The sequence below is a fragment of the Malaclemys terrapin genome, chromosome 6 (assembly GCF_027887155.1).
Source record: "Malaclemys terrapin pileata isolate rMalTer1 chromosome 6, rMalTer1.hap1, whole genome shotgun sequence".
Lineage (NCBI taxonomy): Eukaryota > Metazoa > Chordata > Testudines > Emydidae > Malaclemys > Malaclemys terrapin.
The window spans coordinates 37,912,028-38,056,206 of record NC_071510.1 but is presented as its reverse complement, the minus strand read 5'-3'; the positions used below and the strand labels follow the sequence as shown (position 1 = coordinate 38,056,206).

The 144,179-nt window shown below is 43.2% G+C and overlaps 2 protein-coding genes across 2 annotated transcripts in view; one reads left to right on the top strand and one right to left on the bottom strand.

The window, feature by feature from the left end:
• The first annotated feature begins 57,349 nt into the window (after positions 1-57,349).
• Positions 57,350-133,715, top strand: GDA (guanine deaminase). Its single transcript, XM_054031757.1, has 15 exons — positions 57,350-58,061; positions 69,240-69,328; positions 71,131-71,302; positions 73,608-73,695; positions 83,053-83,158; positions 86,206-86,233; positions 88,227-88,334; positions 90,929-91,036; positions 94,009-94,106; positions 96,797-96,864; positions 97,341-97,487; positions 102,133-102,251; positions 102,983-103,010; positions 103,797-103,856; positions 133,389-133,715. The coding sequence occupies exons 1-15, from the start codon at positions 57,939-57,941 to the stop codon at positions 133,463-133,465; spliced, it is 1,419 nt and encodes a 472-aa protein (XP_053887732.1). The 5' UTR covers positions 57,350-57,938; the 3' UTR covers positions 133,466-133,715.
• Positions 133,716-141,619: 7,904 nt separating this feature from the next.
• Positions 141,620-144,179, bottom strand: part of ZFAND5 (zinc finger AN1-type containing 5) — a 12,474-nt gene continuing 9,914 nt past the window's right edge. The window contains exons 5-6 of the mRNA XM_054031822.1: positions 143,591-143,716; positions 141,620-143,280 (exon numbers count right to left, since the gene is read on the bottom strand). Coding sequence (XP_053887797.1) covers positions 143,132-143,280; positions 143,591-143,716 — 275 coding nt within the window. The 3' untranslated portion in view covers positions 141,620-143,131. The remainder of the gene's footprint in view (positions 143,281-143,590; positions 143,717-144,179) is intronic.

The window sequence follows — 144,179 nt, the reverse complement described above, 5'->3', positions numbered from 1 at the left end:
ACAATATGACAACACCTCCTGTCTCCAGTTCTGCCCCAAGAGCAGCTTTAAACCTTTTGTATCCACTGCGTACCAATGCAAAGTCCAGAGGTAAATGGATGCACATGTAGCAAAAGTGTCCCAGAAGGTTCTCACTTCATCACAGCTTGCTACTCTTGTGAGGAGGAAATAGTATCCCAATTTTTCAGATGGGAAAATGGGGATACACCAAGTGAATTGCCCAAAGTGACGAGTTAGGAATTTGCAGCAGATCCAGGAACTGAACCTAGATCTTGTGAGTCCAAGTCCAGTGCATTACTCATAAATACATATTTTTCTTCCCTAACAATTAATATGAAAAATTGGAGTGCTATGGTACTGCAGACAATTGAATTCCTGTAACCTGATATTTGTACAGTAGGTTAGTTTTATCAATTTCTTGACTAGACAGAGCACTATGAAGAGCGTCTCCTAAAATGATAGGTCAGAAGTCTGGCATGCAGGGTGACTCTCCCTTCCACAATAGGATAATTTATGGAGACAGCAGTGATTCACATCAGTTAGTCTGTTGACTTGAATAAACTAAAAATCAAATGTGAAAGGGAATTTTTCGAAGAGAATCAATTATGGATTCACTGCTTGTAGCCAGGGTCAGGGCTGGCTCCAGGATTTTGGCCGCCCCAAGCAGCCCAAAAAAAAAAAAAAAAAAAAAAAAAAAAAAAAAAAAAAGGAAGAGCCGCGATCCCAATCGCAATCTGCGGCGGCAATTCAGCAGGAGGTCCTTCGCTCTGAGCCGGAGTGAGGGACCGTCCGCCGAATTGCCACCGAATAGCTGGACCTGCCGTCCCTCTCCGGAGTGGCCGCCCCAAGCACCTGCTTGTCAAGCTGGTGCCTGGAGCCGGCCCTGGCCAGGGTACTTTTCTCAAACTGTGGAGGATAGCTGCCTAACTACCTTCAGAGCTGTAAGTGCAAAAGCACAAATAGGCTTTGGTATCTCAATGTTGAAGCATCATGCCAACTGCACTACAGTCAGCTGTAATGGGGATTCGAAAATTAAATACACTGAAGAGTCAGGTAGCTGATTCACCTGTTAAAGGCTGTAGATAGTCCTACTTCCACTGAAATCAATGGCAAAGTTCTTATTGATAGCCCTGGGAAGAAGATCCAGAATCCAGTGCATGAAGAAAGGCCTGGATTGGAGGATGTCAGAACTTTGATCAAAGTACTCATATACTTGGTGCTTGAAGACTACACTAAATCTGTAGGCACCTAAATAAGTGTCCTGATTTTCAGCGGTGCTCTGCACCTGTAACTTCACTTACTTAGATATGGATTTTGGTACCTAACTTTAGGCACAAAGGTAAAAAACTGGGGCATAAATGACTTACCTGCAGTCCAGAACAGAATCAAAAAAGTCATCAAGTTCTGTGCTTTGGATATATGATTATTCATTATAACTGGAATACATTAAAAACAGACTATTGTAAGCAGATCTCCACCATGCTGATAGTACTAGCACAATAGGGCTGGAGTTTCCAGGTACTGCGGCAATATACATAATCATAATATATGCCCCAGTGTCCTTGACATAATCTGCCTGGAAACAAACTAGCATCTATTGCCCCCTAGCAGATTTTACAAGCATTGGAAGCAAGCTCCAGGAAATTTTTTTTTTTTTTTTTTTAAGAAAGCTACTGTTTTCAGAGAGGATAAACTAAGAGAAGCGATTCACTAGCTAGTGGTTCTTTTGCTGGATTCTAAGGGACAATGATCTTAGGCGGAGGGGTGGGGGGAAGGAGAGAATAAAGATTAACAGATTATTCCATTGAGTGAGAACCCTGATCTTAAGTTAAATCGTCCAGGTGACAGTGTTCAGTGTTACTTCTAGGTCATCAGACTGGCTCAACAGGTTTATTTTTTTAAATTCCACCCATGCTGAACCATAGTTGTAGCATTATCCAGCAAAATTCAGTTCTAAGAAAGAATTGCTTTAACAGCCCCATAGAGTCATGTTAGAATTGTACAACTGGGACTGCTTTGCACTTTGCCAAAGGTAAAATACTTTAAAATATAACTATATTTACTCATCTAGGGGAGAGTTACAGGAGTTGTTAACTGGCTCTTCTATCACTGATGTAAAATCAAGAGATTCCAGCAAGATTTTTTCCTTAATCTTGTCTCCTGTTTTCAACTTCACTGATTAAATTAAAAAAAAAAAAAAGTGTGGAGAACTACCACCGCTATTATTTGTATTACAGTAATTGGTTGAGGTCCCAACCAAGGTAAGAGTCCCATTGTATTAGACACTGTACAAACATAGGGAGAAACAGTCACTGCCCCAAGGACTTCACTATTTGCATAAACACAAATAACGGGAGAAGACATGTGGCTTGCCCAATTGTCGGTCCACAGGTCAGCAGCTTCATCCACTAGACTTCACTGCCTTTCTATGATTTTGTACTGTATTAACATTGCTATTGAATATTACTATGCCAGACAAACAAAAGGAAGACTGGCTGGGTTAAGGGAGGCCTCTTTTCCATTTAAGGGGAATAGGAAATAATATGTTGGGGAACAAAGAAAAAACAAAACAAAAATGGTTCCATTTAAAGTATTGTACATATATTTGCTTAGAGTTTTGTGGCGTATTGCTGGGAGGCTACGGTTGCTCAGAATGAGAATTCTTTACTGTGCTTACATGTTAAAAAAGTCAAAACAGTCTGCAAGACCTTGTTGGTTTTGCATTTATCCTCACTTATACCAGTGACTTCCACAGAAATTCGTTTAGGACACTAGGTGTCGCTAAAACAAAGAAGAGTTTGCAATAAAGATGGCTCTAGAGCAGGGGTCGGCAACCTTTCAGAAGTGGGGCGCCGAGTCTTCATTTATTCACTCTAATTTAAGGTTTTGCGTGCCAGTAATACATTAACGTTTTTAGAAGGTCTCTTTCTGTAAGTCTATAATATATAACTCAACTATTGTTATATGTAAAGTAAATAAGGTTTTTAAAATTTTAAGAAGCTTCATTTAAAATTAAATTAAAATGCAGAGCCCCCCGGACCAGTGGCCAGGACCCGGGCAGCATGAGTGCCACTGAAAATCAACTCACGTGCCATAGGTTGCCTACCTCTGCTCTAGAGTGACTACTGATTTGAGGTGTCTCAGTTGTTGGGTTTCAGACTGGAGACATCTTAAAGGAACCTGATTCTCATAGGGTGGATGTTCAGCACTTTCTGAAGAGTCAGGCCCTTTAAAGGGGTCTCACTTTAAGTACCCAAGAAAGTGGAGACATCCAACAATTAATTTAGAGATTTTTAACACATACCCTCATATCATAATTGTTATGCTTTATATTGTTTTACAGCTTGAAAAGATAGATTAAAAACAAGCAAAAGTATCTCTTTAAAGCTAACTGGTTATATTTGATTTTGAAGTGACAAAATACTCAGAACTGTAGGACAACTCACAACTGATAGTCTGCTCTCCCTGCACATATACAGCTTCACATGTCAGGAAAGCAGAATATTGGATTTTTTTTTTTTTAATACAACTACAAATACCCTGCCCATGCTCTGGCCACTTATCTCCTAAATTGAAAATAATCCCAGCACAAACTTTATGTCCATGCTCTTCAGGCTCTAAGACAAATCACAGGGTAAATTCAAGCAGGGTACAAAAGTCCACAGAGTTTATTGAGGAAGTTCCCCACCTCCTCGGTCAGGGTTATCCATACAGTCTTATTAGACCAGAGCCAGGTAGCACAGAAAGCCCCAGTAGTCTTTTGAAACAACAAACACAATACTCCTATGGCAGGCCTGCCTACCTTCCTTCTGACAGTCTCAGGAGCAGACCCTCAAGGAGCAAAGAATAGGAGATCTACACTCAACCCCACCTGAGCTGCCCTTTTCCCTTTATAACCACCTCCTCATCACCTGACAGTGAGTGCAGGTGTAACAGGGCAGGGCTGAGTGGGCCCATAGCAGCTCATTAACCCTTGCAGGCCCAAACAAAGGACTGCCCATGAATATACCCACTTCAGCCTATACCCTCAAGTGCCTTTGTCACGTGCCCAGCTGGTAGTGAATTTGGGCTCTGGCAAAGCAACTGTGGTGAGCAAGTTCCAAAAGACCTCCAAGAGAACACGATGCCAGCAGCTCCTCATGTATACAGTACTGAGGGAGCTCCAGTTGAGCTACCTCTGCTGCTTTCAGCTGTGGCAATACATCACAGGGAGAGAGAGATGATGTCTCAGGTAACTGGGTCTCCAGCCATTTCAGGCTCTACAGGTTAAAACTGTAGGAACTTTATGATGAGCAGAGTGGTGTCAAGATAAACCCTTTTATTATGAACAGAACTATATACAGCAATGGGGAGACTACTCGTCCGGTTTTGAACTGGGACACTCCTCTTTTTGGACGGTTTGTCCCCCTCCTTCCGGTACTGAAACAAAACAAGACATAGTTTTGTCTGGCATCCGATGGGGGATGCCCTTTATAACAAGTGATTTTTACTGTGCGTGTGAGATCACTGGCAGGGGTGAGGTCACACCAGCGGAGGCAGGCACACTCTACTCCTGGAAGTACCAGAATGTCCAGTATTCTGGAAATGTGTGAGAGGCTACCCTATCCAACAGTGAGGTAACAAACTTCCTACTGCTCTGTGTAGCTGCAGCCTGTGACTCCCGTATCCTGGGCTTCTTTGATTCTGGTCCCAGCAGGGAGGGTCACAGGAAAAACAAAAACAGCATCTACAGTGTACAGGACGAGTGGCATCTTTGCACTACCTACATGATTTACTCTATAGCACATCTTCCCTTTTTTAGATCCTTTTACTGAACTAAAACACTATTAAATTAAGCTAATCACCTATGACGAATATAATAACTAACTTAGCAGCCCTGCAAGTTGCTTTCACACAACATAATATATCTCAATCAGACTCTCAGGGCATTTCAGCAATCTTTCCAATACGCTGCATTGCAAATCCTCATCAGACAAGTCCTTGTCTGTAACAGACTGTTCAGTCTCATGGTCAAAAACAGTATCTGGCTGTCATCATACTTTCACTTTTCAAAAGTAGTCACTGTATCCTAGGTGTTTTTTTCTGCTTTGAGCCTATGACCAAAGAGGAAGTCATAAAATCTTGTACAGCCACACACTATACTTAGTATCTCCTTTTCAATTTGTGCATACAATTTCTCTGCAGTTATCATATCCCGAGATGCATGTGAGACTGGCAACCAATCAGTTCCCTGACACTGTGATAGTACTGCTCCCAGCTCTCCTTTCAAGACATCTGTAAAGAGCTTGATATCTTTCAGTGGCTTCTCACATGTGTATTTTTGAGGGAGATTGGAGTGAAAGCATGGTTATTTTCTGCATGAGCAGTGGGATTTACATTCACAGATACCTATGTGTAGAAATGTAGAAGGTGTTAATTTACAGGCCACTTTTTGAAAATTTGGTACTTTGCTTATTCTGCTCCCTTCACTTGGTTGTTTTATGCTATGGTCTGTGATCAATGGATGTAACTACTTACCCAAGCTGAATCTGTATTATGAGCCTGTTCATAGAATCATAGAATATTAGGATTGGAAGAGACCTCATGAGGTCATCTAGTCCAATCCCCTGCTCAAAGCAGGACCAACACCAATTAAATCATCCCAGCCAGGGCTTTGTCAAGCCAGGCCTTAAAAACCTCTAAGGATTGAGATTCCACCACCTCCCTAGGTAATCCATTCCAGTGCTTCATCACCCTCTTAGTGAAATAGTGTTTCCTAATATCCAACCTAGACCTCCCTCACTGCAACTTGAGACCATTGCTTCTTGTTCTGTCATCTGCCACCACTGAGAACAGCCTAGCTCCATCCTTTTTGGAACCCCCCTTCAGGTAGTTGAAGGCTGCTATCAGATCCCCCCTCACTCTTCTCTTCTGAGACTAAATAACCCCAGTTCCCTCAGCCTCTCCTCATAAGTCATCTGCCACAGCCCCCTAATAATTTTTTTGCCCTCCGCTGGACTATCTCCAATTTGCCCACATCCCTTTTGTAGTAGGGGGACCAAAACTGGACTCAATACTCCAGGTGTGGCCTCACCAGTACCGAATAGAGGGGAATAATCGTTTCCCTCGAGCTGCTGGCAATGCTCCTACTAATACAGCCCAATATGCCGTTGGCCCTCTTGACAACAAGGACACACTGCTGACTCATATCCAGCTTCTCATCCACTGTAATCCCCAGGTCCTTTTGTGCAGAACTGCAGATTCACTGGCATGTTCACTTATTTTTTTAAAGTAAATATTTGTACTTGATAGAACAGCACAGTGCTGACTCTGGGAAGGAACGTGACTGTTTCCCCAGAATTACTGAGCTGTTCATCTTGGGTCAAATCCAGGTCACACAATGGGAATTTTGCCACAGAATTCCATGGGCCTTGGATTTGGCAATGCTATTTATGCTGTGTTTATGTTTATTCCTGACTGTGTTGTCCTATGCTATTGTAAATATTTAGAGTGGCATTGTGCAAGCCTTACTCAAATTGGGGAGAACTTATTCAGCTGACCAGCCCCACTGAAGTCAATGGGCTGACACATGAGAGTAACTCACACTGAGCACAAGGAGTTCACAATCTGGCCTAAATAATCAAAGTACTAAAATAGATGATGTTTGTAAGGACTTCCTCCCCTCCCCCCACCACCACACATTTATATTTTTCAGAATATAAATGCTTGGGGTGAAGTTTTGTTGGGAGCAGGAGTCATTGTAATACAGAGGATCTCAAACTTTCACACTGTAGACTGCTTGTTGGGTAAAATTCACTCCTGTGCAGAGGACCAGCACAAGACCTATGCCCCACTAATTTTCTATGGGCCAGATCCTTAGGTTTGTCTAAGCTGTGCTTGGTGCAAGATCCAGGGGTTGAGGTACAGGTGGCTATAAATACCCTTTCCATTTCCCCAGTGCTGTGGCCAGTTTCCACCCCCCCCCCCCCCCGTGTAAATTAAGCCCCACGGGCAACTCCTGCTGGCACGGGTTAAGCAGAGCACACTGTGCTCTAGCCATGCCCCTCCCACTCTTGACCACACCCCCAGATGCTCCCTTTACTGGAAGGTATGCCAGCTTTAGGCAACTGGTGATTTTCGTATGACAAGGGGGACCTCCACCTGTCCTAATAGGGCAGCTTTGCAGTGCCAAGTCTGAGCTTGGGCTCGTTGTCACCACAGGGGTGAATTTCATCCTTTCAAAACAAGATGGTCACATGGATTCCTCCTTCTCCCAATATCCCAATCACAATTCTTGCTGTGATCTCACACCATCCCTATGGCAACAATAGCACAGTATTTCTGTATTTATAACAGTCTCCAATTTGATGGGAGACTCTAATGCAATGCATTTATCTGATATCAGACATTTGTAAATGAACAATTATGTGAAAATCTAAGATATTGCTTTTTCAAACAAATGATACGTTTATTAGCATTCAGATCTCTGGTGAAGTTATACCACCCAAAAAGTAACCACTGTACAAAATTCAGCACATGCCTTGACTTCAGCGAATTTTGTGGAGTGGGTATTATAGCAGAAGTTCAGCTATCAGAAGCACTATTCCTTTACGTTATGGAACGTGCAGAGGTGTCCAGATCAGATGTCCAATCATCAGAGATGATGATGTCATTACGCTTGTGCATGTGAATTAAGAAATAAACACATTTTCATAACTTAAAAAGCAATAAACAACATACATGAGGATAGAGAAGTTAAGTTTACAAACAGATTTTAAATTAAAGACTCCATGGCATTATTAGTACCTAAAGAAAATACATAAATATTTCAGTTATCACAGTGTAAATCTTAATAGTGTATCTTTAAATAGGTAAGTGATGTGCTTAATGATTTTTAAAAATTTGATTATGCAGTGTCCTGGATTGAGTATATTGTATGTGATTATTCCTTTGTTAAACATTGAAAGAGCGTTTCCTTTTCAGGATCACTGACTTTGACTTTCTAGTGTAATGTCAACAACGCTTATGATCCTTTGAGATACCTTTATGGCAGTTGACATTGAGGAGTTATGTAAGATAAAAATTGCATGTTTTTACAAGCTAAGTCTAATTTATGATCAGACAGAAAGGGCTAGAAAATAACACCTCAGAATGCGAGAAATAGTATTGGACATCACATTGGTGTAGAGTGTGTAGAACAAAATAACATTTGGGGTTTTACCTCATTGCATAAGAACTGGCCAACACTTTTAAAAAATGTGTCTTTTCACATTTTAAAAAGGGCCATTGAATGAAGATTGAAATGAATTTGGACTTCAGGTATTGTATGTACCGTTAAAGTGATGATTAAAAAGAAAGTAGGGATGGGTGAATTGGCTTGGGAAATATCCCAAAGAGTCTAAACCAGGGGTAGGCAACCTATGGCACGCGTGCAGAAGGCGGCACGTGAGCTGATTTTCAGTGGCACTCACACTGCCTGGGTCCTGGCCACTGGTCCGAGGGCTCTGCATTTTAATTTAATTTTAAATGAAGCTTCTTAAACATTTTAAAAACCTTATTTACTTTACATACAACAATAGTTTAGTTATATATTATAGACTTATAGAGACCTTTTAAAAACATTAAAATGCATTGCTGGCACACAAAACCTTAAATTAGAGTGAATAAATGAAGACTCAGCACACCACTTCAGAAAGGTTGCCGACCCCTGGTCTAAACCATGCCCTCTTTATCACAGAATCATAGAATTACAGGGTTGGAAGAGACCTCAGGAGGTCATCTAGTCCAACCCCCTGCTCAAAGCAAGACCAATCCCCAATTAAATCATCTCAGCCAGGGCTTTGTTAAGCCTGACCTTAAAAAACTCCAAGGAAGTGTGTGTGTGCCTGTCTTCCGTAACTGTACCCTGGGTTTCAAACTTCTACCAGTCTGCTGTGCTATTGCTCTGCCCCTCAATGGTTTCCTTGGCACATGTGAGCGAACAGGAAATAGCAGAAGTCTGCTTCCTGTCTAAATCTCTCTTTGCTTATGTAAGAGAACATACGACAGAGGGGCCATTTTGGATGGACAGATGTTTGTAATAGCATTTAGCATAGCAAAATAGTAGACAGGCCAGATCACAGAGTCGGCTGGGAGAATTTTGCTACTTCTACAGATTAGTGGCAAACTTGCTGTACAAATACATTAATTAGGTTTTAAACTATATCTGTTTTTTCCAAAGCATCAACTAGCTTCTATGCAGACTCTCAAGAACTTTCAAAGCTCAAACTGAGTTAGAATGGAAGAAAATTGCTTTCTAAGAGCCATAAAGATGAAATGTTCTACTGTTATGATGGGAATATTTCTCCGCTCTCACACTCTGGTTGCAAGATTCAAGGCTGTCTGTGAAAGGGGCACTGTCAAGTACTTTTTGTCTCTGTATAGTTTACACTTATAGTTTGTTTTTTGGATTCCCCCCCTCCCTGTTGTTTTTAAGAATTGCTTTTTAAAAGCTTGAGATTAACTGCTTTGTGTCCATAGTGCTTTGTGTCCTTCCCCCTTGTAATCCACTGGCAAGTCTCCTGTCTTTCTTACTGAGAACAGTCATTTATTCAGTGCATTTAGTACTCGGTTATTCTAGGTGCTTGCATTTTACCCTGATCCAGCAAAGCATGGTAAGCATCTGTATAATTTTAGACTTCTGAGTAGCCCTATTCAAGGGAACTACTTTGGGATCCTTGCAGGACTGAGTCTTTAGAAAATATTCATCAAACGCATCTAGAGCAGTGCCGTAAAAATGAAACACAAAATATCACAAATGAGTCAGAACTAACCAGCCCATGTACATATTCAAACGAGAGAGAGCGAGGACTCTCGCACCAAAGGAAAACCAATAGACAAAGTCCAACCACGCTATCCGAAATAGGGCTCAGTCCTCAAATTATTATAAATCAAGGGGAAAAGCAGGGAAGGGGGCAGTATATAGGACAGTTCAACCAAACCAGATGGATCTCGTCATGTGCAGCCTTTAAAGGCAGCCAAATGGGGGATTCAAGAGGACCTCTCCCAGGAGGTGTTCACAGTTATGGACCCTTAGCCATGGAGGCCTGCTCTTTGCTTAGTCCTAGGCATCAAGAGCAGACCTCAGTCAACCACATCTGCCAGGAAGGGATTATAAAGCAGACACAATACTCGATCATGTCAGAGCTCTTTCTTTAGAAACTATGCAATCTGGAACTTTCAAGGCCTAGGATTGTACTATTTCAGGAGTAACAAGAGATCAGCTAATATGTTGCAATATGGTTATGAGCTGGGAACAACCTAAAGGCTTTGATTTTGCAAAAGTCATCTGTTCCTTAATATAACAGCAGTTACTTCTCTAAAGCTGCCACATAATAGACAAGGATCAGGAATGAATTTGAGAAAGACTTCTATTCCCAGGATAATGGATTATGGATGCTTTAAGAGTGAGGAAACACATTCCCAGTGGAGTCAATGGGTATTTTACTTTGTACTTCAATCGCTGTATATACTCAAATGGTAACTGCGTTAGAGAGAATAGTGTTTATACAGGGACAAAGGTCAGGACACACTGCCTCACTGCAGAAAGGGAAAGGAAAAATAAACCAGGAACACAGATGAGAGGGGGTTGATTAAAAATCAGGTAAATTGGAAACATGAACAGGAGCATCAGAATCCACTACACACTAATCTGCCTCCACAGCTTCCTTTTTCTGTATCGTCAGAAGGCTTTTAAGTCTCTTCATTAACCAATCCATGCATGTTTAGGTGGGATTAAAATAACTACATTAATTCAAAGACTGGTGAACTCTTTGTTTAAAGGTATCGATTTTCTTCTCTGAGCCCGTGTTGCCCAGGCAATGCAAAGAAAAATAAAAAGTCTCTTCTCTTGAAAGTAGCTATTACTTTGTTTCTCAGAAATGATTGTAGCTTTCTTCCTAATGGAACAAAAAGAGATGAGTCAAACATACATTTCTTTTCTATGTCAGAATCATCAAACACCTTCTGGCTAGAGGCAAATATGTAAAGAGCTTTAACCACTTTTTTGAGTATAAGGAAAGGCTCAAAATTATTTTGAGAAATAGTTTCCAATAGAAATGGTAAATAATTGGTGTAGTCAGGAGGCAGCCATGTTGGCTTGTTCTTTATTATTCAGCATTTGCAGAACACAACATGTAAAATAACACTGTCACCACCAAAAGCTCTTCTTTCTTTTACTAACACATTTGAACAAAGGAGTTCCCTTTCCAATTCAGACCAATGGTCTATCTTATTTGGTGCTGTCTCAGACAGTCTTCAGTTCCAGAGACTTCAGAGGAAGGTTTTAGCTGGCGTGTTGAAATAGACAAATATGCAGTAACATGCCTATGGGGAAGTTCTTCTTCGAGTGCTTGCTCATATCCATTCCATTAGGTGTGTGCGCGCCGCGTGCACGATCGTCGGAAGATTTTCTACCCTAGCAACACCGGCGGGTCGGCTGTGGAGCCCCCTAGAGTGGCGCCTTCATGGCGCTGAATATATACCCCAGCCGACCCGGCGCCCCCTCAGTTCCTTCTTACCACCCCTGACGGTCGTTGGAACTGTGGAGCGCGGCATAGCTGTTCTCCACTCTCCCTAGCTTAGTTAGTTATTCACAGTTGTAGTTATAGTTATAGTTCTAGTGTTTGTAGTTTAATAGTTAAATAGTTTTTAAAGTTGTTAGATTTGTTATAATAGTCCAGGGGACTAAGGGGGTCGTCGCCCCCTTTCTCCCCCGGCCGCGGGCCCGGGCTCATGCCCAGAGCTCCCGGCTTCAAGCAGTGCGCCTCCTGCGCTAAACCTATGCCCACGAGCGACCCGCACGACTCCTGTCTGAAGTGCCTGGGAGAGTCCCACCAAACAGATAAGTGCAAGATCTGTAAGGCCTTCAGACCAAGGACCAAGAAAGAGCGGGACTTTCGGCTCCGGCAACTCCTGATGGAGGCGGCACTTAGCCCGGACACTCCTTCTACGAGCCAGGCCCAGGCACCTAGCGCCTCGGTGCGCAGTGCCCCAGCAGCACCGGCAATGCCGACAATGCGGGCGGTGTCGGACAAACCTCCCCGGCACCGGACCTCGTCGGCACCGCAGCAGGCACCTCGGCGCCGGTCATTATCCCCAGGGCATAAAAAAGCCCATAAGACGGGGACCTCTGTACCGAAGACGCCGGCTCCCCCAGTGCCGGGGGTAGAGCCGAGTGCGCCGGTGGAGCACCGGAAACAGGTGCCTCCAGCACTGTCGACTCCGGCACCGAGGCTGTTGAGTCCGGTGCAGATAGCGTCTCCACCGAGACCGGCGGTAATACAACTCCCGTCGACTCCGGAGACCTTCGTGGCGGCGAGAGACTTGATAGCTCTCACGGAGCCGGCACCGCCTCAACCACTGGCACCGACGGCACCGTTGACCCGCCCGGTCCAGTCAAGGGGGAAACCTGCCTTGATGCGCCCTCCATCACAAGGGCTGGAACCTCGGCACCGGTCCAGGTCCAGAAGCAGGTCCCCACGCCGCTCGCAGTCCTGGCACCGAATATCACCTCGGCACCGGTCGTACTCGCGGCCAAGATCTTCGTCGCGGCACCGGTCTACGTCTCGGCACCGCTATGATCGTCGGCACCGATCAACGTCGAGACGTAGTTCTCGGCACCGCTACGGTCGACGCTCGACGTCGAGAGGCCGCTCCCGGCACCGGGCATATTCCAGGTCCTCGTCGAGGTCCAGATCCGGCTCCCGGCACCGACGAGGTCATCGGCACCGATCGCGGTCCCGGCACCGTCCGCCGGCACCGCGCAGAGATAGATCATCTCCGGACCGGTACCGTGCGGCACCGCAGCCCACGGGGGTCGTTTCATCTCTCTCGGCACCGCCATGGCCGTCAAGATCAGTGTCTCGCTCCTCGGAGGACCTGTCGAGATCGGCATACCCCCCTCAAGGGCAAGCCGAGGAACGGAACTTGGGCCATTGGCAGGAGATGGCAGAGGACCACTCTCATGGACCATCTCACTGGTCATTTTGGACCCCGTGGGCGTACCACCAGGAGCAAGGGGCTCCAATACCATCGACCTCTCGCTCGGGTCACTCGGTTAGAAGGGCCCCAGAATCCACCATCTCTCGGCCTCCGCCAGGGGGCATGGAGGCTTCCGTGTCCACGCCACCTGACACCATAGACCCGAGTACAGGTGATGCTCCGGCCCAAGAGCAGGGGGATCAGGACCCCCCCTTGGATCCAGTACCACCGGAGGCGTCTTCCTCCTCCTCTCCGGATGAGGCAGTGGCGGGCACTTCATGTACGGGTCCCCCTCCGATAGATCTTCGGGCTCACCAGGATCTCCTGCGTAGGATGGCCCGTAATATGGACCTGCAGGCGGAGGAGATAGTGGAAGTACAGGACCCTATCGTGAACATCCTCGGAGCGGATGCCCCATCGAGGGTGGCGCTACCCCTGATCCGCACGATACAAACCAATGCGGATACGATATGGCAAACTCCTGCCTCTATCCCACCCACAGCGAGAGGGGTGGAAAGGAAGTACTTTGTCCCGTCTAAGGACTACGGGTACTTGTATACCCACCCCCAACCGTGTTCACTGGTGGTGGAATCAGTGAACGCACGAGAGCGCCACGGCCAGCAGGCTGCAGCGCCTAAATCAAAAGAGGCTAAGCGGCTCGATTTGTTTGGCCGTAAGGTTTACTCAGCCGGAGGGCTGCAACTTAGAGCGGCGAACCAACAGGCGCTATTGAGCCGTTACAATTTTAACTCCTGGAACTCTATGGGGAAGTTTAAGGAGTTGATTCCCCAAGAGTCCAGGGAAGAGTTTGGAGCCATGGTAGAGGAGGGTAAGAAGGTGGCTCGGACCTCCTTGCAGGCCTCCTTGGACATAGCAGACTCAGCTGCGAGGACCCTGGCTTCGGGTATCGCTATGCGGAGGATCTCCTGGCTTCAAGTTTCGGGTTTGCCTCCGGAGCTACAGCAAACCCTACAGGATCTGCCCTTTGAGGGACATGGATTGTTCTCGGACAAGACGGACTCTCGTCTGCAGAGCCTCAAGGACTCGAGAACAATCATGCGCTCCCTGGGGATGCATGTTGTGGGCCCTCAGCGCAGACCATTTAGGCCGCAGCCTCAGCGCTTCTACCCCCCCCCCGCCTCGTCAGAGACAGGACTCGACCCGGAGGCGAGGGCGAGGTGGTAGAAGAAGGTGGGCCGGCCCTCAACCCGGCCAGAACCAAGGGCCACCTAGACCACCTTCAGGCCCCAGGCAGAACTTTTTGAAGGTGCGGTCGAGGACGGCGCCCCAGTCATCTCCCAGGATCCAGCCCCCTCCTTTCGGGATCGTCTCTCCCACTTCCACCGTGCTTGGTCCCTTATAACTTCGGACCGTTGGGTCCTCCGCACAGTGGAGAGGGGATACACTATCCAGTTTTCTTCTATCCCCCCCTCCCACCTCCCTTCCCCGTCCCTCTTCAGGGACCCTTCTCACGAGCAACTTCTTATACAGGAGGTTTCCACGCTCCTTGCTATGGGGGCCATAGAGGAGGTTCCAGTAGAGTTAAGGGGCAGGGGATTTTATTCCCGTTACTTCCTGATCCCCAAGTCCAAAGGAGGTCTGCGGCCCATCTTGGACTTGCGCGGACTCAACAAATTCGTAGTAAAGTTGAAGTTCCGCATGGTCTCTTTGGGGGCCATTATCCCTTCCCTCGATCCTGGAGACTGGTTCGCCGCCCTCGACATGAAAGACGCATACTTTCACATCTCAATTTACCCACCTCACAGACGCTTCCTGCGATTCGTGGTAAACATGGTGCACTACCAATTTGCAGTCCTTCCCTTCGGCCTATCCTCGGCCCCAAGAGTGTTCACGAAATGTATGGCTGTCGTGGCAGCGTACCTTCGTCGGCAAGGGATACAGGTGTTCCCGTACCTAGACGACTGGCTGGTACGCGGTCGCACCAAGGAGCAAGTTCAAGCTCACGTCCACATAATAGTGCACACATTCAACGAGTTGGGCATCCTACTCAACAAGGACAAATCCACTCTAGAACCTACCCAGAGAATAGAATTCATAGGCGCAGTTCTAGACTCCAGACGTGCACAAGCCATCCTGCCAGACAACCGATTTGGCACCATCACGAGCCTCATTCAAGGGCTCCAGGCGTTCCCAACTACCACGGTGAGGTCGTGCCTTACCCTGCTGGGTCACATGGCCTCCTGCACGTACGTAACCAGGCATGCCAGACTTCGGCTTCGCCCACTCCAGACCTGGGTGTCGTCAATATATCGACCACATCGGGACAGCCTGAACATGGTGGTCACGGTCCCGATCTCGGTCCTGACCTCCCTCACCTGGTGGCTAGATCACAATGTGGTCTGCGAGGGGATGCCATTTCACGCCCCACAACCCTCTCTGCACCTGGTCACAGACGCTTCATCTCTGGGTTGGGGCGCCCATCTCAACGAACACCATACCCAGGGCCTGTGGACTGCACCCCAGCTAGCCCTGCACATCAATGTTCGGGAACTGATGGCGGTGCGCCTGGCGTGCCAGGCATTTCTCAACCTCCTACGTGGCCGATGTGTGTTAGTTCTCATCGACAACACCACGGCCATGTTTTACATCAACAAGCAAGGAGGAGCACGTTCGTCAATTCTATGCCAAGAGGCCATTCGCCTGTGGGACTTCTGCATCGCCCACTCAATCCATCTCACGGCATCGTTCCTCCCTGGAGTCCAGAACACTCTAGCGGACCGACTCAGCAGGTCCTTCCAGACACACGAGTGGTCTATCCGTCCGGACATCATACATTCCATCTTCCAAAAGTGGGGGTTTCCCCAGATAGACCTGTTTGCATCTCGAGACAACAGGAAGTGCCACGTGTTCTGCTCCCTACAAGGTCGAGCTCCGGGCTCCCTCTCGGATGCGTTTCTCCTTCCCTGGAAAGACCACCTGTTTTATGCCTTCCCTCCGTTTCCTCTGGTCCACAAGGTACTGCTCAAATTGCGCAGAGACCAGGCACAGGTAATTCTGGTCGCTCCAGCGTGGCCGAGACAACATTGGTACACCACACTGTTGGAACTCTCGGTTCAGACACCGATCCCGCTTCCGTTGTGTCCGGATCTCATCTCTCAGGACCACGGCCGGCTGCGTCACCCCGACCTGCAATCACTCCACCTCACAGCGTGGCTGCTCCATGGTTCACCCAGGCAGAGCAGCAATGCTCGCACTCTGTCCAACAGATTCTGCTGAGCAGTAGGAAGCCCTCAACACGCACCACGTACCTGGCCAAGTGGAAGCGGTTCTCCTGTTGGTGCGAACAACGAGCCATGTCCCCGTTGCAGGCACCCATTCCTCTCATTTTGGAATATCTCCTCTCCCTAAAACAGCAGGGGTTGGCAATATCTTCAATTAGAGTTCACCTGGCCGCTATATCGGCCTTTCACCCAGGGGAACTCGCGTCCTCGGTATTCTCTAACCCGATGGTCGTTAGATTCCTCAAGGGCTTAGACCGGATGTACCCACAACAACGTCAGCCCGTTCAGACGTGGGACCTCAACCTGGTTCTCTCCAAGCTCACAGGTCCTCCATTCGAGCCACTGGCCACCTGTTCACTTTTGTACCTATCCTGGAAGACAGCCTTCCTTGTAGCCATCACCTCAGCAAGGCGCGTTTCTGAACTCAGGGCGCTTACATCCGAGCCCCCTTATACAGTTTTCCATAAGGATAAAGTGCAGCTTCGTCCACATCCTGCCTTTCTCCCTAAGGTGGTTTCTCCTTTTCATATCAACCAGGACATCTTTCTCCCGGTCTTTCATCCCAAACCACATGCCACTCGCCAGGATCAACGTTTGCATTCCCTGGACGTACGAAGGGCCCTGGCCTTCTATATTGACCGCACAAAGCACTTTAGAAAGACGACGCAACTCTTCGTTGCAGTGGCCGACCGAATGAAAGGCTCACCGGTCTCCTCACAACGCCTATCCTCCTGGATTACGTCTTGCATCCGGACTTGCTATGACCTGGCAGGTGTCTCAGCACCGCACCTCACCGCTCACTCCACGAGGGCCCAGGCTTCCTCGACGGCTTTCCTGGCACAAGTTCCGATCCAGGACATTTGTAGAGCAACGGTTTGGTCATCAGTCCACACATTTACAGCTCACTATGCACTAGTGCAGCAGTCCAGAGACGATGCTGCTTTCGGATCAGCGGTTTTGCACACAGCAATGTCTCACTCCGACCCCACCACCTAAGTTGGGCTTGGGAGTCACCTAATGGAATGGATATGAGCAAGCACTCGAAGAAGAAAAGACGGTTACTCACCGTTGTAACTGTTGTTCTTCGAGATGTGTTGCTCATATCCATTCCAAACCCGCCCCCCGTCCCCACTGTCGGAGTAGCCGGCAAGAAGGAACTGAGGGGGCGCCGGGTCGGCTGGGGTATATATTCAGCGCCATGAAGGCGCCACTCTAGGGGGCTCCACAGCCGACCCGCCGGTGTTGCTAGGGTAGAAAATCTTCCGACGATCGTGCACGCGGCGCGCACACACCTAATGGAATGGATATGAGCAACACATCTCGAAGAACAACAGTTACAACGGTGAGTAACCGTCTTTTTCTTCTTAACCAAGGGCAGTTAGGGAGTGTCTTTAATCCTGAGGATGAGGGTTGAATTTATACCACTTAAAAATTGTATCCCAGCTAGTGTAATTGTAGATCTACTTTTTTAGGCTGCTTATCATTATATGTGTAAAATCTAGGCAGCCTGATATGGGCCTACACCCATCAGCACTATTCATCACCATAGTGTCTGAACCTGGCCACTAGTGCAATTCTTATGCACATCTGGAGTCCCATTAGTCAACTGCAATGCAGGGTCAGGGCTTTATACAGTCTCTCAGAAAATAGCTTCTGTTTTTGTTTTTGTTTTTAAATGGCGAATGCCAAAAAAAGAGGGAAGCCTTAAATTCCATCCTAACTTTGCACTCAAATTCAGTAGCCATTTAAAAAAGCCCTCTCTCCTTGGTTTTAAACTATAGTGGATTTTTTTGTGAACGTACTAGAAACTCTTGCAAAATAGTGTTTTATAATGAAAACACTGCCACATCTCTAACTTAACCCTGCTCTCTTACTCTTAAAAAAATTCTAAATAGGATTATTAAAAACATAGAAGGCTTTAAAAATATTATTCTGGAGAAAATGGTGTTTGCATTCTGCCCTTTTAATCACACTTTCTCTCATAGACTTTAAGGTCAGAAGGGACCATTATGATCATGTAGTCTGACCTCCCTCTTGACAGTGCTCTTTAAGGGGAAAGAGACTTTCAGCTCCAGTAATTGCAGGTAGTGAAGAAATGACCATGTAGAGGTGAATTTTAAAGTATCCTTTGCATTTACAAGAGGTGTAAAAGTCACCGTTGCAGGAGAGGGGGCACTTTCCCATCAGTTGATTTCAAACATCATAATGATGTTAAGAAATATTGAACCAGCTGGAACATTCATTTCACTGAGTCTGTAGACTGACCCACGCAATTTGATTAATCTGGGACTGGTGCCATTGTAATCAGCTCATAAAGAGTTCCTGTTGTGTAAATAACAGCCCTTCAGTTACTGTAGGAAACAGGGCCATTTATGGGAATCTGTATTAATAAGTACCGGAGCAGCCTAGGAGAATGAATGGGGTGTGGAACCTCCTGGGCAGCTATTAGGGACTGGCTCAGCAAAGAGTTGTGCACTGTTGGGGGGAAGACTGTTACCCAGCCATATGTCCAGCAGAGGCCCAAGCTCCAGTCAGGGAATTCAGTTTGAGAGTGCTCAGGCTCTGGAGGAGCAAGACATGAGACTGAATGTTAGGAACCATTAAGAAAGGGATAGACAATAAAACAGAAAATATCAATGCCACTATAAAAATCCATGATAGGCCCATACCTTGAATACTGTGTGCAGTTCTGGTCACCCCATCTCAAAAAATGTATATTAGAATTGGAAAAGTTACAAAGAAGGACAACAAAAATGATTAAGGATAGGAAACAGTTTCCAAATGAGGAGACTTCTCAGCTTGGAAAAGAGATGACTAAGAGAGGAAATGATACAGGTTGGTAAATCGTGAATGATGTGAAGAAAGTGAAGAGGGAAGTGTTATTTACTCCTTCACATAACACAAGAACCAGGGGTCACCCAGTGAAATTAATAGGCAACAAGTTAAAAACAAACATCAGGAAGTACTTCTTCACACAACACAAAGTCAACATGTGGAGCTCATTGCAAAGGGATGTTGTGAAGGCTAACACTATAATAATGTTCAAAAAAAGAATTCAATATGTTCTTGGAGGATAGGTCCATCAATGGCTATTAGCCAAGATGTTCAAGGGTGCCCTTGGCCTCTGATTGCCAGACGATGGGAATGGATGACAGCAGGGCCGCCCAGAGGATTCAGGGGGCCTGGGGCAAAGCAATTTCAGGGGACCCTCCCATAAAAAAAGTTGCAATACTGTAGAATACTATATTCTCGTGGGGGCCCCTGTGGGGCCCAGGGCCTGGGGCAAATTGCTCCACTTGCCCCCCCACACACTCTGGGCAGCCCTGGACGACAGGGGATGGATCACTCAATGATTGCCTGTTCTGTTCATTCCCTCTGAAGCACCTGGCACTGACCTCTGTCAGAAGACAGGATACTGGGCTAGAAGGACCATTGGCCTGACCCAATATGCTTGTTCTTATAACCCATAGGTGGAGAGTTTCTGGTGAAGTAGCTGACTGAAGGTTTCTTTGTCTTTTTCTGTTAAATACATAAGACCCTCCAAAGGGGACACGCTTTAATACTAGGAAGTCTGCTTGTACTAGTTTATACTTGAGGTAAGGGGAAACTGGGGAAGTGGCTCACCTGTAGCACCACACCTGACCACAGTGGGCACACCAGGGTGACCTCCAGACCATTACAAGCTCCCATTCCTGTGTAGTACCTTGCCATCTACCCATGCTACCTGTGTTCTGATCCCTAACTGGGAGTGGTCTACCTTCATATCCTCCAGCTCAGTATCCTCAGTCCTACCCTGCTTGCAGTTTCTCCAGCCTCACCCATTCCTGGTGTTTGAACCAACAGAGCAATGGCCCGTAAGAAACCTGTGTATCACTGTGCAGGCACCCGGTCATATGAATACATCTTTGGGCTGAAGTGAGCAAAACTCATGAATTTAACGAAGAGGAACATCCAGCCGTATGAAGGTATATCTATGCAGCTGCTGACCAATCACGGATTGAGTAGACCAGACAGCAGTGCAGGGAGAAGATTAAGCGACTCAAGGTGATCTACTGGAAGGCCAGCAATAAGGATAAGAGATTCAGTGATGCCTCAACAACCTGTCGGTTTTACAGTGAATTGGACCATATTCTGAGCACACAACCTCATTTCAGAATGGAGGCATATGTTTGGGACAGGTGTGTATTTGGAACCTGGATGTCTGCAAAGACATGACCCCATCCCCACAGTCAGACTGCAAGGAGAGAAAGAGGAAGAGGGGAGTGGTCATAGGCTCGGAGAGGAGCTTGTCAATGCACTATGCAACAGCCCCATTATTCTGCCCCAGTATAGTCGCCATGCAGCTCAAATATGTGAGCAGAAATGGCATCGCTTACAGCCTTTGCTGTAGCAGACCTTGCAGCCATAACGGGTTCTTTTGTTGGTTGTCTTTAATTACATGCCAATTCAAATGACGAGGAATCCACTCCAGCCCAAAGTACTTGCCCGTAAGCTGACAAATATTGTGAAGCATACAAAATGCCCCAATCACATGCATGGTGCTCAACATACCGCAAGGCAGACGAGTCAGTGAACTGTGTCATCTTGCCTTTAGTCAGCCAACGCACATTCCACCACAATCCTGCACTTCCTCATGCCGTAGTTGAACTGCATCTTGTTCTGTTGGCTCATGTTAGGAGAAAGCTTCATCAACCAGGGCTCTAAAGGATATGTTGCCGCAATCAGCTGTTTCACGGCATGCAGGAGGATGGGGCATGCTCAGGGGAGGTGGCGGAACTGGGTGGGAAGAGGCAGGGTGAGGATGGGGCCTTGGGAGATGGGGTGGGTGGGGGCAGAGCAGGCACGGGAAGAGGCAGGATGGGGGGGTGGGGTTGGGGAAAGGGGTCGGGTGAGAGCAGGCCCTGGGGCAGAGTGGGGGATTGAGCACTCCCCGGGCCCAGAGGAAGCCAGCACCTATGGCCTTTCCTCATGGAAAGTTCTGGGGCCACTGCTGGTCCCACAGTGTGTGCTTGTGTTCCTGGCCTAAGAGTGGCATGAGGGTCATCTGCCATTAAAAACATCTTCAGCTCAGTCCACACCTCCACATTCACAAAGTCCTAGTCAGTAACTGTTATGCCTCTCTGAGCAGTAAGTCACCATCCCTGTCTTTGCAGGCCTTAAAACAGCTTCTGGAACCCCCCCCAGCCCCAGCCACTGTTTTCTGGCAAAAGGCACGAAAAAAGACACTTCCTCCTAAAAAAGCAGCAGCTCTCAGTCCTGGTAATTAAGGATAGGAGGAGCCATAACATCAGCATGTAGCAGTGTATCACCATACCAGCTGGGTCTCTGCCAGGAAATGAATTTTGCTGGCTTAGATCATTTCTTCCCATAATCCCAAGAGTGAACAGACAAAAATAACATGTTGTGAATGTGAGAATAGAGTGTGAACATGGAATTGTGGCAATATGAATCTCAAGCTATCAGCCCAGATAGCTGTACTGCTTGTCATGCCCACATACAGTGTTAACAAGGTGGGGAGGAGTAATGGCAGAATAGGTTAGTACAGTACTGGTGTAGGCTACTACGCATTGACAAGCACGATTACTTACCCCATGGTTAGAATGCAGTGTAGACAAAGCCATGGCTGAGCAGGAGAGTGTTTTCTCCTTTTGGGTTAAGGAGGCAGTGTGGCTGTGAGTGCTGGCAGTTGTAGAGTTTTCACTGTAATCTTCGTATGCAGAAGTAGCGCTACTGCAATCACCATGGTTACCTATTCCCACAGCCAAAAATAGGGAATGCAACCCAACGCTGGAGTATAATTGGCCTGTCCCAGTGATATTGTACGTTACACTTGTGCTTGACAACATTATGATTCCAATTGCTTTATTGCATAGGTCTGGTTTTAGATGTGGAAAAACAGAGAAACTAATCAAATCTTTCCTGACCTGCAGACAGAAATAATGAAATAGAAGAAACCAAGTCCCTAAGCACCACTTATGCCCTTAATATAGGTCTCAAGTGGTGCATAGAGCATTCTACAAGCCCTCTGCACTGGAATGAATTTCGCCCTATAGCCATATTTTGTAATACAAAATAATTGTTAGACCACTGGCTGAGGTAGTCCTTATCTCTGACACTGGCCAGCACAAGATCTTTCAGGAGCAAAGGGCAAGAAAACTCATGATGGAATAACGTGTACCAATTAAAAGGATCCAGAACACAAGCAATGCATCCCCATTAGTAGTCACTGCCTGCGATTAGCAGCTGCATGATTAGGAAACTATCTGGAAGGACACTAAGGATGCAGAATGGTGAGGAAGAGGGAAAGTGTGAGAAAAGAGCATATGTTTGTTGTTTACTTTTTTCTATCACCCAGCCAGAGGGATGCCTTTTTCCCCTCTTTTTCTTTCCTCTCCCTATAATTCTGTTTTCTCCTCTGAAAACCAACCTGTGACTAAGAGGGAGTCAAAGACAGTAACTCATAATCCATTAGCCTGGGAATAGAAGTCTCTCTCAAATTCATTCCTGATCCTTGTCTATTACGTGGCAGCTTTAGAGAAGTAACTGCTGTTATATTAAGGAACAGATGACTTTTGCAAAATCAAAGCCTTTAGGTTGTTCCCAGCTCATAACCATATTGCAACATTTTAGCTGATCCCTTGTCACTCCTGAAATAGTACAATCCTAGGCCTTGAGAATTCCAGATTGCATAGTTTCTAAAGAAAGAGCTCTGACATGATTGAGTATTGTGTCTGCCTTATAATCCCTTCCTGGCAGATGTGGTTGACTAAGGTCTGCTCTTGATGCCTAGGACTAAGCAAAGAGCAGGCCTCCATGGCTAAGGGTCCATAACTGTGAACACCTCCTGGGAGAGGTCCTCTTGAATCCCCCATTTGGCTGCCTTTAAAGCACATGACGAGATCCATCTGGTTTGATTGAACTGTCCTACCGTATTTTCCGGTGTATAAGACGACCTTGTAACCCAGGAAAATCTTCTCAAAAATCAGGGGTCATCTTATACGCCGGGTGCTGAAACTTCCGAGCCAAATCTGCGGTCACCACATATGTCTCCCGGGCTGCTGCGGCTGCCTCCACTCCCTCCCGCCCTGACAGTGCCCGGGCGGGGGGATCCCTACGGGGGAAGGGAGCCACGATCCGCACAGGAGCAGGCCAGGGGCGGATCGGGGCGAACAGCGGGAGGCAGGAGGGCATCTTGCCCCAAGGGGTGACGGCTCCCGGACAGAGAGAGCGAGCGAGCCGGGGCCCCTCGCAGCGGCACTTACTTGATGTCCTCCCAAACCTCTGGGCCGTAATTCCGGATCACCAGCAGCTCCAGGGCGTGATTGATGAATCCGTACTGGGGACAAGGGGCGAAGGGGTGGGCGTCAGTCACGGGCGTGCGAGCAGCGAAGGTGGGGGGCAGGGGACAGTGGAGACACCTGGGAAGGGGTCGCTTATAGGAGCAGCGCGGGGGCGCAGTCATTTGCTGCGGGCGGGCCGGGGGAAGGAGACCAGCACTCCCCCTCCCCTCCTGGCCTGCATCCCCTGGTGTGTTATGGGGCCGATCATCCCACGTGGGAGAAAATCCCCTATCGAGCATCGCCCCCACAGCGGGGCGCCAGCCCCAGCCTGAGCCGCCTCCCCCATCGCAGCACCCCTCGGGCATCTGCCTTCCAAGGGGGTTGCACGCCCCTCTGCACCCTCCCCCGCCATCACCCGGCCTGCCCTCCCTGGAGAATCTGCGGTCACCACATATGGTGGGGGGAGCTCAAAAACGGCCGCGGCCGCATGAAAGCAGCAAGGGCGGAGCAAGCAAGAGAGAGAGTGGTGCTGTGCCCAGAAAAACACGCCTCTTTCACCCGTCTGGCCCGCCCTTGTATCCTATTACCTCCTTCGCATGTGCGAGATCTGAGAGGCAGAGAAGGAGGTAATAGGATACAAGGGCGGGCCAGACGGGTGAAAGAGGCGTGTTTGCACTACCGCTCTGATAGTCTTGGAGACAGGGAGGGCTGGGCAGGCAGGGAGAGCTGACCAATCCAAGCAGGCTTTGTATACAACAACCAACCAATCGCCGGTAAGGTACATCGCTTGCCGTGATTGGCTGGTTGTTGTATACTGGGTACCACATACAGTACAGCATCAGTATCTGTACCTGTTCATACAGTACAGCACCAGTATCTGTACCTGTTCATACAGTATAGCACCAGTACATACAGTACAGTATACAAATGTCCAACAGTCAAAACCCCATCATGGCTCCACCAGCAAGAAGAAAGAAATATGAAGCCAGTTTCAAACTTAAAGTTGTAAACTTTGCCATGGAACATAATAACTGCGCTGCTGCAAGACAATATGGAGTAACAGAAAAGATGGTTCGGGACTGGAAAGCAAATGAAAAAGCATTAAAGAGTATGCCAAGGGGTAAGTGTGCATTAAGAAGAGGCACCCCACATTGGCCAGAACTCGAAAAACATGTAGCAGACATGGTGAATGAGCATCGCCAAAATGGTTATGTAGTGACACGAAATAAAATACGTTTGTTTGCACTTCAGTGGGCCAAATCTAACCCAGATCACAGCAACAGATTTAAGGCCACTGTATCCTGGTGTACTAGATTCATGGAAAGGCATAATATGGTACTGAGGCAAAAGACGAAAATTGCCCAAAAATTACCTGCAGATCTTGATAGCAAAGTAAATAGTTTCCATCGATACATAATAAAACAGCGCACTAAACATGGCTATGCGTTAAGTAGTATTGGAAATATGGATGAAACTCCAATGAATTTTGATATGGTTGGAAATAAAACTGTCCATCAAAAAGGTGAAAAAACAATTTTAATTAAAACAACAGGACATGAGAAGTCCAGTTTTACAGTGGTACTAGGATGCACAGCTGATGGCAGCAAACTGAGACCAATGATTATTTTTAAAAGAAAAACAATGCCGAAACTCAAGTTCCCTGTTGGTTGTTTTGTACATGTGAATGAAAAAGGCTGGATGGATGAAGAAGGGGTAAAGCTATGGCTTGATAATGTATGGAGCAGGCGACCAGGTGGACTTATTCAAAAATGTAGTCTACTGGTGTGGGATATGTTCAGGGCTCATTTAACTCCTAGCACCAAGCAAAGGCTTGCAAGACTAAACACAGATGTGGCAGTTATTCCTGCAGGATTGACATCGTTGGTACAGCCACTGGATGTGTGCCTAAACAAGCCATTTAAAGATCGCATTCGAGAACAGTGGAGTGAATGGATGGTTAGCGGCGAAAAGTCATTCACAAAAGGAGGAAACATGCGTGCTCCACAGTTGGATGTTTTGTGCAAGTTTGTCATAAAAGCCTGGAATGATATTGATGCAGAAACAGTAATCAAGTCTTTCAAGAAGTGTGGCATATCAAATTCATTAGATGGTATGGAGGACGACTACTTGTGGCAAGATGAAGAGGAAGCCGAAGCTGAGACCACACCATCTGATACGGAATTCGATCCATACGATGACTGCCTTACAAATGTATCACAAGATGTCATTGATGTACTTATGATATCAGATGATGAACAGGAGGATTTTGAAGGCTTTTAAAGGGAAACTGTCACGCCAGCAAAACCTGTAAAAATACCGTAGCTTGCAGTTATGATGGGCGTTGCTAACTCGCCAGGGACTTGCCCGGCACTTGCTCTCTCTCTATTGTTTGTTATCTTCCTCCTATCATCATCAGTTCCAGTTTGGTTGACAGCTTAGAAAACAAACAGCATGGCAGCTCCCATGGGTTTATTGTCTTATCCGTCCTTTCAGCTTTAGAGTGAATTAGGAAAAGTTTAATCCACTTGCACTGTTTTATGTTTACATGTTTGATGACAAACAGCCTTATGTTTATAAGTGACAGTTTTCCTGCTAAGTACCTGCATGTCATAAGCATTTGAATTAAAATTACCATATTGAAATCAAATCTGATGTTTTTTTAATTTTTATTTGGTGTGCATTGGAAGAGGGGTAGTCTTATACGGCGAGTATATCCCAAACTCTATATTTTAACTGGAAAAGTTGGGGGTCGTCTTATACGCCCAGTCGTCTTATACGCCGGAAAATACGGTATATACTGCCCCCTTCCCTGCTTTTCCCCTTGATTTATAATAATTTGAGGACTGAGCCCTATTTCGGATAGCGTGGTTGGACTTTGTCTATTGGTTTTCCTTTGGTGCGAGAGTCCTCGCTCTCTCTCGTTTGAATATGTACATGGGCTGGTTAGTTCTGACTCATTTGTGATATTTTGTGTTTCATTTTTACGGCACTGCTCTAGATGCGTTTGATGAATATTTTCTAAAGACTCAGTCCTGCAAGGATCCCAAAGTAGTTCCCTTGAATAGGGCTACTCAGAAGTCTAAAATTATACAGATGCTTACCATGCTTTGCTGGATCAGGGTAAAATGCAAGCACCTAGAATAACCGAGTACTAAATGCACTGAATAAATGACTGTTCTCAGTAAGAAAGACAGGAGACTTGCCAGTGGATTACAAGGGGGAAGGACACAAAGCACTATGGACACAAAGCAGTTAATTTCAAGCTTTTAAAAAGCAATTCTTAAAAACAACAGAGGGGGGAAAATCCAAAAAACAAACTATAAGTGTAAACTATACAGACACAAAAAGTACTTGACAGTGCCCCTTTCACAGACAGCCTTGAATCTTGCAACCAGAGTGTGAGAGCGGAGAAATATTCCCATCATAACAGTAAAACATTTCATATTTATGGCTCCTATCTGAAATCACCTTCTAGGTCCATCCGGCAACAACAGAACAGAAAATACTAAATCATCTATAGATAAAACAAAACAAGATAGAATGACATACTACTAAAACTAATACATAGAACAACTTTATGCCCACAGGATAGGTACCATAGGCATAAAAGTAGTGATGTGTGAATAGGTGAATATTAATATTTGGGAGAATGTGGTAGCCAGAGTCCTACTATTCAGGTATCAGGACCCCCAAATAAGAATATAATGCACATCTGAGTACCAAATTGACATTTGCAACATATGCAGCAAAATATTTGGGGGTAGCTGAGTTAAGAATTGGAATTTTTTTATTTTATGTTAGCTTAGGCTGGAAGAGGAAGACTAGTGGTCTTTTATCTCCTTCCCCTCTGATGTCTTCAAAAGTACCCAAGCTTTTCCTTTTTTCCTTCTCGGAGAGTCCAGTTAGCATAAACTCCCCTCCTGCGTCTTAGGGATCCATCATTGGGCCCTCCTCTCCCACTCTAAGTCATGTCAGTAGATATCTTCACAGGGCGGGCACCTTGCCCACTCACCTTCTTACAGCACTGGGAATTAGAACATTCCTTCAATACTAGCCTTTTAACTCACTAAAGTAAAGACACCCAAGAGTGCACTGTACCATGGGGCAGGGTTTCCCAATATTCCAGTCTACTCTGGGGTATGTCTAGTTGAGAGTTTTAAAGGGCATGTGCAACAAAGCGAAAGAACGTGTTTCCTGGTCCTGATACTTGGAGGATGGGGAAGAAAAATAAGCAGTCTCCTTACATCTCTTCTGAAGATAGTTACTGGGGGGATTTAGGGCATATGGACCTACTGACTGGCTCCCTAGAGTAACTGAATGGAAAAGAGGGACTGCTAATCACTGAAGGTCCAGAAGGGAACCAGTTGGACACCCTATGAAGACACTGGGCATGAAGGGAAGGCCATCAGACCACCTTCTGTCCAGAATTCACCCTATAGTTAGGAAGCCTAAGTCCTAATAGGGGAAAGAGGTCCTGCATAAAGGGAATAACCCTGCCCAGCCAACATATTTCTTCTGGGGGCAGGCTGCGGTGACATACACCCAAACACCCCATTTGGGCAAAGGGAAATGAACACTAAGGCCTGGTCTACAGTGTGTGTGTGGGGGGGGGGGGGTCGATCTAAGTTACGCAACTTCAGCTATGTGAATAGCATATCTGAAGTAGATGTACTTAGATCTACTTACTGCGGTGTCTTCACTGCAGTAAGTCAACTGCTGACGCTCCCCCGTCGACTCTGCTTGTGCCTCTCGCTCCGGTGAAGTACCGGAGTCGACGGAGAGCGCTTGGCGGTAGATTTATCGCGTCTTCACTAGACGCGATAAATTGACCCCTGCTGGATCGATCACTCCAGAGGTAAGTGTAGACATGCCCGAAGAAGACATCTTCTCAGTATTTGGGCCAGGGCAAGAGAGACAAAGCATGGGGGCGAATCTCATTTTCAGAACTGGCTATAGCTAGCAATACTACACAGTTTGAGTCAAAGAGAGGGTTACTCACTTTGTGCAGTAACTGAGATGTGTGTTCCTGTGGGAGCTCCACTTCAGGTGTCAGTGCATCCATTGATGGGAGATTTATGGTAGCAATGTCTGCACGGGTCATGCGTGCGCAGTAGGCGTCTCGCGGTGCCGTTGGTGCTGGGTGTAGTGTGCGTACCACCCGAGCCCTCCAGTTCCTTCTCTACCGCAGAGTCCTAGTGGCGAACTCCAAAGTAGATGGGAGGAGGGCGGTAGTGGAGCACCCACAGGGACACACATCTCGAAGTACCTGAGTTACTGCACAAGGTGAGTAACCCTCTCTTCTTCTTCAAGTGCTGTCCCTGTGCGTACTCCACTTCAGGTGACTGTACAGCAGTGCCCCTCAGAAGGCAGGAGGGACTTTGGGTTCATTTGAGTCATAGTGGTAAGTACAGTTAGGCCCACTATGGCATAAGCCTTGGAGTCTTGAGTGATTGCATACTGCTCAGTGAATGTGTGGCCACAGGCCTAAGTGACCACCCTACAAATCTCTAGTATCAAAACATTATTTAGGAACACTATAGAGGTTGAAACTGATCATGTGGAGTGCGCTCTGATGTGCATAGGCGAGTCCGCGTTCCGAATATGATAGCAATATTGAATGCATGCAGAGATCCATTTAGACAGTCCCTGGGTGGAGATTGCGCAGCCTTTCGAATGTTAGGTAGTAGAAACAAAAAGTCTAGAAGATTTCCGGAAAGGTTTGGTCCTTTCCATGTAAAACACTAACACACGCCTGATTGCTATTTTTTTCAAAGGTTTGGCAAGAGTGATGAACACTGCCCCTGAGCTCCGTTTTCAGCCGAGGACAGATGAGAAGAAACTGGAGGACTCGGGTCATGCGCATGCTGGATGCGGCACCAACAGCATCACAAGATGGCTACTGTGCACGCGCGATATTGCTACCATAAATCTCTGATCGGCGGTGCCGGGACGCACCAACAGCTGAAGTGGAGCACCCACAGGGACAGCAATAGAAGAAGAATGTATTGTTTTTAAGAGGTTAGAGGAGGGACATTCTCAACCTGATTCTGATCTCGTATATTAGCATCAGTTGCTCCATATTGTGTAAGATCAGCTGAGCTTTTTCAATAACATATGTTTTCAGGGACAGCATCGGAGACAGGAATAAATTTTGTGTACCTCTGGTTTTGGGTGAAACACTTTGTGTCTGATTTTCAGAGAGGCTGAAGTTATATAGCTGCCAAGGGGGGTTATCAGCACCTCTGAAAATCAGGCACAAGGAGTTTCAAAGTTGGACACCCAAATACCTGGGGCAGAGAAAATCAGTGAAGGCTTGTGAACTTGTGGCCACTGTTCGGTGTGTCTTACTTCCATGTTGCTTTATCTTACTCTGCTGGATGAGGCTATAGAGCTGTACATAATTACATTATTATTACTGAAAATGCTTTCCGTTCTCTTTGGCTTTATTGGGGAACAGAGTGCTTTTCCTTGGTGTTGTCCCTTTTGTTCTCTGTCACTTATTTTTGTTTAACTGAGGTTGTTAAATATAGTGTAAATTAGCTAGAGCTTTCAAAGGTGGTAATTTTTGCTGAACATACAAGGATTTTATGAGGAACTACATAAGAGATTTAAGAGAAATAGAAATTGAGATATGTGTGGCTCTGTTGTATTGTCTTCATTCTCAATAAGTAGGTTGGTGGAGAAAATTACAAAAATGTCTGTTGTGAATGGCAGAGCACCAATGCCATGCAATGTGTGCCCTTTTAAATTAAAATGTACATTCTTTTTTGAATACTTGATCTTACTGTGACTAAAATATTAGATGCAGAAATGTTTCCTAGAGTGTAATCCAGCAGAAGCTATTAAACTTAATTATTTGCTGAAGAGAAAACTTCAGATAAGAATCCATATGACATAAAAATGAGTTAGTTATCTCATAATACCTTGTAAATCAGTGGTGCCAAACACTGGATCTAGTCTACTTAAAGTACTGATCCGACCTTCATGAAGCATTCAGATGCAGCAGAATACAATACTTCATTTTTTAAAAATAAAAATCTCTAGCCCTTTCTGTTGCAAAGAAAACTTGCCAAATGTGAGCCAAGTATAATTGATATAAAATCAATGAAGAGTTGTCTGAGTCTGTAGAGAGCATCAAACAAAAGCTCCAAGAAATGTGAACTGGACTTATTCATCTCAGTGGACTGTTGACTTGAAAGCCTTATAATGGCACATAATGATCTGTATTTTAAATATTTTAGGAATGCAGTAGTGCACCCTAATTTGCACATTTACCAGAACTTCTTGTGCAAATTGGGTAATTGCATGTGCAAATGACCAAGTAAACATAGGGCAGACATAGCAATGGTTCTAAAAGTACTTTGCCTTATTTTTCCCCAGTGAGAGATGCTGATTGCAACAGTAACTTTGCTAACTAACTAAAGTCATATCTAGGAACAGAAAATGTAGGCCATACCTATAAAACGCAGAGACTGAAAAAGATGTAGGGGTCATAATGGACAAATAACTCAACGGGAGGCGGGAGCTCCCAGCGTGATGCTGTGACAAAAATGGCTAGTGTGATCAATGGATGTATAAACAGGGTAGTAGTGAGCAGGAGTAGGGAGATTATTTTACCTCTCTATAGGGCATGGTGAGACCAGTATTAGAATACAGTGTACAATTCTGGTGTCTATATTTTATAAAGGATGTTGAACAATTTGAAAGCAGGACTGTAGTGTGAAAGCAGGACTGTAGTGTTACATAGGTGCCATATTCTACTCAATCTTTGTGCAAACCTGTTTGATTGAAAGTGGGAAGATTGCTATGGATTACGGGTAGCTTTATAGACCCAGCCAAAAATCTTTGTTAAAATATAGCCCCTTCTTCACACAATGAGGGTCATGACCAGGATGTGTGTGGTCAGACATAGTGGTCAGAGCAGGATCTGGAGGATGTCAGGTACTAGAAGGTCAGAGGGCAAACCAAGAGTCAGGCAGAGTCAGAGTATGGGGTCTCTTCACACACACACACACACACACACACACACACACACACACACACACACACAGGCTGAAGCAGAGGAAGAGAGAGAGGCAGGCAGTCTCTTGTTGCTCAGACAGCTCCCCATCATAGCTTCCCAGTTTAAGTACTGGTACCAGCCAATCAGTGGGCTGCTAGGAGGTGCCACTCAGGTCCTGCTGGGTGGTACTTCCTGCTGAGCCCAGCCTCACACAGTCCTCCTGCAAGAACCCAGCCTAAGCTTTGGAGGGGGCTGTGGAGACTTCAGCAGTCGAGAACCCCCCATGATCCCAGGTTCTAGCCATGCAGGCTCTTACAATGAGTTTGATATGCCTGTAAACCCCTATATGCCTTTCTTCTTGTGATGATTTTCTCTAAGAGTCTGATGAAATCTGCTATCCAAACATCAACAAATAGAGGTACTATTCAAATATCATTTAGATTTGGACATTACAAACAATAGAAATACTGGGATTCATTACTGGCTCTCCAGGGTGCTGTCTGTGTTTGTGTAAAAGATAGAAAAGCCCAAGCCTGAGATTTTCACATGCAATGGAAGCTGGACACCCAACTACATTTGCTCTTTTGAAAATTCCATCCCATCTAAAATATATATATTTAAATATTTAGACTGTAAGCTCTTTGGGAAGAGAATGTCCACCTATGACAATGGGGTCCCAGTCCTTGGTTGGGGCTCCTAGTCTGTAGAGTAATACAAATCATAAATAATAGGAAACTTAACTGGGAAACTTAATGTATTGGGCTTATAAGTAGTTGAAGTTCTTTGGTTTGTGTTATACAGGAGGTCATACTAGATGATTCAGTGGTCCATTCCAGCCTTAAAATCGACCAATCTATATATTGATGAATTTATGCCCTAAATATTAAGTGTAATGTATAGATTTAGTCACCAGATGGCATCGCTATGTGCATTTAAACCTATCAATGCTATATCAAGAATAGGCATTGACTACTGTAGGCTTTATGGATCAATAAGCTGATATCACTTTTCTCTCATTTTTCCCATCTGTAAAATGGGGATAATAATACTTCCCCTACATCCCATGAAAGCAAAAGCCTCTTAAAACCTAAAGTGTTTATTAATGTGCCATAGAGGAAACAAGCTCAATCAGGAAAAGTTTGTTCCATTAACTTGTTCATACCTTTGAAAAATGTCACTCCAGGAGCTAAGGCCATCTGGCATATGGTGTTATATAAATCCAAACCTGTGTACAATCTGTTTTTTTCCTGTTGCTCGTCACTCTCTCCCTATTTCACAGCTACGCTAACCAAGATCACAGAAGTACTGAGCCTTGCTGAGTTCACCTGTAACATTGTTCTCAGTAACATTTCTCTTGGTATTTGTTGCATTACAGGCAGATTTATGAATAGTGCCACCACCAAATTCAAGGGAATCAGAAGGGGTAAGTGAGCCAGACAAGTTCTCTCCAAGATGTAAAGTCTGAATCTTAATAAAAGGTCTTGTTCTTGTTCTGCTATTTGTAGGACGAATAAAGGTTTAGGAGGCCAGTTCTTATTTTAGATTTAATCAAGGACAAGCTCATGGTCTAAACCAGTTCACCCATCCTTACGTTGAGATCAGATGAGGAATGTCTCAGGAAAATACACCGTTTCAGATCAACGTATACTTTCCCATAATTCAACAGACCTATTTTAACATATAAGTAGACACCTCTCGTTATGTAAATGAACAAAAGTAATCAAAATAGTGAGTGCCTCAAGCATTATGTTTTTTAAAAATGTATATTCGGGATTGAAATAGAAAACCCAATCCCTTTTTTTGTGTAATAAAAGTTGAGGGAGGAGAATGGCAGAAATGGCATGCTGACAAATTATCCATGTGAAATGTGTCTTTTACTCAGTTCTTCATTAAACATGGGTAATTATCTTAGCAACTGCCATATCACTTCAAACCCTCTAGCAAATGTGAAGTACAGAGCACTTTCCTAAACAAACTTAGCCATGAGATTTAATTACGGGAAATGACGCATTTTTCAGAATGTTCTTGGGGAGGGAAAACTTATTTCAAGCTGGAAATGTGTGTATGCTTTTTTAAAAAATGTTATTAATACATGTTTTCCCTAAACATTGTAAATGGCTGTTGTGGAGGTCCCCCTCCTCTTTTTTTCTTATTCTAAAATTATTGGTTTGAAAATCTGAGTCACTCTACATAAGAAAAAGGAACACACACACACACACACACAGAGGCAGCTGGATTCTCCTCTCCCTTGCAACATAGTAAGTCTAGACTAACTCCACTGAAAATATGATTCTTTAAGATATGATTAAGGCTGCGAGTCTATCACTGAGGTCATGGAAGTCAGATTCTGTGACTTTCTGGGACCACCGGGACTTCTGCAGTAGCCAGTGCAGATGACCCCAGGGCTGCCCGAGCAGCTGCGGTGCCTCGGGGGCAGCGGCTGCTGATCGGGTGGTCCAGGCAGCTGGCCCCAGAGGCTGCCAGACCAGCAGCGGTCCCTGGCATGGCCCTGGAGCACCCTGGGCCAGCCATTCCCAGTGGAGCAGCAGCGGTGCCCTGGGCCGTGTCCCTGTCCAGAGCAGCAGCAGTAGCATCTCGGTCTTTCCACACACACACACACACACACACACACACACACACACACACCCCGCGGAGCAGAAGTGGCGCCCTAGAGCCTCTTCACTTAAGCAGCAGCACCCCCTGGAGCATCCCCACTAAGCAGCAACAGCACCCCAGAGCACCTACGATTTAGTCAGGGGTATTTATAGTACAAGTCACGGACAGATCACGGGCCATGAATTTTTGTTTATTGCCTGTGACTTTTATTGTCCATGACTTTTACTAAAAATACCCATGACTAAAATGTAGCCTTAGATATGATGTATGTGCAGTTGCTGGACAGGCTTTTAAAAACTGGCTCTCTTGCATGTGTAACATAGTAGCATATTTTCCCAAAATGTTGGGAGAAGAAGTTTTCATGTGTTTATTTGCACATTGATCAGTACATTCTGGTCATTATTGTTATTATTTTTATTGTGTTAGCACCTAGAGGCCCCAACCAAGATCCGGCTCCCTTTGTGCTCAGCCCTGCACAAACATATAGTGAGGCTACGTCTTCACTAAAGATTTAACTGGTTGTGAATCACAAGCTTTCTGGTTAACATACTTTGTGTTCAGATACAAACACCCTCAGTCATGCCATCTCTGTGCCATGCAGTGGCCACCACACTCTGAGATCTAGGCAGGGGCAGATTAACAAATTTGCCGCCCCTAGGCCGTCAAAAAATTGCCGCCCCCCTCCACCCCCCGTGCCAGCTCACCTCCGCTCCCCCACGGCAAGCCGGGGAGGGAGAGCGGAGAAGGGGAGTTGTGGTGCGCTCGGGGGATGGCGGCAGCAGAGCAGGGGTGAGCTGGGGCAGGGAGTGGTTCCCTGCCCCCCCACCCAAGAGTTACTCCCGTGCCCGCCGGCCCCAGCTCACTTCCGCTATCCCCCGAACGCGCCGCTACTCGCTTCTCCTCCCTCCCTTCCAGCACTTTCACGCGGCAAGCCTGGGAGGGAGGGGGGAGAAGGGGAGTTGCAGCGGGCTCAGGGGATGGCGGCGGCGGTGGAGCAGAGGTGACCTGGGGTGGGCCGGGGAGCGGTTCCCGGCCCCCTGTTACTCCCTGCACCCACGGGCCCTAGCTCACCTCTGCTCCGCCTCCTCCGAGCGCGCTGCAACTCGCTTCTCCCTCCCTCCCAGTGCGGCAAGCCTGGGAGGGAGGTGGAAGGAGGGAAGTGCGGCGTGCCTGGGGGAGGAGGCGGGTCGGGGATTTGGGGAAGGGGCGGAGTTGGGGAAGGGGCAAGAGCAAATTTGCCGCCCCAGCAAATTTGCTGCCCTAGGCCTAGGCCTCGTTGGCCTAGGCGATAATACACCACTGGATCTAGGGCAAGCCAAAAGTTACCTTGAATTACTACAAAGCAAGACAAGCTATCTGCACAGCCACAACTAGTCACAACAATCAAGAGAGGAAGATCCACCAATCCCTTCCCACATTATTATTTTTGTTATTATAAAGAATATTACAAAATATGTGGGTGGGTTTTAGCCTTAGCTTCAACATTGGAAAGGAACAGCTTATAGGAGCTGATCGCAGTAGCTTTGAAACCCCATCAATTCAAATCCTACAAGTATTTTGGGGATATTTCCCAATGTAACCACCCAGTGTTGCAGTAGAGCAATAATGACCTTGCAAACCTTCATGACCACTGTGCCAACAGTGGATTTGCCAACAACAGATCCCTAACAATCAGTTTCCACAGGGTAATAGCAACATTCTGGACCATTATCGCCTCTCTCTCATATCCAGAGGTTCTGGTACTCCGACAAGCTCCTCACACATTTACAGGAATGTGGCCTTCCTCATGTAAAAGTTCTGAGCCCACTACTGGTCATCTCATATTTTCATCATTATGTAGTCCTCCCACACTTGTGGTCCTAATCCAGGGGCAGCAGTTTGAATAGGGTGGGGGAGGTCTGCCATGGAAGACAGCATCAACTGGACCCATGACTATGTGGTGCTGACCTTGTCTCCCTTGGTTTGTAACAGCAAGCTGCTACCATCTTCTCTGCCAAAAAGCCACCTCAGAAACACCCACCAATACATCTTGATGACAGCCCCTGCAGAGGCATGCTAAAGAAACACTGCCTCCATAAAAGCCAGCAGGGATCAGTCCCAGTTGTTAAGGTGAGTGGGATCCGTACCTTACAGTACAAGGAGGTACCAGCACTTTAGCTTCGGTCTGGCCAGGAAATGAATTTCTCAGGTCTACACCATTTCTGCCCACAATCCCCCATTGCAGGTGGCCACAGCACCATTGGACACATTCCTCCATCCTCCCCTCCCCACTTTCTCCAGCCCGGGCCAATCATTTTTTAGTATCACAGTGAGCAGTTCATCTGAGATCAGAAGTTCAGTTGCCAAGTGAAGACATCAGCTGAGTAAAAGTAGCTGAAAGTGTTCTCTCTCCTGCTTTGGACAAGGATTAAATCAACAGATGTTTCCCATCGAAGTAGGAACTGAACTTTAGGAGTTGAGCAAGTTCCTAGCAGGGCTGCTGTTTTACAATAACAAGCTAAGACCAAAATTTGCAAACATGGATGCCTAAAATTAGGCTCCCCAAAATGTACTTAAATGTGGATTTAGGAAAATGCTGGCCTAAGTCTTTTAATACATGTAAAAAATAGGGTCTTGGGTTTTTTTTAAAAAGTGCTGAGCACCTGTAGCCCACACTGAAGTGAGGGGGAGATGGCAATGCTCAGCACCACTGAAAACTAGTATTTATATATCTAAAACAATCATGAAATAAAAGAAACTAAATGGTCTCCAATGTGGGGTTAAAGAAACCACTCAGTAATGAAGTACAGGAGAGAACTGGGTGAAGTATATATAATAAAATAGGGAGATTGAATCAAAATTCTTGCTTTCCAATCTGGAAAATGTTTGTGAAATTGAAACAACTTTGTTTGTATGTTGATAATTCATTTGGTTTATTAGGTTCTATTTTTCCCGTCAAGATCACTGTGGAAATGTTGTGGCAAGTGTTCACCTCACTAATTACTTATACAGTCACATCATGGCATGAAATGACTTCTTTATCCTTCAGTAATTACTTCAACTACTTTTGCAACTGCATGAAAATACCACCTTTATTTTGCTTTGGTGCAGAACTCAGACATGGAGATTACTCTGTGGTCTTGTGTATGGCTCAAATCGATCACGTGGTAATTCAGAGATGTGTCAGAGTCTACAGGCCCCAGGGCAGGGAGTAAAGCAATACTGAGCTACAGAGGCCCTGCCCCTCAACCGGTGCAGGGCATGTTTTGAGTGGAGGAGCAGTTTAAAAGGACCTGGGTAGCCCAAGAGAGAGGGGCAATGAGCTGCATATGGCACCATGAAGCAAGGCTGATGCTGAGCTGTGCAGGGCGCAGCAATAGTGCTGTGAAGGCTGCTCTAGCAGCAGGGACTTGGGTTCCTTCCTCCACTTTTGGGGGTGGGGTGGGGGGAGGTGTTGAAAGCCCTGAGAGACTGGCTAACTGAACTGGACACTGAGAGACTGAGCAGTCTGCTCAGCTGATACCATGCCCCAAACTGAGATGTTTCAGGTTGGTAGGAAGTGACCAGAGGGCAACAAAATTTTGGATAGCTCAGTAATTGGGCTGGACATTTCTAACATCTCAAATTACAATCAGGAAACTTGCTTTCATGCTGAAAATCTGTATCTTTCTCTGAGACACAATGCAGCTCAGGTATACATAGAAGGAATAGATACAGAGACTTTGCTGTCTCCACACTGTCACACTCAAAGGAAGCCAAATTATTTATTTGTGGATGACTTTTTTGGATGCCCTTGTCCACATATGTCTGATAGGAAAAATGTTTATTTCTCACCCTGACAAACAGCCTCTCTCACATGCTGGCAAAAATTTGAAAAGCAATATTCTTGGTTGTGTGGAATTGACTAGCTAATGATTTTCCTCTAGTATGGATGAGTCTGCTGTTCATAGCTCCCAGCAAACTGCTTGATCTATTCAAGCTGCCCTGCAAAGTGCTCTCACCCCTGGTTCTGTCACAAACGTTAACTATAACCACTTTTCATATGCAAGCATCCAGCCAGCACTCTAGGAGGAAGTACCAGGCACCTCACACAGTGTTGTTTCTTTGTCAGACAGGTTTCTACAAAGAGGACAAAATGTACACAACAGTAAATGACAGGAGTATTGACCCTTTAGTCTCTGTAGCTGAGCAAGAAATACACAAAGATTGCCAGAAGCTGGGTGTGGACAACAGGGGATGGATCACTCAATGATTGCCCTGTTCTGTTCATTCCCTCTGAAGCACCTGGCACTGGCCACTGTCAGAAGATGGGATACTGGGCTAGATGGACCATTGGTCTCATGCAATATGGCCATTCTTATCTAAGAAGCAGTGATCACCCAGATTCATCTCTCCTGCTCTGAACAGGGCCTCACTAAGCAGCAGAGAGAATGGGTCTGCCTTCTTCTTCCTCTGCACCATATGGCCTAACCAGTTAACCCTTGTTGGGGTGAATCGATGACAAGCTCATTCTCCAACCCCCAGCAGTGCTTAGACCCAGAAAACCAGCACTTAAGTTGCACATAGCTATAGCATGCACAAGTCGCTGGGACAATGTAAACAAGTGATTAGGGGTATTAAACACAAGTGTTATATAGGATTTGCCAAACCAGACCAAATTAGTGGTCCATATAGTCTGGTACTCTGTCTCTGACAGTGTCCAGTGCAAGATATTTCAAAAGCAGGAGTAAAAAATCCAGTAATGGACAATTATGGAATAATCTGCCCGTGGCCTATCTGGATCCTAAGTCCTTTCAGTTCCTTCTGTCTGACACCAACAGAAAGAAAAATTGTAGGCACACTAACAAATCAGCTGTCCTAGGGGAGTCGAGAGACACAGGAGTCAGCAGTTCATTTATGAGAGTTACAAGTAGATAGTCATGAAATGGGCTATCACCCTGAAAGCTAACGGGACAGAATATAATTTTTACAGAGGATGGATATGTTTGGGAATGCATTGGGCACTCAACCAAAAACCTGTGATAGTGTGTGTAACTATCTGTACAACGTAAAGTTGTTTAATTAAGGGTGATTAATAAACCTTGGCTTTTGTCCACTTGCAACCAGGATGGGAATACTTGTAAGAGTAAGGAGGTTTCAGATGTAGCAATAAAATTTATAACTTTGTATCTGTCCTATACCTGGGCTGCTCATCAAACAAAATGCCGGCACATTATCTGGATTTCTATTTTTTTAGGCCTATAATAGCAAAACGGGTCTTTTTAACTGCTGAACAGAGAAAAGGAGGAGCTGGTAATGTCCCTGCGGCCAATACACAGTACCTGCATGGGACGCAAGCATAAAGCAGACTTTCTGAGGGCCTGTTTCATGTCTGTCATGTGTTTGTGGACACAATATTCTGCCTATGAAGGCATCGGCTTAGAACAGGACTACTACAATACCTAAGTATAGGCTCTGTAGTATTGGGAACTGTATCTTAAAGTATTTTAGCTTCCCAGACAGGAGGTCTGGGAGAGGGACACTACAGAAGCCCATGTTCTGTTATGTTGAGGCAGTTGCAACTGTGTCACTGAATATAGGATCACTTTTGAGCACCTTGGGCCAAGCATGGTTGCCGAACAACAATTTATTTTGTGCTTCCAGGCCTAATGTTTTCTAGCTACCTAACTTATCTGTGTTTGATATGGTTTTCTTGCTTTAGAATGCCTCTCAAGTATTTACAAAGAAATAACAAAACAATATCTCCGTCATTTCCTTCCAGCACATGAAAGTCAGTTCCCTGATCTGATGATCCAGGATTTTTTTTTAAAGTTATTATTAATGTTGTGTGTGAGAGAAGAACTTATTGATAGGAAACTAAGTTGAATAAATAAGTTTTGCAGTTAGTACTGAACACTGTAAAGCCTGTCCAGCAGTCATTTTTAGTTCTGGTGCTCACAAGTCTACTGCAGGAGTAGTTGCAACGCAATGTGCCCAACTGATATCTCACCTTGTTCTGGTCTTTCCTGGAGGCAAAGCATATAGCGTCCATGCATTCAGTTCTTGGCCCCTCTGTGGAGACTGTCAGCAGGGTTGCCAGTTTCAATGGTGGTGATTTCTGGGAAGATCTGGAAGGAGACCACAAATTCTTTTTCCCGGACCACCATACCACCATCAAAGAATAAAAAAATCGGTGAGCAGCCTGGAACTGAATTACTGATCTAGGGTGAAAGACTGTAACCTGTTACCACTTCTCTGAGGCATTCACATCTTCTCTGCTGTTGTTCCGTTAATAATAGTGTGTGTTGTTGTTTTTGATAAATGTGTGTGTTGTGATAGTTTTAAAATGTAAACATTTATAAAAAGTAAGCAATTCCAATAACTAAGACACCTAATTCCAGAGGCAGTGCTACAGGAATAAAATAAAGGAGAGTAAATTAAATCCCTTATTTAGAATTAATTGTCCAGCAGAATCGATCTGATCTCAAAATTGCCATTGAATAATGTTTCAAACCTGTATTTGAAGACTCAAATATTAGCTATAAATCATGAGAATGCAGCTCAGCTAATCTATACAAGGCAATAATCCTTTAAACAATTATAGGATTTCATCCAGGATCATGTTATTATTATGTGTATTAGGCAGAAATTGTTTCTCATCTAAAGAAATCTTGGGAGAAAATACAATTCTCAGTTCATTGGCAATGTAACGGGTGACACAGTGAGGTGCAACAACTGAGATGTTGGCAATCCCCTTAGTCAGAGGCAGACTGCAGGCTAGAAAAGGGCCATGGCTCGTGTAGGTGCCAATGAATCCAGTCTTTCTGGCAGTTGCATTTGTAGCATAAGTGTGATGACTAACGCATGTTAAATTAGCCCTGCCCACACTAAACCCAGTTTAACTCTGACATCACAGTGGCTTTCAGGCAGTATTCAGTGTATGAAATAGTTCAGAAACCCAGATTTGCAGCCAGCTACCATGGAAAGTTGGTCTCTAAACAGCCACTACACAGAAGCATATTATTGCTGCCCCTTTTCGACCCAAGTGGTTAGCCAATATTTGAGGTCTTGCAAGTTGTTTCCAATAGTAGGAGAAATTGATGTTGTCAGGTATTTCTTTGATGCCATCATGTTTATTTACAAAGAATGTACACGAAGTCCTGTTTTCGTGAACAAAATAGGAAGCAAACAATATGAGACAGTTTCTTTGCTCTCAGTTTCAGCCAGCACTGTAGCCAAACATTCTCTGTCTAGGCTTTATTTCAGGGCCATGCTCCCAGTACTTATTCTGCTGTCTCCTTGGCTTTCTGTCTCCTTCACTGTGCCTGCTCTGGCTCTGTGGTGTTTCTTGCTGCTTTTCTCTCTCCCTCACACACCTCCACAAATCAATGCCCTGGCCTCTGCCTTTGCTATATCAGTCTCCAAGGAAACCCTTGGGCCACATGGTTCAGCTTCTACTCAAGCCTAGCCATGTGTCTGTGTTTTGGGTGGTACTCCTATTGTTTCAGTTATCTGTTTCCATAAAGAACTCAATTGCTTTTTTACACTTATGCTGAATGGAAAGCGATTGTTACATCCACCAGCTTCAGTGAGATTTAACCCAACCCATAATATTATCTTCAAAAAAAAAAAAAAATCTTAAAGTGAATTGGCAATATGTTGTTAGCCAGAATTCCACTGCAGTCCACTGTGGAGATCAACAATATCAATCAGGTGTCTTTCATAAATCCTTTTATTCCTCATCATCAGCCTAACAAGTGAAACTCTTCTGCACCCTTGCATAGCAGAATGATCAGGAATGATCCCTAAGTGCGATATTGCTATGTGCACTCATTACATAAATCAAGTCCCTCCCACCCATGTGTGCACAGGTACTGCATCTTTCTGATTTTACAGTCACAGCAATGAATACCAGTTGCCGTATAGCTATCTAATTTATGCACAGATGTGCACTCTGGTTGTAGATTGAATCAATCCCCGCACATTATATTTGTCTATATTTTCACTGGGTTTGTGCTTGCTGCCATAGAGAAAGAAGCATTGATAAAACCTTCAATACAAGAATTGCATGTAATTCAATAAACTGAAGATTCTATTAAAATAGATCTATAGTCACATCAGCCTTGAAAACCTGGCTTTCATACTGAACACTGGCATGTAGGCCAATCCAATTATTGTGGCTCTCCAGACTAGATAAAAGATCAGGGGACTCTTTGCCAATTCAATACAAATACATATTATTTTATTTAGTTAGTTTTTCCTTTATATTCTTCTTTATGCAGGCTGTGCTGAGTGGGCTGCTTAAGTACACACATAATGTATTGTACAAGTGCTTTTAGTACATATTCTGCAGAATGCCTCTCTAATTTCTTTCTACTGCATTTCCCTAGATACAATAATGACCATTCTCCAGAGCAGTCGATACATACCATTCTAACAGTACTAAACTCTCATTTTCAGACACTCATAGACAATAAAAAGCAAAGTGTTTTTTAATTACTTCTTCATGCTGAACAGGAGCTGAAAACATCTGATTTAATAAAATACACTGGATTGTTCAGAGAGGAGAAGGAAGTCAGGATCCATAGTGAGGGAACTCTAATGATCTTTTAGATTTCTGGCTATCCCTGTATATTTTACACAGCTGATTAGAAATATACGGCCAAATCCTCAGCAGGTGTAAATCAGCTCCATTGACTACTAGGCCACATGCTGGCTTATGGATATTAGCGTAACATAATTGCATGCTAATGTTGAGATGCAATTTTGAGCATCTATCAAAAGTTGGGAAATTCAAATATGGCCAGGAGGATTCTCCTTTTTTTTTGTGGATCTGATATAAACCATAAGCAAAGACAGTGAAGAATTAACCTTTTCTATTTTCCTAGGCTGAGACTAATATGTTGTCTGACATCCCTAAGCAGAGGAAGTAAATAACTTACCCCAACCACACATAGGCTGTCTATGGTACAGGGGCCAATTTTAACAAATGGGCAAAACCTCAAGCGTAAACAAAAATACATTGGATGTTGCATCAAATGGGTTGTAATGAAACACACAGCTGAGTCAAATTGAAGCAAAAGGCAAAAATATTATGAAAACGTTCATTGATATGTCCATTTTCTATTTCTTTCTGACAGCTGGATGTTGCCCCTTATTTACTGTTGTCCTTGACCTTGATTCATAGATGACTATTTCACTAAGTATAGGCATTTGAGGAAGTGGCTAGGTATATATTTCAGTGTTCAGCATCATTACAAATGCTGTTGTTTGAAGTCTCAAGGACTCAAATTTGAAGTCTTACTGCTGTTGAAAAAATAGGGAATTTCTTTAGCATTAATTGGTATGTAATGAGATAATTTCACTTTATTTTGCTCAGGGTCACTACTGACTTATTCAGTATGCCTGATTTTTTTCCAGGAGAATTGCTTATTTGGTCCTTTTCACTCTATGTGCAGTGGGTCAGTCCCAGCTCTTATAGCATTGACCAAACTACAGTCAGTACTCTGGCTGGTAGAATACCAAGTCTGTGTGTTGTAGATAAAAGAGCTCCATTATGCCCTTTTCTCATCTAAGTTTCATGAAAACCAAGTGACTTGCCAAGTAAGTGACATGAGACTAGGTCCCCAAAGAGCTTTTTTTTTTTTTTTTTTTAAAGTGAATAAAGACCAAATTAAGAATGTAATCATCTTAATCTAGTGTGCTTCCAAACTGCATGCTGTAAAGTTTTGGATTAGGGAACTGAGATGAAAAGGTCCTTAGCAAGCAGACACATGGGTTCAATCTTCAGATGAGTATAAACTGGTATAGCTCCACTGACTTCAATGGAGTCATGTTGATTTGCACTAGCTGAAGGGGTGGTTCAAAGATAGTGGTTCAAAGGTGGTTCAAACCACTATTTTCAAATGCACAAGCTTAGTTACATCCTGAGGAGATATGTTGCTAGCAGATACACTTGCACAGTAAAAGTATATACAGTAATGTATTTATCATTCCAAGTCAGTATTTAAACTGGTACATCTGAGTGTGATTTAAAGGAATTGGACGTGTGCAGTGTGGGTGGATGTACGTGGGCAGTGAATGGAAGTTTGTTATGGAGGTGAAGAGTCTGTGAATGCTTGTGGGTGTTGAGGCACGTGAATTGAAGTTACTGTGAATATTAAGATGGCTTTAAACTGGTGATTTCCTTGATTTGTATCAATTATGCTGATTGGAAATGTAGCTGATCAACCTTAACCCTAAGTTAATTAAGTTTTTGTAAGGAATAGAAATACAAGTTCACTCTTCCATAAATAAATCCTCTATACAAAATTATTCCATCATAAAACCATCCATCATAATACATCACTACCTGGTACCATCTCCTCCTCCAGAAATCTCTGCAGCATACAAATAAAGAGATCTTGATCATCAAAATGTGTTACACTTCTGCTTTATGCCCAGTTCCTCACCATCAGTGTGGCTGTGTGCATAAAGCATTTCTGATTTTTTCAGCCTACTAGCTGTATGAACAAATTCAGGTGAATCTGCCAGCTGTGTATAGATAGATGCCAGTCTGGTTTCCTGGGCAGTCTAGTCTACACTGAAAACCTCACTTGTTCTTTCACATATGTTAAGCTGAATGCAGGAGGCATACATGAGAATCACTACCTTCATCACTAAACATTTATTGTGATTCAGAATTCATCTTGCTTTAGGTCTCCCAAGTGTAAACTCTACTCATGTTCTACAAGTGAATGTACAATTGAATCTGCACATGTCTAGCTGTGTTTAATCAGGAAGAGGTTTCATTAGCAATGGCCAAAGAGGCATACCAGGTCACCCAGAATCACAATGTGGACAGAAACACCACTGAGGTCAATGTTGTTCAGTGAGAATAGAATTCCCCCTTTAAAAGTTCAGAAGTTTCAGAAATTCTCGCACCATGCACTTTGCCTGGCCAGTGAACACTTTATGATGATCCACTAAGTCCTAGATAAACCCTTTCTGTTTAGTATACTCCATACAGGGTATGTTGGTGAGAGGCACCATAGTGGACACCTGGGTTTGATCAGTGGCTCCTACATAATCCAGGAGCCCCTTACTGCTTAATCAGTGTTCCCAGACACACTTGCTACCTTGTTCATATGCCACTACACTACACTATGCATTGTCCTCAAAACCTCTATCACAACACAACAGTACTTATTGCAGATCTCCCAACCCCAAAATGTGACTAACAGGCTGTTAACTACTGGGGACAGCCAGTTCCCTTTGGGACATCTGCCATTCTCTTTTTCACAGTGAGGATGGCTCTCATCCTTATGGTCTGGTGGTGCAGTTTTGGGGCCAGCTAACCAGAGCTACAGAAAACTCTCCATCTTCACCATGAATGGCTGCTCTTTCCAGATCTCAAGTACAGTTTGGTCGCACCAGTCTATGGTTGTGGTCTGGACCCAGAAGCAGCCCTCCACCCAACTAACATCATCTTTGAGTACATGCAGCTATCTACTTGGAAGGTGCAAGACAGTTGCAAATAGCTCTGTGAGATGCTCGCCTTGGTCTCTGGCTCTCCACAGGCACACCAGCTTCCACTGCCTGACTGCAGCTGCCTGCTTGGCTGAAGTTCCTGCAGAAACCTTTCCTGATGAGCAAGGAACAAACACTGAGCATTCACCCTGGCCTCCATTTTGAGAAAAGGACCAGGAAATGGTGCCAGCTTCAGGGAACTTATGGAACTTCAGGGAACTTCAGGGAACTCCTCTCTTTTCTCTCAATTCCCCTCTCCAAAATTACCTCAGAAGGTCTTCCCACTACTTCAGGGAGCTGGGAATTGGGGATACATATTCAGAGGGCAGTTTAACTGCACCAGTGTAAAATGTGGGTCTCAGGGCAAAAATGCAATGGTCCTAAGCCTAAAGCAGTGTGTGGATATGCTGCACTGTTGGTATTTACACTGGTGCTATCCCAGTGGTTCCGCAAGGATGTGGCCATGGTGCAACAGCTTTAAGTATTGTTCATATGCTGTTCATTGCCACCCAAGCAATTATATTCATTATGAAGCATTCCCAGAGACCCTGTGCAGGTGCAATGCTGGCTGTGCAAGTGACTGGGAAACAAGAGCTACATCCATTTTATTTGTATAAGATAATTCCTCAGTGCATCCTTTGTATCTGATCCAAAACACACAAAGTACAGCACTTTCACACAGGGAGTCTGTGAATGAGTTTGACATGCCTGAGAATAGAGTTCTCAAAGAGAATAAGCCAATTTCCTGCTTCTTCTGCCTTTCTGCTAGAGCTTACTATTTAGAGCTCACAACCTACGTATCAAAGGGCCTATGAGTCATGTCAATAACCATGAGTCACAGAAACAACCTCCCTTAACAACTCTGTTCTGTAATTTTTTTAACCCAATACTGACGGCATGGTTGAAGTGACATTTATGTATTAGCATGACCTCACCGAGCTAGTGCAAGTGGGTGTTCTCAAGCAACAAGCGCCACTGTTGTTCTCCAGAAATACCGAAGGGAGCGGCGAGAGTAAAGAAATGAAGAGGTCTCATTTCCCCACCATTTTTTAAAATCAGGATTTCCATTGCTACGGTGAAATGAAATGTTTAAACAGGAGAAGAAGAAAAAAAGGCGCCTCACTTCCACAGTGACGCCCAACGCCAAAATAAAGTCCATTTGATACCAAGACGCAGTGAGGCAGATTCACTGTTGGGCAGCACAAAGGGAGCAGAGACTGACGGCAACCTCCTAGCTGGGAATTCCCCTGCCCTGGGGGAGTCCCCAGTGGCCTCAGAGCCAACACCTGTGCCACTCTTCTTTCAGCCCTGATCAGAGGAGGCATGTTGAGGGTGTGGCTAGAGTGCAATGTGCTCCAGCAATCCCCAGCTGACAGACAGTCCTTTGGGGACCATTGACACTTGGTGTGAGTGAAGGTAGCCCCATGGCTGTTCTAATCCGTGCCTGGGGTCTGGAAGTGAATCAGGAAGCCATATTCAGATCCCTGACAGTATGCCCTTTGCCCCACAGCTGGACCCAGGAGATGCTGGATGCAGCAGAGAGTCTGGCCCAACGTTTCCTAGTGGTCAGAGCAGGGGTTGCCCATCCTGGTGCTCTATAGCATACACCTCTGGCTGCCCCTTTCCCAGGTGTTATCAGAGTGCATATGTGATACAGAAATCATTCCCCCTCCTGAGGTCCAGTCTCCATTCCATGCAGATGGCCAGATTATCCAGGAAATATGGGATCTCAAATACTGCCAGATTAGTTACCCTGATACTGCCATTCCGAGTGAATCGGATAGTGAGGTGATGGGTGTGGTACAAAAACCTAGATGGAGATAGACAGATACACACAAGTAGTGGCACGGCACACTTCACCTCCACTTTTTTGCCACAGCTGCTCACTGCAGTCTTATTTTGTAAAGCTTCACTTCTTCTGCTCCTAAACCTCCCTCCTTTCCTTTCTACCTTCTAATCAACAAAGAGTTTTTATAATGGAGAATTTCTGATATAACATTTCTGGCAAAATCTAATTTGTATTAAAGTTTTCAAAACTTTTGCCATCTGTGGATGTTGTTATAAATGAACCAGTAGTCATACAAATAGTGGCAAAAAAACAAATAGGATGACCACAGTAACAGTGAGCTGAACCCAAATGTTCTCACCTTTTTTTATAATTGTTTGCACTGCTCTAGCTGTGTTTGTGAAGGGAACAGCATAGACATGCCTTTTAGTCAGAGCACTGTAAGCCCCTTGAGCAGGATGTGTTTTAGCTTAAAGTGGGAACCCTTGATGACATCTCTAAATGTCATTATTCTAGTAAACTGAAAAGTATAGCTCCTCTAAAGGTGAAGTTTAGCATTCTTAGTAAGATTTTAAGAGCATCAGAAAGACATTATATGAGCCATAACATCCCTAAATGCTGCAATGCCACTTTTCTGAAATATCAAACAACTTTGGAAGCAAACCTAAAGCAGAATCCAACACAATCTGCAGAAAAGCTGTAATATAAATAGATGCTAGATAAAAATAGAACTGAAATAACACATGAAAGAAAGCAAGTAGTTACCTCTCTAACTGAAAAACAAAGATGAAGGAAAAAACAACGAAGCAGTCACCACACGAGGAAACAGTGTCCCAGGTAGTACAGGACAATACTCAGCTGCAAAGAATACTGCTCCCATGCCACCATTCTGACAGCCTCCTAGCTAACTATGCATTTATAATGCACATGCCAAAATGGTGTCTGGGCACCTTCGCTGGTGGTGTTTCCAGCAAAGTAAACAGAGATATTTAGCCTCTGGCACTGACTTTGGAACATGCCTTCTCCTCCTTCAGTAAACTCCATCAACCTACTCTCCTGGAGGCTTCAACAGCAGCACCTACCATACGCTAGTCTCACATGACTATCACTTTGAGATCTATAGATAGCAAGCACTATATAAAAGTGCAAAGTATTACTGTTATTATTTTTATCTCAGTAGATAAGGAATGGCCTCCACGTACCTCAGAAATAGTCTAATAATGTGTGTTCCAACACTGCATAGATCTATGGTACCCAACGATGCTTCACAGGACTATCACTGAATGCCTGAGCATCAACACGCAAGATGAAAATAGCAACACTAGGAAAAACAAACAAATGGCAAACAAGTTGCTAGTAACTAGAAATAAGAAAAAGGACACGGGAAAGACCTAGGTCCACCAGTGCCCACCCTTTTGCAATTACAAGAAATCCACCATGTTTTTGATATACACTCATGATGCTGTCAGATGATGCATGACCAATATTCTAGATCAGCATTTCTCAGCCAGTGGGTTGCTTACCCTGGGAGGGGTGGGGGAGTCAGTAAAAGCAATCAGGAGGGTCACAAGGTATTGACAATCTAAAATGAAAAATATGTGGCTCTCCCCTACTTTCCATGTATCTTTACCTTTACAGGTCAAGTTTCAGAGTAACAGCCGTGTTAGTCTGTATCCGCAAATAGAAGAACAGGAGTACTTGTGGCACCTTAGAGACTAACAAATTTGTTAGTCTCTAAGGTGCCACAAGTACTCCTGTTCTTCTTTTTACAGGTCAAGTTTGCCCTGTCAACCTCTCAAAACACACACACAAATTCTATAGTCTTATAATCGATACATTTTTTATTCTTACTTTTATAGCAAATGTAAGGGGGTCATGAAAATTTTTGACTTTGAGTAAGGTGCTGCCAAACTGAAAAGGTTTAGAAACACTGCTCCAGATGAGAAAACAAGCCTGCTGCCAATAAGGCATAGGAAAAATTCCTTCTTGTCTCCAAATCTGGTCATCAGTTCAACCATGTACATGAGAGCAAGATTCACTATAGCTAACTATTTATTCCTGTTTATATACCAGCAAAATATAATTAATTAATAGGCAAAAATCTGCTCTCTCTCTATTGCTTATACTCCATGTAAGTTTTATAAGTGCATGGGATCATGTACCTTGCAGCCCCTGCTTGATCCTGGTCTTGCTCATCCACAACAAGCCTCTGTGACAAAGTCACACAACAACTGTTCTACACTACTGCTTCTAATGTGGGTAGGAGTGAGGGGTTAAACAGGGTCACTGATTCACCCGAGGTATCTGGCAGGATTGAAAAGTGTGTGTGCCAAAGGCCTCAATGCTGAGGTCATACCCTCACTGTTCTACTTGATGTACATGATATGTTTTATTCATCACCTGTGTAGTTGACTCCAGCAAGCTTTGTGAGAACTCCTTTGGCACAGTCATTCAACCTATCAGTGAAGGCTCACTCAGGTCCATGATCAACTTATGAAACAGTAAACACTTTATTAACTAGAACCAGAGTGACAGGTCAATTCAATAGCTCAACTGGAGCAAAACTCTTTGTGCCTGAATCTGGACTCTTCTATCAGCAGGATGCATTGAGATGCTGGCCCCACACCCTGGATTTTAAAGTAGTAATGCACAACACCACATCTCTCTCTTACATTTCAACAAAACACTTCTCTCCTCTACCCCATTTCCAATAAGTGACAGTATATCAACAATCAGCGTCTCTGGCATCACACTTGATCCATGAAAGTCTTAATAGTTGTGGGTCAGAAGTTACTAGCACTTAATCAACTGGATTTCAGCCTTTACTGCTGATGCAATATAAAGTATTTATAAGTGCACGATAGCTATAGCTAATACCCTCTTCAGGTGAATTTATGTCAGTGATATTTGATGTGGCTGACATGCCCTCTGGTGAGAGGGTTACAGTATGATAACAGGATGTTTTGCGATGGTTCATGACACTATTCAGGTGGCTATTCAGATACAGTTGGCAGGCTGTGTTTCTCTTACTGGTAATGTATGCCCCGCTCATATGTGCCTTCTAATGTGTCTTTAACTCCCACTAGTAGATGCGTCAATGTACTATGACCATGGCTGTAGACTCATGACTCTCTGTGTTCCACACTGCCAGCTCTGCACTGTAATTCACACTGGATCCCCATGACAGAAAACAGGCAGTAGCCTGTCCATTTGGTCATAGTATCTTACACTTTTTTCCCTGTCACAGTCTTAGTTTTGCATCAACTCTTTGCAGTGTTCTGGATTGTAGCACCATATATCAGAAACTATTTCAGCATTTTGTCCATCAATACCTCTTGCTGGAAAGTGCTTCAAGACAGTCACATTTCTAATCTCTTCCTTGCCTGATATAATTATTTTGTGAAACACTGATTTAACTAATTCTCTCAGCCCTTATTTTAGATTGTGCTTACCCTGGGCTGGAATGGCCGAGCTGCATACCCCACATTACACATTTCTATGCTCGCAAAAGGAACAGTGGCACCTAATAGTTTTCCAGGTGTGGCATGCCTTTCAAACAAGGCTTTTCATTTTGTAATCACAGTATTGGCTGATTTGTATGGTAAACAAAGGACTTCTGGATACTTGGAGAAATAATCTATTAGAAGTAGACACTGTTGAAATATTTACCACTATCCAGGGCTCCATGTCTAGTTGACAGCCGGTATCAAACGGAGTGCCCCAAGGGTCGGTTCTGGGGCCGGTTTTATTCAATATCTTCATAAATGATCTGGAGGATGGCGTGGACTGCACCCTTAGCAAATTTGCAGATAACACTAAACTGGGAGGAGTGGTAGATACGCTGGAGGGTAGGGATAGGATACAGAGGGACCTAGACAAATTAGAGGATTGGGCCAAAAGAAATCTGATGAGGTTCAACAAGGACAAGTGCAGAGTCTTAGGATGGAAGAATCCCATGCACTGCTACAGACTAGGGACCGGGTGGCCAGGCAGCAGCTCTGCAGAAAATGACCTAGGGATTACAGTGGATGAGAAGCTGGCTATGAGTCAACAGTGTGCCCTTGTTGCCGAGAAGGCTAACGGCATTTTGGGCTGTATAAGTAGGAGCATTGCCAGCAGATTGAGGGATGTGATCATTTCCCCTCTATTCGGCATTGGTGAGGCCTCATCTGGAGTACTGTGTCCAGTTTTGGGCCCCACACTACAAAAAGGATGTGGAAAAATTGGTAAGAGTCCAGCGGAGGGCAACAAAAATGATTAGGGGGCTGGAGCACATGACTTATGAGGAGACGTTGAGGGAACTGGGATTGTTTAGTCTGCAGAAGAGAAGAGTGAGGGGGGATTTGATAGCTGCTTTCAACTACCTGAAAGGGGGTTCCAAAGAAGATGGATCTAGACTGTTCTTAGTGGTGGCAGATGACAGAACAAGGAGTAATGATCTCAAGTTGCAGTGGGGGAGGTTTAGGTTGGATATTAGGAAAAACTATTTCACTAGGAGGTGAAGCACTGGAATGGGTTACCTAGGGAGGCGGTGGAATCTCCTTCCATAGAGGTTTTTAAGGCCCGGCTTGACAAAGCCCTGGCTGGGATGATTTAGTTGGTGTTGGTCCTGCTTTGAGCAGGGGGTTGGGCTAGATGACCTCCTGAGGTCTCTTCCAACCCTGGTATTCTATGATCCTGTGCAGAGCCGTCCCGTGGGGTAGGGCGAGTTGGGGCGACCGCCTGGGCCCTGTGCTTTGGGTGACCTGGCACTTTGATAAAATCAGGACTGTCCCAATATTTAGCCCTTTGTCCCGTGGCCCAACCGATGTATGATCAGGACGTCATTTGCCCCAATATTCAGGCGAGGAGGCAGGCGGGGAAGTGAGGCGGGCGGATGGTGAAGAAGAGAGCGGCAGTCGGACGGGTGGGTGCACCGGACAAACAGTGAGGAGACTAGTGGGGAGGCGAGCAGCGGGCAGGTGGGTGAGGGGGCCAGCAGCAGGTAGGAGGGGGGTGAGGAGGCGAGCGGTGGGTAAGGAGGTGAGCGGCAGGCAGGTGCACCAGGCAGAGGGCAAGGAGACTAGTGGGGAGGCTGATGTGTCCCAGACCCTGCACCCCCCAGGGACAGCCCTGATCCTGTGTCAAGGTAGATTAGGTGCCAGTGAGGTCATAATGGATCTTTGTTGTGCAACCTTTGTTCCTGACATATTTTGCATCTTTCTATTGTTTTATGTCGAATCAATAAATGGTATGCGACTCATTCTTTTTGTTCTCTGAATGCCCTAATAATATTTGTCATTTATTTACTGCCTTCATCTTCCAAGCAGCACAAGAGCATTAGCTAGATCAATGACATTTTGTAACTTGCTAACTTTATTGGCCTAGCTGCATAATTATCAAAGCAAATCTTGTGTATGTTTTGTAATCAAGCAAATATAAAAAGTTAACTTGTATAAAGGAATAATAATTAACAATTGTTCCTTGAAACCCGTACTCTGTAGAATTCCTTTGAACCTTCCATCCTCATTGAAGTGGTTGAGCAAATGCCATAGAACTTCTAGTACATTTTATCTAAATTGGAGAAAAAGACTCTCTAACTTCTCAGCTTTTCCAAGGTAGGTAGGACTTACTACTGCTCAGGTTACTGATCAGTTACTATTCCGATCTACAGAGCAGCTCTCAAACATAGAAAGCAACTAATTAAATCCATGTGTTGTACAATAAAAGGAGCAAATTGCACTAAGTGAAATGAAAGATTGAAAAGTAGAAGCAACAGACAGGATCTATGACCACCTTCTAATGCTGCTGCAATCTCTTCTGCTGTTCCTAGAACTATTTTGACTTCACCTCCTATTGTTGCTCAGCATCAGAACTCAAATTCTAGCCCACTGTTAAAATCTACCAGAAGGATGCAGAGGGTTTAAAAAAATAAGAGCAAGAGAGACTGAAATACTACTGAAAAATGATTGAGACTCTGAGATTTTATAGAGCAGTAGGCCAACCCCCCTCTCCAAAAAAATAAAAATAAAAAAGTAGCATAATGTGAATGTGTGACAACACCAAAGGATTTTTAAGGCTAAGTAAATTATGTGACCAGGTTTTCTGGAAAGCAATCAAAACAAACAAAGGACTGCCTTCACTCTAGCTTATACATGAATTTAACCAAAAAAGGGTTTGTGCAACAAAAGTTGACATTGCTGAAGCAAACAGAAATACTTGCCAGCTAGCAATTTTCTACTTCCCCTGAGGAGGCCCAAGTTCCTAACTCAGAGGAACCCAAGTACTTGCCAAGACAACATTCTTATAGTGTTACTGGGTGATTCATCCCAGCTGGCCCATCTCTGCTACTCTGACAACCCCAGCATTTAGCAGCTGTGATCATTCCTTTACTTAAAAAATAAAAAAGAAGAAAAAATAGTCTGTTAACCTCTGCCAATCCCAATAAGAGTCTATGCACTCCATCACCTTAGGGAAAGAGATACAATCTAGTTACATGTTGCAACCTAACTTTGAAGTGCCCTGAAAATCACAGAAACAACACTGTGATCCACAAAGCCAAGTTAGACTATACAATGTACAGGGAGAGGCCGCCTATGAATGCAATCCACAAAAGCCAGAAGGCTAAGTGGGGAGCCACCTAAGTTATGCCAACAACAGGGGTGTGTGCTAAGCCTCACCCTTCTCTCACAGACAGGGACCTATCTCTGCTTAGCAATTCAGGAACAGTCAGATGGCTTAGGTGTCTAAGCCATTTCTTGCAGGAACACGTTATGTGCCTGCCTCACTCCATACAAAATGGGGTGATTGGGGTACCCACTTTATAACTTTTAGCTCAGTGGTTAGAGCACTCACTTGGGATGTGCAAGTGCAACTTCTCCCTCTGCCAGAGGAGGAGAAAGTATTTGTACAGGGGTCACCTTCCTCTCAGGAGAGTGCTCTAATCACTAAACTCTGGGACAGTCTGATGTGGGGGCCTCCTCAGTGTCTCCTGTTGAAGTTCCATTGTGGATAAATAATGAAAGAGTGATTGGAGCAAGAATACTGGACCCAGATCTTCCACATGGGTACCCTAATCACTGGACTACAGAGTCATTCTCACTCTCTCTTTCTCTGGCCCAATGACTATTAAGTGAAACAGTCATTGGGTCACAAAGCAAAAAAATGACTCTACAGTCCAGAGCACCCACATGCTCCCACAAAACATAAATTCCATGATTCGATCAGCTCTAGTATAACATTCTTGACTTTTCTTGCTATTCCCTATGGCTTGTGCTCCCAACATTCTCACTAAAGCTCCACTAAACACACATCTGTATCCTTCCTAACTTAAAGCTTTCCTTTGACTTAAATCAGAGGAGGGCCAGGCCCAGACCATGTGTTGCCTTTTGTTGGTAACAAATCTCTGAGAGTTCACACTTTTCAGCATGGAGTTCTTAAAGTGTTGCTCTCACCACTCCCACAACTTTGCAAAAATGTAAAGCCCTACAATAAAGAACCCCAGATATCTATTTTTTTATTATTTATAAAAAAGTCCAACTTGTTACTTGATTTTGAAATCAAATTTCAGACTTTTTATGTCTACCCTGGATTCTAGTTAGAGTGCAGAGTCTCCAGGGGTTCCTAGCGATGACATCTGGGACAAGAAGAAGGAACCAGTGCAGACATCTGTTAATAGAGTATAATGGAATAAAATTCCCCTGAGCAATTATCCTTTCTACCTCCATTGGATCTGTGTCTTTCCCTTTCCTTAAGGCCCTATTTCTCACCTTCTCCATGCCCCACATTCTTTTTCTCATCTCAAGGGGCTTTTCATCTTTCACGCCCTATGAAGTTCTCCCTCACTTTTCTCTCTTCCCATAGATCCTCTCTATTTGGTCTAGACTCGACTGCTTTCTTCTTACAGTTCAGGCTGCCTGTTGGCATCTCTGTCTCTGGTCCTATATCCTGCACAATGAGAGATTCACATGCATGTACAGCATAGGACAGGGGTGGGCAAACTACAGCCTGCAGGCTGGATCCGGCCCGTGAGCCGTTTTAAGCTGGCCCACAAGCTGCACCATGCGGCTCGGCCCCGCTCCGGCGTGGGTGCTGGGTCGGGGGCTGCACCACACAGCTCAGCTCTGCCCTGGCACTCTGGCCAGGGCCCAGGGTTCGGGCTGCACCACGTGGCTCAGCCCCACTCAGGCCGGGTCACAGGGCCGGGGCCACATCACGCAGCTCCCAGAAGCTGCGGCATAGCCCCATTCTGGCTCCAATGGGAGCTGCAGGGGTGGTGCCTGTGGATGGGGCAAGGTGCAGAGCTGCCTGGCCATACCTCCGCATAGGAGCCAGAGAAGGGACATGCCACCGCTTCCGGGAGCCGCTTGAAGTAAGCGCTGCTTGGAGCCTGCACCCCTGAGCCTCTCTCTATGTGCCAACCCCCTGCCCCAGCCCTGATCCCCCTCCCGCCCTCCGAACCACTCGATCCCAGCTCACAGCACGCTCCTACACCCCAAATTCCTCATCCCTAGCCCCACCCCAGAGCCCGCACCCCCTCCCTCACCCCAAACCCCAATTTTGTGAGCATTCATGGCCCACCATACAATTTCTATTCCCCGATGTGGCCCTCAGGCCAAAAAGTTCGCCCACATTAAAGAGATATACCTCTTGAAACTTTGCAACTCCTTTTTTTAAATTAAAGCAATTTATTAAGGACAAAAAACAGTGTGTAACCAAGTTAACAAGGCCTATGACTGGCTATCATCTTGTACTTTGTGAATAGTATGTTTTAAAAAACGGAATTCTCTGTGACATAATATAAATACAGTGATGTGATCTTTTTCTATAGATCCAAAGATCAGTTTTTGTACATTGAAGAAAAAAGGAGGAAAAACACAACACTTTTCAGCATTAAAATAGCCATGCGCTTTCTTTCTTATCTGATGGTGTCAGGTCACCATTGTACCTGAGCACATTGGAGATGTGTCAAAGCAGAAGTGATTTGCTGTGGCTTCATTTTAGCAATATCTTGTTGGCTGAGTTGTTATGCTGATAAAGCAAAAGCAGGATTGATATACAAATTCAGATCCTATTTTATTGGAACCCTTAAATCAATACTTTTGGGTTCCTGGTGGCTTAGAAACATCTTTGTCCTTCTCACCTCACCCTTGCCTGCACTCTGCCCTGAAGGTATCTTAGCCGCCCACGATCTAGTCCACAGAAGGAGGGATTCATGGGGAGCAGCAGTGGCTCCAGGTACCAGCGCTCCAAGTGCGTACCTGGTGCGGCAAGCCACCGGGGGCACCCTGCCGGTCCCTGCTAGGGCGGCAGTCAGGTAGCCTTTGGCGGCGTGCCTGCAGGAGGTCTGCCGGTCCTGCAGATTCGGCAGCGGGTACGGCACACCCTCGAAGGCAGCCTGCCTGCCGTGCTTGGGGCGGCAAAAAAGCTAGAGCCGCCCCTGACGGGGAATCCAGAAGTTGGTATCATTTCAAGTTTTTCTTTTTAAATTATGAAAAATTCCCGTTGTGTGGGTACTTTGGAAAGAAATGAGTGTCTAGGAGGGGAGAGATTGGTAGCCTGGCAAACTGGGATAGCAGTAGGGTGACCAGATGTCCTGTTATTATTAGGACCATCCCAACATTAGGGGTTTTGTCTTATATAGGTAACTATCCTTCCCCCCACCTCTCCCCAAGTGTCCTGATTTTTCACACTTGTTATTTGGTCACCCTAGATTGGAGCAGGGCCGCCCAGAGGATTCAGGGGGCCTGGGGTCTTCGGCAGCGGGTCCGGGGCGGAAGGACCCCCCCCCGCCGCCGAACTGCTGCGGAAGAAGCTCCGGGGGCCCGGGCGCCACGAGAGTTTTCCGGGGGCCCCGGAGCGAGTGAAGGACCCCGCTCCAGGGGCCCCGAAAAATTCTCGTGGGGGCCCCTGCGGGGCCGGGGGCAAATTGCCCCACTTGCCCCCACCTCCCCCGGGCAGCCCTGGCTAGGAGAGGGCAGTCCCATTTTATTTGCAGCTTAAAGCTAACAGGCGTTGGGCTCCAGATCTATCCCCTCCCCTTCCCCGTTGTTTTTGTTTTAAGACATGTAGCCAATGCAGTTCGCACAAGTGTTCTTCGCTGAGCGCTGACGGCTGACACCAGAGTAGCAGGAGTGTGTGTGTTTGGGGATGTGTTTGCACCCCCAACGGGTGGATCATTGCCAGGTCCCGCTCCTCCTAATCGCAAAATACGCTGCTCCCAGCCCAGGTGCTCAGCAAGTAAGCGGACTTTGTTTTCTGCAGGCAGGAGCTCGGAAACCTGTAGCGTCCAAGGCGACTCGACAGCAACCGGGAGGAGAAAGCGCCTTCCAGCGCCAGTAACCACTCCCCAAAGGGAAAGTCATTAGGGGGTGGAGAGACAGCGCTAGGTGCAGGGGGAGCCGCTATTGGTACGCTGCGCAGGGAATAGACAGCAGCCCCCTGAGTGCAGGAGGCAGCCAGGCAGAGCGAGCGACAGCCCGGAGCAGCAGCATCCCACTCCTGCCCGAACCACGTCTCTCTCCGCGGCAACTCTGAGCGCCACCGACCGCCTCCCTCCGGGCACCGCCATGGACTCCCCACAGAAGCCACCCCTCGCTCACCTCTTCAAAGGGACCTTCGTGCACGCCAGCCACTCCTCGCCCATGGACGTGCTGCAAGGCCACCTGCTGGGCGTGGGCGACGATGGGAGAGTGAGTGGGAGGCGCGGGGTGGGCGGGGGTGTGAAGGGCGTGGTGGTGGTGTGCGGGGGACGGGGGCTGGAATACCGGGGCACGTGTGGCAAGGGGGAGGGGCTGGAATATTGGGGTGCGGGACAAGGGCGTCTGTGTGTTCTGTTGGGGTGTCGGGCGCGGGCAGAGGTGCGTGTGTGGAGGGGTTAGGTAATATCGAGGTGTGTAGGGAGGGGTATTGCAGGAGAGGAGGGATGGCCTACTGGGGTGCCTCTGTGGGGGTGTGCATAAGAGTGGGAGGATACAGTGTTGGGGTTTTGCATGTGGTACCATGTGGGGGTGAGATGGGTTTTCTGTAGCGTTGCATATGTGTGTTCTAGTGGGGGTATGTACATGTAAGGTTAACAGGTGTGTGGTTACTGTGGGCGCATGCATGCTGTGTTTTTGAGTGACTTTCTTTGCGATCTTACAATGAGGTTTTTAGCCGAGGAAGGCATGAAGCAGAGTGGCCTGACGCGCTGTCAAAAGGCAGACATAAATGATGTGGATGAATTTTTGGCATATCTTTGGAAGATTTGAAATGCTGTGGTATATTTATTTCCAGCTATACAGATGTCTCCCAAAGTATTCATTTGCTCTCACTTGTGGCTTGAAATTGTAATTTGATTTTTTGAGTCAATGTTCTGCAAAGGGTAGGGGGGAAAGTGTTCCAGATTCATTTTTGCTGGAAGAGGTTGAAAATGTTTAAGGAAACAAGGTAAATTGGGGGAAGCAATAGAAACAAATATTTTATGATCGGTAGGAGTTAGCTAGAGGTAACTGGTAATTCAAAGAGTTAGCTTCATAGACAGGATAAACCATTTGGCATCTTTGGAGGAACCTGCCCATGATGTATAGATTACTTTATTTTCACTGTTTTCAAAACAGCAGTTAATTTGGACCATAAATGTTTCCTCCAGTTTTTAATTTTCCATTCTCAGTAAAAATAAAATTCAGACCATATCTTTTTAAATTATTTTTATAAGAATAGCACAATTCTTTGTGTAGTGATGAATAGTCTCACTAGACATTTTCTCTTGTCAGAAGCAAAAAATGTATATACAGAGTAATAATTGACTGATGACTACAGAGCTTTGAAAATAGAAAGTACTCTATGAAATAAGAATTATTAATATAACTCATGGATTACTGATTCAGTGATGTGAGCCAATTTAAAAAAAAGAAAATTACTCTTATTAATTGTGCAAGAACAAATATGATGGGGAAGCTACGTTATTGCCCTAAGAATATTAAATCTAGGCCTCAATCCTACAATGAACTCTGCCCAGGTAGATCCTTGAGCCTTGTGGAATCCCACTGACTTCAATGGAGCTTCATGTGTAGATAAATGATAGAAAGATCATTTTCATCACCATGTCTCCTCTTTGTTATAAGGAGAAATACAGCAATTTATGTCGGGCTTGCATAAAATTTGACAGGCATGACTAGCAGACTGAACTTGGAGCCCTTAAAAACACTCTCTCCTCCTGCCCCCTCCCCCTTGTCTTATTCTCACCCTGGCCTGAATTTTGCACTTTGATCTGACTGGGTTTCCATCAAATGCAGATTTGATTTCAGGATTAGGACCTAACTTCCTCTTTCAGGGGCCATTGTGGGAGCCCCTTCTTATGGCTCATTAAGGCTTGCTGTAAAACCCACTGAAGTCAAAGGAAAGACTCTTCTTAACTTCAGAGGGCTCTGGCTAAAAAGTTAAATTTCTATACATCTGAGTGGCTGCCAACTAAAGAAAATATAGTTGAGTGAGTGGTTAAAGAGTTTGCTTGATATATTTCAAAGTTAGTGAGTTCAGTACTTTAAACTTCTACGGTTATATTTTATTATTGCAGTGTCCACTGAATCACTATTTTCCCCACACATAGTGCCTGATTCTGTAGTTTTAATTCATGCAGAGCTCCCATTAGAATCAGTGAGAAGTTGATTGTGTAAAGACTGCAAGATTAGAAACTTGATTAGCCTTATCATTCAAATATATTCTATATATTTGGAAAATATTTCAATACTTTTGTTGAAGAATTAAAATAGAAGACTCTAAAATGGGATTGTTCAGACTCACAGAGCACATCAGGGGTTGTATGTAGGAATCTTACAGAGGTCACTGCAGGAAGAAGTGAGCCCTGGGGAAGAGATGAGAAGAAGAAGCTGGAAGTCATGTGACCCATGGGAAGTGGAAGAGACTCCCATGTAGAAGGGGAGGCTTGGAAGGCAGTAGAAAGATGATGGGGAGAAAGTTACAAAGGGGTGGTGAGAGTGGGGGCTTGGGTTGAGCAAGGTGGAAGCAGGAGGGCAGGCACGAGTGGAGCTGGGTAGGGCTTAGAGGGGAGGAGAAGTCTGACCCAGATGCAGGAAGCAGAAGGATGACAGTGGAGACTCTGAAGAAGTGAGTGATATGAACAGAACCACAGAGGAGAAAGGTGATTATAGCAGCGGCACTTTGGCTGAGCCAACTGGGAGCACATCTCAGTGGGGCCGGAGAGGAGGCAGTTGCAGGAGTCAAGAGGAGAGATGACTTAAGAAGGGAGTAGAATTTAGTTAGCGTGTGAGGAAGGGATGGAAAAACAGAGTATTCAATGGCAGCTTGGGTGTGGGCTTCATGGAGGTTGCATGCTGGGGAGATCCAGGATGGAGAGGCAGAGAAGGAGGGGATCAAGGCAGCAGGAATTGATGGTAATGAATCTTCTTTTCCTTTGCATCCAGTTGGCCTAGGTATGGTGGGAAGAGGAATTCACTGAGGCCTGTAAACTCTTCGAGATCTTTAGCTGGGTGGTGCTCTAGGAGGGCAGGGCATTTTGGTTCTGGGATAGAGAATAAGTTCCTGCCCCTCCCGCTCCCTACTGCAACAAGCAATTCTGGTGGCTCCTAAGCAATCACAAACTTTAGCCTGATGGATCATGGCACTGCACATGCAATCAGTCCAAAATTTCCAGGGATGTTCAAGGCACCAATAGACAGAACCCTAATGATTTGGGTGAAAATCAGAAAACCATAAAAGATTGATTTCCATTGGTGAGAGAGGAGAAATCAGGCCCACAGAGTGCCTCTTTGGTGCTGAGCAAAGGTAATATCTGTGGTGCCCCTGCTGCGGCCTACACATATTGCAGGCAGCTGCTTAAGATGCTGCTCTCCCTCTTTGGGTGTACAACTCAGCTTCCATAAGCAGCGAAGTGTGCAACCCTGTAGAATGACTCCTTTGCATCAATGGGGGACACACCTAGCTTTGCCAGTGACATTGCACACTCAGAGGGTGGTGGCTGGGTGGTCTGGGTCACAGCCAGGGTCCTAATCTTCCTACATCCAGTCAATGCCCAGAAGTCAATGTTAGGGGAGGACACAGTACATCTTTTTTAGCCATGTCATTGCTGAAAACACTCCTCTCCCTGGAGGTATTAGCCTATCTGTCCCTGCACTATGCAAGCATAATGCTTCAGCTACTGCCATGCAGGCACTATAGCTCATTCCATCCTTGTACACTTCTAAGAGCCATAACTAAGCCCCAGAGCTGCGAGATCAGGCACACAAAAAGCACTCAAGCTCTGGAAACTCCACTGCTAAGGTTACTCCCGCAACATTAACTCATTTGTATTACATACTCTGTGTATTTAAAAAGTTATTAATAGTAAAAGTAATACATTAAGGTTTATAGTTAAGACTACTTCATCTATATAGCTGACTTTAGCATAGCTAGAGCAACTTTAATTTGTAATTTCTTAACCTTTGAATGTTTAGACTGACAACCTTCATATTTCAGTAAACATTATTTTGCATTTAAGTTCCTATGGTTTATTAAAAATAATTGGCTTGTGCAGTTCAGACATTTCTGCCTTCACCAGATGATCTTGTGAGTGCTGTTTTCTGCTATTTGTCTTGCGTAGCATACAAACGCTGCTGGTTTGACCATCTCAGCTTATCAGTTTGTTGAGCCAGCAAATGTTTTTCTAACCAATTGCTCTTTTAACAAGGTAGGCAAAGATGTGTAGTATGTTGATCTTTAAGTGGGCAGCTAACAATTTAATGGAATGTAATACTGTGCATGCTCAGTTGCACATTTTCAAATGTGTATTGCAATTAAACAGGATAGTGTGTTGTTTTATGATGGTTTTATTAGCATGAATTTAGAATGACTTTGCAGTAGTTATACAAGTCATCTAAAACAACTGCCAAAAAATCCACTTCTTTCTTACCATACCATCATATATTCTGTTTATTCCATATTTTACAGAGGTTTTAGAGTTTTTTTTAATGGTCCTAATTTTTTCATCTCCCTGCTCTCAGAGACTTGAAGGTCAGAAGGGATCATCATGATCCTCTAGTCTGACCTCCTGCACATTGCAGGCCACAGAACCTAGTCCATTAGGGTTACCATATTTTGAGTGTCCAAAAAGAGGACACTCCACGGGGCCCCGGCCCCGCCCCCAGCCCCGCCCATGCCCCCCCGCCCCAACTCCACCCCTTCCCCAAAGTCCCCACCCCAACTCCGCCCCCTCCCCTGCTTCCCGCGAACATTTGATTCGCGGGAAGCCTGAAGCAGGCAGCAGGTAAGCTGGGGAGTGTGGGGGGAGGAGGCGCGGCCCAGTCTGGCCCCCCCAACTGAGCGGCTCCAGCCTGGGTCGGCTCCTGGGGTGCCGGCCCCAGGCCAGCCCCCGGCCAAGCACCCCCGGCCCCGCACCGCCGACCCAGCACCGCCGGCCCAGCGGCCCCGCACCCCTGGCCCAGCGCCAGCCGAGCACCCCTGGCCCAGCACCGCCGGCCCCGGCCCGACCCCCGGCCCAGGGGCGCCGGCCCCTCCCTATTTTCCTGGAGGTTGCATGCTGGGGGAGATCCAGGATGGAGAGGCAGAGAAGGAGGGGATCAAGGCAGCAGGAATTGATGGTAATGAATCTTCTTTTCCTTTGCATCCAGTTGGCCTGGGTATGGTGGGAAGAGGAATTCGCTGAGGCCTGTTCGGCTTTTTGGGATTTCCCCCCCCCGGACGGGGATTTGAGGCCCAAAAAGCCGGACATGTCCGGGAAAATCTGGATGTATGGTAACCCTATAGTCCATCTACTCCTGTAATAGACTCCTAACCTCTGGCTGAGTTACTGAAATCCTCAAATCCTGGTTTAAAGACTTTAACGTACAGAGAATCCACCATTTACACGGGTTTAAACCTGCAAGTGACCCATGCTGCAGAGGAAGGTGAAAACCTTCCAGAGTCTCTACCAATCTGACCCATGGAAAATTCCTTTCTGATCCCAAGTATGGTGATCAGTGAGACCTTGATTTTTCTCACTATCATTAGTATAATTGTACAGACCATGGAAGGCAAGAAAAATTATCACTTAAAATTTAAGATATTAAAAATAGTTTCTATATTTTGCTCTAAAATTTTTTCTAATGTTGTAATTTTAAAGTCTGATAATCTCATAATCGGATAGATAGAAGCATGAGAAAGGATGGAGTCTCAAGACCAAATACTAGCCCTGATGTTTTGCAAGATAATAGAATTTATGTATGCACTGACCAGGACTGAATATTATCCATATTGAGCCTTGGGCAAGTGAAATTTTGTGGAAAAATTCACATTTGGAAGAAAGAAGGAAACAATTTTATGGGCTTTTAATGAAACAAAACATAGTTGTCTGTTTTGGTTTTTAAAAGCCTCCTGGGACAGATAGATAAACAAGCAAAGTGCCAGTGACATATTTAAAGATACAAGTTCAATAGAGAATGCATGGTGATAAGGTATGGTATAAAGTTTTTCGTGGTATGAGTTTGGGATAGCTGCATTGCTCAGAATGATGGGTTACTCACTAGTAACCATTGTTGTTCAAGAGTCAACTTAGTGTGTCCATACTTGTGGATGTGGCTTACACTCACAAAGTGTGGAAAGATAATTTTTTTTAAAAGTGCCTTCTGTAATCTCTCTTCCTCTATTTCCTTTCTCCACACCATTATATTTTTATTAAAATTTCAACTATTCATATTTCCCATTAATAAAAATGATAGAAAAATCTAACCATTTTTCTACAACAAAGAGAGAAATGAGGCCCAAATCTGCTTCCACTGAGGTTAATGAGAGTTTAGGCATTAAACTCAAGGGAATCTGTATTACGCCCAGAAAGAGAAATATCCCAAACAAACCATACTTACATTTATAATATATAAAATCCAAGATGGGAAAAGTCAAGCCATATAAAGATGGGATAATGACATTTGGTGCAAAGTGCATCTGCCAAGATGAAGCTTATTTAGCCTGGTTGAGGTAAAACAGATTCTGTAAATATCACCATAAATTGATAGTAATTTAATTAAACCATTAGATATGAACTTGCCTCGGTTGAATAATCATGTGATCTTATTGCTGTTGACCTTTTCCCCATCCCACCTCTTCTGTACGTTATACTGGTTTGTCCCTTTCTGTCTAAAGTTAGGCTCCAATCTTGCAAAGACTTACACACATGTTTAACTTTAAGCATGTGAATTGTCCTAATTGACTTCTGTGGGATTCAAATCTTTGTAGAATTGGGACCTCAGATTTGCAACCTCATCCGTGAAGTGCCAAGCCTGGTTTGGGTTGCTATATACATAATAAATAAAGATACTAATGACCATACTGAAATGCATTGGAATGTGACTGCAAACTTCAAACTAGTTATGAGCTGAAATAAATCATGTTTAAATTCATTTCTGATTGGTGACATAGCTTACTTAGAAAGGTTTATTCTCTAAGAAGGAAAAAAAGATACATAAATGACTTACCACCTCTATTCAGCAGTGAAGAGTCAGTTACTACTGTACTTCAGTATAATCAAATGGAAGTTTGGGCTTGTTTCTATTCTGATTTGTATTTACATATGAAGTAGTAGGTAGTGAAAAAGGTAGGCGTGTGCGATTTCAACTTATTGCTCCCATGAAATAAGAGCCTCACCTATAAACAAACCTGTAAAGCAATTTTCTCTCTTAGTTTCCGACACTGCAAAAGTTGGGTCCCAAATGCTTTAGGCTACCAGGAATTATTGGGTGAGTGATTGATGTGAAGAACTTCAATTCTGTTTTGAATGATACAGAATTGTATTAACTCATTCTATGTTTTTAATAACTTCAGAAAGACAAATGGTACTCACGAGTACTGCCAATCTCTTCTTGGTACCGATCAGAAGTACCATTGGTATCGAGGTTCATCTGAAAATTCCATTTCTTTCTATTACAGTGCACTAGATTGAAACTGGGCACCAGTCCCCGTTTAGCATTCTATCATTGGTACAATCAATCCACCCTGGCCATATGGGAGAACTAGTTCCAGATCATGTAACTGTACTTGGGTGGGAAAAAGGATTTTATCTGATTCCTTTGAAAATAATTTTGAATTAATTTCCATGGTGCATTCACCTATTTGAACTGTTAGGAAGTAATTAAAAAATTCTCTTGCATCATAAAGTCCCTGGTTGATCTCTAGTTCTTTCGCAGACACAGAGGCCCTGATTTTCCAGTGTAATTGTTTGCACCAGTGCAAGAAGAGTGCAGTACATTACCATTTTGATATGGCAGCATTTTGCATCCACTTTCCATTGATGTCAATGACTGCACATGCAATGACTGCACAGTAATGAAAAATATGACCCAGCAACCATTATTAATTAGGTGTCAGTTGTTATACACAGGCACATAAAACTCAAAAACAAAGATACTTGATGGCTGTGTAGGTGATGCCTTGTGGGGAATCTACGTTTGTGTGAACAGCATGAGTCCACGTTTATGAATGTTCATTGACCTAGGTAGATTTTCAGGGGAAGTACTAGAACCCACCCTTACTCTGCTTTAATTTCATTCATGGTTCTAGACTAACCTTTCACGCAGCCCTATGTTATTGCCTAATTTTTCTGTCTTTAGGGACTGTATATTTCTGCTAGGATGAATTCTACATGACTGATTACAGTAAAGCTTTCTGTTGTTCCAGAACTGAATCATTTCAAAACATCTTGAGTAATGGTTTGCTATGAATAAAATACCCACTCCCATTCCATGGCAACAAGTCTGTTTCCAGCATTTGCCATCTGGTAGTTCATGTTTGTCTCTTACTTACTTTGTTCAGCAGCTAGCATTAGTCATTCCCCATCCATTTTTACTTCAGTATCTCTGTGACATTTTCTTTATTGCTCATCAGAAATTTCAGTAGGTCTGGACTATAAAACACCTGCAGATGTTCATCTGATTGAACTGACTGAACACACCAAACATGCTTTCAAAAAAGAGAGAGAGATGTTGTCTTATGTGAAGTGTCAATGGATTATTACACTTTTCTGATTGTTGTTAAATATTTATTTTATTGTAATGTCCTAAGGTTCCAGAGGCACGTAGTGAAAAATCTGCAGTCACACACTATTCAAAAATACGCAGGATTCTGAAAAAAAAAATCAGCTTTTTCAGTTAAAATCTTAGTTATCGTTTAAAAATGCTTAGATTTTCTCCAGGGAGACCCTTATTTATATCTTATAATAACCATGTATCCAGGTACCTCGCTGGTCCATGTTAAACCATGGGTGGGTTTTTTGCTGTTTTGTTGTCCTTGTCCTCCCTTTCCCTGCTCCATCTTATGTGTGTTTACATTGGTTGTTAAATCTTGTCTAAGGACTGATCAATGTACAGTTTTTGTACCACTATAACTATATACGTTTAGAAATTAGAATAGTTAATATTGTACAGCCCCCGAGTGTTGATGCAATTATGCCTGTATAAAGTTGCTTTAGCATTATATCTTATTCCCTTATATTTATGTTAGGCAATTCTTTTGACCCTTATGTTACTGGATACTGTAAATTTGAGTTCCAGTAAGGCCACCATAGAGCTGCCTCTTCTTTCGTATGGCATTTGAAGAGCAATGGGCTGGGATTATAACTGTATTTTAAGATTTGAAAGCCATTCTAATGCTTTTGGGGTAGCTAGGTGAATCCCCTTTGTACCACCACTGTAAGTGTGAATAAGGCAGTTGTCTGTGATGTGTTGCACGGTTTTTGTATTTCACCACAGTTACAATTTGGTGGTTCTTGGATTTTGTATTTGTGGAAGAAATAGCCACACCTTCCATGCATTGTCTGAATGCAGTCGAGTGCAGGCCCCTTCCTACAGGGAAGGCAGAATCAACGAGAATGGTGGGGAAGCTGCTGCACCAAACTGGTGCGCAGTACTCCACTGGTGACAAAACAAGAGCTTGTACTGACATTCGAAGTGTGCATGCTGTTGACAATAGGGGGTGCTACTACCCCTGAAATGGATCTTTACTGGCTCCCGGTGGAGCAGATTACTGTCATACCAGTGAAAAAGGTCCACAGTAATTATCTTCAATACACAGCATTTTATTGAGAAGAAATTACACACGCGGTAAAGGGTTATATTAAGTACATAACTCCTATGTTAGACATTAAGAGCTATACATTCCTCTTAACGAGTCTCTCTTTCACAAACACACAGAACCAGGCCCTGTGCTAGCCTCACACAGTTCCTGCTTGGCAAGCAGAGAAGGTGGTTACCAATTTCATAGATGGCTTCTTCCTGGTCTGTTCTTCTCAGCCCTCTGGTCTGTCTCAGATTCCCCTGAGGCAAGGCCTTGGTTGCCTTGAGACCCCTCTGGTTCACAGTCCTAGTCGAGCCCATGGAGCAGAGTTTTGGCTACTCTGTCTGGCAGTATTGCTTCTTCAACCATCAATTAAGGAATCCCAACCACAGTAATTTACTTTGCTTGATTCTTATACTCTTTTTCCTCAAAGGAGTCACGTCTTAAAAGCATGCCCAGTGGGCGTATTGTTACTAATTTTACCTAATTAGTGTTTTAGAAAGGGCTGGGGAGGGTGGTACCAAACGAAGCTCACCCCACTCTTACTCACTTATCAATCATTCACTCTGGTTCTTTATAAGGTCATTACAACCAGGTCGACCTGTGCTCCATGCTGGAACTTTATACATGTAATATTTACTTTTGCATGGGCCCATATTTGCTGACCAATAGGTTCAATATTGATCATACATGCACACTTTGCTAGTTCTTTATCAAATATGCTTCTGCCTAAAGGGAACCTGCTCCCAGGATCTTCTGCAGCCATTCACCCATGTTTAAGTCATGCCAAGTTATGCTCACACCATTCATTCAGTATGGCCACACCAGTTTAGCACCATCCCACACAGGCATCACATCCCCAGGATGTGTCAGCAAGCTTCTGAATGATGTTAACCCTTCTTTTTGGTGTTGTCAAGGTATTGGCAATAGCTCGGCATCCGATCGAGGGTAACTCCAAGGTATCATGGATTGTGGTCATGCAATAAAGGCAGACCACAAAAGTCCACTTTCAGTGGCACTTTGGCCTCGTGGCTGTTCAAGTGGAAGGCAGAGATGAGTGTTTTCAAAGGGTTTCAGTTGCCAAGCTTTGAAATACATCTGAAGCATCTGGAAGTCATTTTTCATAACTTTCTCTGCGGCCTTCAGAGAGGATGCTTGCGTTGCTAGCACAATATCATCTGCATAGATGAATTTACAGGATGATATGACTGCAGTGTTGCTGATATAGAGATTGAACAGTGCAGGCGCTAAAACGGATCTATAGAGCCAGGGCCGGCTCCAGGTTTTTTGCTGCCCCAAGCAAAAAAGAAAAAAAGGGAGGGGAGGGGGGGTGGAGTGCTGCCGCCGAAGGAAAAAAAAAGGGCCCGGAGTGCTGCCCCTTGAAAAGGACCGCCCCAAGCACATGCTTGGAATGCTGGTGCCTAGAGCTGGCCCTGTGTAGAGCTGTAAGCTGAGAAATCCACTACTACTAGCAGAATTGTTGTACACCAGCTGTTATGAAGTGTGAAGGTGGATGCTGGAACTATGCCAATCACATAGTGATGGACTTGTTATTGAGTGTAGATAGTGCCTGGATTCACTTCCCATAAGAAGTTGCAGCTACAAGGTGGGTTGGTTTGCTTAGTGGACTATGAGTAGGCATTTCAAAGTCAGACCTGGGAAATCAGGTAGAACAGATGTTTTAATACAAGCCCATTCCTGCTGTAAAGAAATATGCACTTAAAATCAGATGTTGTAAAATTATTACTGTTTTGTCATCATGTGATGTTAATGTTGTGTATATATTTAAATGCAATATTAAAACATTTAACTATTTTGTTTTTCTCCTTTAGATTGTGTTTTTGGAGCAAGCAGATCAGCAAGAGCAACTAGCTAAGAAGTGGGGTTTCAAGGCATCTGATATAAGAGAGCTTAGTAGTCAGTAGGTATTATATTTAAGTTCATTTAGTCATTTTGGCTTCAATTTGTTCCCTGGATGGCTGAAGTATTACATATGTATTTGCACTTATGGATCCAGACTCCATTCTGTCCTTTGTGGCTTTGCCTATGCAAGGTATTTTGGATTGGGCCCTAAATGTGGGCAGTGAATACGCTTTCGTGATTCCTTGAGTTGGGAGTTTAGCAATGAGTGAATTGTGGTAACTGATTCATAACTCTCAGATTGTAAAGCCATATTTAGGCTTGACAAATAACCTATACTTTTTGCATAACTGTAAACAATATTCTCTATCTTTTTTAGTAGTGTAAATTTACATTCTGTTATCCATTTTGTTGGCAGCAGACTGTGCCAGTTGATCCTGGTGGAAAACACAGCAGAGTTAATAAGTGGGGGTAGCACTTCACTTTAAAATTCTGGCTCAGCTGTCAGTTAGCATGATGTCTGTTTGCGTTAGCTACCTGTCTGATAAGACTGAGGTATAGATTTCAAAATATGACACATTTGTACATTTCACACTATTGAACAGTTGAGCAAATAACACATACAAACAAAATTCTGCCAATATTCATCCAAATTCAAAAATGAATTTTGATTCAACCTTACTTGCAATTCTTGCGTTTTGCTTTGAGAACATTCAAATGGTCAATATTTATTATCAAAATAGTAATGAAAAACAAATTTGAAACAAAAATGCTTGAATATTTGGCAAATGTGAATTTTGAGTTGTATACTTAATTGTAATATTCAAAATACATGCTGTGTAGGTTAGTTACATATGTCACCCAGTCGGGGCAGAAACTGTAGCATGTGACTTATGGAACAAATTAACAGAGCAAATTTCAAAAGTTTGAATATAAAATGTTCTTAATTAACAATGCACAAAATTCATATAGGAAAATTCATGAAGAAATTTGTGAATAATTTTGAACAAAAGTCAGAATTCATGGTTTATGATATTTCATAATCAGAAAAAAATCAGCAAATACATTATTATGGATGATTCACTCAGCTTCATTGCCAAATCCAATTTTTTAGAGATCTCATCACATTTGGAAGAAATATTTATAGCCATAGAAATTAGTTTCCAAGAAAATAACTTCAGAGTATGAGAATAAAAGTTTTGTGATACTACAAGAGGGAAAAATTATTATTTTCTACTATTTTAAAAATATTTGACATCATATTTACTTTTAATTCCTGAGGGAGCCCATGACCCAGGGCTTCTGGTGCTGGAAGTCCACTCAGAGGGGTAGTTGTGGTGACACAAGGCCAGGGGTGGCTCCAGGCACCAGCGCAGCAAGCGTGTGCCTGGGGCGGCAAGCCGTGGGGGGCGGCCTGCTGGTTGCCATGAGGGTGGCAGTCAGGGGGCCTTTGGCAGCATGCCTGCGGGAGGTCCGCCGGTCCCGCGGTATCGGCGGCGGGTATGCCGAAGGCGCGGGACCGGTGGACCTCCCGCAGGCATGCCGCCGAATCTGCGTTACCAGTGGACCTCCCGTAGGCATGCCACCGAAGGCTGCCTGACTGTCTTGCTTGGGGCGGCAAAAAACATAGAGCCACCTCTGCACAAGGTAGTGTCCTAGAGTGCCTGATGCTGCACAAAGTAAAAGTATGTACTTCCTTAGTAGAAGTCTGTACTTTGGATGCTGAAGATCTGGGGTTCAAACCCGCAGACCACTCATGCTGGGGGCCATCACACAAACATGTTGTACAAAACAAAATCGTAAGTTATTCTTTAAGAGCAATTATTTAAAAATCCAAACTACTATGATTTTTTTTTTAAACAGTGAATTCTTCATGCCAGGAATGGTTGATACACATATCCATGCACCTCAGTATGCATTTGCTGGAACAAGAGTAGACCTACCTCTTTTGGAATGGTTAAACACATATACATTTCCAACAGAAGCCAAATACAAAGATAATGATTTTGCTGAAGAAGTATACACCAGAGTTGTAGTAAGTACAGCAAATGTCTTCTGCGTACTATTATAAGGTAAAGTGCACATTAATGAACTATATCAGCTTTCAGAAGCTGACAGTACAACTCAAAAAAATTAAGGAACTATATTAAAATTTATATTATGAAAAATAGGAACTAAATAAATTGGGAATATTGTCATTGTTCAAGATTGTAAACCAAGATTATCTTTCTAATTCTGATGTCTAGGAGTGTGATTAGGTCTGTGTGAACCCAGCAAAGTTCAAGGTATTCTTAGCTTCTCTTTTTTAAGGTTTTAGTGGTTTGCAAAGCTGGTTCAAGTTTAGCAATCTAGTACAAGTATAATAACTACGATGTAGTTCCACTGAAATTGTAATATGAATGAAAAAGTAACTTATTGCACAAGTCTGTTACTTGAAAATACCAGCTTTATGGACTTTATCAATATGTGTTTCTCAGTGAAACAGCATTTAATCTATGATGCATCGCCTTTATTACAGAATGTATTTTACATTAAATGTGTAATTTGCTAAAAATTAAGATACTTATGTGATGGGGACCAATATAAGAATTTAGATAGCCCTTTATATAATGTGCATCACCAAAATAGTTCCTACTTCAACAGTTGTAAAAGTCCATAAAAAGAATATTAAATAGTTGGGAAATTCTCAGTTAAGACCAAGTATAAATTAATTCAAATTATCCATAATGAATATGTCTTTTTGCCTAGTTGCTTACATCAGAACTCATTTCATCACATGATAGGCAGCAATTAACATATATATCACCTATCCTAGGCTCCAGGCACCTTTGCCAACATTTAAAAATGCAATCAACACAAGTAAAGCCAGTGACTGCTGCACAACCCCAAGCAAAAGAAGACTATCAACATCTACTTCAGGGAGATTATACCTAAATATAGTTTCTCTATGATCTTACTCAAATCTGAAAGATTAGATAGTATATTGTCAGCATCACAGCTTGGTTTCTTGAGTAGAGACCTCACAGCAGCTTCCTTAAGAGATGCCTACTCCCTGAAGCAGATGTTGATAGTCTCCTATCTCCTAGCAGTTCACCATCGAGGGAGGACATGAATCCAAAGGATACGTTGTGGGATGAAGGGAACTATTACAGTTTTGAACTATTAAGTACAGTAACTCCTCTCTGAACATTGTAGTTATGTTCCTGAAAAATGCAACTTTAAGTGAAACAATGTTAAGCGAATCCAATTTCCCCATAAGAATTAATGTAAATGGCGGGGGAGGGGTAGATTCCAGGGACCTTTTTTTCACCAGACAAAAGACTATATTATATATATGTATACACAGTATAAGTTTTAAACAAACAATTTAATACTGTACACAGCAATGATGATTGGCTGAGATGGTGGAGTCAGAGGGTGGAATATTTCCCAGGGAATGCCTTAGTGCTGAATGATGAACTAGCAATCGGCTGAGCCCTCAAGGTTTAACACATTGTTAATGTAGCCTCACACTCTACAAGGCAGCACAAATGGAGGGAGGGGAGACAGCATGGCAGACAAGAGACAGAGATACACACCGTGTGTGTGTGAGAGAGAGATGCGCATTGCCCCTTTAAGTACGCTGACCCCACTCTAAGTACATTGCCTTTTTAAGTAGATCAGCAAGTTGAGACAGCAGCTGCTGCCTCAGTCTTCAGCCCAGTCATGTCACTCTCCCCCACCCCCCAGCTCTATGGAGATAGGGTAAGCGGGGGGTGGACAAGAGCAGGAGGGCGGGGGACACCCTGACATTAGCCCACCTCGTTCCTCCCCCAGCACAGCAAGTAGGAGGCTCCTGGGAGCAGCTGCCACACAGGGAACTGCTGGCAATTGATAGCCTGCTGGGCAGCTGCCACACAGGGAACTTAGGGGTGCAGGGAGCTGATGGGGGGCTGCCGGTCCACCCTGGTTCCAAGCCCCCACCAACCAGCTGCAATGGGCTGCTCTTTCTGCAAACGGTGGACAAAGCAGGCGGCTGCCAAACAGCGTTATAAGGGATTATTGCGCAACTTTAAACGAGCATGTTCCCTAATTGATCAGCAACGTAACAACGTTAACCGGGATGACTTTAAGTGAGGAGTTACTGTATATCAGCCCATATCTGCCATAGTTTTTCCATTAAATACATTAAGAATCTGCTATAAAATTAGTGTTTTTTCACTCCTCACTTCTCTTTCAGTCCCAGTCAGTGCAAAATTCCCTAGAGCCATCTTGCAGATTAAAACCACTGATTGCATGTTTTGTCATTTTGGCAATGTGACACACTTTTCATACAGCTCAAAACTGAATTCTTTTTATAGAGAAGAACGCTAAAGAATGGCACGACTACAGCATGCTACTTTGCAACAATTCACACAGCTGCTTCTTTGCTACTTGCTGAAATTATAGGTAAGACCATAAGAGTGAGTCTTAAGAGAGATTTCATCTGAATAGTTTGTTCAAATCAATGGAGCTATGCTGATTTACACCAGTTGAGAATCTGCCCCTCTATTTATTCTCTCCCTGAAATCCAACTATCCTCACTCAATTGTTCAATCCCTCTCCCACTCATTCACTCCCATTTACCCTCTGCTCCATCAATTACCACCACTGCCACCCCATGTCCCAATAAACAATTGCAGCTCCCAAATCAACTGGTACGTGACATCACTCATCTCTTTATGTGGCTCTGCTGTTCCTGCTCTGTTGCTGCTTGGGTACTGGAAGATCCTATGCCTAAATGGCAGGAGAAATGGTCAATATCTTTGCTCCCTACCCCACTCAGGCATTGGGGTGAGGTCAGTGCCAAGATCTTCACTCACCCCTCAAGTCTGGAGAGAGGGAGCTGCACCAAGATCTTCTCTCCAATCCACAGGGAAAGCAATGTTGTCAACTCCCACTATGTTATTGCAAGGCTTGGGATAACTTGGAATCTTTATTAAATCCTCAGTTTCTGGAATCAAGTGAATTTTGTGAGAATCTCAGCTTTCATTTTTAAAAAAGTACATTTCTAGCCCTGCTGCTTGTGGAGAAAACTTGAAGCGAATGAACCCTGAAGGCTAAGAAACCAAAAGACAGAAAAAAAGAACCCAATATTTGTTTATTTAAGTCTCATTGTTTTAAAGCTAGTCGATATTTTTAACCCAATCTCGTGGGGGGGGCTTAGGCTGTACTCATTATTTTTGAATGGCTGGGGATTTTCCCCTCCCCTGCAACTAGGCCTGGGGAAGGGGAGTTGAGGCAGGATCTTGATTCTTTCCCTTGGCTTAGCAGGGAGAGAGGTTTGTTGGGATCTTCACTCCCTCCTCCACCAAGTGAGAATGGTCAGTTTTGTCTCTTGGTGAACTGGCCTGGAGAGTCCAGTGGAGACGCGTGCCTCTTGGCTAAGGAGCTCCCATGCACAGGAGATACTGTTCAGGGCATATGTCTGCCACCAGGATGCCTACTGTTGGGGAAACCTCAGCTGGGGCAAAGGAGAAGTATTTGCCTGACTGCAGTTATTGGAATAAAAGTTTACAGATTCCAATGGTCTGTGAATAAATATTTTACTTCCTTGTTTTTGTAATGTTTTCATATTTTTTCTGTGAGGTGGCTTATTGCACAGAAGCACATTTTCAGTGTGCCCTCAAGCTAACTTCTGAAGTTACATCCATGCTTTTGCACACGCAAACAAAATCTAAGCTGGTTTGCACTTGCAAATGTTATATGAATGTGCAAATCAAATGTAGAATTGATTCTCTGTGCTTTTAAGACCCAGGACTGAAATGTCTTTGGGCGGACACTTTTGTATAGCACTTGTCCATACAATTATGGCATCCCAAATGTTCAACTGACATGTGCAAGTCCTCTGATGTTGTTAGTCTTCTGTTTTCATAAGGACCAAATTCGGCCTCAGTTCCAAATAAAAACAAATCAGAGTAATGACTTATTTGAATTGAACACTTTAGACAGTATGATGGATTTGTTCTGATATAGTTTGCATGCAATAAATGTGGAATATACTCTTGGCTCTTTCCTCAACACCTAGGAACTTTAAGCATGTGAACTTTTGTGACCATGACCAACATGCTCCTAGTGGAATGACTGAAAGAGGCCATTACTATTAATTTTGCATAGATCTCCTTTCCTAATTATATAGTAGAGATCTCATGCAAATAGAACAAAATAATGTGAGCCAACAAAATTTTTGTTGGCAAGTGTGAAACCATATATGTTAAACTTTGCTGAATCAGGCCCTAACTGGCGAATCATCTGTACAAATGCCTGTCTATGTGTGCATTTATGGTAATTGCACATGCAAATATCAGCACACAATTGTATGCTCATTTTTGCATATGACTGTCCAACTTCCTTTTCTCATTGCTATTTGGCCTTAATTAAAAGACTAATATAATTTTTCAGGAGCAATATAAAAGATAAGCCAGTGGAGTAACACAAGAGACTCATGTGGCCCACAATTTTATCTGATTATTCATTATTGTGTGGTATCTTAAGTTTGAGTGCCCCTGGACTTTATGCCTATATATTATAAAGGGGCCATAGACTTCAACCCAGTTAAGAATTCTCTCATTTCGTTTTTAATTGAAAATGCCTCACAGTATGTAACAAGCCCTGTGCCCTGTCATGGCTGACCTTTTCAGAGATGATTAAATACTGCCATGTTTGAGGATGCAGATGCTGCATTTACTTTTATGTCATAGACAAACTCTATATTAAACCAAATATAGGATTTGTATGGTATTACTCTGTGAAAACATAAGTGCTCAAAATGACAAAGATGTAGAGGGTCTGCTTGATCTCATTATTACTTGATAAGCACCAACACTGTTTTCAGTACTGTACAAGTCACACAGAGACATGTCTTCTGCTTCTAAGAGTTTACAATCTAAGGCCCTAATTCAGCAGAGAGCAGGCCATCCCTATTCAACACAGCATTTAAGCACATGCTATATTTAGGCACATGAATACCTTCCATTGACTTCAATGGGACTTAAGCAGCTGCCTGAAGTTTAGTCTGTGATTAAGTGCTATGCTGAATAGGGATAGACTTAACACATGCTTAAATCCTTTCCTGAATGAGAGTCTAAATAGGCAAAGACTGAATGGGAACAGACCAATGGGAGACCAAGATGATTTTGCTGACTTAGGCCTGATCTACACTAGACAATTAAGTTGACTTTACTATGTCAGTCAGGGACATGAAAAATCCACACCCATGAGTGGCATAAGTAAGCTGATCTAACCCCGAGTGTAGATGGCGTGAGGTTGATGGAAGAATTCTGTCAACCTAGCTACCGCCTCTTCGGGAGATGGATTACTTTGAGGGGAAGGGTTCTCCCCTCAGCGTAGGTAGTGTCTACAGTGAGGCACTATAGTGGTGCAACTGTGTCGCTATAGCATTTCAAGTGTCAACAAGCCCTTAGAGTGCCATCTGCCTCATGGAAGTAGTGAGTTTTTGAACGGTTAGGAAGGGCCATTTGGGTTGGGATTTGAACAAGAGCTGCTTTAATAGTGATCATGGCTGCAAAAACAAACTGCAAATACCAAAGGACAGAACCAGAACTGGGGCTGCCATATTTGGCTATTCATTTCTAAGTGACATCATAGATGAATAGCAGATAGCACCAATTTGGTCAATAATGTACAGGTATCACTTAAGCGTAATAACACTAGGGACATTTCTAGTCATCATTATCATAATCTTGTTCATCACTATGATCTCTTGCGAGAGTGTGTGCGTTACCACAGTCTTCATTGACATGGCAAGTACACAGTTCTATGCAGGGAGGATTGTTCGGACTCCAGACGTGGCTGATTGTGCAGCAGCCCCCACTGGTAAAGGCACAAATAAGGTCGTATAGAGGCTCAAAGATCATTGGGCCTTAGAAGAATATAGAAAGTAGTTCACAGTCTAAATTTTTTCTATTCATGTTGTGTTGGTGACCCAATATCTGATTTGCCTGTGTGCAAAGACATCCAAATCTTTGTTTGCCAGGATACGTGTTTGTCCTCATGTGGTGGGAGTTTGTCCTTTTCAGCAGCTCGATTGAAGCGCTAGCATTTCAGGTCACTGTGGATCTTCTTTTCTTTCTCGCTCTTGTCATACAGCACTACTCCCTACTTCCTTATTACAGCAATTGCAGCTTGTCCATCACTCTGTCCCGATTTGGCAAGATCTCAGAAGCAGTGAGCTCCTTTCATTTTGACATTAAACACCATTCTCCTCCTCCCCCAATACCAAATAAGGATGACAAAGAAGTGTACTGCAGGAAGTCTGTTGTAGAAGTCAGGAGTGAGTGTGTCACAAATTGCACGCACAAGTATGAAGTGATGCTTGTCAGTTGTGCTGGTAATGATGCCTGGTTTAATACACATGTTATCTATGTGTTCCATTTTTGGAAAGTAGTGACCTGGAAGGAATAAAACATGTCAGGTGACCTAATAATCACTATGGTTCCTTTGACACCATGAGACCCAAAAGCCATATTGGCACATATAGTATGCAGAAACATCTTTGTGTCCACTGCCAGTTGAGTGCTGTAAAAGTCTTGGGCTTCTTCAGCACTTCTACTGGTGATGGACTTTGCTATTTCACCACTGGAAAAGCCTCCAGCAAAGAGAAGTGTTTTTGTTGGGTATGCTCCTACACTCTCAGGTGCATTTTTGAACTAAATATTCACAAAGGAATTTTACAAGTGACTGCTTGTTGGATGCCATGTTTGGAAACTTTTTCCATGGAGGCACAGGGCATCTACCACTCACCTGGTATTTCTTATATCCAAACTTAGATCCTGTCTGGCGCTGTCTTCCTCTGCAGTTTTCACTGAGTTACTGTTGTCTGAGGGAAGTAGGGCTTTATATCTTTGTAGCAGCACAGACAGAAGAATCACCTTGTAGTTAGACAGTGATCTTATGTACATCTCTCCCATTAGCTGATAAATTCAGTGCCATAAGAGAACTATTGTTGCTGTATAATTAGATGATTTTGCTTTAAGATTCATTTTACTTAAGTAGGAAGAAAAGCACGTTGAGTGATAAACTGCATCCTTAGCAAACAAGTCTTCCACAGATATTCTGCAGAACATGTCATCATCTCATTTTTGAAGTGCTGCCTCCCTTAGATTGCTCTCTCAACTGTTTCAATTGTATGAAGTTTGTTTTTCCTTAAGCAAACAATGCAACAGGATCAATCGCTGGAGGACAGGTTTGCTCTGATGGCTATAGAAGCAGATGAACATGATGCTTTCTGATCAGATTCAGCGTCTGTTTCCCCCCACCCCCTGGGTTCAATTCTGACATGTGCCAAATACAAATTGCTTATGTATTTCTGAAAGCAGCCCCTGTGACAAAGTCTTGGTGATGCAGCATCTAAACTAGAAAACTCATTCAGTAGCTGCCAATACAATTCATGTCTCCTGGTTTCTGCTGTCAGAATTCTGTCCAGCACTGGTGGCTTTTGATGGTTTTTCATTCTTTTGATTTTCTTGACAAACAACACATTTTTCAGAGTTTATGGGGGGTCTTTTCTCTTTGCTCTATGCTTTTAAGGGGCTTGTATCCCTTGTGTCTTCATATACTGTAATTCCCTTGTAGAGGTAGAATTCCCAAAGTATATTGTTAGCATTACCACCACCATTGCTAAATTAGATACAAATTAGATCTATATGAATCAAATTATACCATAGAATTTCTATGGTTAGAAATCCCAAGCTTGAATAATAGGAATATAGTAGTAGAAATATACTGCAGACCATCTGACCAGGATAGCGATGGTGAAATGCTCTGGAAGATTAGAGTGGCTGTAAAAATAGAAAACTCAATAATAAGGGAGATTTCAACTAACTTTATATTGACTAGGCACATGTCATCTCAAGATGGGATGCAGAGACAAAGTTTTTAGACCCCATTAAAGACTGCTTCTTGGAGCAATAATCATGGAACACTCAAGGGGAGAGGCAATTCTTGATTTAGTCCTACATGGAGCATAGGATCTGGTTCAGAGGTGAATATAGCTGAACGGCTCAGTAACAGGTGACCATAAAATAATTAAATTTAACATCCTTATTGAGGAGGGGCGGAAACCAAACAAACCTTCCACAATAGCATTTAATTTCAGAAAGGAGAACTACACCAAAATGAGGAAGCTAGTTAAATGGAAATTAAAAGGAACAGTCACAAGAGTGAAATGCCTGCAAGCTGCATGGAAGCCTTTTTAAAAACAGCATAATAGAGGCTCGAATAAAATTAAAAAAATAGAGGACCAAAACAATGCCACTATGGGTAAAAGAGGCAGCTAGAGGCAAAAAGGCATCCTTTAAAAATTGGAAGTCAAATTCTACTGAGGAAATAGAAAAAGGAGCATAAACTTTGGCAAGTCAAGTGTAAAAGAGTAATTAGACAAGCCAAAAAAGAATTTGAACAGCAACTAGGCAAAGATTAAAAAACAAACAGCAAAAACTCTTTTAAGTACAGCAGAAGCAGGAAGCCTGCCAAACAATCATTGGGGCCATTGGATGATCGAGGTGCTAAAGAAGCACTCAAGGAAGACAGTGCTTTTGAGGAGAAGCTAAATGAATTCTTTGCATCAGTCTTTACTGCAGAGGCTGTGAAGGAGATTCCCACACCTGAGCCATTCTTTTTAGGTGACAAATCTGAGAAATTGTCCCAGACTGAGGTGTCAGTAGAGGATTTTTTTGGAACAAATTGTTTTACAGTAATAAGTCACCATAAACAGATGGTATTTACCCAAGAGTTCTGAAGGAACTTGTAAGCTGGCATGGCTGCCCCTCTGCTTCTGCCTCTGAGGGAGACCACACCTCCTCCTTAGTCTGCTAGAGTCTTTTCCAAGCAAAGGAAAAAAGGGGGGAATTAGTGGTTTTCAAGGGGCCCCGGCCTTCAAAAAGGGCAGGGCTGTAAACAGACTGGACTTTGGTCTGCAGTCAGGCAGAGCTGTAGCAGTTTATTCACCCCACCTTTAAGCAGGGATCTGGCAGGAGTGAGCGCCAAACACAGTCTATGGGGCTCATGTAGGTATGCCCAAGGAGCGCAGGCCTCGTGGGCTAAGGACAGGAGAGTACTGCAACCCTAGGGGTTGGGTGGCAGGGGGGATGCGGGCCCACCCAACTGCACCGCGTCCTAGCCCAGGGCCCTAACAGTGGCAGAATGGTCTGCAACTGGGTCAGCGGGGAATCCACCCACAACATGATGAGCGTGTTTCCAGCATCACCATAGCCAGATGGTAGTGTGGCTTCCCTGGGCTGCTCCCTATTCTCCCCATCAGTCTCCCCAAGATATTCTGCCAAGTCGTAGCAGCTCCTCGGCATTGGGGGAGACAGAGCTCTCTGGAAGCTCAAGCTGGTCCTCATGGCAGCAGCGGTTCTCCCTGGCTTCCGACTCCAGCAGCGGGGAAGAAGCACGTGTCTCCTTCGGCAGCTCCCTCCGGAATGAGTTGCTGGGCTGGCCTTTTATATTTCCCCTTCCTGTCCCACCCCCTGCTTCTAGCGTGAAGGGCGTGGCCCTCCTGGTTCCACCCACCAGGTGGCTTGCGGCATCCCTCCACTTCTGCCTGTGAGGAAGGCCACACTTCCTCGCTACAGAACTCAAATATGAAATTGCATAACTATTAACTGTGGTATGTAACCTATCATTTAAATTGGCTTCTGTGCCAGATGACTGAAGGATCCCTAATGTGATGCCATTTTTTTTTTTAAAAGGCTCCAGAGGTGATCCTGGCAATTACAGGCAAATAAACCTAATTTCAGTACTAGGCAAATTAGTTGAAACCATAATAAAGAACAGAATTATCAGATTTGTTGGTGAAGAGTCAACATGGCTTTTGTAAAGGGAAAATCATGCCTCACCAATCTACTAGAATTCTTTGAGAGGGTCAAAAACATGTGGGCAAGGGTGATCCAGTGGATACAGTGTACTTGGACTTTCAGAAAGCCTTTGACAAGGTCCCTCACCAAAGGCTCTTAAGCAAACTAAGCTGTCAAGTGATAAGAGGGAAGATCTTTTTCTGGATCAGAAACTAATTAAAAGACAAGAACCAAAAGGATAGGAATAAATAGTTAGTTTTCAGAATGGAGAGAGGTAAATAGTGGTGTCCCCAAGGGGTCTGTAGTGGGACCAGTGCTGCTCAACATATTCATAAATTATCTGGAAAAAAAGGTAAACAGTGAGGTGGCAAAATTTGCAGATGATACAAAATTACTCAAGATAGTTACATCCAAAGTAGACTACAAAGGGATCTCAGTACACTGAGTGACTGGGCAACAAAATGGCAGATAAAATTAAGTGTTGATAAATGCAAAGTAATGCACATTGGAAAACATAATCACAACTATACATACATAATTGGATCAAAATTAGCTGTTACCACTGAAGAAAGATCTTGAAATCATTATGGATAGTTCTCTGAAAACATCTGCTCAATGTGCAGTTAATAGTCAAAAAAGCTAACATTAGGAACCATTAGGGAAGCGATAGATAATAAGACGGAAAATATCATAATGCCACTATATAAATCCATGTTATGCCCACATCTTAAATACTGTGTGCAGTTCTGCGGTGGGGGTCCAGGATCCATATGCGGACCACAATGATAAATAAGTTGAGAACCACTGTGCTAGTATATTGCAAAATTGCATATTGCAGATGCCAAACAACTTCATCGTTTCTGGCAAAAAACCCAGTGCTTGCCCATGCAAAAACACCAAAAGGTCTTTTAATGTATTGTCATTTGGTAGCTTTGACCTATAATTTTAGCACCTTAATCTGCTGTTTAATTTAAACAGAAAAACTGTAGTCGTAGTCATGCTGCAGCATTTCTGGAACTATGCAAATATGACATGCTCTCATTCTCATTGTTTCACCTCACCTACAACACCACTGGACAGTTCCACATTATACCTCTTCTAAATGTACATAAAATAAGCTTTCAAATTATATGTAATATGGATAGGGGGTACGTTAACTTCCAATAATATGGCCCTCTGGAGAATTGCCACATGCCTATGAAGACAGGAACAGTGTGTTCACTAATGACTAGATTCTGCCCAGCTCTTTTGTACGTGTGCTGCAGTGGTTGTGCAGCACTGGTGTGGTCCATGGAAGATCCAGGCAGAATTGCAGTCCCTCCCCAATACCTAATGGATGCATAGTGCCCCAAAAGCAGTGCTTAGTTTTTGCCAGGGCTGAGCCCTGGCACCTTTAGGCTTGGCAATTCCTAGCCCTGGCACCTCTGGGCTTGCTGCACGAGCATCTCTTTCATTACAAATTAAGCACCGCACAAAAGGGACAGGAAGGTGGGCTCTGACTTCCAACTGACCCGTGCAGTCAGATGGCACACAGGAAGGAGCAGGCTGCATGCCACAAAAGGGTGTGGTGGCATGCATGCTCCCCCTGTGGTTGGGGAATTCTGGGAGGCAGTTTGCCTGCCAGTGCTCTTCCTTCAGCAGTTTTGCACTCTGGACTATGTGTAACTGGCACGATCTAGCCCTTATTTATAATGTTTTCAGTAGCGAGTACTAGGGTAATGTTCAGAGTGTCCATTTAAATCTCTGTTGCTCATTACTTTCTCAAAATATTTTCCTTCTGGGCTAAAAAGTCTCAGTCTAAAGAGGAAGAAAAGAACATTGCCCTGTTCACTTTTAAATGAAGTTATCTGGGCCAGAATTTGTTACTCTGGTTTTAAGTGCAGGTCTTGCTAGCAGTTTGTTTGGAAAACAACTAATTTTGAGTTTTATTCTGTTATACATTTCACAGATAAATTTGGTCAGCGAGCATTTGTTGGAAAAGTTTGCATGGATATCAATGAAATTGTTCCAGAATACAAGGAAACCACTGATGAATCTCTCAAGGAGACGGAAAGGTAAAATGATTATACTGATAGTATTAGCTTTAGAAATTGTATTTTAATAAAAGTGAAAAAGGACAGGAAGGCTAGTTAATGATTAAGCCTAAAACTTTAAGGTGTAGGAAGGAAGTAATTTTTATTCATCCTTTTAAAATAAAAAAGTCTGATTCTCCTCTCACATGAGTTTTCCACTAATGCAACAAAATCTGTGTCAGTAGAATATCTCCTAATTTACAACAGTATAAGTGGGAGAAGAATCTGGTCCATACAGTGTACATGTGTGAATTTGTGACCTGCATCCGACGTAGTGGGCATTCACCCATGAAAGCTTATGCTCCAATACATCTGTTAGTCTTAAAGGTGCCACAGGACTCTCTGTTGCTGAGTACACATGCTTCTTTTAATGACTCTTCTGAAAAGTCTGAGGTTTAACATGAAGGACCTGATACAACAATGAATTAGACTGGGCACTAGATTGGTGTATGGATGCATGCTGATCTGGGAGCCATTTTGTGAGGTCACTACCCTGCAAGTACTTGAGCACATGTGTAATTTTACTCATATGAGTAGTCACACAAATGCTTAAGTGTTTGCAGGATCAGGACCATATTGGGAATACAGGATAAGGTAACATACGGCAATCTAAATATTTTATGGAGTGAGTTTGGAATTCCCACATTACTTATGTAGGTTATCCCAAGTGAATGCTAGTAAAATCTTGTTACCACTACAAGTTATCATGGATTTTTTTAATGGCATATTTTTAAAGAAGAGGTAGTTTTTTAAAAAAAAGGTTTAAAGATTATTAGTGTTATACTAATGTTTTTTTCCCTTGGCTGTTCACCCAGGTTTCCTTAGTACCAACTCCCAGCACTACAGGCATTAGAACAGTGGTTCTCAACTTATTTATCATTATGAGCTGCATATGCAGCCCACACCGTGTTACCTGGGCTGCAGGGGCTGAATGGTAGGTCAGTGGCAGCCTGGCCCCCGACCCTCACTGTGTGGGGCTGGGGGGCTTCCCGCCCCAGATCCCAGACCCCCACCACATGGGGCCAGCTGGCTGCCCCGGACCCCCAACCCCGCAGCTTCCCCAGGCCCCCGACCCCACAGGGCCGGCCGGCAGTCTCAACCCCAGACTCCCGCCACATGGAGTGGGCTGGCAGCCCCGACCTGACCCTGACCCCGACCCCACCACGCTGGGCAGCCAGGAACCCAGACCCTGCCAGGCGGGCCAGCCTTGAGCACCCAGCTGAGCTGGGCCACAGCTGTGTGCTAATTGGACGCGGGTTGAGAACTGCTGCATTAGATAGAGAGGACCTTCAGTTCTGGTACTTGTTTAAAACATCAGAATTATCTAAAACAGCTTTCCTGTCATGTGTTTGAGATTCAGTATCATGACTATAATAAGAATGGATGCGCTATAATTTTGGAAAAGAGGAATTCCAACTCTCATGGATAAGATAGCTGTGTCCAGCCTGGAACGTTTGTTTTTGTGTGACATGGACTTCAGCCATGAAGTGGGAGAAACTCTTCCTTTCTGTTAAAAAAGGAAACTTTTTTGGCATGTTCAACTTAATTTTTTAAAATATGGTCACTATTTGAAAACTGCTCAGAATTTTAGAATATTAGAGGTAAATTCGTGAGCATAGTTAGGTTAGGAAGTCAAAAGAATGAAATATATTAATATGAATTAATATAAATATTATATTTATATTTAATACATATTTTATTTAAAATTTTTATATTAATATAAATATTTATATTATATTAATTAATATTATTATTTTTATATTAATTAATATAAAGATTATATATCGCCTCCATATATATGATATAAACAGTTCAATGTAAGTTATTGGAATCTATATAATAAATTATGGAACTATGTGATAAACCACATAGTTCCATAATTTATCACATAGATTCCAATAACTTACATCGAACTGTTTATATCATATATATGGAGGCGATATATAATACCTTGCATTTATCTTGTACCAAAGTGTGGAGAAAAAGTGGTAAGTGTGCAGGACTGGGAGGAAAGTAGGTGGGAAAGTCTGAAGTCTAGATTTAAAAAAACCCCTGTATTTAAACCTGAAACTACAGTAGAGGAAACTGATTGGTTTCAGTTTTCAGTGTAAACCCCTGAACTGTCCAAGATTTGCAAGAACCTCTGTTGCCGGTGAACCTCTAGACGCCAAGGACCTTTCCTGCCCCCACCCTGCCACCCACTGGTGGGCCCCTAGGACCCTCTCATCTACAGGAACAATAGAATCTTGTCTCCCTGCATCACAGGCCATCAGAATACTCCCACATTCCAAAATGTGGGGACATGGTATGATTTGGGGGCTAGCTTTAGCTCATCTCTAATGTCTTGACCTCATTTTTTTAAAAAAAATATTTGTAGAGCCACTTGTGCTCTACTCTTTTGTTTTGAATGGAACAAACAAGTCCACATTGTGTTTTCAAATATGTAAATATTGCATACTCTAAAACCTACATAAATGCTCCCTGGAAAATAAAAGGATACCCCTCTGGACACTTTAAGTGAATGAAGGATAGAGAGTCTATCAATTTAAATCTCAATATATGTAACTACTGTAAATGAAGCATAAAATATTGCAATGTTCTAAAAATAGGATTTTAGAAAATAGAATAGATTCTATGCTCTGATTTAAATTCATGTGCAGCCAAAATTAAGATGTCTTTTTTTAATAGAGCTGCTATAGCATATAATCATGCTTTCTGTTGATTTAGTATAACATGTATTTGGTTTCCAATGAGAACACAGAGTAATTACCACATGTCTGGGGTTAATTACTACAAGTGATAAAACTTCTGCATATTTAGGGCCGGATTCTCAGCTGGTAAAAATTGGTATAGTTCCACTGACTTTAGTAGATCTATGCTGATTTACACTAGCTCAGAAACTGACCCTTACAGTTTTCAACTTTGTACATAAAACCGATTCACATGTGAAACACTTAATAAAACACTAAGGTAAATATTTTTCCTAGATTTCTTAATTTATAATACTGGTTACTTTTTCCCCCCTTCAGGTTTGTTAAAGAACTACTAGAAAAGAAAGTAAGTAGAATTGCTTTTTTATCAGCAGCATAACCCACATTCTGTACTGTCATGTGCTTTTTTTCCTATTTGCTGTATGAAATGGCTAAAATTCATTTCTCCTTTGTTTATATTCACTTTTGCATTCCCTTTTTTCTATGAAAATAAAATGAAGATTTGGAAGAAGAAAATCCAGTTTGAATGAATAAAATTGTTAACCCTAGTGACAAATCAGTAAAGATAGATTTAATGACTAATTAAATCCTGAATCTGTACAAACTTGTTTGGGAGCTGTGGGTTTGAGTTGGCAAATGTCAGTGTGACACAATGCATTCAATATTGTTTGGTCAGAGCACTGCAGAATACTATACTTTGAAAAATAACTTATTTTCTTTAAAACTGCTCAGCTTCCTACAAAGAACAATTCTATGGTCATAGGAAGAAATAAGCTAATAAATCATTTCACTGTTTATAAACCATGCTACGAAGAGAAATCTTTGTTTAACTCAGAAAAAAATAGTTGCCTTTTAAGGTAACAGCAGTATGGTGCCACAACTTTACACTGCAGTTAATAATCCTTTTCCACATTAGTTTTTTGGATCAGCACATTCGGTCACATGTGTGAAGAAGAGTCTAACGAAAATCTGCAGATATATTTTATGGCATTGTTACTATAGTCAAGGAATGTTACGGCTTTTCCTTGTTAAATTTCTTTTTTCAGTGGTTTCATTTGTATGACACTTGTTGCCAAGATTTCAAGCTTGATGCCTAAAGTTAGGCATCTAAATCCATATTTACTTACCTAAATAAGTGACTTGATTTTCAAACTGCATCTGGGAGCTGAGTTGAAGAGACTGCAGGCCAAAACATCTGGCAGTCTTCTCTAGTGGTGTCACATGCACAATGACAGGCTGGCACATGAGGGCCATCAGAGAGACCAGTAGTGGCCTGGCACTTGCCAGTCGGACCCCTGTGAATGTTATGCTATTTTCTATTCTGCTGGCAATCTTCAACCCAAAATGCCATGCTTAAATTGAATGGCTAATTCTACTTTGTTGAGTATAGTTATCTTAGAGGCCTAGAGTTTAAGGCCAGAAGGGATCAGTAGATCATATTATAGTCTGACCTCCTGTATTCTATAGGTCACAAATGCCTTCCTTAATATGTCTGGTCATCTCACTAATCTTCCTGTCTATGGAAGCCAGGAGCCAGATTGTAGCCAATGCACCTGCATAGGGTGGAGAAACTGGAACAAGAGGAAGGCACAGGAAGTCCAGTGCTTCCTGGAACTACCTGCAGCCTGCATCAACCCCTAATTCAAGCTGTGTCTTAAGTCCTGTCTACACGGTGATAAAAAACCTGTGGCACCAAGTCCAAGAGCCTGGGTCAGCTGACTTGCACTCGCGGGACTTAAGCTGCATGTCTAGAAATAGCAGTGTAGACATTCAGGCTCAGGCTGGAGCCCGGGCTCTGAGACCTCACGACCTGAGCCCAAACATCTGCACTACTATTTTATAGCCCCACAGCCCAAGCTGCATGAGCCTGAGTGACTGTGTGCTGGGTATTTTATTGCAGTGTGGACATACGCTTAGTGGCACAATCTGAATCATAGAAATCAGAGATGGGAAAAGCCTATTAAATTATCTAATTCACCCCTTACTGGCCAATGCATAGCTGCCTTTTGACAATGGACATGAATATATTCTTCCAGTCCAGTTAAAATCTCAGTGATTTCAGGGAAGTTGCTTATGGAAAAATCTTTATAGTCTATTAAAATGACTTATTGAAAAAACTTTGATTTTCTATTCCTGTGACAATGGTTGTAATAAAAATCAGAAAATTGCAGTATAGAGATTCATTCATATGAGCAATGGATGCAGTAGAAAAAGAAAACAATACAAAATAAAGCCCACTCCTTTTTCATCATCATATAAGCTAGAGGGTCAGTGCACTCTTGGCCCTGATGCACAGATTCTTATTTGCAATCTCAAGTATGCAATTTGAATATTTTCAGTATCAAAAGGTACAACCCATAGTGACGCCTCGTTTTGGACCTTCCTGCACTGAGAAGTTGTTGAGTAGACTTGGTGACTTTGCGAAGGCTCGTGACATCTACGTGCAGGTAGGATTTGTGAGCTCTCTAAATACCTTTTTTCACTGGGAGAAAACTCACAGGACAGGAAATATTAATGAGAAATCAGTTTCAAAAGCTTCACTGTTTATCTGATATTGCCTGTCATAGTTCAGGGCAACTACACCTGTATTCCCCCTCACAGCCCAGCAAGGGCACCCACACCAGACTCCCAGATCCTCATCTCACCTGTCTCGGGTGGATACGTGTGTCTCTGTCTCTCCTGACTGGGGTTTTACCAGGCTGTGCAGTTCCCTGCCTACTCTGTGAATTCCCCAGCATGTCAGATTGCCTAACCAGGCCTGCTTTGATTTCTTCTCCAAGGCTATATACAGTGTAATTCCATACAGTTAGAAGTTACCAATTGCCCTTTCTAAGCAAGCACATTTATTCTTAAGGTAAAAGCATTACAAGGAAAACATATTAAAACAATACATGAACCTGATAAGCTTACCGAAGATCACCCCCCTTCCCCAACACAGGGTCTGGCCAGTGGTCAGTTCTTCAAACCCCATCAATGGGTTTTCAGCTGTTAGCTCAGAACGAGCACATCTTTAAATGTGTGAGTCACTCCTTTATACAGTTTGGGTCTTTGAGCTTAGGACCCTGGGAACAGGTAATTAGCAGACAGTCTCTCTCTCTTCAGGGCATAGCTTCACATGGCTGGGATTTTGCATAACCAGAGGCAGGGGTGGGGATTTGCATTAACTTCCCCCTAGAAATTTCCCAGGAAATCCACTTCACATGCATTTTCCCAAAAGTTCATTCTTGTCTGCCACATTGTTCACTGTAGTCCATTGATCACTGAGGCCCTTACATACATCACCTTTGCATTTAACACAACGGACTTCAAAGATACGTAAACTTAATTCAATAAGATCTCCCAAAGATATTGCAGGAAATTGGCATATCTGTCATACTGCCCAATTCAGCAAAACAATTAATTTGCATACTTAACTTTGAGCCAGTCTTTAAATTCCACTGAAGTTGCCAGCCCCCTGCACTCTCCAGGTCAGGGAGTGGGCAGAGGGGTCATAGCTGGATCACTGTGTGCTTCAGCAACGCCAGCTGGTGCATGGTCTTTGGGGACCATAACCAGTTGTTTGTTTAATGTTGCTGCTATATGCCTGTGCCAGCTCTGGCATAGGTGAGAGCATCCTGGAGAACTATAACCAACAGCTCCTCATTTCTCCTGCACAAAACAGATCTCAGCACAGAAAAGAATGAGCCTTTGTATTCAAAGCATCTTAATTTAACATAGTTAAAAGAGAAGTGCATCTTACTGTGTCATTAAGTAACTGCAATTTAGAATTAAAGTGCTTTTTAAAGCTTACAGCTGTGTTAAAGCTGGGAGACACTTTTTGGTTACATAGTCTTAATTAGATACTACATTCAAACTACGTTTGCATTATTTAACATTACAAGAAGGGATATTTGTAAATATTGGAAACATATGTTCCAGAGACAGTGGACGAGATTCTCAGCCACACCAGAGGAGTACACAGCAGATCAGAGGAAGACTAATGGGGGCAAAGGTGTCCTTTGTGATGCCCTGAACCTGGGTCTAGTCTGTGTTGGTCTGGCACCTCTCCCCTTATCCCACTGGTCCAAAGTGCTGCTTTAACATTTGTCAACTACCAGTGACCTGGTGCCACCTGTACTTCCAGGTGTCATTGAGGATCCAGCAGCACCCCAAATTGAAAACTTTTTAAATGAAAGGATAGGAAGGACAAATCACTTCCCCCACTTTCCCTTAACACACTATCAGTGCCTCCCTTATGTGCAAACTAAGCTTTTGCCAACTTGTCTTTATCTAAGTATTGCTCTCCACCAGGCACTAGGAAAGCAAAACTAACTAGTGGAAATGCAGCTGCTTTACCTTTCCGGAGGGAGGCTGAGAGTTCGAGTTCAGCTGCTGGGATTGTGAATTTAGCCAGCTGAAAGGAGCTGGCATGGCAACCCTAGGGACGGCTCTGGTTAAAGGAATTTTGCTCCTCAACCTCCAGATAGCATAAAGATCCAGTTTCTCCTTATCAGGGATTTTCATCCCCTTTTCCTCACAGTCCAAACTGATAGAACAAGTGTTGGCCCCTGATTCCTCTTCATATGAGTGGGGAGGGCAAATAAAGTATTTGACATTGTGAAGTATTACAATGTCTCATTTGGTTTCAAAGGCCCTCTTATCTGCATGACCAGCACTTTACACTAACTAATGCTTTTTTCCTGTTCAGTGAGTTACACAATTACAGATGTTTACAATGCAAAGCATGTACTACAGAGGTTATGAATGAGATTAATACGTGCAGCATCCTGCACTATTCATAAGACCTAGACACCAAACACATACTTACCACTCTAGTATTTATCTTAACAATGCTAATACACAGGTAAGCCAGACTGGTTTCAGTCTGTGTTTTGTCAGTGTTCACTGAGGCTTGGGCATGAGCTGACACCTGATCTGCCAGCATCACAGTTGCAAGTCTAGTTAACTGTTAGGCCACCCAGAGTATTTGTGTGGTCAGTTTTTATTGTTTAAATCTCAATAAAAAAGCAAATACTGATTACTGTTTTTTTCCCCCTTACAGAGTCATATAAGCGAGAATGATGGAGAAATCAAACTTGTGGAGCAAATGTTTCCTAACTATAAAAATTATACTGATTTATATGATAAAACCAAGCTACTTACAAGCAAGGTAGCGTTAAGGAATATTCTATAGTATAAGTTATGAGATTTATCAATATGGACAATATACTGGTGAATCTTATTCACTGTCCTCAGGCTTGAACGAGTTGCATTGCTGTACATCCAAGGAGATGCAATGAAATCTGAGAGAAGATAATGTAAATATGATTTACTATAGGGATAGTTACAGACAATAAAAGCTTTAAATATTCAGGTGTGCCCGAGTTCTGCTCAGCACTCTTTAGGAGAGGACAAAGGTAAAGACAATTTGTGCTCCCAATCTGGTTTGTAATGGCCCCCTAGAGAAGTTGGGTGGGGAAAGGACAGGAGCAGATGGTTTAGAACTGACTATGCAGCCTCTGGGGATTTCCCCAGATAAATCTCCAGCTACCCTGCTATTGTAGTTTTCCTACCCCTTTCTGCTGCTTGAGGATTTGGCCTATTGACTGGTGTATGATCTACTTCATTTTAAAATTCTATGAATTGCACATTTCAAATTTTTATTTAGAAATCACACCCACACTTCCTCCCCCCCCACTGAGTAGTAGACATGCAATTTCAAGATATTTCAAATCAAGTTTACGAATTCCTAATCTGTTGTATGAAAACTTGTTTATATACGTGTGTGTTTGAACTAATATAAATCTCCAATTTTTCCACACACATCTTGGGTGTGTGGTGTTTTCCAAACCATATTTTAAGGGCGCAATGTTAACTTCTGCTTTATCAGTGAATACAGTTGTGTTTAGTGTTACTATTAGGTTTATGGATCAGAGGGGTAGCCGTGTTAGTCTGAATCTGTAAAAAGCAACAGAGGGTCCTGTGGCACCTTTGAGACTAACAGAAGTACTGGGAGCATAAGCTTTTGTGGGTAAGAACCTCACTTCTTCAGATGCAAGTCATCTGAAGAAGTTAGGTTCTTACCCACGAAAGCTTATGCTCCCAGTACTTCTGTTAGTCTCAAAGGTGCCACAGGACCCTCTGTTGCTTTTATTAGGTTTATATTAACATGTAAATTTGGGGGAGAAATATGCATACGTTTCTTAAAATTGTCAAACATTTAAAATCTTAGGGGGGGATTTCCAAGGTAAAAAGGGCAGTTGGGAAGTCATTGGGAATGAGGCACTGAACTTTGTGCCTTGGAAAGGCTCCTCCAAGTGTACACATCTACATAGCATTTTTATTAGACAAATAAATATAAAAATTACTAGTTTATAATGCAGTATTACTACCCTTATCATACAGTGATAAAGTCTATGCACAATAAGCTGTTATGCCCCTGACAATACCACAGATCAAGGTTGACTAATGATAAAACAGGACTTACTAAAGTACATATCCCTGCCCTCTTGTGTGTTATGTAAAGCACTGAACATTCCTATGGAAAATCTAGGAACCAAACAGTGCTTTCTGACACAAGAGTCCTTGCTTTATAAATTGTTCCTTTAAAACTAATCATAACTGAAGAGTAAAAATTTCTAAAACATCACGTCATTGTGTTTTACTTCTTAACAAGTAATGCCAACATTTCAAAACACACATTTGCAGGTTTGGAGATGAAGGGTTTTTCTTCTCTAAGACCCGAGAGAACTTTATGCATGTCCTTAACTTTAAATGTGACCAGTCCCATCGGGCTGGATTTTTGACCGAGTCTGAATTTCGGGAGTCCTGAGCCAAATGACCCTTGTGCAAGTTAGGGCTTCAAGGGTACAGCTGTAACTTATTTGTCAGCAGAAGATTGGGCCTAGCAGAGTTCCACTCTGCCATAGCCACTGTCACTCCTACACCAGGTGTTGAGGGGGCATCTGGCATATTTTTGTGGTGCAAGGTAGACTCTGCAGAAGAGAGAATCCAGCCCATGACTCCAATGGGACTACCCAGGTGGAATTACTCAAATGTTTCAAGTTAAGAATATGCTTCAGTTTTCTGTTGAGTTGAAGCCCATGTAAATCTTGAGTACTCACCATGCAAAATATCACTGTCCAAAACTTTTACTATATTTGTAGATGCTGACACCTTCACAGGCTAGGTGGCATGCCTCAGTCATAAAATAGTGTGTGATAGACAAATACTTCATCAACACACTTCTACTGTGATCCAAAAGCCGCAAGCCCTTTACCCAAATTAGAAAAGCAATTTTAATAGTTTGGGCACTCTAACATACTGTGTTCTAAAACAGTGAAATGGACAGTATAACCGTTTGGCTCCTCCAGGAAATCTGATCATTCTAAAGATGACGCCAAATACTTTAAAAAAAATAACAGATTTATTTGGGGAAAGGAAAAGATACTTCTTATATTTTGAAATGTCAGACTGCTGGTTGGAGAGTACTGGGTTTATGTCCCTGTTAAATAACAAAGCATACAGGTATAGGATCTTTATAATGTTAAGAAATTGTGTTTTTTAAAATCCACATTGTAGGAGGCTAAAAAAGAAAAAAATAATAATTTCCACACCAAACTAATTTAAAAACATTCCAGAGTCAACATTCTTGTGCAAAATATAAGACATGATTGCAGGAAACAAGTTGTTGCTAGAAAATAACCCAGAATCTCTGTAGTGTTTAGTGCTATCCCCTTGTCCTCAGTGTACCCCAGCATATTCCCTATCTCAGGACCTGTGAGGGGCAGCTTAAGCGTGATTAAATCAGACCTACACTGCTCATGCACCTGGGGAATTCTTGCCCAGTCCCTTGTGGCTCCTGTGTGACAGTTATAGAGCCAGAGCAAGAATCAGCTCCATTATTTTTCCTCTAAAGCAAGGAGAGAAAGCCAAGGGAAGTGATTAATTATTTAAGGCCTGATTCAAAGCTCATTGATGTTAATGGGAGGTTTCCACTGACTTCAATAGGTCTTGGATCAGGTCCTTAATACACACTTCACCTCTGACAATGGGAAATGGCATTGTGGATAATAAAAACAAAATAATAATAAATTCACAGGCAAAAAAAAGTAATTTCTGTGTTATGTTGTTTGTCTCTAGACTGTGATGGCCCATGGCTGTCATCTCTCTGACGAAGAGCTGAAACTTTTTAGTCTTCGAGGAGCTGCAATTGCCCATTGCCCCAATTCAAATTTTTCGTAAGTAAAGAAATAGCTAATGGGATACAATAGGCAGGGCTGTGATTCAGTGGTGTAAATTCTACCTGCAGTGACTAAATGACATGATTTATAGGACCATAGGCAACCGGGGTAGTCAATTATTTTTGGTCAAGGTCCAAATTTCTTGGTCAAGGTATAGTCAAGGTCCAGATTCCAGATAAAATAATAAAACACCACCAATAATCATGATTATAAGTAAATAAAAAGATTTTGGGGTCCTTTGGCAGTCCAGATTTGGCTCGCGGTCCGCCTACTGACTACCCCTGCACTGGAGTGAGGAGTACTCGCTCATGTTCCATTGCTGCATGATGTGGAACAGGAACTGCTTTGTGCTGACAGAGCTCTTTGGTCATACATTGAACTGTAAGAACTGGGATATCTCCCCTTTTAGTACATTGCTCTTGTTGAAGCACATGACAGATTTAGCAGAAACCCCCACTCTCACCTCTGGTTTACAGGAAATCCCCATCTATTGTTCCCTCACTCTCTCCACATATTCCTTGTAGGATTGAATAGCACCCAGCTGACATGGCCAAGCAGTTTGGGGAAGGTACAAGGGAAGACTGTTATATACTGAGGGGTTGTTTAGATTAGTGAGTCTCATTGGAACAGAATGTTATAATGTCTCATTTCAAAACAACCTTTTGTTTCAAAATTTATTGTATATTATAATATAAAAATATCAACATTTGAACTAAATATTTGACTCCAAAACAAAAATACTTTACAGGAAGTTTCTCAGTTTTCTGATTGTGTTCTTATTTGGACTGAAAACAGATTTCGAAATCATGGAATTGCTCATGAAACAGAAATTCCAGTTCTTGCACAGCTCTAGTTCCATGCTTGTTTACATTAGGGTTTGCACAGGTGTGACTTCCCCTGGGAACACGGTCAGTGCGTGTTCCCAAGATAAGTCACATGGGTCAAGCCCCATTTTGCTCTAGTGCAGTGGGTTTACATTAGAGTGTTGCATAATTTCCATAGAACTAGACAAGCCATGCAACCCAGTAGCCTCAATTAATTGGCTCCATAAGGAATCTCAGATTTGTTTCAACTGCTCTCTTGAAACAGATTTTATCATAAAATGGATTTTGTTTTTATTTTTCATATTTATAAATCAACCATCTTGACTTTCTACATCAACATATCACATTATATATGAAAGAAGGCCAAGATATTAAAAATGGAAGCCTAAAGCTAAGCTCTTAGTCTTTATTTAGGCACCTAAATTAAGTGACATGATTTTCAAAAGCACTCAGCTGCTCCTATTGACTTCAGTGTATTTACTCCTGACTTACATGGGTGTAAGCAAGATCAAACTCAGGCCCTAAAGAAGTCTTATTTTATTGGTATTATTTTCATGCCAAATGCTGGAAGTCATGTAAATTAAAGAAGCAGGGAATTTAGCCCCCCTCTTTGCCTTAACTCATAGTCTCCTCAGTTGCTTCTCACACCACTTACTCTCCTCTAGCTCCTGCCCTCTTGTGTCATGTAACCATCATCCCTTCATGGGGTCTCTGGAGAGCTGTGGCCACCAGTCTTAGCCCCAAAACGGTCCCTGGTGACATGCCAAGTATCCAAGCAATCGTGTCAGTTCGCCTGGCGCCCTGTAATCCCCATCAACCACCTTCCAACTGCTATGGAACCTTCCCTAACTGCTCAGTTGAATCATTTATGGCATTAAGTTACACACGGCCAGTTTTTAATTTACATTTCTTCATCTCTGCTTTTGATTTTTGGCCTTCTTTGCTGTCTTCCTTCCTGAATATATTAAGGCCCTGCATTTCAGTAAGCGAGGCACTCAATGAATACAAGACTACAAAAGTGGCATACTGAGTTTTTATTTTAATTTTACTTTATCCTTTTAATGATCAAGGTTTTATAATTCAGGTTTATGAACGCAATTTTTTAATTTCTATTGTATAGGCGTCATCCGCTACATCAGGGGTGGGCAAACTTTTTGGCCCAAGGGCCACATTGGGGTTGCAAAACTGTATGGAGGGCCGGGTAAGGAAGGCTGTGCCTCCCTATCAGCCTGGCCCCCACCCCCTATCTGCCCCCTCACTGTCCCCCTCAGAACCTCTGACCCATCTACACACACACCCTGCTCCTGTCCCCTGACTGCCACCTCTCGGGACCCCCCACCCCTAACTGTCCCCTCCCAGGACCTCAGCCCCTATCCAACCCCCCTGCTCCCAGTCCCCTGACTGCCCTGACCCCATCCACACCCCCACCCCCTGACAGGCCCCCTGAGACCCCACACCTATCCAACCCCAGTCCACTTACCACGCCTAGCAGAGCAGCGTGTCTGGCTGCCGGCCTGCCGCTCTGCTCAGCAGGAGTGCGCAGCTCTGCTGCTCAGAGTGCTGCCCCCCTGGCAGCGGGGCTCTGTGGAGGAGGGGCCGGGGGCTAGCCTCCCTGTCCGGGAGCTCAGGGGCCGGGCAGGACTAGGGCCCGCGGGCCATAGTTTGCCCACCTCTGCGCTACATACATTTTGGGAAGTGTTTTGTATACTGAAGAGAGATTGCCATGGAACTGTTTTAGGGCCTTCTTCTTCTGTCGTCACTAAAGCAACCTCTCCCTCCCCCCCACATACTGCTTGAATGCAGGAATGAGCCTTTAGTCTTTTTCTATGTTTGTCATGGAGGATCTGTTTCTTTCCAATCCAGGTTGTGCAGTGGCATTTTAAACGTACAAAATGTTCTGAAGCACAATGTGAAGCTTGGTCTTGGCACAGGTTAGTAATTTACTGTAGAATCACTTATTGAGAGCCTATTTAGTGCACAAATGGCTAGCCACATATTCATGTTAAAGCACTAACATGCTCCCAACCAGTGGGCCTGATTTTCCATTACTTTGCATCTAGAACGGGTCAAAAAAATTTTAGAGAAATGTTTTGAAAGTGAAAGAAGATAGTTTTGTTCCACTAGTCAAAAAAGAACTGGAGTGGAGTCTGGAACTATTTTCTAGATTGTAGGAAAATAATCTATATTATTCTGCATGTGATCTGTATTATACTTATAGAGATGTTCATGCACATATAAAAACCTTCTTTAGGAATTAGGCAATAGACTCATTGAAGACTGGGCATAATGATGAACCTTTCCCTATTTATCTTGTCTGCCATTCTGTAACATTAAATTAAAAGTTATACAATTTCCACCCAGATTATTATCCCCAAAAGCTAACTTTTAAGATTTTGATCTATTGTAGATGTTGCTGGTGGGTATTCATCTTCTATGCTTGATGCTATCAGGAGAACGATGTCTGCATCTAATACCCTTCTACTCAATAAAGTGAACAATACAGTCTTAACTCTTAAAGAAGCTTTCAGACTAGCAACTCTTGGAGGGAGCCAAGGTAAAGAAACTTTTTTTTTCCCCTCTAGAATGTGTGTGTGATGCTTTGATTACAGCTTTGCAGCATACTGTCCTTCATCCTTAAAATGGGGCCAGATTTTAGGATTCCCCCCTCCATTGTAAAACTTTTGGCAACAACATGGAGTTATTTGACAATGGCCTCGCTTTCAGTTTGGTCGCTTTTTCTGGCTCTAACTTTACAATCACATCTGTTGCGCAGAAAAAGATAGGTTCATACCACTGCAGAAAATCTTAACACTGGTGAATGTTTTATGGAGATACCATATGATGGCAGAAGGGCATTCATATTGACATAGCCAGTTTGAGTAGTTGAATCTTGTTAATTTCTAGGTACTTTCATTATTTTAAAATCCTCAGACATTTCTTTCACTTGCGGATGATGGATTTCTAAATGTTGCAGTAACTTAAAATGCTTTGTATGCTCAGCAGCCAACACTTCAAAACACTGCGCAATTGCTGTAAAACCATATATCTTATATTTGTCATCACATTCATGCATTTTCTTTCTTCTTTTGAGTCCTGCCACCAGGGCCGTCCTTACCCATATGCAAAGTACACAGCTGCATAGGGCACCAGGAAATTTGGGGCATCACATTTCCTGGTGCCCTGCACAGCTGCATGCTGCTCCAGCCTCTGCCCCACCTCTTCCCCATGGCCCCCACCCCTGCTCTGCCCCAGCCCCGCTTCTTTCCACCCCTGCTCCGCCTCAGCCCCATCCCCACTCCACCCTGTCCCCAAAGCCCCCACCCCTGCTCTGCCCCAGCCCTGCCTCTTCCTGCCCCTGCTCCACCCCAGCCCCACCCCCACTCCTCTGAGGACTGCTGCAGGGCCGGGCTTGCACTCACTGGCAGCAGGAAGTGCAGTGGCCTGGCCCCAGCTGCACCGCCAGTGAGTGCTGGGGGGTGGTTCCCCTCTGTCCCTCAAGCCAGCTCCCCCTCACCCTCCCCCCACGGGGAGGGCTGCATAGGGCCCCAGAATAGGTAGGGACGGCCCTGCCTGCCACAATCTTTTGCACAAAACAATCCTCCTTTCCAAATCACTCTCAGCCAGACCTGAGCGCCAAGAAAGTATAAACAACATATGCAACATGTTTTTTGAGAGACTCAGTAGTGTCTTTAACCTATAGCAATATAGCCAGCACATCCAGTGTTCCAGTTAATGATATGTTTTGAATGAATACTTACACTTCATGTTTTTTGTAATAAGGTTTTTAATATAGTTTTTATTGTTCAGTGGAAAGCAAACCCAAGCATGGGTACAGATTTAATACTGTTTAACTAGCAGAAACATTGTCCTCAGTCGAATCTTGCACGAGTCTACATTTGCCATGAGGTTCTCAGGTTCCAGCAATGTGGTGTCTTTAAAGAGACACACCATTATAGGGCTTATGTCATATATTGATTGTTAAAATTATTTTAATTTTATTGAATCTCCTTTTTCTAAATTAGTTATTTACACATTCCCCTATCTCCCTTAGACCTCTGCAGTTTAGGAAACTGTGGATTATATAGATTTCTTTTTGTTGACATGTGCTACTCTCTTTTATTAGATTTGACTGCTGAGACCACTGATCTTTTAACACCCTCTTGTGTTTAACATAGAAACTGCACGAAGCACACTAGAGAAAAATCTCACTATACCCTTTCAGGTGAACTAGGGATATGTCTCCGACTGCAAAGAAAAACCCAGGGCTGGCCCATGCCAGCTGACTTGGGCTGCAGGGCTGTTTCATTGCAGTGTAGACTTCTGGGCTCCGGTTGCAGCTGGAGCTCTGGGACCCTCCCATTTTGCAGTGTCCTAGAAGCTTGGGCATCTACACTGCAGGTAAACAGCCCAGCAGCCCAAGCCGTGTGAGCCTGAGTTGGCTGGCCTGGGCCAGCCGCAGTTGTCTAGTAGATTCTAGACATACCTTTGGTGTTTAATTTCATTCAAAACCATGTTCCACAAAGCTAACACTTTATCATTTCTGATTTTTTTTAAAACATCTCTAGAATGCTGTGAAATGCGTGTAGCTCTCAAATTTCTTCAGAGACTGAAATTCCACTGCCATCCATTAACTATCTAAAAAAACAAAAGAGCAGATTCTGTGTTGATATTACACCCTATGCAATCCCCATGCCTTCTAAGACAATTTTGGGGTATTTGTAAAGTTTATTTCAACATTACAGATTATTCATACAAACTTAAAATTATCCTAGATCATTTCAAAGGAAACTAAAATAACAAAAGCCCTGATTTTTAGAAGTGCTGAGCAAATCCCATTAACTTCAGTGGGGACTGTGGACGTTTAGCACCTCTGAAAATCAGACCCAAAGGGCTGTCATTTTATATTACTGTACGAGGCTCAAAATAATAAAGAAGAAGAAAAAGGGGAGGGGGAGAAGGACCCTGCTAACAAATAAAACAAGCCTTACAGCCCTCTGTTTGGCCTTCATTTCATGCTCTCCTGTCCAAGTGCAAGAAACAATTCTGCAGACAACATACAGCTTTAAAAACTCCAGAGTTCTTTTCAGCAAGGCTTCATGTCCAGTACCTTCTTGTGAGATTTACCCAATTGAATGAATTGGCAGAATACTAGATCAGTTGGAGATGAACCAGAAAAATATAAACTGGTTGCAGACTCAGTAAACTCTTAACAGAATTTTTGCTGTGTTTTAGTTGATAACAAATGACTTTATAAAGATCCAGAGATCCCAAAGCAGTCTGCACACATGCCCGCCTTAATTACGATCTATGTAGACACCCATCATTGAAACTAAAGGGCCTAATCCAGTGCCCATTAAAGTCAATTTGAGTCTTTCCATTGACTTCATTAGACATTGAATCAGGCTGTAAGTGAAGAATGCTTTATCTGATTGGCCCTATAGGATGATAAGTCTGCAGGCAAAAAGTGATAACTACATAACTGGAATTTGCCCAGGAGTTGTCTTGGAGCCTAAGCCATCTCCTCTATCCTGCAAATGGCTCTGCACAGGCAAATGCTTGAAATCAGTGGGGCTGTATGCAGGCACTGCCGATGCAGATCTAGGTGCAGGACTGAGACCACACTGTGTTCAGGGTTGCATTAGCTAAACTATTCACACCACATGTTCAAATCCTGGCAGGGGTCAGTTTACCTTTGCACCCTTCATGCTAAAGAATTAGAGCTTCACTCCTTCTATGAGGTACTCAGCACTTTCAGCTGCCATTAAGGGCACTCAGCACCATGCATGATCTGACTTTGTGTGAGGATCTGTTAGAACAGAACTTGAAAAAAATCAGGATAGAGTGAACCTTCTGAAGTGTGATGTTGTGCAAGCCTCTAGGAGCCAGGACAGTTTTTTGGGGGGGTTGCAAAGCTAGTCTTAGTACACAAACCAATTTTTATTTATAGTTTAAGCCTGTTATATTGCAAGTGTCATTCAATTTTTTAAAAAAACATTTGCACCTGTGATGCTTGAGTGGGTTCATGTTGCGTAAAATGATGTTGTAAAACAATTTCTCTGTGTGGACGTTAGACATCCTGACACATTTTTTATAAAAAGTTAGGGGTGTGCTCCATTTGTCCTGGGCCAAAATTTTCTCTAGCCATAATGTTCTGGGTGCTTATTGGTTGTTACACCTTCCAGAATAATAATACATACCTACCTTATGATCATAATAAATACTTTCTAGTCTATATAACCCTCTGTCAGAGAAGCTCAGCCTCAAAGGACTTTATAGTAGGGTTACCATACGTCCGGATTTTCCCGGACATGTTCGGCTTTTTGGGCTCCAAATCCCCGTCCGGGGGGAAATCCCAAAAAGCCGGACATGTCCGGGAAAATCGGACATGCGGTGCCGGGCCGGCGGAGCGGGGCTGGGCCGGCGGTGCCGGGCCAGGGGCTCGGGGGCCGGGCTGGCGGTGCCGGGGGCCAGGCTGGGGACCGGCGGTGGGCCGCGCCTCCTCCCCCCACATCCCCCCTTACCTGCTTCAGGCTTCCTGCGACTCAAATGTTCGCGGGAAGCAGGGGAGGGGGTGGAGACTTTGGGGAGGGGGAGGAGTTGGGGCGGGGGCGGGGCCCCGTGGAGTGTCCTCCTTTCGGAGGGACTAAATATGGTAACCCTATTTATAGACATTAATGAACTAAGCCTAACATCCCCATTGTGAGGTAGGCAAGTATTATGTCCATGTTATCCCCATAAGTGGCTGCATTTCAGTATAAGTATGTAGTTTTAAAGTGCTTTTGGATTCTTCAGGATGAAAAGACATTTGGAAATGTAAGAGATTGCTCATCCTAGGTGTTTGAAATTAGAATAATCAATCACTTTATGACACAGTGGAACCTAGACATAGGATGATGTTAAAAAGGTAAAACAAAAAGACATTTAATGACAATTTAAAAGGTGCTATAAATTTCATTCTCACTTGCCTTATTTACCTATCATTTTTCTCTAATATCAACAATTTTTTTATGAAAAAAGTCTCTTAAAAATTCAGAGGTTACGTTATTTCGCTATCTTAAAGCGATGCTTTTTGTCATAGCAATCTAAACATCTGCAGATTTCCATCTGGACATAGATCTCAAACAAGTTGCCAGACACTTGTACAAGATGGAATGTGCAGAAGACCAGAGGCTCGTTTATTAACTAGTTTTGTTTCACAGCCCTAGGACTAGATGATGTGATTGGAAACTTTGAAGTTGGCAAAGAATTTGATGCACTGCTGATCAACCCCAAGGCTTCAGATAGTCCTTTTGACTTGTTTGCTGGAGATACTTTTGAGGTAATCAAACCACTAAATTATCGAAATGCTCCAGAAAGTACTGAAAAGAGCAAGCTGCAGATCCAGGAGGGAGACGGGATGGTGTAGCATTCAGGGGCTGAAGCAGCAAGAGTCCTTCCAGGAGTACCTAAGTGACAGCCAGGGTACTGCACCCAACAGTATATCAGCCACACTACTCAGTGACAATATGGGTGAGGGTTAGCCCCATTAGTCCCTAATGACCAGTGTTGCTCCTGAATTTTGGCATTATCCCATTACTTCTGGTAAAAACAATAGGCCAGATTAATCCCTAGGACTGTTCCACTGAAATCTAGTGTCATGAATTTGAACCTGTTGATACCAGTGACATAAAACTTGTTTTTTAATGCTAGCATAATCTTTTAGCCGGGTTTATTTAGTAAAGAAAAAAGAACAAAGATTTTACTGGGCAAATTAAACAAGGTTATTAGCTGATCAGTGGGATGACAAAAGAGTGGGTAAAGGGAAATGTTATGACTTGAACAATATGCCTATTGAAGTGTTATCTAATTTATAGTGTCACATTTTTCTGATGTTGGCTCTTCTAAGAGATATAGTCTCTTTAGCAAATAGACAAATCAAATTTTGATTTTACAGTTAAAAAGCATGTATTATGTGAATTTGTTTTTGCAGTCTTCTTTTAGTTTCATACAGATGTGTTTTGGGAGGAGAGGAACTGCTTTCTGAAATTTGTGCTTTTTCCATATTTTCAGGATATTATCCAGAAGTTCCTGTATCTAGGTACGTCCCAGCCTTCACTATACAGAAAAATTCTCTTTATCTCATACTTATCTAGATAATCTTCTGACATAATATGGAGATTGATTGCTTTTCCTTGTTATTCTTTTAAAATCACAAATGTTTAAATAAGAATTGAGAAGTACAGCATTTTTGCTATGTTATGTGGTTACACAACATATGTTTTACATAAAATCCTGTGATCTGCTAGGCTAAGATTAACCCAACCAACTAGCAGGTTTTTAACCATGACTATTTGTGTCTACACTGGAAGCTAAGTGGTGTTTAACAGTGCATTAACGCTAACACAAATCACGTTTTTAAACACAAATCACTTGCCCAGTCTCTACAAAGCCTAATGCCCTTTCATGTAGTATCTTTGTTCTCAGCAAGAAAGATGGGAAGTCACTTCTCAGGAAAACATACACACACTTTACTTGGGATTGGCTGGACTAAGGGCTGGCCTACTCTCAATTCTGGCATCAATGTAATGGAATTGTTTGAATAACCACATTTTTTAATTAGTGCAAAAACTGAGTGTAAACCAGCCTTTAGATCTACAGGACTAGCACTGCCAGTTTCATTCTTTTAAGATTTAGGGGAGGGGAAGGAAATCTTCCTAATAGAAGGCCCATGCCACATGAACCCTTTCCCAGTCTAAGAGGGGGCTATGTGCTGCAGTCTTTGGAAGTGATCAGTTCCACACCTGATGCTGAGTATTGTGTCACTTAAATCTACACATCTTATGCAACTAGTGTATGCAAAAATCTTTTGGCTTTATTGTTTCAGGTGATGATCGGAATATTAATGAAGTATATGTGGCAGGCAAGCAAGTGGTTCCTTTTTCAAGTTCAGTATAATTTCATTTCCGTTCTGCAAAACATTCTGTGGATCATTCTGCATCTAAGTTTGAAGGGATTGGTTAAATGCAGTGCCTCATTGTCAAGAGTGACACCTCAGTTTCTTTGTTTAATGCTGTGAATTTGCAAAATAATTATGAGTCTTGTTAGATTACAATTTACCTTACCAAGATGATGACATTTGTATAAGAAAAAAAGCTTTTAAGTCCATCTTTACAAATCCCAACCATGAGCGGGGGGGCGGGGGGGGAGAGCAGAAGAGAAAGCAGGGGCAGCTAGATTAAAGCCAGTGCGGTATACCTACTCCACCAGAGGTTCCAAATGAAAACTGTGCAGCTGTCTGGAGCTCATAGATTGCCAGAGCCAAATGGAATTCAAACCTTGCATGTTTTTAGTTCTGTTATAAGCCTAGAACCTCTGGGCCTGATTCTCTTCACGCATAGCAATTTATACCAGTTAACTGAATTGACTTCAGTGGGATTACTCCTGACTTAAACTGGTGAGAGATCAGACTCAGGTAGGGTTACCATATTTTCACAAACAAAAAAGAGGACACTTGGGGGGGGGGGGGGAGAAGCCCCGCCCTAGCCCCGCCCCATCCACTCCCTCCCACTTCCCACCCCCTGACTGCTCCCCTCAGAACCCCAACCCCCCCTGCTTCTTGTCCCCTGACTGCCCCCTGCTGAGAACCCCCTACCCTAACTGCTCCCCCCAGGACCCTACCTGTCCCCTGACTGCCCTGACCCTTATCTACTCGCATGGGTGGCAGGATTGTAGAAATTTTGGTGGTGCCCAGAACCCCCCACCCCACCTGCCTAAGGCTCTGGGAGGGTGGTTGGGTGGGGGGAGGAGGTCTGGGGTGCAGGTCTTGGGCTGGGGATTGGGGTGCAGGTTCTGGGATAGAGTTTGGGTGCTGGGTGCAGGCTCCGGGCTGGGGCAGGGGGTGGGTGTGCAGGAGGGGGTGAGGGGTGCAGGCTCTGGGATGGAGTTTGGGGGTGAGAGGCGGTGCAAAGGGAGGGGGTGCAGGCTTTGGGAGGAAGTTTGAGGGCAGGAGGGGGTGTGTGGGAAGGGGGAGGGGGATTGGGGATAGGAGGGGATGCAGGGGTGAGAGCTGTGGGTCTGGGGATGAGGGGTTCATGATGCAGGAGGGGGCTCAGGGATGGAGCAGAGGATTAGGGTGTGTGGGGATGAGGGCTGGGGGGTTTGGGGTGTTGGAGAGGCTCAGGGCTAGGGTGGAAGGGCAGGGTAAGGGCAGCCTGTCTTCCCATTAGTGGATGGGGGCACTAGGACCTGGGGGCAGCAGACAGCAGTTGCTGCTGGCTCTGGCAGTACACGCAGACAAGGGAGAGGCAGACAGGGAGGGGGGACCCACGGGGGGGGGATGCGCAGAGGGGGGATGGCAGGTGGAGGCTGGGGACCCATCCAACACTCCCCCGCTCCCTGACTGCCCCCCCCCCCCGACTCCTCTTACCATTCTGGCTCCACGTGGGTCGGTTTGTGTGCTACACAGGACTACAGAGAGAGGGAGGGAGGAGCAGGGGAGGGCTCTGGCTGCTGGAGGCCAATGGGAGTGGGTCAATCGGCCTAGCCGCCCAATCAGCAGCCACTCTGCATGGAAGGGAGGGAGGGAGAAAACCTCCCTGGACATTTTAACCTTGTTACCAATTCCTCCCGGATGGCTATTTAGAGACGCAAAAGCCGGACATGTCCGGGGAAATACGGACGGATGGTAACCCTAGACTCAGGCCCAGTGATTTCTGCAATCAGAAATTTTCTTTTGGTAAAGAAACTTCATAGTTTTTAAGGTCAGAAAGGGAAAGTTCTCCCACCCCAATTGTCATAACTTCCAAATGATCAAGAAGTTTTATATAAAATGAGTCGCTAAAAACAGAGGATCCATAAATATTCCCTGTGTGTTCACAATATTTGTAATTCCTGTAGAATATAGTTTTGAACTGAGATGGATTTTTAATAGCAAAACCAGAGCAGTCTAAATTTATAGAATTTACTTGTTCCTGAAAGTGCTTGTCAGGAACTATTATCTGTGTTTGAGCACAGAGGCAGGCATAATCCCAGTCTGGTTCGCTTCCAGTTTAAAGATGCTCTTTTAATTTTTGAAAAAGTCTGTGAGATTAAACTCTTCCCTTGAAGAGCACATTTCCCTATGTTTTAGCTCCGCCATTTTGCCTCTGGGGTTAGGCAGTTAGTTTACCTCCTGCTGGCCTAATGCCTCTTTTTCATGATTGCTTTGTAACACAATGGAAGTGCACTTGAATTTAAATACCCTCAGAGACCTTTCCTCTAGGCCAGTTCAACACTAGGCAATTAGGTCAGTATAACTATATGTTGTTCAGGGGTGTGAAAAATCCACACCCCTGAGTGACGACCCAACCCCAGGCATAGACAGCGCTAGGTCAACTGGAGAATTCTCCTGTGGACATAGCTACTATTTCACAGGGAGGTGGTGTACCGATGCTGATGGGAGAAGCCTCCCATCAGTGTAGGTCAGTGGTGGGCAACCTGCGGCCCATGAGCCACACGCAGCCCGTCAGGGTAATCTGCTGGCGGGCCACCAGACTGTTTGTTTACATTTGCATGGCCGCCTGCAGCTCCCAGTGGTCACGGTTCGCCGTTCCCGGCCAATGGAAGCAGTGGGAAGTGGCAGCCTGCAGGCCACAGGTTGCCACCACAGCTCCAGAGGATCCCTAAAAATCTGCAAGATATAGCAGCCAAAACACAGCAGAACAATTTGGGGAAAAGTCACTGAGGATCCCATTGTGGAATTTTACTCCCCCCAAGGTTTTCTATGAAATTCTGCCACCACCCCGCCATTTGCACAAAATTGCCTAAATAAAGACAAATCAAAGCACAAACCCCCCACAAAAATACACCACAAACAAAGTATGAGCTGGCCACCAGGAATAAAGGGAAGATACGAAACAGAACTAAGGACAAGGCCAGATCCTCAGCTGGTGTAACTTGTCATAGCACAATGAGCTTCAGCTGAGCGTCTGGCCCAAAGAGTACAAATGGGTGAGAGAACCTCTAAAGCACATATAACCAACTGCTTCCAGTTGTCTACCCAGACTCTGGATGGAATCTTTGATGTTATTTGTGTCTTTCATTTATGTTCAATGGCAGCATGCAATTCAGAAAAAAGATGGGCTGTGGGAGGCTAGCTTGCTGGACCAATATGCTTAATGTGCACTATGTTAAGACCAGCACTTTTTATATATTATAAATGGAATCTATTTGAAATGTTATGTCTTTATCTTACTGTGTCACTTATTAAACTTCTGCTTTTATTTATTAATGAAATTGCTACTAAATATTGCCTATGCTTTATGCAGCATTATTTGAATTATTCATGTGTAGCAAGTGGTGATCTGCACTTTAAAATGTTGCCTTGGCCTAATGTTTATAGTTATTCTGTGATTTTTGCCAATAGAAGGCATTGTAGACTGAGGAGAGAGATTCTGTATTTGTTCATTTGTACTGAATGTTTTCATTACTGGAGTGTAATTTCTGGTAGTAAAGAGAGTTAAAGGAACCCTGTCAAGTAGTTTATGCTCAAGTGTAGGTTGTGGGGACCAGAGGAGAGGGGTCCTTTAATAGAACCTGATATGAATAGAAATATTTTCATTGAATTAAGAAAAGTTCTGTGGAAACAGGCTTTTAAATTTAGCCTGTAGTATGGACAGCAAAGCACAACAAAAAGCAACATAAAGGGACAAAAGTAAATTGCAGTTCTTTTAAAGAATATTTCAGTTCTAAAAATCAAAGATATTACCAGCATAATCAGACAAGGACTTCAAAACATGTATAGTTTTAAGTGTTCCCATAGGTAATCCATAACGCATGACAAGATGTGTAGCTTTTGAATTTTATAATGCATTTATATAAATCAATGGTACAGCCTCATCTGGAATACTATATGTAGTACTGTCACTCCAATCTCAAAAAGGATATTGCAGAATTAGAGGGGAGGACCAACAAGAACGATCAAGGGCCTAGAAAAACACTCATATAATGAGAGATGGAAAAGCGTGGGATTATTTTCCATAGAAAGGTGGTAAGAGGGAACATGAAACCAGAATATAAAATAATTAATAGTGTAGAGAAGGTATATAAGAAACTTCTCGTTGCCTCATAACACAAAAACAAGGGGACATTGAGTGAAATTAAAATGTGGGACATTCAAAACTGATAGAAGGAAATTCTTTTTCATACATTGTGAAACTCATTGCCACAGAAGTCAGTGACTCCAAGAACTTGACAAGATTCAAAAGGGAACCTGACATTTATATAGACATCAAGAATATCCAGAGAATTATAATTAGTAGTGGGTGAATAACTGATTTTTTGGTTCCCTGGAAGTTCTGAAAAATAAAAAGAATATGGTTTCAGTTAACCCAAACCTAGAAACTTCAAAAAAAATTGATAAGTCAAAAAAATCCATTTAGTAATGTTTTGTTTCAGATATTTTTAAAGGGCTAGATTCACAAAATGCTGACAGGTTTAGAAGATGGCAGTGACGGTGCCCTCCTTATAACTTTTAGTCCAGTGGTTAGAGTACTCACTTGGGATGGGGAAGACCATTCCTCTGTGCCTGATGTGGAAAAGAGATTTGAACTTGGGTATCCCACAGTGCAGGAGAGTGCCATGACCACTGGGCTATGGGGCAGCTCTCACTTTTTCCTTGCTGAAGTTGTTTCACTTGTTATAAATAGTCATTGGAGCAGTGACTTGAACTTTGGTCTCCCACATCTTAGGCGAGTGCCCTAACATGGCTTGTCCTAGTCTACACTGAGCACAAAGTCATGGTCACCATCATCTCATCTAACTCCAGGGTTCCCAGTCGTGTTGAAACACAATAACGTTTTCTAATGCAGATGAGCCTTCAATGGCTTTTCTGCGGAGACTGCCACCAGGGAATGGTGGTGGCTTTTGTGAGGTGGATGCCTATCCCAGAGAATCTGCACTGAGACTATCCTCTTTATCTTTATGTTCCCGTTCCATGTCCAGTAAGGTTTCAGCTAGTGGGTTAGGTTCATTCCAGGGTGACAATGACCTATGTTGATGTAAACCTTAGTGTAGGGCACTGACATTAGGACATTCACTAAGGAACCAGGCTGCAGCTGTGCAAAGCAGTCATGCAACCTCTACTAGGCTTCAGCAGCCACAGACAGCACAAGAAGCAGTGCTGGGCAGTATGAGCAATGTGCTGATTCAGTACATCCCCCTCACAGGGTCCTTCTGGGGAAGTTCTTGTGCAACTTAAGCTGTTCCCTCAGCACAAACCTAGAGGGAGGGTTGTGGCAGCAATACTGGCTGTTCTCCTTAGGGAACACACCCCTTTCTACCCAGCATGTAATTTACACTTCTTTGGGCCAGTTTTGTTGAAACTGGCCAATGGTCCCATCTGCCTTGTTCCTGTTGTACATAGGTCCCAGTTCTCTCTTTCCAGCTATTTCTGAGGAAAACACCCAATAGAAATAATGTTATTCAGTTCCTCCTTTCTATTCTAATTAAGTATATCTTGGAGGGGGGAGTATATTTGGAATAATGGTATTTGTTTTTTGCACTGTTCTGCTTGTTTCTGATTGTGCTGAATGAGCACCCATGTACTGCTGAAACAAAATAAAGAGGCCTTGTGTTTACATTAATCACCGTCTGATTCAGTGTTTGACTGATAAACCTGGCCAGCTCACTATGTAAAACATATACGGGGAGGATCATAGTACAGTGCAGAGTATTAGTGAGATGCACAGAAGTTACCTTTTGCCCTGTGTATCTCTGACATACACATTACAAGTAATCTGTAAAGCCTGCTTAGTATGTATAGCTTTGTTTTATGGGAGCTACCAATCTTTTTTAGAATCAAAATGCTAGTTGTGCTTTATGTGACTTTATTACCACGTTTACAGGCCTGATAAATCAACATAACTGCTTCACTGACACTTTTATTATTTTGTGCTTAAATAGACCATCCTGAAATGCCTCATTCACGCATTTGGCAGCAAGTACACAAATGCAGAAAAGAATCACTTTTTTTTTTTAAACATATTTTTCTCTGCTTTATAATTTTGCAAAGCTTAGGCATAAAAGCGTTCCATATCTCAGCAGCTATGAAGCACAGTAGACATGGATTTCCTTAAACCAAAAATCCCGTAGAACTATTAATTACACATTGAGGAATTATGTATCAGGCTTTTGAGAATTATGCACAAGTGATCACTAAAATATGCAAAGTTATGTGCAGATTAATTTTTTTCCCCCCCATCAAGCAGCTTGTCAACAGAAGTCATACAAACTAGTCAGTAAAATACTGAAACTAAACTGCTTTATTTGTTACAATTCTTAATAAAAAGGCCCATTTAACCTTTGCAATTCAGGAATTCTGCTGCTGTAAATGCTTAACACTTCATTTTGGAAAATAGCTGTGACAACTGTTTTGCTAAATGTTTGTTAGCGGTGCTACGTAAAAGATTTTTCTAAAGGATTGTCTACATACAAAAGTTGTACTGTTTGTATAGTTAAAATGGTGGACACAGGCCATGCCTACACTACAAAATTATATCAATAATTAGTTATTGCAGCTATTAAATCACTTGTGTGGACACAGGCTTGAGTCTTTGTGTTGGTGGTGCATGTCCTCACTAGGAGCACTTGTATCAATTGTATTGTCAGTGTGGGGCACTGTGGGATGGCTCCTGAAAGCCAGAAACAGTCGACGCAAGCAATGCAGTGTCTAAACTGACACCCTGTTGACCTAATTACATCGACAGTGACTCTACACCACTCAGGGACCTGGTGTTACTAAATTGGCATAGAGAGGCACTTAAGTCATCAGGAGCCAAATTTAAGTGGGAATACACTTCCACAGGTTGACGCAAGGCACCTTCTATCGACCTAACCCTGTTGTGTAGACCAGGCCTTAGACTGGTGTAAGGTGCTTATACTTATATAAAAACTATGAGTAGACCAGGCCTGAGAGCCATTGGGTAAGGATACAACTAGATTTTTCACTGCAGTGAGTCAATATGGGTGTGGTATAAAAGCCCACTTTAAGAACACAAATGAGCACAAAATTAGGAATAACTATTTTTTTTAAGAAAAAAGAAGAACAGGAGTACTTGTGGCACCTTAGAGACTAATAAATTTATTAGAGCATAAGCTTTCGTGGACTACAGCCCACTTCTTCGGATGCATATTTTTTTTAATTATCTGTTGACTTTTAACCAAAATAAAGATAACCATGATGTAACACTTTCATACTTTCAGTATGTTCTTCATGGGCCTTATCCCAAGGCTGTGAAAGGAAAGACTTTCATTGACTTCAATTAGTTTTGGATTAGGTCCAATGTCTGCATCGTTTATAAATTAGCTTATTGGTTTAGTTTGTAAATAAAGGGCACAATTATAATGCAAGAAGCATGATGCTCACGCTCTTCTTTCCCCCTGTGAAAGCCTTCTGTTTGAAAGATCAATGTGTGTATAATGAATTCACAACTGCATCCTTGTAGCTAATTGCAAGCACAGACATCTTTTAGATAGCTTCCAAAGTTAGATAGCCAGAAGTGGCACAGGAACAAGATTCAGCAGCAGCAGTGGCTCCTTCATTCAGCATCCCCTTGCAGGGGACCTAGCCCTCCTGTTATACAGCCACCACCACCCTAACTGGAAAGGTGAATTTGGACTCTAGTCACTTTCTACCTTGTCTATAGTGGCAAGTGCCGTAAGCCACCTCTGACCTAACCCACTCCCTAGTGAAAAGTACACCACTGTCCACCCCCAAAGTACAATTGCACAGGTTATGGAAGAATGTGTAAGGCTCCCTGCACATTCTGTTTTCAAAATCCTCAGCCTGGCCCTGCCCCCAGCAGTTGAAAATGTATCCAAGAATTTAACAGTGTACAGAACCAATTGTTTGGAATATTCTCTTTCTGGAATGTCCTGCAATACCCACAGTGACAGACACACAACTGTCCCATTTAAATACTGATACCAGGGCTTTTAAACTATGAAAACAGCAGTCTTTTTGCTTAATGCTGATGCAGTGCACATTTTCTGAATCCAGATTCTATTGAAGTCCCACATAATAGAAGGATAAAGTTTTTCTCCTGAATTAGTTATTAAAATCAAGCCTAAAAAGCAATTTTGATAAACATTCATTTCTGTCAAATCTACTTCTCATAACAGATTTTGTTGTATTTTTCCTATTCTTTTCAACATATGCTAGAAGATGTCACTTTTTTGTGTTTGTTTAAGCAGCTAAAACATGAAGTCTTCCTGCAGGGAAGGAGTGGAAAATCTTGCAAGTTTTCCATTGAACTACATGGAAAACATACAAATTCCTCACACCTGCCTAGGAGAGACAGTTTCCTTTTTGGTTGTGTTAATAGCTTCCTTTTTATCCTGAACCAAGAGGGAACAATATGTCAGCACCAAGACAAACATCCTCCTTCTCAGCTGGAATTGGGCAGGAGCTGTAATTGGTCTTGACAGCATATGAAATTACAGAAAATCATGAATAATCCATTATGTTGAACAAAAATATTTCCCTAATATTCTGCAATAATGTCTAAAACTAATAATGGGGAGGAGGGGGGGAGCAGTTTTGCTCTTAGATATGTGGGTGAAACTCTTATTGGTGAAGGTAGAATTCTGTTCTGTCAGTGAGTTCTGCCTGACACCACTCAATCACTCTGGCTACTTGACTGCCTCTCACTCTTTCTGTGTGGTGTATCTATAGCATCCTTTAAAATTAACAGTTGCCATTGTTATACTTTATGACTGATGAAACTGCAAACAGATGTGAGAAACAAGAATCAAGCTGAAATACTAAATAAACCAGACATTGCTGAATGTTGCTGTATATCAGAGCTGTGTGTCTAAAGATGCTGGTATCATTTCCAGCATCATAATGATAAAATTCACGCCCTCAACAAAAATATTTGAGAAAAGAGAGGAACTGATGCTGCATAGAAGAGACCATTTCCAGTCGAGACTCCAATAAGAGGTCATTAAATAAGGAGAGATTCAGAGATTTTAAAACCAGAAGGGACCATTATGATCATGCAGTCTGATTGCCACAGCAGAGGCGATAGCAGATGGGGAACTGAGGCACCAAAAGCCACTGAGCCCTAGCTTTAAAAATATGTAGGCACCTAATTGACTTTGAAATCAATCTGCCTACCTCAAGGTCACACAGGAAACTTGTGGTGGAGCAGGCAATTGAACCCAGGTCTCTTAAGCTAGAGCACTAACCACTAGAAAATCCTTCCTTCAGCTCCCTCTTTAACCGTATTGATTAACATAACCACTCTACCAAGAAGGCATGATTCACTCAAGGCCTCCATAATACCTCACCCGACATGCAGTAACAAATTACTCACACATTTAACTCCTTTGCTGTTTTCTCAGTAGCTCCTTGCTCCCAAAAGGGTATTTTAATGAATCAAAATCTACTCTTGTCATGCTTGTCCCTTATATTTAATGCTGGTTTTTTTTTTCTGGGGTTGAGTCTGGGATGCATTAGGCTGGAGTCTTTATTTAAGACTCAGCCATGAGATCTACATGTACAGACTCTGAGAAAGTGATAGATGCGAGACTTATGTTGCCCCTCCCCTCCTCCCCAAAAAAAGAGGTAGAATGATCCAATGGTCATATTCCCACACTGGGAGTCAAGAGATCTAGGTTTTCTTCCCAGCTCTGTCACTGACTTTCTTCATGAACACAGGCAAGTCATTTAACCTTCCCACACTTCAGTTCCCCCCTCTTTAAATGTTACTGGATCTGCATCAAGGACCCCATGGCCCATCTTCTGGCCTACCCCTGTTGCAATCCTTAGTTCTGGTCAATGTGGGGCCACCATGGAAGCTCCACCACTCCAAAAATGCACAGGTTTCTCAGAGGCTGTTTCATCCAGAGTTCTCACACCCAGCCTCAGTCCTGGATTAAGCAGTGTAAAGGGCCTGGCACTGGTACCATGGGAGAATTTCATACAGGGTGAACATTTCCTTCTCATTCGTAAGTGTGTGTGTGTGTGGGGGGGGGGAGTTTGCCAGGCTCCAATGAGCTCTAAAGTGAAAGCAGACAATTTTAAACTGAGAAAACACAGAGCAGCAAGAAATAACCAAATCCTAAGGACAAACACTTACTCAGCCCAGGACACTTCAGCCCCAGCACATCAGCAAGAATAGCAGCTGTAAGTTAGATGTAGCAGATCATGTGAGCACAGCCCTCCACATAAACACACACACTCCGGTCCTTTCAGCAACAGAGCATATAGATTTAAGCTTGTTTATGGTTAGGCATCTGCTGCTTTATGTTACTGGCAGGGGAAAAAAAGCCAAAGTTATTGCCCCATAGTGCTGCTTTGAGGTGCCCTGCTGTATTTGCCACTATCTAGCCATACATAAAATTTCCCAGACATTATTATAGTCCAGTTATAAAACTATTCCCATTACCAAAACAAACAGCTTAATGGGAGAAAGAAAGAAATAACCCCAGTAAGTCTTGTTTATTTAACCAACAAATTGATGGCCTGGCTGGTGCTATCAGGGTCGGTCAGAATATATATCTGCATCTCTAGCAGCAATGGCTTCCCCTGAATGTAACAGGAAAGAGACAAGAGGGAACAGGAAAAGGTCCTGAAATAAAATATTTCTTACTGATTGGTATGAAAGACCAGGACAGTAGGATTGTATATGACTTTAAAAAAAAACCAAAACAAGCATTAACCTTCCACAAGGTACATGAAATATATCAAACATTATATCTCACACTTAGGATACAAATGTTTCATACACTGGATAGTGTAACAGACCTTTTAGATGTTACATGTTACAGCCACAAGCCCCTTATGCTTCTATCTCATGGTTATCAAACACTTTTGATGGAGTTGTACGGAACTGTGTAGTTCTCTTTGTGTTGTAGGTTATACTTCTCTCTTGACAGAATCTATGCTCTAGGTTCTGAACCAGATCCAGATCAGGCCCCAAATTCTGCCCTCCCAAGTCCAAATTCAAGACTCAGGGCTCTGATTCTGGCCTCTGTTATAATCCCTTTATGTTGGATCTGGGCTCTGCCTGGGAAATACCCTTGTGAAAGTGGCTTCCTTGGGTAGCACAGAGCTTCCGAAAAAGCACTTTGCTACTCCCCTACCCTATCCTCACGGTCCCCAGAATAGGAGTATGCTGAGGAGGTGTTCTTGGGGGAGAAGACGTGGCCGGGGGGAGCTGCGGCCCTCTGGCTGTTCTTGGCCAGAAAATGACCAAAGCACCTAACATACATTAGCACAACCCTCTGGCTTCTCTAACTTATGAGAAGGACTGGACCAGTCAACCCAGAGGCCATAAATGTAACACCTGTGCTCCCATCCCCACCCCCAAGCTAAGCATAGCTTCGTTCAGCCGTAGTTCAGAATTGAAGCCCACTGCCTGTATTTGGATGGGCATTTTGTACACTTGATTATTACAGTTTTTTTTATTCTTTCCCTCATTTTTTCACCACTAGAAAGAATCTGAAGCTCTCTGGGAGGACTGGTCTTTATATTTTGGCTGCACGAATACATTCTTTTTGTAAGGAGGTCAGTTATGATGGACCTTGTGAAGGCATCTGGAGGACAACAGGGTTATTGGGTGTGTGTGACATTTGGTTGCGATTTCTGCATGTGACACTTTAATTAATGGCCTGCTCCCGTGATTTTAACTATTTCACTCCACCTGGTGGCACAGCAGCTCATTTCTGTGTAGTCTGGGGCTCCTTGGCTGGCAGCCGCAAAACCCTGGCAAATTCTTATCTGTGCTGTCTGAAGATGGAAAAAAAAAAAAAATCAACTCTCGCTGCCTCCCAGAAGAAACTGCTCTTTTTCTCCATGTAGTTGTGGACTCACCTACTCAGTATTTAAGACATCATATTTAGGGAAGATATGGCAGTGTTTAGGACCAATGGGCGTGTTTCCTCTGTCTCTCACAAGTAAAGAGCCTCTTTCTGAAACTCTGAACACACCTGCCTGGTGTATATGGAATCCACAGTTAGGGGATTATTTTAGCTCTCCTTGACTTTAAATATGAAACAGTTATCAGAAGATAGTGATTTGATTAGATTTGCATTAGTTCATTTAATTTCTCTGTGCTTAAGGTTTATGCTACCTTACTTCATAATGGCATTATGTGGAATTAATGTTTATAGAGCACTTTAAAATCCTCAGATGAATGGTGCATAAGATACACAAGCAGACGTTTAGAAGAAATATATATCCACTACCAAAAATTTACCACTATTTTAGACCTTTTTTAAGTCACTTTCAACCATTCATCTAAAAACTGCTAGGTTATGGAAGAGGGCATGTCCTACAGCTACACCAGTGGCTCAAAATCCAGTGTAGACAAAGCCTAAGAATTTTAGCTAATATAATGTACAAGAATTGGATACTATCCCTTCCAATAGTTTTTCAGCCCTTTAGTGGCACCCACCGTGTTCTGGAAGCCACTAAAAGCCCACCCGAGGAGCACTGTAAATAGGTAGCTAGGCGTTGCAAGTTTCCTATATTTAATAAACACAATTATTTAGTCCCCACTGCTCACATGGTTCTTTATGTTATGTCCATTGTGTAAAAAGCAAAAGATACAGCAAGCAACAATGTCATAGGCCCCAGTCCTGGAAAGACTTAGACATATGTTTAACTTTGTATATGACACGTCACTGGGACTTCTTATTTGTGTAAAGTTTGTTTAGCAGCTCTTGCAGGGTTTGGGCCATACTTTGTAACCTAACTTCCGACTCCGCTAGCAACGTATTTCACAGTACTACTCTAAGGTGTATTTGCGTTGGACTCTTGTATTTTGTGATTTTCTCTCAGTAAGTTGATTGCATGTGCGGTGTCTAAAGTTGGTTGTTTAAACTGTTAGCTCAGGGAGGGCTATGGAAACTGACGTCTGACCTTCCTGGGATGGAAAGAGGAATAAAGTAATTGTAATCAGAGAAGGGATTTGCAATCCTCATCCGAAAAGGTGCCATGAGGGGGTGGGGTAGGGAGCAGCAAACACTCCTTTGCGGTTCACTTTTAAAACTGTTTCAGGGAGTTGTGTTTTAGAGTTTTTATTCATAAGGCTACTCAAGCAGAGCTCCTGAGCTCCAGGAAGTTCCTTATTAACAGTACCACCGTATTATGCACACAGCTATAAACCACTCATTCCTTGGCTCCCACTAGTAAGAGAAGTTAATGCAGAAGATTTTTAACAGGGAAACTAAGAATGAGCTTTGGCTCCAGCTGCTAACAGTATGGAAATGATCACAGTCTCTAAGATTTCTTTTTAAAAGCTGTCTGGCTTAATTACTGTTGAAAATAAAATAAGTTAAATATCTGACCGTGGCAGAGGCAGGCTTGAGAACAAGGGAGAGGTGTCACTTACCCATAAATGCAGAATTTCAAATAAGCCAAAGGCATGAGAACTGTCTCTGGTATTAGCATGGTAGTCATCCCTACATCTTTCCTACACATCTCCGAGGTGTGTATTTCTAACTCCCACAGAAAAATAAAGGGCATCTGATTTTAATGCTGGGAGCAATGACTTTAGTTGCCATACTTGCTGGCAAGCAATTCAAGCCACACACATTTTTCTCACAGCTGATTGTGTAAGAGGGTGAGACAAGACTGGCAAGATAAAAAAAAAATGTTACTTTGCGGAAAGAGCCAGGCAAATGTATGTTTGCGCGATCACAGCATATTATTCAATTCCTGAGACAGCTCACCAGTAAGGCTGTGACAGGTGCACTTAAGACAACATACAATCCACACTGGAACTGTTCAAACCATTCTTTCCTCCTTGGTTCACTGCTGCGGGGGGATGAACTGGAGTTGAAATGGACCAATGCTGGCAAGGTCACCAAAAGCAGCTCTCCAGGAGAGAGGAGGAAATGCAGAAAATATCAGTGCTACTTACAGACACATTGTACACATAGACAGTGAAGGACAGTATATGTCAAGTACAAAGTTATCTCCTTTCCCTCACAGCTTCATGTGCCAAGTGCTTCAGTTCATACCCTGTCTGTACTAAAAGCCAGAAAATCCCCTCTGCTTCCTTCTTGCCCCCAGGGGGATGAAAGCAAACCCATACCTTGTGCTCTTTTTAAAAAGATTAATGCAGCATTAACCTTCCTTTTTCTGAAGTTTTACCATGCGACGTCTGCTGATAAAAGTGGAGGTTTATGGGGAGCACTGGGCAGGGCCAGGAGACAACCACTCTCCAGGCTCACAGGGATTACTCCACTTCTGTTAGCTTTATCTTACAGACACTCACGCACTAGAGTCTCACCCTCCTTGTGTGGATGAGGTTGACAGGTGCATGCAAGGAATCAATGGGAGTAGAGTTTATGAGTTATCTTTGCTGCTACAGGAAATCAGAGGAAGCTGAACAGTAGTATGGAGTGACTGGGTCTCCAAACTAATGCACCAGCTCTCTTCAGATGCCCTGAGATCCACAGAATTTCCCTGTGGATCTTGAGGCATCTGCAGATTAAGGGAAGGATGCATCTGACCACTTGGTGGGTGGGGACAGCTGTATCTCACCACCTGACAGGATGATTTAGAGGAAGTTCTACGAATTGAAATGTCTGGAGTTTCCTGGTTCTCCCATGGCATTTTCCACAAAAGGTCACAATTTGGCCACAAATAATTGTTTAGAAAGCTGTATTTTAAGAAAGAGACTGAGTTTAGAAATGTTTAATGAAGGTTCATGCTGCTGCAGCTGCATAGATCATGGACATGATCATTAAAATCTGAGCGATTGGGTAAAGTGACCACGTGTCCCAGTTTCACTGGGACATTCTTAGTTTTTCATATGATGTCCCTGTGTTCCAAGAACTTCATTCAGAACACCTGAAATGCTCCAGGTTTTCGTCTCACGAATCATGTCTGTTTTCTTCTGTAACTACAAACTATTTGTTTAATACTCGTTGATAAATGAATGCACGCAGAAATCATCCAGTGGAATGACAGGTTTCAGAGTAGCAGCCGTGTTAGTCTGTATCCGCAAAAAGAAGAACAGGAGTACTTGTGGCACCTTAGAGACTAACAAATTTATTAGAGCATAAGCTTTCGTGGACTACAGCCCACTTCAAGTACTCCTGTTCTTCCAGTGGAATGAGCGTTCCACGTGATGAACAACGTTTTAAGAAAAAAGTTGAATTAGCATAGACACCGTCAAAGTGTTTTTTGGTTTTGCTCAAAATGAGTGTTAGTGACACTTGTTCAGTGTTGCTTGAGAAACTCATTCAGAGCACTAAGTTACTGGAGAAAATCCTCCACTCTGAGCAAAATGCCTACATCACCATTGAGTCAGAAGCTGGCAGTATGGGCACCAGCACACATTTTAAAAAGAGTACTTTTGCCTTTTGTCTGACTATTTCATGACACTGCAAAGTGTTGCCACAAAAGTGTCCCAGGGTTTTATTTTGAAAATATGGCCACCTTAAGACTGAGACATGCCGTGCATGCCATTTGCAACCAAAAGACCCTCAACGCAATCTACATCTCTAACTACTGGTGGAGAAGATGTTGTCAGACACTGAGAAAAATGATGAGTACTGTGTAATCAGGTATAGACGTCTCAGTCGTAGAAGAATCTTCAGCTGATGTTAATTCTCTTCATAGAAAAGGAGTGTAGGTCAAAACCTGGAAACTTGAGAGCAGCATCTGTGAGATCTCAGAGCCCTCTCTTTAACTAGGTCATAAACACATCAGTAAGTAAGTAGACAGTTTCACCTTTGGAAGGTCCTTGCCAGTTTCAAAGTCTGCCAGGAATTGAGCCCTGGGTAGTTCAAGATGGAACTACCGTTCTTCTCTTGATAGGAAGGGGAGGTAAAATGAGACAAAACCAGGTGGCTCTAATTACTGTATTCCTTTCCAGCACTGGCCAGTCTCTGGTCTCCGTACATTAGTCAGCAGCAATCAGCTCACCACTAAAGTGCTCCTCTTTGCAGGATTCATTTTGACCTGGAAGCCTGTCAACATGCCCCGCTCTTCAGCTGTTAAACTCTCATTGGGAGTAATTGGGTGATTTCGGGGCTTGGTGCTAAACTATAGAGACTTTCCCATCTAGGCTATCAGCTGCAAGGAAATACTCGGACTATTTTGGGGTGGTTGTAGTTTTGATTTGTATTTAGCAAAAGAGTGTTTTCATACCCTTATTTTGCAATTCAGTTAGGAAAAAAGCTCGTTGATCCAGATCAGCAAAAAAGGAAGTGGAATGAGCTCATTCTCATATTAGACATGGAATAACAGCCAGCTCTGCCACACAAGCAGAGCAGATGGGAGCCATCAGCTGCGGTTAGGTGCCTCAGAATGTCTTGTGCTAGTTGTGCAAGAGGCAGACAATTTCCAGTTTGCCTGCCACAGCAAAGCCTTTGAGCAGACCCTGCCAGGACTCAGAAGCAGGGGTGAACCTGATTCAGATTTGGCCAGACTTCAGAAAGCTTCAGTTACTGTGTAGCTCAACTTCCTGACCCAAATACAAACCTGATTAGCAGTCTTGACAGGCGGTGTCTGCTTACACCTTCTATTTGCCTATCTGAAGGTACTAGATAGCTATGTGCTCATTCATTTCTGCACACCTGGGACTTCAAGATACTTTTCTGGTGCTTCTGCATAAAATATGTAGTGCTTTATGAATACAAATGAGTGGGAATTTAAGTCACGATTGCTTGCCCTTCATGGAAACCATAGTTTAACAGTGTAATTATTTGTGCAGGCATGTGGAAAGACACTGCCACATTTTCTTTTAGAGAGCTATCAATCCATTTCTTTCCTATTTTTTGTTTCTAGGCCTATAATACATCGCATTTATCTGTAGTTCTCAAAGTACTTTACAAAGGTTGATAATTTCTATGAGCATTTCACACATGGGAAAACTAAGGGCATGTTGTCAGGGGGACACTCAGGAATGTTAAGCCAAATTAACTAACAGTGTGAATGTAACATGCATTCATTAAAGCACATTAAGGTCTTTTGTGGCAGTCTCATTCAAAAGTAAAGTGAAGTTTGCTTTAGCTTAATGCACTCTGGGTGAAAGAAACTCATAACAGCCTTTGGGCAGGTCTCCACTACAGAATTACTTCAGTATAACTACATGGCTCAGGGGTGTGAAAAATCCACACCCCTGATTTATATAGTTATTCTGACCTAAGTGCCTGTGTAGATTAGTGCTGTGGTGGTGGAAGAGCTTCTCCTGCTGACATCGCTACCACAGAGGTGGATTAACTATGGGTGGCGAAGAGCAGTGATCCCCAGATCTCAGTGGTTCAGGAGCCAAATTAGCATTACCCAAAAGAGCCACAGTGGTGTGAATTATGGTTTAATTTACTATAGTGCTATATATTCATAGTTGGTTTGTATATATATTATCACAGCAAAATGAGTAACCAAGTATTATTATTTAATCAACAATTGGTTAATAACATAGTAAAAGCATCCTGATTGGTCAATAATTAAATAACACGGTTTTTTAATATCATATGCTGCAAAGAGCCACAGGAGACACATTAAAGAGCCATTTATGGCTCATGAGCCTTAGTGCGAGTATCACTGGCATTGAGCATCTTCATTAAAGCGCTTCAGCGGTGGCGATGCAGCGTTTTAAGTGTAGACCTGCCCTTTATCTCTAAAATGGGTCCAGGCCAAAACTTATGCCCATCCCTACGTCATATTTAATTAAGCAAGATGGATTTTTCACAAATGTTGTATTGACTGTGATGAGTCATTACAGCACCCATAACCCCTGACTTTCTCACACAAATTACAGGCTAGCAGAAATTTGCTGCCAATTCATTTGGTGAAACTGAACAGCACTCAAAGCAGTGCTCTGACATTCTAAATATTAGTATTGTGGGATTGGCTGGCAACATCACACGCAACGGGGGTAGAAAGTACATGAGCAAAGAGCGGGAAAGAGTGACTATGGAAAGGTCAGAGTGGAACAACACATCCCCACCATTAACACACAGTGGGTAAAATGCAAAAGTCTCCATACCACTTAATGACAGGTTTCAGAGTAGCAGCCGTGTTAGTCTGTATCCGCAAAAAGAAGAACAGGAGTACTTGTGGCACCTTAGAGACTAACAAATTTATTAGAGCATAAGCTTTCGTGGACTACAGCTCACTTCTTTGGATGCATATAGAATGGAACATATATTGAGGAGATGTATATACACACATACAGAGAGCATAAACAGGTGGGAGTTGTCTTACCAACTCTGAGAGGCCAATTAATTAAGAGAAAAAAAACTTTTGAAGTGATAATCAAGCTAGCCCAGTACAGACAGTTTGATAAGAAGTGTGAGAATACTTACAAGGGGAGATAGATTCAATGATACGCAAAAGGATTAATGGACACAAATCTGACATCAGGAATCAAAATACTCAAAAACCAGTGGGAGAACACTTTAACCTGTCTGGTCATTCAGTGACAGACCTGCGGGTGGCTATATTACAACAGAAAAACTTCAAAAACAGACTCCAACGAGAGACTGCTGAGCTAGAATTGATATGCAAACTAGACACAATCAACTCCGGTTTGAATAAGGACTGGGAATGGCTGAGCCATTACAAACATTGACTCTATCTCCCCTTGTAAGTATTCTCACACTTCTTATCAAACTGTCTGTACTGGGCTAGCTTGATTATCACTTCAAACGTTTTTTTTCTCTTAATTAATTGGCCTCTCAGAGTTGGTAAGACAACTCCCACCTGTTTATGCTCTCTGTATGTGTGTATATATATCTCCTCAATATATGTTCCATTCTATATGCATCCAAAGAAGTGGGCTGTAGTCCACGAAAGCTTATGCTCTAATAAATTTGTTAGTCTCTAAGGTGCCACAAGTACTCCTGTTCTTCTTCATACCACTTAAGCCTCACAGTGGGACTGTGCAAGATGCCTGCCAGCACAGATGCTGCAGGGAGGGAAGGGGTGGGGAGTGTCTGCATCCTCCTAGCACCAGGGGAAGGGGTGGAGGGAGCTTTGTGCCAGCCTCACATAGGTGGAAAAATGGGGAGCAGACAGGGGAAAGGCCACCAAATTAGCAAGAATCCTATGGCTCTAACAGCCCACAAAAAGGAGAGCGGAGGGGAAGCAGCTGCTATTCTAACGCATGGAAGAGCAGCTGAGGAAGAGAGCTGTGCTACAACCCATAATGCTGATCTCAGGTCGTTGGGTGGATTTTTCTCCTTCACTTGCATGCAGATTACCTATATAAAGCCCAATTCATATTTACCTCTTTGAGATATAAAAGTGACCCCATTTTGGTGACAAAGAATTTAATGAAAATAGAAAATCATGCTACATTCATCCATTCCGGTGACGATGAAATGATTGTAACAAGTGTGAAAATTACACATACTTAACCAGTTCTCCTTAACATTATCACTGTTCCTCACATGCCATTCCTCACATTCCACTCTGAGAACCCTAGTTGATAAGTGATCAGTTAATTAGCCCAAATATAGAATTCTCTTTGGGGTAACTCAAAATATTTGAAACAATACCATCATTCTAGCTGGGCTTTCATTCCAACAGGAACAGCGTTATTTTGCTCTGGCTATTAAAGCAGTTGATTGCATATAGATGCACAACATACAAATTATTCCCTCAGACCATTATTCATACAAACACTTGGAATTATTACATTCCGTTTTCTAAATTGTCCTCCAAAAGCACACCTAGGCAAGAACTCCCATATCATGGTGACGAGCATGGGTGGATTGACTGATGCAATTAACATCTTTGTATGTATGTATGTATGTATTATATTAGAGTGTAACAAAGATAGGATTGCATAATTACTTTTCAGTGTCCAGTATTACAGCCCAGTCCTTCAATCCTTTCCCATACAAGGAGTCCCATTGATTTCAATAGGGCTTCTGTGATTACGGGTTATAGAATTAAGTCCCTCGTTAGTACTACTAGGGCTTACTTGAAATAACTACTGTACTACATACATTGACTTAAATGGGACTGCACATGCATGTACATTTAAATTCATGGTTAAACATATAATAGTAAGCTCTTTGGGGGAGGGACCATCTTTTTCTTATGTGTTTGTACAGTGCCCAGCAAAATGGCATCATATTCCATGATAGGGGCTCCTACGTACTATCACAATATAGACTAACAACAATAAATAATAATTAGTAAGTGCCTTGGTGGATCAGGGCCTAGAGTAGAATGACTAGCATTGTAATACATTTTTTCCTATCCTGTATAAACAGAATACAGGTGTAATCCTAAATGTCTATGCTACTTCGGGGGGGAAATGAATAATTTTGCAGCCCTAATTATACTTATTTTTGCTATTATTTTGTTTTTAACACTATGGAAAGATTTATACTAAGGGAATTATCCCCCTTTGCCTGTTCCAACACAGCACATGGTGCTTGGAGATCTCACAGGCTGATTGTAACTTCCTAATAAATAATTACATTGGGTGTTTTTAATATTGAGTTAGGTTTTTGAAAGCTTAATTGTGTATACGACAATAGTGCCAAATGTTCTGATTTCTTCCATGTACACTAGATGACGACTCACTTAGCTCTCGAAATCTCCACTTGTTTAACTCCCCAAATATGAGGGCTGAGCTAATGGATTCAGTGAGGATTTAATAAGAAAATTCCTCCACAGCCCACTCACTTCCATACTAAGAACTGGGTAAATTGTCCCACTCAATCCCCAGATGACTCGGTGGAGGGATTGCACATTCAGTAGCCCAATGAAATAACTACTGCCTTTTGCAAAAATTCAAGTTCAACTAAATGCTGACCACTGACTGATGATATTAGCAAGATGGGCTTTTAGAATATTGTTTTAATATTTTATCCCATCATCATGCAATAGAACAAGTCTTCATGTTTTTGTTTCCATATCAAATCAACAAAACAGTTTAGAATATCAGTTGCAAAATTCCCTAACACGATATTACAAGCATTCAAAACATTATCTTGCCTCCCTTTTAGTTTACATAGACCTATATTATCTTGTGCTGTGCAGCTTTAAAATCTCACATGCAGGACTGGATTGAGCCAGTATTTGGATGGGAGAATGCCAAGGGACAACTAGGTATTGCAGAAAGTTATATGCAAAAAAAACTTGTTATAGAAAAAAAAAAAAAAAAAAGGCCAAAGGGATATAAAGGGAAATTAAGTGCAAAGAATTGTGTCTGTCAGCTGAATTGGGAAAAAAAAAAACAACAACAACAACAACAACAAAAAACATATCATTATATGCACCTTAGATTGGTGATTCAATAGGTGGCACTCTTCCCTCCGAGTCAGTAGTAATAAATCAGCCTGGTGTCAGGGAGCACTATTTACTGGGGTTACTGGCCTTTGAATGATAGATAAAATAAAAGGTTATGCTTACTAAAATTGGTCATATAAACCTGATGTTTTGGTCAAATTTCATCTCAGACAAGTTTGTCCTGCCTACCTGAATTTACTCTGCTGATTCAAGTAGATGCAGGAGTGTTTAAACTTTATGATATTGGGGGCTACCCTTGCATCAAATCTAAATACACACACAAATATTTTTTTCATGTGCTTGATACTTCTTGGTGAATAGGAATTACAGGTTTTATTTTTGGTGAATTTAATTGACAAGCAAGTAGATCAGCTTTGTACTTAACCTGCAGTTGTGGTAAAGGGAACTCATGAATCACCTTTGTCTTATTTAATTTCTATTTCGGTGTAAATAAAAAAAGTGACTCTCCTAAGCTAGGGTGCCATGGGCTAAATTCAGAGGCTGCAGCCACTGGGGATGCTTTCAAGTCGCTGGAGGAATTAAAGTTAGGAATGTATCATTGTGGTGATGATTCAAACTCAGTGTCATGTTGTTTAAACTGATTTCTCTTGTGCAAATAGACAACCAGCACTGACCACATTAACATTCCAGCCAATGGCAGATCAAATGGAGCTCTCAGGGCTGACTTCCATGGAATTACAGTTTGCCAATTTACTGTAGCTAAGTGCAAACCAGATTTTCAAAAGTGCCTGGATACTTGGCTCTTTGGGATCAGGAGTGAGTGATTTCTTGGGAATTAGGTGTTTAGGCGCTTTTGAAAATCCCACTTGGTAGCTATCTGCATCTTTGGGTACCTGAATACCTTTAAAAACGTGGTCTGTGCTGAATACTATGGCCCCAGCTCTGCACTCTGCCCCACTCCTCTGTAAGGGGCATGGTGGTAGGAAGGGACAAGAGCACTGTGCTCTTAAGTCTGGCAGTTAGTCCCTTAAGGAACTTTTTCAGCCAGGGCAAGTTAGAACAGCCTTGAGCCTGCACTTACTTGCACCACAGGATAAAAGGAGGAGGTGAAAGAAAGTTGCCTATGTCCCCAGTACAAATGAAAACACAGAAGGTACCTCCTGGGTCATTGGGTTCAGTCTCCTGCTATCACAGGCAATCCTGCCATATAATCACCTCCGCATCTGCCTCCAAGGCTTCAATTCCACCCTTAGAATTCCATTACAGAGGCAACAAACTTTGGCCACAAGGGAGCTATTTTAGCTAGTCGGGCATCTGCTCTGCTCTTGTTTCTCCCTTTGTGCAGAAAACTGGTGTGGCCGATTGCACAGAGCTTCCCTCAAACAGAAACAGCTGTAACTTACTGCCCAGGAAAGTTCTTTTAAAAGCTACAATGTGCAATTGAGTTTCGAAATCCAATGATCTAGCTCTCCATAGGAAGCAATGAGTATTGACACTGAAGGAGTTTGAGTGGATAAGAAAGACTATAGTCTGAAAGAAAAAGGCGCTTTCAGTACTAGCATTCATCTAGAACTATCCCATAGATGGAGGAAGACAAGCACTACAGCAACAGAGACAACACACACATTTTTTAAAACATTTACACAAAGAAATAGGAAACCTTTGTTTTTTCAGGAGAATATATGGACTCATGTTTGAGCACTTTGTATTAGGTTAAGCAAAAACTATATTTGGTTGAAAAACAAGACCAAACCTAGCAAAAAATATTAAGAAACACCAGTAAGAAATGTGAAAATTATACAGAATTAGAGGGAAACTAACAAAAAACACTTGGCATTTACCACCAGTAAAAGTCTTCTTGTGTCAGTTTATTTTTAAATATCTTGGTATTTTTAGCTTAAAACAGCATACTACTTTTATACTTAGAAGCAAGCAATGCATATATTCTCCAGTACTAATCAATTTTACAAAGATGCGTTCCTGGCATAATCTTCTGCTTCTGTTTAGTTAGTTAAAAAATAAACCCACTCAGCAGCTTTTCAAACCATGTGACTGCTTGCTTTAAATAAGTCTTGGCAAATTTGCTCCAGACAGTGCGGCTACCAAGGAGGTCTGAACAGTGAAGTAAAGTGCAAACAGGGTGAGCAGGAAAACAGGGTGGGCACAGATGGATATTTTGGGACACAAACATAAAAACCTCAAGAGTAAAAGAACTGCTGCATGCTGTTTTCATTGTTATGTGTGGGTGTGGTACAGTCATTTCCTGTACAATAAATACCAACAATTGAAGGTTATTCACAGGCATATTTGGGGGAAAGGAGAAATTAGGGACACACCTTTAGCCTTCATTAAAATACATTGGAGCAGATGGATCTTTTTGGTGAGACAGAAAGAGAATGGAAAAACAGTACACTTTCTGCTACAAACAGGGAAAGTTGCATCTAGGCTGCAATTTATCTGTTAACAGCATGTCTTGGAAGCATGACTTGCAGTTTAGAGGCCTGGTCAATGACAAGTGGTGCACAACCTACCCTAATCCTATCCTTACCTTAGAAAGCAGATGTTCTACCAGGGCTTGGAGGAAGATGGGGTGGAGTGTCTTGAAGGCAGCAGTGGAATTCTGGGTATCTCTACAGGGAGGTGGGTTTTTTTTTTTTCTTTTTTTTTTCTTCTTCTTAATATAGGCCTCTGAGGCGATCAGGCCAGAGATAGTTGTGACAGATAACAAGAGTGGGAAGTTAAATGTGGCCTACTGGCTAGGGCACCCATCTAAATGCTAAAGAAGCTGGGTTTGATTCCCAGTTCCACCACCAATGTGTTGTGTAACTTTTCTGTTCCTTAGCTTTTCCTTATCCCTTAAATAGGGACAATAATGCTTACCTATCCTCGTAAAGCACTTTGAAATGTACAGATGAAAAGGGCTGTTTAAATACTAAGTATTATTCACTAGCCTGTCCGTTCAATTTCCTTCATGATCTGTATGTGTGATTTAAATGTCAGTACTTGCTAGGGCTTGTCCACACTAATTACATTAGGTTGGCTGGTTGTTCACTGCCAACACCTGATGCATTGTTAAACATACAATCACTGTTTACACTGAATGTTTAGCATTGTGTAAGTTACCACAACTCTTCAGGGCTGCTTTCTAGTATAATATAAGTTTCCAATGAGACAAATGCTAAAGGTCTAGAAAAACTTGCCAAAGAAACACTTTTATTCCTCTTGTCAGTCATTTGTTTACTACTATATTTATAAAAATGCATCTTTCACAAATGTATCTGGGTGCATATATGTTAAAAAAAACAACAACCACCAACCCTCGTCACCCAAGTCAGCTACAATGCCACCCTCAAGATCAAAGGTAAACATAAGACTGGTACCCACTGTCTCCACTGCCCAAGGCAAAAGCCGGAGAAAACAGATATGTTCTAAAGATCAATGGGCTTAGGCTATCTGAAACAAATGGGGGACCAGAGAGCCTTCCAAAGGTAGCCTCCTGCCACCATCACCTGAAAGTAGCCCCAACTCATTAGATGATATCTGTTGTGATGGAAGATAAGGGGAGACAGTCTCCTAAGCACCATGACCCACATCCTTAAAAGTATTTAGGGACCTCAGACCCCTTGATTTCAGTGGGAGTGAGGTGCCTAAAGAGCTCTGAGGATCTGGGCCCATGTGATCACACTTAAAAGATCAATGCAGCTGGAAGGTAATAGGGATCCAGTGCAGTCTTTGGAGTGGTGGTGTAATGTGCTCCCTCAGCCAGCCCCATTAAGCTTCATTGTCCTTCAGCTGTATCTTCTGCGTATGCTTCACAGCTTCCATACAGAATACCTTGCAATAATCCAATGACAGAGGTGACAAAGGAATGGAAGACAATAGCAAGTGCCACATATGAGAAAAACAGTGTCAGTGAGCCAGGCGCAAATGGAATTCAGCAATCCCAGCTCCTGATACCACCAGGAACTACAGGGATTAAATTAAAATAAATAAATATATGGAGATATACCTATCTCATAGAGCTGGAAGGGACCCTGAAAAGTTATTAAGTCCAGCCCCCTGCCTTCACTAGCAGGACCAAGTATGATTTTTGCCCTAGATCTCTGAGTGGCCCCATCAAGGATTGAACTAACAACTCTGCGTTTAGCAAGCCAATGCTCAAACCACTGAGCTATCCCTCCCACCAGCAGCATCCCTCTCTTACAGACCTCACTGACAAATGCTTGAGTCACAGTGGTAGGCACCACCCCCCTCATAATCTCTGGCTGCTTCCCCCAGCCAACCCACCACCATCCCTCTCTTTATCAGTATTCAGCCTGGGCTTTTACTCCAAAGTGCCTGTTTCCAGGACTGCCTCTAGGTTTTTTTGCTGCCCCAAGCAAAAAAATTTTGGCTGTCCCCCCACTGCATCCTCCTGCCACCCCAGCCCTGGGTCACTGGTATCTCGCTCCCAGGGCGGGTCATTCAGCAGGAATTTTGGATGTGGACAGAACACAGACAGGATTGGTTCCCATATGGTTACAGAACTGCAGTAAAGTGGAACAATTTTGAGCTTGTGTGATTGAAGGCTATCTAGATGCATATTATAAGACTGTCCTACATAAATGAGGAAAAGTTGAGGTGCCTTTATTATTCTTTTGTTCCATTCTTTGTTTCTATGGGGAATTTGCCAATGCAATATCACTGTCTTCCTTTTAAACAAATAAAACTAAAACTTAAAAATAATAATTAAAAAAAGCAACGGCTGTTGAAAATAGAAATTCCAGTCCTAATAACCACTGGGAAGCATTTCTTGCTCAATTTATTCTACTTTTTCCTACAGCAAGTTACAGTGGATCAGTATATTTGATTTGGGAGAAATGAAGTAACAGCTGCCCAAATTGAGCTTGAGCACTCCTGAGTTTTGAGGGTGTTCAAATCTGGAAGGCAAGTGCTGGATTCCCTTTCTAAATATTAGCTAAATCTGGAAAAGAAAAGTCAATTTCTGCTTCCATGGCTCAGAAGTGTAAACCCTCCTACGTGCCTGGTACTGTATCTAAAGCTGCCCAGTCTAGTAGAGCCTCCATCCCTTACTTTTCATTTTAAATTCTAGTGGGATCCACGTACCTGCCTTGCTAGGCTTCAGATAGAGAGGTGCAATGTCCATTTAGTCCACCCAATTCTTTCTTTGGGGGAGAGCCCAGGGCTGGGGCGACAGGAGGTGCGGGTGGGGGGAAGAGCCCAGGCTGGGGCGGCAGGAGATGCAGGCTAGGGCCAGAGCTGGGGCAGCAGGGGGTGTGGGTGCAGGGAGGGGGAGAAGTACCCAGGGCAGGGGTGGCAGAAGATGCGGGTGGGGGGGAAGAGCCCAGGGCTGGGGTGGCAGGAGGTGTGTGTGGGGGGAAGAGCCCAGGGCTGGGGTGGCAGGAGGTGCAGGGGGGGAGGGAAGAGCCCAGCGCTGGGGCAGCAGGGGGTGCGGGTGGGGGCCAGGGCTGGGGTGGCAGGAGATGCAGGTGTGGGGGAGAACCCAAGGCTGGGGCAGCATGGGGGGTGCAGGTGGGGGCCAGAGCTGGGGCAGCAGGGGGTGTGGGCAGGGGAGAGTCCAGGGCTGGGGCAACACAGGGATGCAGGGGGAGCCCAGGGCTGAGATGGGGGGCAGCAAAAAACCTAGAGCTGGCTCTGTTCCTACCATTTATAGCAAGCTGCAGCATGAGGTTTCAGTTTTCTACACTTCTTCCCCCTCCCTTTCCTGTTAACTGAGGCCGAGGGAATGCTGGGAAATGTAGTTCTTTCCCTGCTCCAGGGCTGGCTCTATAGGCAGGGAGCTAACCAGGGAACTACAGCTCCAAGGGCTCCCTGTTGGTTCTCAGCTCTCATGCTGGATTCTTGCGCCTCTGCAAATTTGCCGCCCCAAGCATCTGCTTGCTTTGCTGGTGCCTAGAACTGGCCCTGCCTGTTTCATCAAGCAATGGGAAACCACTACAGCATTTCCTTTGTCAAAGAGGCACAGAGCTGTGTACCATCCACATAGTGAGGACATTATAGTCCAAATCACCTCACTAGCTCCCGCCCAAGAGGCCTCATGAGCATGTCAGACATGAGAGATTACAAAGGAGAAGTCTTCAGATCCTACTGAGGAGAACCACTGGGTTGATGAGCAATTGCAAACACCACTCTATGAGATCTGTCTGAGAGCTATCTGTCTGAGAACCATTCATACGTGATCCCACCCACTCCGCAAATAAGACAACAAAACCTCTGGCCAATGGTATGAGGCTGTTGACAGAAATGAATGAATCAACATGGAATCAATTGCTCAGTCCACGGTTAGGAAGAGATCAACTAGACAGACCAACTCCATCTCCATCCCACTTCCAGGCCTGAAACCTAATTCACAGTTTAACTTAGTTTGTTTACAATGTAATAAGAACAATGTAATAGGGACTGAGCCTTTTATAACGCAAGCTATACTTTTGCAATTGTTGTATAGACATTCATTTTCATTTGAGGTGCATTACTAATATTTTATACTAAATGTAATGCTTAACGGATAAAATAAATGCTCACAATTTTTTATGAGAAGGTGTATTGCTTTCCCTTGCCGAACACTTTGTTTCAGCAAAAGAGTAACATAATTTTAACAGGTTTCAGAGTAGCAGCCGTGTTAGTCTGTATCCGCAAAAAGAACAGGAGTACTTGTGGCACTTTAGAGACTAACAAATTTATTAGAGCATAAGCTTTCGTGGACTACAGCCCACGAAAGCTTATGCTCTAATAAATTTGTTAGTCTCTAAGGTGCCACAAGTACTCCTATAATTTTAACAAGCTTTTTAAAGTTAATTTGCTTGTGATACCAACTTCACTCTTGTTAACTGTTTAGAAGCACAAACTTTAACAACCATTGCTTCCCATTAACATAACATAACATAACAAAAGAAAAGCGTATAAAATTAAACCAACTATAAAATTAAACCAAAATAAATTTTAAATACAGGTACATGCAAATATTTTGAGGGTATTTGAGGGTATACTTTTATGATTCTTTGTTATGTTTGGGAGCCAAAGGTGGAAACCTGTTGAAAACGTGGAAACCTGTTGAAATTGTTTGGTTAGCTTTATGCATACATTGTTATTTTAAAACATTTTAAACATTTTGGTACAGCGGACAGTTCGCTTACTCACTAGATCAGAGGTCGGGGTCACCAGTGTTGTCAGACGCTACCTGTGTGGTGCTCTGCTCTGTTCAATGTTAATATCAATTGACTGTGTGCGTGTGTTCCCTTAGTGTGTTGTCCCAGCTCTGCGCAGATAGCTGACACAGCAGACCCCGAAAAAAACCCCTATGACCGCAGACTCTAGTAAGGTACAAAGGCACGCCGGCCAGGTTTATTGTCGAAGAAAAACACAGTCTTCAGCTCCGGGCATAAAAGTCAAAGGTGTTGCTGAGGTGCGGCTCGTTAGTACTTATGTGCTCCCTGACAATGGACTCAGCTCAGTCACTGGCGGGACTTTCCACTGCCCCTAGGCTGGACAAAGACACCGCCCTAGGGATGCATTCTTATACACAGATACAAACAAGTTACACATCACTTCTGATGTATTGAGGTGCAACCCCTCTAAGTAGCAAGGTACAACCCCTCTACATAGTAAGGTGCCGCCTCTCACCTTGTACATGTTGGTTTGAACAAAACAACTCTATCCATCATATTCCCCTTTTGGCCCGGTCATTGGGATGGGTCAGCTAGTTCCTTGTTGTGTGTGGAATGTACAAGTATGCGAATGTTCCGATATTTGGTGTCCAGTACCTTTTATGTATGTCTCTTTCTGCAGCATCAGCCCTTTCCTTGCCAACTTCTGTGAGCAGGGCCTGCGTCTGCCTCACAGCTTAATTTTGCTTTATGTTAGCAAAGTCTTGGCCATTACTTTAGTTCAGGCCTCATACTGGGCCTCTGATAAGGGTTTATGTTTCAGGGCCTCATCTTACTACAGTTGGTTGTCCTAAAATCCTAGTCAGGAAATTCCCTGCGTATTATACTACTCTGGACTTTGTTAAAGTTGATACTAATAGGTCAGCAGGGTGAGTGACAGACTCATGTGATAAATAAAATATGCCTGAAAATTGTTGTCCATGAGCTTTAAATGTGAAGTGAAATCAATCCCAAAATTGACAGAGGCCCAAATAGCAAATGTGTAAATATGTAATTTAAAATACTCATATGTTTATAGCACTTTTGTCATTAGATATACTTTTTTAAATGTACCTAAGCACCATAATCTTCTTTTTTACAGACAGGGAAGATGAAACGCACAGAAGTGAAGTGATTTTGTCTAACATCAATGAGTTTGAAAAACAAACCCCAGTCTAGTCTCCTGGCTCCCACTCACATACCCTATCCTCTGGGACATGCTGCCTCCATCACTTATACTAGTTTTATTATGGAACCATCAGAGGGTGCTATAGGAAAAGCCCAAAATTTGTGAGACTGAACCTGAAAGAGCAAGTTACAAGTGATGTGCAGGAATCCCCCTCCCCAAATCCTTGTGTCCTTTTTTGTTTCTTTATACATACAAAGAGGACCAGAAAAAATTTATAAAATAAAATATTTATAAAATTCAGGTCCTGTCTAGGCTCTGTCTGTCTGTGATAACCTGAGAAGAACTAAAACAAATATACAGCCAATTTTTTCAGGTGCCACTAGCTTTGGATGACAATTTTTGGGCAACTAGAGACACCATAAAAGGACCTGATTTTTAGAGGGCAGGTGCTCAGCACTTTCTGAAAGTCAGGCTCCTTTAAAGTGTCTCGAGTTGGTCACCCAACAACAGAAGCATCCAAAATCACTAGTCACTTTTGAAAATGGAGGCCGATGTAAAATTGCAGGATGAAAAACTTTTTGAAAATTCTTGACACACTATTAAAAAGGAATTAATGAACTATATTGCAAGGGCAGAAGGAGAGGAGGGAACCATGCCGCAACTCACACATTCCATGTGATATTTGTGAAAAAGGTGGTTTCTGCCACAACCCAAACTTCTGACCTTATATAGACAGCTCTGGTTATTTGTGGTATGGGAAAGCTTGAAGACAAAGGGAACGACCATTAACAAATTCTTTACATAATGTACTCCCTGACGCATCTGAAAACAGACATCAGAAAGACCAGGGTTTCAATAATGTATGGACTCGCTTCATTTTAAAAATCATCACCAGTATTTCATTTTTTTTTAAATAGAGATTTAATATATAGATTCAGCACTTAAATACTCAAACCATCACGTTTTCAGCTGCCTGCTTGCTTTAGAAATCTTGTACTATGCCCCTGAGGGGCCTGTAAGGAGAATATGCTGGAGAAAAACAATGTATAATAGAAATGGTAATTTATGCAAGAAAAGCACATTCTGTGCACTCTCCAAACTAATTCATGCAAAGCGATTATTGCTGTGATTCATTGTCTCATGAATAAGCCTAAGAGTCTAGAATGCTGGCTCACTGGAGAGTGATATGTACTGGATGAGATTTCTTCCCTCCATCCATTCTTATGTACATTACATGTGTTTTTCTTTTGTGTCAATAGTCCCATTTTATATCAGTTTTCAAATCTGTATTCTCACTTCTCGTAAGAGATTTTACATTTTTCACTACAACTCCTTTCCCCTTTATAGCAAACCCTCTTGTCGTCTCTTTGGTGTTACCCAGCACATACATCCACTCGCATTTAAGATTATTTGTTATAGCCTGTCCACACTGACTCCTTCTAATCTGCCCAAGCCCTTAAGCATTTGGACCATCTCCTTTTCCTTAATCATTCACCACATATTTTCTTACTACCAGCTTCAGGCAAAATTCTGCTGACTTTCATTCTCACACATAAACACATGCTTCTCCCATTGAACTAGATTGGCATTGTGGGTGGGTATTTGAGGGAAGAATCCGGACCTGGGTGTTATTTCCTTGCTGTTGATTTCCTTTCTTTTCCATTGATTACACTGCTGTCTCCTTGGATGAATTTGTGCTCAGCAGAAAATAGTAACTGTCCCTATATTCCCTTCAATTGAACACAGCAAATTAAAACAAAACTAGGACTTGTCCTCTAGCAGGTTAAATTTCAATTGGCAATTTAAAGGCCAAAGTACATTCTGCTGAAGTGCATATCATACAATGCCAAGGAGAAATCATCATTATTCATATCAAAGCTCTGAGAATTAAAGTTACATATAAAATTTTCTTCTGGTGGATTTCGACCCCCCATCACTGGAGTAATTGATGCATATTGCACTTGTAGAAGGGAACTTTGATCTTTGTAATTTCTAAAATTCCCTGACAATGTCATCATTGTCTTTCTCCTTCCCCTCCTCCAGATTTGGCTTCCTTTTTAGATTGCTCTCCTAGTAGACTGTTCAAATCTGTCATTTATTATTTTCAGTGCTGAGTGGTAATTTCATATTGTCCATTATGTAGAGCACACTGAAGTTTTGTGGGGCTATAACTCACTAGCTCCTCCTATTTAAGTTTCAGTAGAAATTGCCTGCAATAACACCCTTGGATACTTAAAGCAGAAATGGAGGACCTTATTCAAAGTAGGGGGACCAGATGTCCCAATTTTATAGGGACAGTCCCAAGATCTGGGCCTTTTTCTTATATAGGCTATTACCCCCCATCCCAATTTTTCACACTTGCTATCTGGTCACCCTAATTCAGAGTATATTTCCTCCTTCAAGTGCCTATGCTGGTTTGCTATTATAGGGTTTCTTAGGAATGCTGAGCAACTGTGACAGATTTTGTTTCTGCATCATTTGCCTCACATTTTATGTCCGCCATCCTGCAACTGATCTTTGGTAGAATGAGACTGAGACACATGACATGCACAGAATACATGAAAGTGTGTTGTAGTATACAAGTTTTATTTACACTTGTGACTAATTTGGTCTTCCCAAACTCATACTAATAGACTATTTATACTATAACTCCACTTACTCTATATACACACATTCATGTATGTGCATATTGTCTCTCTCTCGGACACAATTGCAGCTACGCTCTGATTAGGGTTTCATTATAAATCCACCATTTGTCTCACCCAGAAATTTTCATTCTGAGTAGGGGGGCAGGCAGGACCGGCTCCAGGCACCAGCGCACCAAGCAGGTACTTGGGGTGGCCAACGGAAAGGGGCGGCACATCTGCCCTTCGGCGGCGGGTCCCTCAGTCCCCGCTGCTGAATTGCCGCTGAAGTGCCGCCAATTGCGGCTTTTTTTTTTTTCCCCCACCGCTTGGGGCAGCAAAAACGCTGGCGCTGGCTCTGGGGATAGGTCCATAAATTCAGGAGTTATGGGTTAGTCACTGTAGGAGGCAGAGTCAGATGTTTTTGATTGGCTGGATTGACTCTCCAGATAACTCCTCCCACTGAAGAGCCCCTCCAGAGAGTCACTTCCAAAAGCTGATAACTGTTATATCTCAATAAAACATTATTTCAAAAACATTTTCACAATAGCTCATAAATCTGCTCAACCATTAGGAAATAGAGCTGTCCAACCTGACAAAAACATATTAACTGGGTCATAGATTAAATGTAAGCACATGGTTATGCATCGAAATTCTCTAAAATGGGAGGGAGGGAAAGACCCAATACAACACTATTGTAAAAAGCTCTCTCAGTAGGAAATGAAAAGTACAGGATGGGATGAATTTGTAGATTATTTCCCTGCCCAGAATGAAAATTTCCAGGTAAGTGAGAGAAATTTTCTTATTCTCACCTCCCCTGGATGGGTCCATAAATCCATTAGTGATGGGAGTTTTTTCGTCTCAGTACCCTCCCCCCATCGCTATCAATTGTTGGGTGGACTAAGGAAGAGCTATGGCTCGCAGCCCTCTCCTGACATGGTCTAATTTCCCTGATTGAAGTCTATCAACATTATAGAATTTTGTGAAGATATGTAGTGATGCCCAAGATTGCTATTCTGCAAAACTGTTCACATGGTGATTCATGTTATCCCCCTGCCTCCAGCAAGAGGGAGACACTTGTGGTAAGTTGTGGGGGAAGGGATAGCTCAGTGGTTTGAGCATTGGCCTGCTAAACCCAGGTTTGTCAGCTCAGTCCTTGAGGGCGCCATTTAGGGAATCTGGGGCAAAAATCTGTCTGGGGATTGGTCTTGCTTTGAGCAGGGAGTTGGACTAGATGACCTCCTGAGGTCCCTTCCAACCCTGACATTCTATGAAATAAACCTTCCTGTGGTAAGTTGGTGTCATCTCCCTACCATCACTAGCCTTTCAGCCACTCACGTAGTGTCTCCAGGGGTATGCCAGTCCTAACTTCATCTTGAAAGCAGGGCTGGCTCTGGCTTTTTTGCCACCCCAAGCAAAACAAAAAAACCCCAAACAAACTGCAGGGCGGCCAAGCACGCACACACACAAAAAACACTTGCAGGGCAGCCGGAGCAGCAAAGAAGAAAAAAAAAAAGAAAAAGCCTGCAGGGCAGCTGGAGCCAAGGTGCAGGGGGACTCCCTGTGCTGCAGACCTGCAGCAGAGTGCATGCCCGGTCTAGTGGGGGTGAGAGAGAAGGGGTGCGGCCAGGGCTTCAGCAGGGCGTTCGCCACACAGCCCCTCCCACTGTGCCACCTGCCGGGAAGGCTCTGCACCGCTCCAGTTGGCTGGGAGGGAAGGACGCGGGCTGCCCTGCCAAGTTTGCTGCAGGGCGCTCCCCTCCTTTGCGCCGCCACCCCCTACTGGGCAACCGGATCAGCAAACCAAAAAGAAAGGAAAAAAAAAGGGTGGGCAGAATGCTGCCCCTTGGAATCTGCCGCTCCAAGCACGAGCTTGCTCAGCTGGTGCCTGGAGCCAGCCCTGATTGAAAGTTAACGGGTCCACCCAAGCTTGAGTCCCTTAGAATAGTCTCGCTCCGATATCCAACCTGAGGCTACAAATAGTAATTCCAGATCCTCTACAGCCAAAGGAGCAGTGTACGTTCCAGTTTATCAGTTTTCCCTTAAATTACACAGCACTTGTGAGCATTTATAGTAAAACAAAAGTTGGTTTATTAAAGAAGGATTTAACTAGAAATGAGAGAGTGGTGGAAGCAAAGTTATAAATACAACACAAAATCATAAAACTTGAACCTAGGTCAATGCTTATCAACAGTTATCTTTCCCCTCTCATAAAGCAGATTCTCTCCCCCCGCAAAGTTCATTCTGTTGCAGAGATGGCTGGTTTCTCAGGATCCAAACGTTCATAAAAGGAGACCATGCTCCATCAGGGGATGTGTCAGTGCATGGACACAGTACTTCTCTCTCCTCTGTGTTATATTGAAACAACCTTTTGTTTCCATTCACAGATTGGGCAAACCGCTGTCCTGTAAAGTCTTTTTTTTTTTTTTTTTTTTTTTTTTAACACCTTTAAGTGGCTTTGATTGTCTGTCATAGCCTCTGATGGTTTCTCATTCAAAGTCTTAGTACTGGGCAAGGCTAAACCATTGAACCTTGCATTACATCCCCCCCCCCCCCACTCCCCAGCCAAACAGGGTGGGGTGACAACTCCTCCTTGCCCAAATGGGCCATCACATTATTGCCTAGTGACTAATTTCTACTTAAAGTACATAAAGCATATTTTCAATACATTATTCCTTAAATGTTACCTATACATACATCTCACAATGATTACGAATCTTGACAAGTTTTCTGTAGATACCCTGGAAGACCTTTGGTGTAGTGAATCTCTCACGGCTGAGGTGAGAGTTGTTCACATAGAACAGGGGACCCTTTCCAAGGGGTTTTTGTGTCACAGACCCTTACTCCACTTAAAGTGAGTACTAGCAGGAGAGAGGGCCAAGGATTCAAAGTCATAAGAGTTCAGAAAGGAAGTCCTATATGCTAAGATGACCACTAAGAAGGCAGGCTAAGAACCAATTCTAAAATGGCTACTTGGGGTGCACAAGATTTTGACTCCAAAATAACCACTATGCTCCCACTATAAAGGGAAGAAGGGGCAATAGCAGGAAATTGATTTCTCTGTGCCACTCCTGGTTGTTAGCACCCCTAAGAAATGGAGGCAATGTCCTGACCACAACATGCACAGTAGTGTGGGAGAGGGAGTCGTCCTTGGCAACATATGTAGCCCTATCACGATTCTTTGGCTGGTGGAGCGGAGGGAAGATGACTGTGTCAGATCAGTAGGCTGGAGCTCCTGAGACCTTCATAGTTCACCTGGTGATGGGGCACTGTCCATGCCAGTGGCCACAGATTAAACACCTGATATCAATACCTGCCCTCTCCGAGCCTCTTGTTAGTCTGCAGTTACTGCTGGCCTGTCCTATGGGGCATGCTGGCAGCCTGCTTTCTAACTGCAGTAGTATCAAAACTAGTGGAATAAAATGAACACTTTCCCCCTTCAATGCACTCAGCCAAGGATGCTGAGCACAGACCCTACCCTTTCCCTATTTTGCTTTTTTGCCATTACCAAGGGTAATCTGGGGGATATCTTGCTAAGAGTCCCCATGGCACTCCAGGGGATTGTGAAGTGAATTTTAATGGCCCTTCCCAAGGCAATATCTCTGCATTACGAAGTGGAGAGTGGAGAAAAAAGACCCTAGAAAAAAAAGGGAAAAGAAAACAAGTTAATCATGGTATGGTCATTCTATAGAGCACCTGAGTACACTGCTACAACATTGGAGGCAGGGGAAATTCTGGCAGGGCTCTGTAGTGGGAGGAGTTATCTGGAGTGAGTCAGCCAATCAAAAATATCAGACTCTGCTTCCAGCAGTGTGGAGGACTGACAAACCCATCACTACTGAATTTATGGACCCATTCCCCAAAGCAAAATTAACTGCTGAATTAGTTTGCATCAGGCTTACACTTGACAGATTTTTTTTTTTAAAAAGCATTGTTTTGCATTTTCAATTTAAGACAATAGCTGCTGTTTGTTGCCAATAAAATCTTTACAGGTTTGCTTTGACAAGTAGGCTCTTAATAGAGAACACATAGGAATACTATGCACATTGGGGTGACACAAAGCACTTGCAAAGACATCTGTCAAGATATTAAAGACAACCACTGTAGTCAAGGAATCGACCAGTGGGTTTGAGGTGCCAAGTTTATTATAAATATTACACCTAGCTCCTGGGTTCCTATGAAAGGGCTAATTAGTTAGAAGACATGGGTCTTGAGCAGCATACAGTTGCCCTCATATCATGTGGTCAAAGGCAGATAGCTCCCACAGCTCTCAAGACATCTGCAGAAGGTTGAAGCATTGATACAAGACCCAGTGCCTCCACCTAGTCCCTAAGGGCTTGTCTATATTGAAAAGCTATACAGTTTTAACTATACTGCTATAGTTTAAGTGGTATGAATCCCTTAGTGTGGACACAGTTATACCAATATACAGATACCGTACAGGAAGGGGAATACCACTCCTTTCCCACACACTATACTCTTATCTTACAAGTCAAAGGGATGGGCATTTGTCTGAGAAAGGGATGGACGTGATCTAAACTATAACTGTCAGGGATTTTGAGAAACACCACGTGAATTTAAACTCATGTGAAATATTTAATTCATGTGTCCCATACTTCCTCAGATAATCCCTAAATCATACTAACCCATGACATCACTGACATGTTTTCACAAACTGTTCTTGATGGCATATAGTTAGGGTTCTCTAGCCACAAACTCCCAACCTGAATTCTCTTCAAATATCCATGCGCAATTCTCTACTTCTCAGGATCAGAAGGTAACAGATCTCATCATGCTTTCTATTTTAAATTCCAGGGCTGGAGAAATGGTACTTTTCATTGCTTTAGTGTGGCTCCTTTTGGCTTATACCGATATGGATTATCCTCATCTTGGCATGTGAAGCTCCAGAGCAAGCCCTTTCCCCATGTCATAAGAACAAGCAGTGACAATAAGCAAGCACATGCAGAGTCAGTAGGCTGGATGGACGACAACTTTTATCTGTTTCCATTACAAGTAGTTCCCATGTATTATCCATTGGTGAAGGCTGCCTCTTTCCAACAAGTTACCATGTGTCATGCACACCAACCTGTGGCTTCTTTGCATAGCTGGGAAGGGCAACTCTCACAGCCCCATATTTGAAATCCACATTTAGGTATAGATCCCAGGGAGGGGCCCAGTGGAAATGCTCCTGCTTTCAGAGGTTTGGATAAAATGGTGCTGTACAGTATACTAGTTATGTGGTCCCAGAGATCCATTGGAAATAGATTCATAGGCAAAGCAGGAAGAAAAAAAAAACTTGTTCACAGCTAATGCTCTCCTTCTTCCCTGTAGACATGATGTTACTGTTATTTGCTGAAATTATCTGGTCATCAAGAAAATTAGTTTGTATTCCATCTGCTATGCTTTTCTCACCCAAAGAAGCCATCTTAAATTGGTAAATGAAAGCCAAACAGGTTAGAAATATGCAGGCTTAAGGCACAGAAAAAAAAATCCCACATAGCAGAATCTAGAATCAAGTTGCAGCCCTTCCCCCATCCACAAGACAGCCTCATATTACCCAATGAACTATAACAAAAGGAATTATTTCCCTCTGTACATGATTTTATTATTTACATAATACAACATAGCATAGATGCTGGGTAGCATGATTATGTGCAATACATAAATATGAACTATCTGTACACATTTGCATATCTAATAACTCAGAACTGAAGGACAAAGTTAAAGCAAAAAACCTGATGCTTTTAATAGTGAAGTAAAAACTAAGACTGAACACTGCAATAAAAATCAGAAGTAGCGCCTTGTGTACGTAGTTAACTATTTACAGATGATAACAGGCATTACCACAACACTAGTCTAAACTGTACTGATTTATATAAAAAACAAGTTTCATACATCACAAAAAAACTTCCATTATAACACAGAAGTGATATTACCAGACAAGCATCAGTGAAGTATACTGCCTTTTCTAGAGTTATTGTACAATGCTGTAGATAATGCAGCCCATGCAATACACCCAAGAACACTACAGTCCTACACCCAAATACAATTAAAAATGATAAAGCAGCCCTCAGAGTGGTGCCAGGTACCACTTAAGTCTACAGCAGCTATGTTGGGTATGGTTTTCCATGCAGAATGGTGCCATCTTATATTTAAAAAACTATTAAATAAAAAAAGCTCTTATTCTCTTGAACCCAACATGAAGATACACGAAAAATTAAACTGCTCAAATATCTTTGCAACTTAGATGCCAACATATTGTTGTTACTTGATAGAGCTGCTGTGGTAAATCTAAAATCAAATAGCTTTTTTTCTTTTGTAAATAAAAATCTTACAGCATTGTGCTACACAACATTTTTAGCTATGCAAGAGTAAAGCAGACAAACCTTCTGTTGCAGGCCAGTTCATCAAGTTTCTAAGAGGGCATTTCCTTTGGGAACCTGCTCTGATTGTTCTGAACTATATAATGTAGTCATTTCCAGTATCATTCACACCCTTTAAGTCTCAGAATTTCTCACTTTTCCTGCTGCATTAAACAACTTTAACTATATCTTAAATATGGCACCAACACTCCTCTATGTAAGGTGGATCCTCTATGTAAGCTCACATTCTGCTTCAAAACAATGAATTGTGGAAATTAAAGATAGGAGAAGATTTAACTATGATAGAAGTAGACTGCCAACTTTTTTCTGGTGTATCTTTTCCGCCCAAACAGGCATGTAACACTAGCCAAAGATGGTATACCTCAATTACATTCCTACAAGGCAGATCTGCTGCAGACATGCAGATTTTACACATTTGTTTGGCACATGTGAACTAGACAATTTGTCCTCTGTGCATTTCTAGCTTCCTGTGCAGGTCTTAATTAATCCAATTTTATTCTGGGGAGGGCATATACATTTTAGAAGGGCTGTATCTATCCAATTCTGCCTGTAACAAACACCCAAACATCCTGAAATATCAATAAGACAGACAAGACTAAAGTAAAACTCTGGAGAACATCAAAAGAAAATGCCATGCATCTGCTCTTTAATGTTTTCCTAGGATATATTAAAATAAAAACAAAGTCAGTCTTTTCACAAGTAGGTTAGTTTATATTCTCTGGATTTTTTCAGCCACAACAACTGGATTTTCTTTCCTGATTTTAGCTGCAGCTTCTGCTTTGTAGTCATATGGGCAGTTGTGCTTGTCAGAGTAACGGTGAAGTCCACAAAACAAGTTTCCACATCGGCAGTCAAATCCTGTACAAACAAAAGGGAGCAGTGTCACTTTCAGCTCTACCTAAATTATGATTTTAAGGCTTAGTCACTACAGACAAAACCAAATATTTACAACTGTTCTGTTAAGAGCAATATAGGAAGAACAAAGATTCCATGCATTTCAAAAAAACACAGCTGTTTCACAGGGTCTCATCCCAATGATTTTTGGAATGCTTCCTACCTAAAATGAGTTCTACAAAATACCAAATACAAAAGTTCAATCCAGAGAACTAGTAAATGCAAATGCTAGTCAACAAAAGCTGTTAAGTATCGACAAAGCCTTTTCATATACCTGTAAGGCCAACCTTCTTTCTGCACATGAAGCATCTGTTCTTCTTTGGTTTGGGCAATTCAGGAGCACTCTCTTCATTCTGAGAAGTACTGGGTTGAGATACTGATGGACTTGGTTGAGTAACAACTATGGGAAAAGCAGCAAAAAATAAAAATAAAGCAAACTGAAATGAGCTCCAGATTAATTTTGAATAATTCAACAAGCATTTGTTCAAGAATGTAGGTACAGCCAAAGACACTGCACTCCTTTCCCAGAAACTATGCAAAATTCATAATGTATACAATACCACGTGTAAGGTTATTTTATATGAATACTGATGTCTTTAGCTATAAACCTGCAGCTGTGTCTATTACACCAAGTGCTGGTAAGTCAGGAATATGGCCACTTTAACCTTCTCTCCATTTTCGCATGTAAATGGTGAGCTTTATTTAACCTACCTACCTAAAGAACTATGAATGGAAAGTGTCATAAGTGCACGGTGAGTGCTATGTAAGACTTAAGACCTACTTTGAATATCAATGTATACAGGAAAGTTTAAATTTAAGGTCACATGGTAAACCAAGTGTATAGTTGTGTTTTTAGTATTCCT

Coding starts and splice junctions, on each gene's coding strand:
- GDA (XM_054031757.1), top strand. CDS start 57,939: ATGGACTCCCCACAGAAGCCACCCCTCGCTCACCTCTTCAAAGGGACC. Junction 71,303..73,607: donor AAGTATACACCAGAGTTGTA/GTAAGTACAGCA, acceptor TTCTTTTTATAG/AGAAGAACGCTAAAGAATGG. Junction 88,335..90,928: donor CTCGTGACATCTACGTGCAG/GTAGGATTTGTG, acceptor TCCCCCTTACAG/AGTCATATAAGCGAGAATGA.